Below are 144,179 nucleotides of genomic sequence, written 5' to 3' on the forward strand. Positions count from 1 at the left end.
AGTCAAACAATGAAAAAACAAAGATTTATGAGAAAAGAAGAAAAGGAATTTAAATAGATCACAATAATGGGATAATAATTTGATCCAGCTTAATTAACAAGGCGGCCAATGGGAGTATCACATGGAGGCAAGTATTGTATGTAATCTTATACAGTTGGCTAATCAATGCAATATGTGCTTATATATATAAACTAATAACTAATAATATAGTACAAATTTTATGATAATCCAGAGTCTAGACCAATACCAAGTTAGTGGCATCACCCAACGGGCCCGCCGACACATTGATCCTCACCGTACGATCAGTATGAGTAGCTCTTGGAATAGTCCAAAAGTTGAAACTCTGGCCGCAGGATCTTCAAATATAATCCAGCAATAGCTTTTAATTAAGGGTTATACTCTATACGGTCTTTAAGGTTGCATATAAGATATAAATACACTACTTAAAATGGAAATAAGTTGTGAATTTAAGGAAAAATTTTGCATCGCGATATAATAAATGATCAATTAATGCAACTTATTTTCATTTTTAGCTTCTTATATATATACAGTCTTAGGGCTGCATATAGTTTTTCTCTTTAATTAAATTTGATTAATTAGTTATATGCTGTAAGTTGTGAGTTGCATACAAGGGAGATTAGGAATAATAAGATTTTTAATGGAAAGGGTTAGTGCTTAAATAATGGGGTATGATATGATATTATGTATTAGTAATAAGGTGGGTCTTGGTTGGTTGGATTTTAATGAAATATATCCAAGCACAATGATTGTGGATGTTTAATTGGAGCATGTGGATAGAGTACTAAGAAAATCAATCTAAGATTACAACCCCATGTACTTTCTAACTGGCATCCAGCTTATATTATGAATATATTTGTGTCGATCAGATTTATAAGACTATGCAATAAGAACATATTACTATATATGTAATGCATTATTAGATTTCAACTTACATAAGGAATATGTTCATGTCACTTAGATTTTACATAATTTTTGAAAAAGGGGGACATGTGTCTGTAAAAGCATTTAAGTATCACTAGCTTTATACATATATGCATTATATTTTTGTAATAAGTTGCATGTCAATCTTCAATATATGTATAGAAGAAAAAGAAAATTCCCATATTCTCTCTTAAGAAACTTCCAAAGAAAAATAAGAACTCCTGTTATTCTAGCATGCATTGAAAAAGGTAAATTACTGATTTGATATTTGACCAGCTGCTAGAATAATATATAGGAGGTCGTCTTTTTTCTTTATAAATTTCTTAAGATAGAATATATCATAGGTTTAGGGTGTTAAACTCGATAATTGTGTATCCCTATCCACAACTCCTTACATAATTGTCGAGTTTAACACCCTAAGCATCAGCTTAGGGGTCGTTTGGTTCAAAATAAGGAATGGAAAGGGAATGGAATGGGATAAAAGGATGGAATGGAAATGGAATGTGTTACTTTAGACACTTGTTTGTTTTGATGTAGGAATGGAATCATTGGCCTAATGACTCCCTTACTTTTTGTTTCCTGTGGTGTGAGGAGGGTTTCAAGATGGAGGAATCAAAATTGGGCTAGTAAGGGAGTGAAAAAAATGAATAATCCAACCAAACATAAAATAAGGGAGTGTGTTACCTCAATCAGTTTCCAAATCTAAAATATTTCCAACCAAACGGACCCTTAGAGTGTTAAACTCGACAATTGTGTAAGGAGTTGTGAATTGGGATTGGAAAGTGAAATAGTGGTCGTAAGATGGTTGAATTTCGTAAGAGAATATGTTGTCTAGGCAATTAGACCCAATGTGGATGTGTGGTCTAAGAAAGCTAGCTAGTGCACTGTCATGTATGGTTGATGTGCTATAATAAGATGATACTTATTTGAAGTGTTTCCACGATATTATGTTGTCTTTAGAAGCCCATTGTGCATTGTTGAAATGATACGTATTTATGTATTGCATTAGGGCGTGAGATATTATGTTTGTCTAACAGTTGTGGATTATTTAGTGATACAATTGACTTGGTGCATTGTTTCCCTTTAAGTGAGAGTTTTCCACGTATATAATGTTTTAACATATATTGTAGTTATGTTTTCATATTTTGCACGAATGATTATTAATTTAGCTTCAATTCCCTCCTCCAACGTGTTACTAGTGGAGATTCCCAACTTAAAATTAAAAGATACAATCCTTTAACACTAATGTTTCGTTTGGTATGGCTAAAATATTTTCAGTGTAAAATGATTTTCATGGAAAACAATTTACAATGGAAAACACAATTCCAAAATTAGTTTTCCAATGTTTAATTCCATCACTTCCATGTAAGAAAAATGATGAAATGAAAGGAAAAGTAAGGAGGTAGTGAGAGGAGTGTACAAGAGAGATAAGAAAAACAGTTTTCCCTTTATTTTGAAGGAAAATGGTTTTTCATCATTGGAAGAGTAATTTTACTTCAAGAGAAAATATTTTTACATTCTTTTACCAACCAAACAATGTAATTAAAACTGAAAAAGAGAAAAACCATTTTCCCGGAAAGCGTTACCAAACATAACCTAAGTCAAATTTAGTATTAAAAATGCTAGATTGCTAGCTATACTATATCTATATGAAGAAGGCAAGCTAGACAACTATGTCGTACAAGTTGAGCTTATCATGGGAGTTGTATAAAAATACCATTACTATAAATTACTAAATCTAGTGAAGACAAAACAATTCATAGTAGTTAGTACCACATTGCAAAAAGCTATGGGAAGTTTCAAGCTTGCTACTCATTTTTTCTTTTCTTTTTTTGGCAGAGAGCTTGCTAGTCCTATAGACTATATGCATATAGGAGTATCATCTTGTAGTACAATATTGGTTATAGTAGACTGGTTTATCTGATTTGTTTTTAAACTTATTTGTATATATTTCCTTGTTTTTTTAAAAAAGATTTTTCTTTGTTTAGATGATGTTTTGCAGGTGGAGGGGGGTGTGGGAATTTGGGATCTCATTTTACAAGGTGCAAACCGCAAGAATCAGACTTGTGCTATAAAGGTAGAAGGAGAGCCTTCATTCAATTAGGTCAATTTCAATTTTTAAAATTTAAAACCAATTAAAAAATTCTCAATATTCCCATTTATTTTGTCATCTTCTTACGTATACCTCCCATACAATGTATTTGTTGAGCAATAAGTGATAATTTATTAGTGGTTTGCGTCACCTCCGATCGTAGATGTCACGTGCTTGATCGAGTCTCACCTTTACAGGAAGGATTCCCAAATTCCTCCTCCTACTTGCAAGAGGGATTCCCAAATTTCCTCCCCCTGCTTGCAAGGGGCTCCAACTTACCTTTAGAAAAAATAACGCTATTTGTTATGTTAATATAAGGTTGTGATTCTCATAACCACGTATTTTCTAATCTTCTAAAACTTGTGCCCTCATATCCATCCTAAAATAAACTACATACCTTTCATAAACACGTAATAATATTTGATAAATGATAACCAGACTACAACTTATTACCTTAAACTATAAATTATACGTTTCAACAAGTATTCGGATCTTTTTAAAATGAAGGGAGTAGCAAATAATGAAAGACGAAGGGTGTTGAAGGTAATTTTGTTTAATGGAATTATTTTTATGGGGTAGGCCGTGGGGATTGAAATGAAAAATATAGTACTAGTACTACTAATTAAAAAGGATGTTCACATGCATGTAGGGCTTAGTAAGTGCAGATATAGCGGCTATCGAGAGAGACGACATGAACATTAACGCATGCGTTGCCGGTAGACGGAGGTGCAGGGGAAGTCATATAGAGGCGGGGAAGGCCCCCCCTTCATATCTCAATGGTGGGGTTCTTCTGAAAAAGCCTGAGAGTCAGCCACCCACACAAGGGCCTTTTCTTTAGCTTTGCTTTCTGGTCCCAAATTTTCAACTCTTATTAAAAAGTTGGTAAAAATATAAACCCTAAATTAAAAACAAATTAAAAACTAATGAATTATATGGCCCGCTTGAAAAGTTGATGGAAAAGCAAGTAGACATTATTTGGTTTTTCAACATCAATTGTATTATGAGAATCTAGCTGACTTATAATCTTATATATTCCATTTGATTATTTGAAATGTTCTTAATTTGATCTGTACATAATTTGACAATGCACGTCTTTGACTATCAATATACTTCCTCCATTATAAATAACTTGTCTTACTTTGATAAAAAATATGAGAGTTTTTTTTTTATCAAAGCGTCGCAATTAATTCAGGTAGTAGGAAGTATGCTATTATGTATCAGTAAAGAAAATTATAAAATTTTGATATTATCATAGTACTCGTTAAAATAAATCAAATAAAACCCTACGTACATGACTATGTTTTTGGTCTTAATTCTTGTATATTGAGATATAAGATTTTATGTAAGTTTAAATTGTACCAAAATTTCAAATAGGAACATCAATAAGATAGGAAGAGAGTACTTTAATTTCTCGGTTTTATAGTATATGCTACATTAATAAGTGATAAATTACAATGCAATGAAAAGATTACAAGTGTGAACAAGGTCATGCAACCAAGTCAATAATTTAGGAGTGTCAATTTGTGAAATGGTATATAAATAACATTGTGTGACTTAAGTTTGGCTTGACCTTGACTTAAGACGATGGATTATCAATTTCACTATTTTGAATGTATAACTGATATGAAATTGTGTTGATCCTAAACTTAAGATAATACTTGTGATCCCAAAGTTAACTTAACTTAATTAGTTAATTTTTTCCTGTTTTTTCATCAAGTATTCTCGAATTTTTCATTTCTTCACCAAATACCATTGTTCTTTTTAAAATATATCAGGTGTCCCTCAGTATTATGATAATACATCAACATGTCCTTAATGGCTAATTATAGTTAATTACATTAATCTTAATTCTAATCAGTGGCGGAGCCAGGATTTTCAATCAGGGGTAACATAAGATAATTAACCAAATAACCGTTCATAATACTAGAATATAATTCACGTTAAACTACACTTATAACCCTTTTAAAAATACGACACTATATTATCATTATATGATTCATAATGCTATATTCTTTATACTTACATTATGAGATAGTTCTTCCCATAAAAACTCTACTTACACTACTACTCTATCGTATCCGACCGTTTTTAAACCCGGAGAATTTTCTCTCTCTTATAATGTAAGCCTGAAGAACTAAAAGCAAGAAACTAATGAAAAACTTGACGTTAATTTGATAGAGGGATACAATATGAAATAACTATAAAAAAATCAAAAAGCTACATTTTGAAAAAAAAATATTCAGAATATAATGTAGAAAATGAGAAAATATATGGATATTTTATTAAAAAATCCAAAAAAATTCTCTTATAATGCATAGGGGAAGTTAAAGAAAAAGGAAGAAAAGAAAAAAAAAAAAAAGGAAAAAACAAAACAAAACAGAATGAACAAAAAGTAAACCAAAAAAAATGTTATGTGGGTAGTCGAACCAAAGACCTCACTGTCTTCGGACTCTAACAAAACGAGTCTACCACTGCGGCTAGTAGAATTCTTCAGGCATATGTTGCTAGATTTTGTATATATTAGTTTCTTATTAATTTTTCTTCTGCCAGTTTTTTTTTTAAAAAATTTTTTTAGGGGTAGCATGTGCTACCCCTTGTTACTTAGTAGATCCGCCTATGATTCTAATTCAACCCTAAGTAACCTAACTAAACCCTAAATCCTAACCCTTAACTTCTAACCTAACCCCTAACTTCAGACCCTAACCCTACCACCACCCAACCACCACCACCTCCCCCCCCCCCACACCCCTGCAGCCCCCACCCCTTCCCCACAAGCACTCCCATAGCAGCCCCACCAGCCCCCTCCCCCACCCCTCTACCTAACAACCACTCTCCGCCCCACCCCTCTACCCAGTACCCCCACCCCTTCGTTTTACTCAGCTCTCACCCTCCTCACCCCCGCAACCCTCACCCATTTAATTTATGTGAAACAACCTAGGAATCAACTGGATTTTTGTGGTACACAAGCATAGGTGCGGAAATCAAATTGGCGGGGGTAGAGGGAGGGGTGCAGAAATCGATGGGGTGAGGGGAGGGGTGAAAGGGGTGGGCTTATGTGGGGTTGTGGGGGGGGGGACTGCAGGGGTGGGGGCTACGACGGGTGGGGAAAGGGTGTGGAAATGGACGGGGTAAGGGGCAAGGGTGTCAAAATCGGCAAGGTGAGGGGAGGTATAAGGGAGCTGGGGGGCTGTTGTAGGGTTGTGGGATGGGGGAGTGGAGGTGTGAGGTTGCGAGGGTGGGGGAGGGGTGCGGGTGGTGAGGGCTATGGGGGTGGGGATGGGGTAGGAGAGGTGGTAGGATTGGGGTTAGGGGCTAGGGGTTAGAAGTTTGGGGTTAGAGTTAGGAGTTAGGGGTCAAGGGTTAGGATTTAGTTAGGCTAATTATGGATTAATTAGGTTAAGACTAACAGAGTTAACCATCATTAGTCATTAAGGACATTTTGATGTATTACAAAGAAACTAACAGGTACCTGCATTATTTTGAAAAGTGTTAGGGTACCGATTATGCAGCTCTTTTCCCCGCAATCATGCCATAGGTCCAAAAGGCGAGGGCGAGAAAAAATAGCATGTATATGTGATTTAACTTCACCACATCCCCAAGGGCATAAGTTATCATCTATCATATGGCGGTTCTTGAGGAGATCTCGAACTGGGAGGGTGTTGGTTCACATTCTCCACAAAAATTGGTCTCACCTTTGGGCTCACTTCCAAACTCCAAATAATATCCCATGCTTGGTGGAAGTTATCAAGGTTCCCACCTTTGCCAATCATATATGCGGTTTTTACCGAATTACAAGCATCTTTAGTAAAAGCCCAAGTGATTTCATCCTTCATAATGAGTGAACTCAAGGGGGTGTTAAGGATACACTTCACATCTCTTTCATTGAAAGAAGCTTCAATAGTGTCCACTTTCCACTCCTTACTCTCAAAATTAATCAAATCACACACCATGTTAACACCATCAATTCGATCACTTGTAAGAAATCTCCGATTTTCATCGACCACCCATGGGTCATTCCACAAGTTTATGTGTGTGCCATTACCTACTCTCCAAATAATTCCTTCTTTTATAAGGGCTTTTCAACTCCAAATACTACTCCAAGAATAGCTACATGAATACCTAAGTGAGGCATCCAAGAATTCACAAGTTGGGTAGTATTTTGCTTTCATGACTCTAGCATAAAGAGAGCTGGGAACACGAACTAACCTCCAAGCTTGACAACCCAGAAGAGCATCATTGAAAACTTTAAGATCCTTAAAACCCATTCCGTCCAAGTATTTCAAAGTGCACATAGACTCCCAACTTTTCCAGTGAATCTTCCTTTGGAAATCCGAGCTCCTCCACCAAAATTGTGCCATAGCTTAGTGGATTTTATTCAAAACAAGCTAAGGAAGCTTGTAAACACCCATTAGATAGGCTGAGATAGCTTGAATCACAGACTTCAATAGAATTTATTTCTCGGCTCTAGATAGTAATTTTTCTCCTTCCATCCTTGAAGTTTCTTCCAAATTCTATCTAAAAGAGAATCGAAAATAAGTTTTTTCGATCTTCCTGAGATAGAGGGGATACCAAGATATTTCTCATGCTTTTCCACCTGTCTCATGTTCTAAACATTTGTCAATTCTTCTCTCTGCCTGATGCTGACTCCTCTGCTAAAAGATACCTCCAATTTTTCACAATTAATAGCATTACATAATATATTATTATGGAAAATATTGTTAAATTTGTCTCAATATAAACTTTTACGATATTCACTTTTAATAAATTTTATTAGTAAAAATAAGAAATGCTAATGATTTAACTTGTACATTAATAAAATAAAATTTTAACTAAAATAGCTCGCAACCACAGGGTACTATTGTCTATTATTGAACATATTATTCTGGTAAAGAAACATTATTGCACTAGACAGACGTCAATAAATACATTGGGGGGTTCGAGTATCGGTCATGAGTAGTTCTTAACTTTTCTTTTTGGTGAAAGTTACCAAAAGGTAATGGCCGTGGGGGAATCTAAGGCAACTGCTAAGGTTTTTGGGCGCATGCAATTTGTGTTCCCTTGACTATCTTCGCCTTCTTGTCGTGACTTTTCATCCGAAGAAAACATGAATAGCGTAAAGAAATAGTGGAGCACCAAAATTCGTTATGTATGCGATTTTTTTATATCCAGAAGTTGTACAACGCTAGACTCATATCTTTCTTATTTTTTCCTTCCTTGGCTTCTAGAGCCACTCATTAATTTTCACCTTTAAATAGCCATATATTAAAGTTATTATGAAACATTCACCAAAATAAATAGTTATTAACAAATATTTATTACTTTTAGGCACGCTTATTGAATCTGTCTAGAAATTCAAATTTGACTTGGTTTAAATTGAAGTCGGAACCTTAACAAGTTGGATCGAGTAAGTCCCGACTCAATTTTATAAGCTTATGAGTATCTCGATAATTTCTTTCCCTTATCTATGTTGTTTTATTGAAATAATAATAAAAAGAATAAGTATGTCTGATGAAAAGTTAAGTTGGTACTTGTTAACTTAGGCTATGTTCAGTTCACCTTATTTTTGCTTATTTCAGATCTAATCAGATCAGATCAGATCAGATCAGAAAAAATAAGTTCAGATCAGATCAGATCAGAAAAAATAAGTTCAGATCAGATCAGATCAGATCAGACCAGATCAGATCAGATCAGATCAGATCAGTTCAGATCATATCATGCTTATATTTAAAAACTTATTATTATTAAATATCTTTCACTACATATTAATAAAAATTATAATAATTGAATATTAATAAAGTACTCATTGAGAGAATCAAACAAGACCCCACATGACTATATTTTTTTTTATATATTGAGAAAAATCTAAAAGATTATCTCTTATTGTGAATAGTGTCAAGATTCTACGTGACAAAGATAAAAAAAATACAAAGGGGTATTATTATTTACTAGTACATTTTTCAAAAGAATTATTATTATTGTTGTTGTTGTTGTACTTATTAATTATTAATATTGGTAATTATTATTAATCTTATTGTTACCATTATAAATGTCATTGTTATTATTATATTAAGTTATTTTGTTGTTATTAAATAATAGAAAATTAAAAGCCACGTGTTAAGAACATAAGATTGACGCAAAAATAAGAAATATATAAAATATGATATCTCAAATTCATGATAACGAAACTACTATGTTCGGATTACATTTCAAAATAAGCTAAGTGTGAGATACAAATTATAAATTTAGATTCGGTATACCTCTTCCTACCGAATTTCAAATTTCTCTAGCTATTTGAAGTTGCACGATATTTATTTATTTTTTGCTCAAGTCATAGTTGTTTGTATATCTTGTTCTTTTTTATATGGAAAAAAAAGAGTTCAGTTTGCCGACTTCTCAAGTGTGAAACTTTTTTTTAAGGGAAAGTGTGAAACATTGTATAAGTGCTCTTATAAAATAATGACTTGAGTTATATAATTATTTTTAGTAATAATAATAATTATGATTATAATTATTATTGTTGTTCTTATAATAATGATAATAATAATAATTATTATTAATAATAAAAGTTGTATAAAAGTTAATAGAAATAAAATGATAATAATAGTAACACTATAAAGAATATCTTATAATGTATTGCATAATAATGATTTACAAAGTAATAATATAATAGTAATAATATATATTTATAAAAGATAAGATCTTGTTGAAAAAATAAGTTCAGATCAGATCAGATCAGATCAGATCAGATCAGAAAAAATAAGTTCAGATCAGATCAGATCAGAAAAAATAAGTTCAGATCAGATCAGATCAGAAAAAATAAGTTCAGATCAGATCAGATAAGTTCAGATCAGAAAATTTCAGGTGAACTGAACATAGCCTTATACTTCAAACCAAATGAAGGAAGGCAACATAAAAAAAAAACAGTAGAATAAACTCAAACCATATATCTTCTTTCATTATTTGTGGTTCAATTCTCTTAGACTCTTCTAGTGATAGTTTCAAAGAACTCAAACTACTCCAAACTCAACTAAGGGACTGTTCTCCCCAGCTTATTTTCAGTTCAGATCAATTCAGTTCAGTTCAGCTTTTGACAATACTTTTACTCTCACATATCACTATCCATTTCAGTTCAATTCAGTTCAGTTTAGTTCAATTCAGTTCAACTGTTTTATGCCGAAGAGAATAGGCCCTAAGTCAAAGTTCAGTTATAACCCTCGACTCAAACCATTTTCAAGTTAAATCTAGTGAAACAAACCGATGACGCTCTTTTTACACAAATGATGAGCCACAAAGGAAAGAGAAAAACATAAGCTAATATAACATGTGAAGACTATATTTACCAACTACTCCAACAGATAATCGAGGAATGATAAATTGCTAATCGGCATTGGGCCTTCCCACCTAATCACCTTTAATGTGAACAAAAAAGTTAGTTAACATAATCTTTTTTCAATTTCAAATTTCACATCTAGCTATAACCTACTTAACCCAATTTGTTTTATCTCTTTCTCAAAGATTGATTTAGCAAAGTGCAATAATCTAGTTTATTTACTCACGAGCAACTCAAACTCAACTTAGGCAATATCAAGCTTGAACTATTTTCGAGTCAAAACTAGCACAATCAAATTACTCGATTTCCTTTAATAACTAGCCAAATAATGAATTAAAATAAATTACTAAAGTTGATCAATATAAAAGGCGAAGACCCAAATTTATCCACTAGATTTTCCATAAGCTATAAGTTTGATGAGTTGAAATCCATCATTTCTTATCTCTATATATCGTTAAGATTGACAAAGTTTATTTATTTCGATGTATAAGAGTTTTTTTTTTCTAAGTAACCCTAAAAACTAATTATCATAATTGGAATAAGAATTAGACAATGTTGCCTTACTCATACCATTCTTTTGATACTTCTAGAAATTACTTCTAATAAAGTGTTGGTAATGAAATAAAAAACACACGTAAATACAAGTAATGAAGCTAATAAAGTTTTGGAGGTAGAGTTTCAGATATGAATCGAATCTTAGGTACATGACCCACTTTTATGACATTTTAACAATTAGTATCTATACAAATATATCAAAAGGCATGCGAAAACAACAAACTGTATCACGTGGCGCTCTTAGCTTTAAGAAATTGCATAGTATAAGGTTTGATCTCGAGATCTCAAGTACATATACTAAAATTTTAATCACTATGCTAAGTTGTACGTATTTATTGTTATTATCATAAAGAATTATATTAATAATTGAAATTTTTTATTACCCGGGACATAGCCCGAACCTAATAACTAATTTATACACAAAAAAAGGTATTTTACAAAAAAAGAAGTATAAACTATAACGTAAGGACGCTAGAAAAGAAAAAGACCTATGAAACTGATTGATGTCAATATTTGGGGATCTTCTTATCAGAAAAGAAAAGAAAAGGAAAGGAGAAAAAGAAACTCCCACAATTTCAGAACAAAGTGAAAAAGGTTCCCTTTAAGTATAATCCATTAATCTAGACCTTAAAACAAAATGTCTGAACTTGGAAGAAATGATAAGCTAATCTTAATTATACTAGTGCCTTAAATTGTATTGCGAATCAAATCCAACTAGATTAGCCACTTTATGTACATTTTTAAACATGCATATTCTCTAGAAAATCACACATTGCTTCAAATGTTCATGAATCTGATTCATGTTCTGGACAATAAATTATATGAGATATTCTTCATATTATTAGGCGCTTGAGTTTGCTGATTTCGTGTCATACTCTAGCTATCTAAAACTTATATAAATAAATTAATACAATAAAGTTAGATACTTGATCACATCAACTTCAGATCTAAACCACATAAAATCAAATTTAATTTACCATTTCTTTTTGCACAAACTTCCACCAATAACCATAGGCCCTTTTAATTTCAAGCCATATATTATGTAATATTTTGGTCCGGTTCTTTTGGACTTATTGATAGAGTACGTATTAAACTATTTTTGGGACTTCAACCGTCAACTTAAACTTTTGGTTGAGTTGGTCCTTTGACATGATATCGGAGCCAGCGTGACATAAAGGTCACAGGTTCAAATTTCATCCACCCCCTCCTTTCTAAGTGGAATATTTAATGCCGGGTATGAGGGAGACTTGTGTTGCATCCACACTTGAAGCCAAATGGGCTCTCGCGGGACTCCTACCATCAGTTCAGTTAGTTTCCTCTCATAGTTTTCATTCATTTCAATTTAGATCAACCCAATTCAATTAAGTCCAATTCAGTTCAATTCAATTTAAAAGAACAAGGTTTTTATATGATCTCAAAAGAAATAAAAACTATATATTATATCATCATATTATATACTACTAAGGTTGGGTGTTCCCTGAAGTGCTAACTTGCCAGCTCTATATGCACCTTCATTTGTTTCATATGCTAAAAATAATTACCCAACAGGTTCATTGGATCAGGAGATCAATTAAGAGACCTTAAATCATTATTCTAGTTCACGCATGGGATGCGTCACGAACTCATATAATTATTCTTTTTCTGACCTTCCCAGAAGATCAAGGAGTACTTAAGACCTTGATTAAAAACAAAATTATACTTACGGATATGATTTTTTTTTTCTGCTGTCATGATCACGGGCACATTATGATATTGGCCGGTTAAAGGATTAAACTTTATGATTATTTAAGATTAGTTATACCTAACTATATTAATCATGAAGGATTAGGGAATCTCTGATCTAAACAACACTTTTCTAAACTTTTATTACTTCCTCCGTTTTTTAGATGTTACACTTTCTATTTTAGGAAATTTTAAATTAGATGTTACACTTTTATTTTGGGTAATAACTTATCTCTAATCTCTATCTCTCTCCTATAACATGTTCACATGGAACCTTTTTGTTTTTCATTCTCTCTATCTCTCTCTTCTTCAAAAATTACCTAGGAGTCCGTGATTTGAAAAGTATAACATCTAAAAGAAAACGGAGGAAGTATAATCTGTTTAAATTACGTGGATAAATATGGTTATTATGCACTTATACTACGTTATTGGCTAGAGAATTTTCTAGGTTATATATTTGAAATATGGAGAGAAGAGATTTATTTGGGAGTGGATCTATGAAGCACATTCCTTGCGTGCTATAAGAGTAGAGTATTGCTTACTTTAAATTATAGTCTTACATTGGCAAGATGCATGCTAATTTAATTAGGTGGATCGTGATTTATCAAAAGTCAATCAACTCACAAATTATGATTGTTTCACTAATTTTGATAGAATAATTTTAATTGATCTACTTATAAATTGTAACTTTAGTAGGGCGTGGCATGGTTGTGCTTGTGCCTTGTTATGGCACGACTGTGTAGCACAAAAGCTCATGCCAAACATCTCTAGACTTGCATTTCTGACATATGCTTAGCTTGGATATAGCACGCCGGTGCCAAACAAATCTTCATAAGTGACTTCGTGAGTGAGACTATTGTCCCAACTTACACATTTGTGCTAATAGAGCATGCATGTACCATCCTTAGGATGGTATATTTTCCCTAAAATTTGCGCATATAAATAGTGAATACAAATTTATGAAGAAGAAAATTATTTCGCTCAATTGAAAAATTAGCCGGTGAAGAACTTGTTATATGGTTTCAAAAAGTATTCGATGAATATAAATAATATAGATTTATTATTGTGTCCTCACAACAAACTTTGTCTATTGGTCGTTTCAACAATATAATCTCATTTGTGGAGCTAATATATTGATCCACCTAAAGTTGGATCGACATGACGTGGTATTTTTTGAGCTTTGAACATAATTTCTTAAGTTCGATTCTTATTTTTGACTATTCAGCTCTAGCATTGATCTAGCTCGATGTTTTTTGTTTTGGCAGAATATTCATCCCGATTCACTAATATGGGCTTTTTTTCAATGAAAATCCGACTTGACTGTGATCTCGTACGTCTAAAGTCATTGGTTTACACAAGGTAGAATATGTACCACCAAAACGATTAAATTATAATGTTCAACTTATTAAGGTTAAAATCAGCAATAACAAGCTTAGTTATAGGATGCAAACACAATGAGAACATCAAGTTAAGTGAGTGATCTTTTCAAGTCTCCTTAGTATTAAAATGACAAAAAGAATTTGTTGCCCCTTATGTTATAACGTTTATCTGATTTATATTAGGTGAAGGTTGTCTAGTTTTCAAGAGTGATAACGTAATAAGTTGAAACTCTAATTTTATTGTACACGCTGAGGTAGTTGTAGATTATGACATATATATACCTTGTGTTTTGCATGGATTAGTGGCGTCGTTCTCGCATCAAGGGGCCCGGTTAGTGGCCCGTTGGAGGGGATAATTTGAGAGGATATCTTTGCTTCTATTTTTATATATCTAAACAACTTGGTCTTCTTGTTTTTTCTTATTCATAATAAAAGAAATAAGATTTGCGTATATATCTTTCAATTCTTGATTTTGTTGAACTCGCTATCAGTTGATCAGTAGTTGTAGCCCACAATTAAGGTGAGTCATGAGTGGGATTTTTTTTTTTTTTTTGTGAACAAACGTAACATATATAGATTACTAAGTCATGAAAGTTTTACAATCCGCAAGGAAATTGTTCAAAATATAACTAGGGGGGTGGGGAAAATCCTAGTTACATTCATACTATCCGCATTACTTCGACACACTTTAGCGAGTCCATCTGCAACCATGTTAAGAGTCCGGCTACAATGTTTAATCTTCACTCCCGGAAGATCCTTCCACAGCTTTCTGCATTCACATAAATCACTCCAATAATTGTCAGCATAACCATCAGTATTACTAAGGAGGTTAATCATTCGTACACAGTCCGAAAATAAGGTAGCCGTATGGATGTTTCGTTCTTTAGCAATTTGGAGACCCAGTTTAATGGCCCTTAATTCCGCAAGACTATTATCTCTAGCAAATGTACAATGGCTAAACCCTACCTCCCAATCCCCCTTCCTATTCCGAATAACCCCCCGAGTCCAACAGGCTCATGGATATTCACAAAGGATGCATCAACATATATGGCAATATCTACTACCTCTCGGGTGATAGGGGTACTTGGCCCGTCCTCCTGCCTAGTATAGGTCCCTCCCTTAGTTCGAAGCCTAGCAAGGGTAAGAGCACGTTGAATGATGGTATTTGGTTGTGTCGGCTTTTGGTTTTTTAGGCTAACATTAATGCGGTCCTTCCAAATCTCATGGCAAAGGTATGGAAAAATGACTGCCCAACCCACTCCCTTAAAACTATCCTTACTTCCTAGGTTGAACTTTAGCCATTCAGTGAAAGATAACCCCCTCGGGCATTGCGGGGCCCCCGTATCCCAAACCCCCCTCGAGTGACTACAGTCGCGGATAACATGTGAGGAATCCTCACCTATGGTGTAGCATCTAGGACACTGGGAATTAGACACAATGTTTCTTATGTGTAGAAGTTTCATGTGAGAGATACGATCCTTCCAAAGTAGCCAGAAAAAGAATTTCAATTTAGGTTCCATGTTATTTTTCCAAGTTCAGTCTAGGTTGGTCCAAGGGGTGGGTAATTGAGCATCATAGGCTTGGGCAAGCGAAAAGGCCCCATTTACCATAAACGATGGGGTAGGAATGTTACTATGTGACTCTTCATGGGGCGGAGGCATACTAAGTATTCGGTTAAGGATGGCCTGAGGCAGGTGAAAGGAGAGCTCCCTCAGGTCCCAATTTTCCCCCTACCAAGTTTGTTCACCTTCAAATCTACTTCCCCTCTCTGGAGTGGGCCGCTAATCAGCGATCTAAGGGTCCCCACCCCTAGCCAATTGTCTTCCCATACATGGATGTTTTCCCCATTTCCTAGGTTCCACATACAATTCTCTTGGAGGAGGTGCCACCCCCTCCCTATGTTCCTCCATGTGGTAGACCCATTGGAGAATTTGGTGACACGGTGATCCTGAACATACTTTGACTTGATGTATTCTTGAGCTAGATTGGAAGGGGTTTGGGATACTTTCCACCCAAGCTTTGCCATATAGGCACAGTTTGTTTTCTCTTGGCTTCTAATTCCTAAACCCCCTCGGTTTTTCGGCTGGAACGTTTGTTCTTTGCCCACTAGGTGGATTTTTTTCTTTTCACAGGTATCCCCCCAAAGAAAATTGTTACTCACTGTGTCAAGGTCTTTTAAGATTGAGGATGATAAAAAGGTTGCCTGCATGTAATATGCAGGAATCGTGGAAAGAGTGGAGTTAATCAAACACAGTCGGCCCGCTTTAGAGAGGAACCTGGTTTTCCAGCTTGCTAGCTTGGACCTGACTTTATCTACCACAAACTGCACCTGGGCCCTGGAAGGTCGTTTATGTGTCAATGGAAGGCCTAGGTAAGTTCCCAAGTTTTCGTTTTCTCTCACATTGATGGTTGTTTGAAAGAGATCCTTACACTCCTCCGGAGTGTTAGGGGAAAAGATGAGTTTGCTCTTTATTTCGTTGATTTTCTGCCCTGATACATGGCAAAAGTTTTTCAGTGTTTCCCGGACCGAAAAGGCCGTGTTCTCATCTACCCGGCCAAACAATAGGAGGTCATCAGCGAAGAGCAGGTAAGAAATGGGTACCTTCTTCCTCCCTACCCAGAAAGGGACCCACTCATTTCTATCACAGGCCGAATGAATAGCCTTTGAGAGCATGTCTAGGCATATGTTAAAGAGATAGGGTGACATGGGGTCTCCCTGCCTGAGACCCCTTGAATGGTTAAAGGCCTCCGTTTTCCGCCCATTAATCAGTACTGAGGAAGAGGCTTGGGATACGCAGTTCATAATAAGTTTGATAGAAAGAGAGTCAAGGTTACAAGAGATAAGGCACGATCGAACAAAGTTCCATTCAACTCTGTCATAAGCTTTCTCAAGGTCTATTTTCAAAGCGAACCAACCCCACCTACCTTTCTTTTTATGCATTGAGTTTAAGATTTCCGATGCAACGACAAGGTTAATATCCGCCCCCCTTCCCTTGATAAAACTGTTTTGATTGGGAGATATCCATTCAGGGATTAGGGGTTTAAGTCTGTTGACCATGATTTTGGTGACTAGCTTGTATAGGGAATTGCACAGGCTAATAGGGCGGTATTGCTTTATTGTTTCCGGTGATGGTTGTTTTGGGATCAAACATATCAAAGCATGGCATAGGTGCTCGGGGATAGCCCCAAGCCTATACCAGTTTTGAACAGTATTGCATAGGTCCATCTCGATGATGTCCCACGATTTTTGAAAAAATAGCGGGTGAAAACCATCAGGGCCTGGGGCTTTCAAGGGTTTCATGCTGAACAATGCTTGTCTAATTTCCTCATTGGAAGGCGGGTGACTCAAATTGGCCATGTGAGCAGGGTCGCTACCTCTAGACTCCATGATGCCAGAGGTATGGTCAGAAGTGTACAGGTGCTTATAAAAGTCTTGGATATGATTTTTAATCTGTTCATGGTCATGCATCTCCAAGCCCACATCGTTCCTAAGAGTCAGGATCCTATTAAAAGCCCTCATAATGGTCACACTTCTATGGAAATAGTTCGTGTTTCTGTCCCCCTCTGTAATCCGGTCCATCCTACTTTTTGCTCGCCAAAGCAACTCTTCTTGGTCAAGGATGTCCAGTAACTCATTCTGTAATGAACACTCAAGGTTCTGGTGAAAAGTAGAGTAAGGTTTGTCCTGAAGGTAAGATTGGACCCCTTTAAGTCTAGCAAGCATGTTCCTCTTACGCACATACACATTACCAAAAACGTTTTTATTCCAATCTTTCAAGGCATCCCTAGTGAAATCAATCTTACCGTGTAAAGTTTCCCTCCCTCCATGCCAAGCTTGGTCAACAATCCCTAGGAATCTATGGTCAAGGGTCCACATAGGTTCGAACCTAAAGGACTTTTCTCCAATAACTGGAGTTTTATTATCCAGGCTAAGAAGGACGGGGCAGTGGTCCGATGTTACTCTAGGGAGGTGCAACAACTTGAAATCAGGGTATTTTGTAAACCATTCTACATTTGCCCACCCCCTATCTAGCCTCTCATAAATTGGGTTTGTTTTCCTTTTATTAGTCCATGTGAATTTTGGGCCATTAAAACCAATGTCAAGCAAATTGCATTCATCCATAATGCTAGCAAACAAATTCGAACGAGTAAGAGAGATTTTATTACCCCCTAGCTTTTCACTTTGGTTAAGAATCTCATTAAAGTCACCTAACACTAACCAAGGTTCATTTACATTCCTAGCCACATTTTTAAGGTTTTCCCACAAACATTTTCACATATGAAACTTAGGACTAGCATATATTGCGGAAAAGATAAAGGAAGACTTCGGGTTACGTACCTCAACCACGCCATGCACACTTTGGGCTCCTTCTCCAAGTGCAGAAAACTCGAGTATGAATGAGTTCCACATGAGGAGAATGCCTCTAGTGAACCCCAGAGGCTCCACTAAGAACCAAGAGTCCCAACCCAGGCTGGCCACTATCTCCGCAGTCCTAGCTCTATTAACCCACGTCTCCACCAGAATTACCAAGGATGGCATGTGTTGTTGGACCAACAACTTGAAGTTACTCATAAAGGAGGGCCGGCCCAAACCCCTCACGTTCCAAAAAAGGATATTCATTCCTTTAAACAATGATGGCAGCCCCATGATCCTCCTTAATACTCCCTCGTTTCCGGGAGCCCAAGGATCGACTTCGTTGCCGGTTTTGCTGCACGTCCACATGTGCCGGTGAGGCCATAAGGTCAGTTCGGCCTCGCGCGGGCCGTTTCTCGCGTTTCCCTCTTCCCATGCAATCGCTACTCCCACTTGTTTCATTGGTTTTTGGAGTTTCACTATGAGCAGCCCGTCCGTGTTGCTTCGCATTTGTAGCATCAAGTGCATGGATTTCAGCAAGACTACCGTCCTTATCATCGGGAACAGTGAGGTCGGGTCCAACCATGGGCCCATATTCATCATGATGTTCCTCTCCTCTATCTCGTCTTTCACCTCTTTTTTCAAGAACCACTGCATGTATACCCTCAACGTCAATGGTAAATGAGCCATCATCTGGAATTGTGGCACGTGTGGTGCCATCAACTCCCCATTGGCATACATTAGCAGGTGAGCGAATTTTTCTGGTTGTAGGTGTGGCTTTAGGATCAACTCCTTGACCTCCTGTAATGATAGGTCCGTGTAAAACTCCGTCGGAGTTTCGAGGTTGTCCGGCAGCAGTAAATCCACATAGCCCGGATTCACTTCCGGCGTCAACGGTCTCACCGGCCTTGCAAACAGTAGGGAACTGCAGTTTGTCACAAAATGGGTGCGGGGGGTGGGCGGCGGAGATGGGGGGGACAGCTAGGGTGGGGAGGAGTTTGGGGATATTTTCAGGTTTTGGGGCTGTTTTGGGGGGTGAAGAAGACAGATATATTTTTTGAGTTGTGTTTAAAACATTGGGCACAGGCTTTTTAAAATTATTTGAGGGGGAGTTTCTGAGTTGGGTTGGTGATGGAGGGAGTTGAGTTGATGGACAAGATGGTTTAGGTCTAGTAGGTGAAAAAGAAGGGCTAGCCATTTTACGTATCTCCCTGGTATGGGTTGAGGGATTGCTTTGGGTGGAGGAAGATCCTAGGACAGAGAGCTCCAGATTTTGGAGGCTTGAAAAGGGATTTTTGGTTTCCCAACCCCTTACATCAGGGATAGAAGTTTCCCCAACTGTAGATGAGTCCCCATCCCTTGGATTTTGTGACAATATTTTGACAGGTTGACTTTGTTCCACCTTTTTTGGTGTCCACCTCACCAGCTTCCGGTCCCCTTTTTTGAGACCCCCCTGCTCCACTTTAGGTACGGGTTGTTTCCTTCGAACTTCCCTCTTTCTCGCCGGAATCCACCCATACCCATCAACATTTCCTTCTCCGATGGACTCAACTCCACCTACATGACAGCTTCCCTCTTTCTCTGGTTTATTTCCCGACTTTCGATTGATCAAACAGTTGAGCTCTCCATGACCAACCCTTCCACATTTAGAGCACCACCAGGGTCCCTCCACGTAGATTAAGTGTTGACGGACCCCGCCTATAATGGCTTTTACCGGTGGTTTTTTCCGGACATCCATTAAAATACATAGGGCTGCATATTTTCTTCTTTCTCCACTAATGGAGTGTGAATCAATTTTTAAGGTCTGACCCATACTATTACCAATTTTTTCCAGAATACTCCTAGAATATAGCTCCATGGGGAGCTCCGGGAGATGAATCCATACCGGGAAATGGGTGATATCAGCATTTGATGGCTGAAATTCCGGTGTCCACTGTTGAACCGAGACGAGGTGGTTCATTAAAAACCACAGACCATCGATTATGATAGCGGTTCTCTGCTCGTGGGATGAGCACTTAACTGTGAAAAAGCCTTTCCCTAGAGGTATAGTTTCCATAATGCCAGGCCATTTCCATAGTTTCTTAAGTTCCTTCTGTAAAAAATCTTGTGAGAAGGTCCGACCAAGAATTTTACATATAAGCGCATATTGCCATGGGTTAGCAATACTTTCATATTCCTCCTTTGAAATAGGTATAAATACCTCACTTTCCCCCAAAGATGACGGCGGAGAAGTAACATACGGGTATTGGGCAATTTTTAAGGGAAAAGATTTGGATATTAAATCCCCTGCATTAATGGCATCTCCCTCCTCAAGGGCACTTTTGTATGAGGAGCCCCTGGTAGCATTAACTTCCCTACCATTGAGGTGGTTGGCCTCTTTTTCAGATTGGAGTTGGGCTTTAAAGCTAGGCTGGGACTGAGCTTCCTTACATTGGGACTCTTGCTTACCTGGATCCTCAGCGTCACTGGGAGTGTGCTGGCATGGCGGCTGGTTTAATGTCGTAAGGACGGTGGTTGGGGTGGGTAGAATATTTATGGGGTTCACTCTCTCTCTCTCTCTAAACTTTTCTCTCTCTTCCATCCTATGAGTGGGATTTTGTAACATATAGTAGACCAAGTCGAGCACCTTTCAAGTTTTAATTGAATGGATTTGCTTGATTTCCATAGATGGCCAACAGTGCGGGTCAATTCAGCCCAGTCCATTTTGTGGGTCGTGTGGGTCGGGCCAGCAAAAAGCTCGGGCCAGTCCAGCTCGAACCGTGAAATTGGTGGGCGAGCCGCGGGCCGGATTTCTTGAGCCCAATCCACTAAAGCCCGCTACTATCCGCCCAGCCCCGGACCACAAAATCGGTCCAGCCCGACCCATGAACCGGACCAGCCCAGTCCAAGTAAATATTGAACCAAATTGTATATATTTTTTAATCAAACTGTATATATTTTAATTAAATTACATATATTATAATTCAATCAAATTTAAAAATAATGAAATTATTCATTAATATTAATAATTGTATATATTTTACTTCATTTTAAAGATTTTTATGTAACAATAATGAATAATTTCAATGATTAAATAATTTTGAAAAAAATATTCTCATGTCGGCCCACCAGTCGGATCCAGCCCACTAGACCCACGAACCGCCAAAATCGTTTCTCGAACCATAAAAATCGGTAACAGACTGATGTGGGCCAAGATCTTTCAACCCACGGACCAGCACGTCCAACCCATGAATTTCACGGTCGAGTCCTGGGCCGTGAAATCTCAGCCTAGCTCACTACGGCCCACGATCCGGCCCGTCCATCCCGCACCAGTGGCCATCACTAGATTTCCATCTTTGCCAAGTTGGCCTTGCGGATTAAGTTTTCATAAAGATGAATTATTAATGAAAAGGTATTCTATCAATTGAACGCCCTTGTTTTGCATAAAAATTAAGATAAAGAAAAAAAAATCAATTGAGCTAATGTTCTGATGGTGAAATAGGTGGCGAACTTCAAGGTAAGTTCTCCAAAAGTAGAATGGGGGGATGCTAAGAAACAATTGCAAGGAAGCAAACGTAAAGTATTCTCAGGGAATGCGAGGAAACCTCTTCATACCATTAAATCAAAGATTAGATTCGTTGTAAAGGATTTAAAGAAATTAAGAAAGTAGAGATAGAGAGAGTATAGTGTTCATAATGTCCCTGTAGAATAATAACAAATGATAGTACTATGACAATATGTCTAATTCATGTCCACGTTTATGACTATGATGAGCCTACATAGGAAAAGATTATCCTATTTTGTCCTATTAAGTGACCGCCAACAATGTTCTTGAACCACTTATGGATATGATCTTAATCATCGTATAATGGTCACGTCCTGATATGATACCCGCGGATGCATGACATGTGTTCGCTAGCTAGCATAGTTGGATGCTACCCATGTAGACTATGGCTACACCAACTTTTTCAAAAAAATAAAATAAAATTCTATTTTTATTCATTAGTCAGTTCACATCTAGAGAAACTTCTATCTGAAAGGTAAAAATGGGATATTATATGTCCCTATCTAGAAGATATCTTAAGTTGATGAACTCATCCAATCTTTTATTTAGGAGGTAAGAATTCACCCCAAAGTGAGAGCTTCATACCATTAGGTTTGACCAATTCAATGAGCTCAATAATATCTGAGCACAATTTTTATTATTTGAATCACCTACATATGAATATATGATGGATAGTTGGTAAAAAAAAGCGTTATATGTTCATTATAGCAATTTTATTATTTGAATGTTGATTGGTCCAAACAATTAATATTGTTAGACTTAATTGGTTATGAATTCCATTAAACTCTATCCAATTACTTGTTAAGACTATTATTTTTTATTGGGTTAAGATCAGATCCAATGTCATATGACTTTTATAAATAAACACAGTGACCTAAAAAGATACATAAATAAACAAATTATTTAAAACTACGGATTTTTTTTGTCTTTGTGTTAACTATTAAGAAATATATTAATATGAAACAACCCCAAAAAAACAGAGCCATAACAATTTTCATATATACTTCATAAGCCAGGAAACATAGTAGAGTTACCAGAGTATATGCTATAATTCATTTCACCTCCAAATTATTAGACTATCTTATAGTATGAAGTTTACCTAACTAATTAGCAAGTCCACTCTAATGAATCCTTTCTAATAAAATAATCAATTGATTAAGGCTTAAGACAAAGACAAATCAATCTTAAACTATTGCTATTTAATTGCTAATTATTGGAGGATCAATCACATCGTTTTCATTAACGAAAAGAGCATAATAGAAGTGCTTCTCATGGGGTTACCATCAGCTCTCACTAGCTAGCAAGTAGCCAATCAAAACCGAATATATCTTCTTGCTTTGTAATTGTCTTTTAAGGGTTGTCACATCATCAAATTACGATTTTATATACTAGTAGTTCCATTTTCTTTTCTTTTTCGCCAATAAGAAAGTTAGGATCGATATCACATATCAGTAGCGTAAGATATTCCTACTATGAGTTCCAAGCCACACATATCATCCTGGGAAGTACAAGTCATCTTCGAAACACATATTCACATCTCAATAAGAACGAGGGTCGTGTAGGGTACTATAGTTGAGGTAATAAAGTCTCAAATACAAGTGCCTCCTCCGTTCATTTTTACTAACAACACTTTTCTTTTATGGTATTATTAAATTACTTGTAACACTATTTCTGACGTATGCAAAATAGACTCAGTACAAAGTACAAAGAAGGGGGGATCGAACCTGTGACCTATCGTTCACAACACCTCAATCTTAATCACTAGACCAAGACATCCTTGGTTACTTGTGCACTCATAGGTCATAGCAAACATATGCAAGATCTTTTTGAAAATAAGAAAGAACGTTGTTAAGTGGATAGACAAGATATAAACTACATAACTTATAGTTAGCTAAATTTATAAAACTAAATTACAACCTAACCAACAAAAACAATGGCACTAGCAGAAAAAAAATGTTTTGCTGCTCATCAAATGCTTTGTTTTTTTCACAAACGCAGCATTTCGTAGGCTTTTCACAAGATTTTAGTAAAAAAATCACAAATGCTTCGGTTGATTAGAGAATGAAGCACTTTCTAACAAATGTTCCGGTTAGAGCATTTGTGCTTTTCATCTTGTAACCCCATAAAAACTTTAATTCCCTTCTTCGCTCATTTCTTTTCACTCGTTATTCTCTCTCTTTTCGATTCTTTCACTCTGCTACTTACTCTTCCGTCAAATGCTCCGGTTGATTCAGTCCTTGTTCTTTAAAGTGAAATCAACGTTGTTGCAGAAACCCCATAATTTCTCTCTCACCCACACTGTTTAACTCTCCCATTTATTATTGAAGGTATTTTCGCTCAATTTAATCGCGCGCAATAATTTCTGATTATCATTTGATTTTAATTGCAGTTAGCTTCTTTTTCAATCGATTAACATTATAATTTAACCTTTTTCACGGCTTATTCGTGATTATTCTGCGTTTTTTAATTCTATTTTCCTTGTTGTTTTTCTCTCTTTCTATAAATGTGAGTGTTTTTTTGCCTGCATATTTATGAAATCATCTGTTTTCTAAGTTTGTTTTGATTTTAATTTGAGGTATTGTTGAACACTTGAATTTTTGGTTGCTCATGTGCCCCAGAAATTGTCGATTTTTTGTTGGGTTTTATTTATTCTGGCTGAATTACTTGGATATGTCTGAAATTTGGTAGAGTTTTCTAGTTATGCATTATATTCAAATAGAAATTACAACAAGGAAAAGTGGTATACACAGTAGGGTTCCTCAATTGTTTTTTTGCTTCATCTTCTTTCAGGAAGAGAGAAAACTTGGGTAATTCTTCCACACAAAAAAAAGCTCCATATGCACTCAAACCTGAAAAAAAAAATCCAGACTTTGAACATTTGAAGGAGCTTTTTCAGCACCACATTGATTCATATGATCACTTAATAAAGCATGGTTGGGAGAAATGATGAATAGTGTAAAACCCGTTGAAATTCGCAACTCTTCTGCTGGAGATAAACTTAGAAATATCCTGCATTTTTTGGTGTTTCAGATACCCTTTCAATTCCGCAGGTTTTTTTTTTTGGAGTTCTGATAGAGTATAAATCTATTTCTGGGGCCTCAACCATCAGCTTAAGCTTTTCGTTGAGGCCCCAGAAATAGATTTATACTCTATCAGAAATAGATTTATATACTCTATCAAGTTCCAATTTTGTTTGTTCTTGAATTTCCTTGTTTCACTTATATGAATGTTTTTTTCAATGGCGGTTCATGTTAGCCGATCCAAAATCATATTGGGGGCAAGGGTTTGTTGTGACTCCTTGTTTTTCCTTGACTTTATGGGTACTTTCTATTGGTAATACGGAGGTATTCCCACCTTTTAAGGATGATAAGGGAATGGCAAAGTCTTCGCTTTCGTACAAGGTGAGATATATTTTGTTCTGTCTTAGCAGTATACATGGTAAGTCGTAAGGGCAGGCACTTTGCCGGAGGCTCTTCCTTAGAAGGAGTTGCTATTAGTTTGTTTGCCTTGTGGATGAGCAATGTTGTTCAGAATGGCCAGTTCAATTATTTGGATTTTACTTGTGATCATTTATGAATGTGTAATATATGTTTATGTTAACCATTCAGCCAATGCCTTGTTTCCACACTGTCTGCAGGTGTGATCAAAGCTCAGACTTATCGTTGAAAGCAATCAGGGATGCTGGCTGTGAGAAGATTACCATGGTGCAAGAGGCAACTCTTTCTATGATTCTAAAAGGTCACTAAGAGAAATTGTTGTAGATATGTTGTCTGCTCTTGTTGGGTGCTTTTATTAGTATGGTTTATATATAATCAAGAAATTGTTGGATAGCTCGTGTAATGTATTGTGCTAGTTTGCCAGTTATGGTTTTCATGTTGCTGAGATAGTGGGATGAGGTTTGCCTTTTCTGGTTCTTGCTCGTATTTCTTCATTAGTTTGCTTAATCATGCTAATAGCTTATGATTGACCTTTATATAACCGCGGCCCCTCACCCCTGTCTTTCTGGTGCTTTGGACTGTAGATGGGTTATTCATTATGACGGGAGATGTCCTTCCATGTTTCGATGCCTCCATTATGAATCTTGTAGAGGATGCTTTGTACATCATCCAAAATTCCTATAACTTTTGACATTGCTTCTAACCATGGGGTTGTCACGGGTGTCTTAAAGGCCTTGTTTAGAAGCTCTGTCTCCTATCAGTTTAGTTGAGAATCTCCTGCAGAAACCTAGTCAGGAGGAGCTTGTCCAAAGTCAGGCTGTTCTTGATGATGGGAAATTATTTTTGGACACTGGTGGCATAGCATTTGATGGGTTGAGCACTTGAGCTTGTCAATTTTGCATAGTCTGCTGAATCTTTGATCCTGCAGCTTCTGGATAGTATAAAAGAGGCAAGCTTTCTTTCAAGTTTCAACTATTAGCACTCCTTCATTTTCTATTCTATTTTTATCCATCAGACTAATTCTTGTGACATGCCTTAAGATTTGAAACAGTAATAAGTACCTCAAATTATGAACTCTCTAACAGGAAAGCTAGTACGTTCTTCGTCGTTTCCTGTTCTCTTTTATTATGTCACCCAAGTTAAGCAAATAAGGAACTATATGTTCCTGATACCCTAACCAAATTACCATAAGCTTCTGTATTACGGACAACGAACGCAGCTTGATCTGATTATAAGTTCTTATTTGCTTACAATTGAACTACTGAAGCAGTGCTCAAATTGTTTACCAGTTTTGCCAGTCTCTTGGGTAGTCAACATGAATTATCTCATTGCTTATTCAGTATGACATGCCTTTGATTAGCAGTGTGGTGCTTGGTGGTAAAAAATGTGCTTCTTGTGTGTCTTTGTTCAACGTGAAGACACCAAGTTTGCGCTGTTTGAGATGGGAGGTGTCACATGTTTCCAATCCGATTACTCATACCTTTCAATCAATAAATTTGGTTGAAGAATTCTGCAGCAAGGACAAAGTTTCACGCAGTCTCATCTGTGAGAACTGAGAAAAAGAGATCCTCCTGCAAAAAGTTGAGCAAACCTAATGGCTTCTTGTCCGATGAGTGATACTGATACATAAATCTAGTCATTATGTTGTAAACTAAGAGTGTTTGACTGATTGGTACTCCCTCCGTCCCAAAATTATTATTTTTTATTTAAATAAATGTTGTATGGAAATAGATGATTTTAGGAGAGAGAATGGATAATAATTGATGAAAGAGCATTAATTGTGACATTTTGGTTGAATAATCAAAGGAAAAAAAACAAATTTCAAAAAGCAAATAAATGATGGGACACGATTTTTCCAGACAAATTACGTAAATGTAGAACTAAATATGGAAATATGAATTATATTTTGGGACACCCAAAATGGAAATGAAAAATAAATTTTGGGACAGAGAGAGTATAAGTAGAGTGGGTTATTATAGCATCCTTATAAAGCTTGGAATCAATGTAAATCTTACTCCCTCCGTCCCATAATATAGTTCTCATTTCTATTTCGAGAGTCAAAATTTAAAATCTTTGACCAAATATTCTCATTAATGTATACACGAAAACATATTCATGTGGGGTCTTGTTGGATTCGTCTCAACGTGTACATTCATAATATCGGTTTTTTATATTTTGTACTAATACGAAATAGAAGATATAATAGGTCAAAGATACGTCTTGGAGACTGTGCAAAAAGAAATGGGAACTATATTTTGAGACGGAGGAAGTATAAGATTAGGGGTAGTTATTCTAGCGTGGATCTGACCAGATCCACTCATTTAATATTGTGACTCTTTTTTTTCCTATGTAGCAACTTTTTAAAATTTTAAGTTACATTATATAATTATTATTTAACATAGTGATCAATAGTGACTTTTTCTTACATTAATTTATCATAATAAAATTTTCATCTTGTGCCATACTAATTTTTTTTCACAATCAAACTTTTAAAATCTATATTTACTCATTCTTTATATATATTTTATATATATATAATGATCTTTTTTTCTTAATTTACATGAATTAGCATTAGATCCACACTAATTTAGTGTAGACCAGGTCCATATAAGTTTTTTACTATTTGTAATATTTATTGTATTTATGAACAAAAATATTTAAAATACAACTTTTATATATAAGCAATTTATTGTAAATCAATTTAGAAAAAAAAAACAATAAAAATTGTTTTGTTGGGCCCTCAAATGTTGCTAGTATTCTCAACGAGTAAAGTATTTTTTGTTGAAAACTGCTTCGTTTTTCCTCTATTAACCGAAGCATTTGATGTATCCTGGACATGTAAAATTTATCAAATGTCCCATTTGGCAGTTAGCAGATATCTTTTAGCTAATTATACTATATATAACTTATTGTATTAGATGTTTGTATAAAAGTGTTTGGTAAGTAATTGATACTGTAGTTGATTGCTAAATAATTGTGTAAAATGATCATTAAGGACATGCACATATTTCATTGTTGTACTCCCTCCATAACGAATTACTAGCAACAATTGAATATTTTACATCTCACAGATAATACCAAATGTTGCTAGTAATTCATTATGGAGGAAATACTTTTTAATTTTTTATTGTGTATTAATGTAATTTTGTAAAATTTAGGACATAAATGTAATTTGGCCTATTCATTTCCGTCCTGTAATGTCAAAAAGTTCCTCCCGAGATTTTTCAAAAAGAGTTTTTTAGACCCAATCAGCTATTTGAAATATATTTTGATCAAACACTCAAATTAGAGAATTGGCTAGTCAAATCCTTTAAGGTTGTGTTTGGAAACACAAATTTCATTTCAATTGTTGGATTTCAAATCTGGAAATTGAAATGCTCATATCTATACTTATATATTAAAAGGTGTACATCAATAAGTAACTGTGCCACGTGGCACTATCCCTTAAAGTATTGATTTCATGTACTCCACATTCAATAACAAAAAGTTAGAAAATGCATGGTATAAGATTTGATCCCATGACCTTAAGTTTGTATACTAAAGTTTTAACCACTAAACCAAATAATATTTGGTGTTATAATTTCAATATAAAATCCTATTAAATGAAAATTATGATTACCCGGGGCATAACCCGGACCTAAAAACTAGTTCAATTCTAAATGATGGCAGATTAGCAGTATGGTAGACGAGAGAGAATAGTTATGGTAGGAGAGATATAGTGCACTAAGATGGGAGAGAAAGAGTAGAAAAAAACAGCTTTGTTTTAAGAGGAGTTGAATTTCAAATGACTTGATAAATCATGGTATTTCATATCCCTCATCAAGATAGGCTTTCTTAATTATTCCAGAATTTGAACAAGTTCTTTGATTTTAAATTCCAACTCATCCAAACAATGGAGTTGATACAAATCCAACATTTGAAATGAACTGCTAGCATCCAAACAGACCATAGGAGATCATGCCTTTTGATTGTGGTCTAAACCTTTTCGTTATCAAACCAGGCCCAAATCTTTAAAATCATATTTTACGTTGAAAGGTAATAGCATCATTTTACATTTAGAAATTTGGCCTTCTTGTTATAAGCCTTGTAATTTCCAATCATTGTTCAACAAATGTCTTCACTAGCAATTAGCATAATCCCCGTAAAAAAGTCATTTCGAATAATGGCTTTCGGTTCTCTTCCCCTCTTTCACCACCCCAGACATTCTTGGGCATGCTCCTTTTCTTATTGAAAATCACTTAACATATCTATTTTTGCTGTAAAGAGAACATACTTTAATCATGATGAACTTCCTTTTCTTATTGAAAATCACTTAACATATCTCTTCCCCTCTTTCACCACCCCTAGGGGTGCGTTCTGTTCAACTTAAAAAATTAAGTTTCAGGTCCAATAAGTTCAGATAAGTTCAGATAAGTTCAGATAAGTTGCAATAAGGTCTAATAAGGGTGCGTTCTATTCAACTTATTGGACCTGAACTCATTGGAACTTATCTGAACTGAACTTATTGAACCTGAACTGAACTTATTGGAACTTATTAAACCTGATTGGACCTGATTGGACCTGATTCAACTTATTGGACCTGATTGGACCTGATTGGAACTTATTGGTCCTGATTTAACCTGATTGACCTTATTGGACCTTATTGGAACTTATTGACCCTGATTGAAACTTATTAGACCTTATTGGACCTGATTGAAACTTATTAGACCTTATTGAACCTGATTGAAACTTATTTGACAAAAACATTGACCATGAATAACATAAATATTACCACTAACGTAAATACTACCCCTCAAAATTTTTTATGGAATAATAATTATTATAATTCGTCCTTTAAAAAATAATGATTATTAATTATCTCTTATGATAATTAATTTAACAAAAAAATTACTATTTATATATTTGCCTATACATAACTTTCATCACTAATATATCTAATAGTGTTGTTTTAACGAAAACATGTTACTCCAGTGATGATAATGAAGCAATCAATTGATAACATTTATATCTTTCATAGTTATTAGTAACGAAAACATGTTATCTCTAGTTATTTAAAGACGAATTGCAAAATATTGTAATTATTATTATTATTATTTATTATTATTATATTATTATTATTATATTATTATTATTTATTATTATATTATTATATATTATTATTATTATTATTATTATTATTATTATTATTATTGTTGTTAACCTTAATTATTTGACCATGATTATAATATTATTCAATAGCAATATGAATAATCAAATAATAGACAATAATACAAGTATAATACTATACATTATGGTACTTTAATAAAAAATTCTAATAATAACATAATCAGCTAATAGTAATATGAATAATAAAATAATAGACATAATACAAATAAATAATAAAATAATAGACATAATACAAAGAAATAATAAAATAATAAACACTAATACAAGTATAATACTATATAATCATTGTGGTACTTTAATTAAAATTCTAATAATAACATAATCCGCTAATAGTGATATGAAATTATGAATAACAAAATAGTGGACAATAATACAAATGTTTATTAAACATTGACTATTTGGACCTTATTAGACCTGATTGGAACTTATTGGACCTTATTAGACCTGATTGGAACTTATTGCACCTGATTGGAACTTATTGCACCTGATTGGAACTTATTGGACCTTATTAGACCTTATTGGAACTTATTAGACCTTATTGGAACTTATTGTACTTATTAGACCTTATTGCAACTTATCTGAACTTATCTGAACTTATCTGAACTTATTGGACCTGAAACTTAATTTTTTAAGTTGAACCAAACGCACCCTAAGTGCAATAAGTTCCAATAAGGTCTAATAAGGTCCAATAAGTTCCAATCAGGTGCAATAAGTTCCAATCAGGTGCAATAAGTTCCAATCAGGTCTAATAAGGTCCAATAAGTTCCAATCAGGTCTAATAAGGTCCAATAAGGTCCAAATAGTCAATGTTTAATAAACATTTGTATTATTGTCCACTATTTTGTTATTCATAATTTCATATCACTATTAGCGGATTATGTTATTATTAGAATTTTAATTAAAGTACCACAATGATTATATAGTATTATACTTGTATTAGTGTATATTATTTTATTATTTATTTGTATTATGTCTATTATTTTATTATTTATTTGTATTATGTCTATTATTTTATTATTCATATTACTATTAGCTGATTATGTTATTATTAGAATTTTTTTATTAAAGTACCACAATGTATAGTATTATACTTGTATTATTGTCTATTACTGTATTTGATTATTCATATTGCTATTGAATAATATTATAATCATGGTCAAATAATTAAGGTTAATAATAATAATAATTATTATTATTACAATATTTTGCAATTCGTCTTTAAATAACTAGAGATAACATGTTTTCGTTACTATGAAAGATATGAATGTTATGCAGATTAAGCTATTGAATAACTATTATAATCATGGTCAAATAATTAAGCTGCTCAGATGAAGAATTGAAGGACGAAGAATGGCTTCGTGTTATGCAGATTTTGAACAAAAAAAGAAAAAACAGAAGGAAGAAAGGAGAAGAAAGGAGAAGTAATGAGAAGAAATCTGAGAGGTGTTGAAGCTACTGTGACTTTGAACATTTTTTTCTCTTTCTTCTAGTAACATTCAAATAAATGAAAGGTGAAGAAAGGTGAAGAAATGAATGAAGGAGTTGTTGTTAGCAATAAATGTTCAGCTTATTTTCATTGATTAGGAAAAGGAGAATCAGGCCCATAATCAAGCCCTTCACAATGATAGTTCACTGCCTTTTGCTCGTCTTAAATTAGTAACTACTAGTATTTTATAAAATTAATTTTTTGATTTTCTACTAGTGTTTTATAAAATTAAAACAACACTATTAGATATATTAGTGATGAAAGTTATGTATAGGCAAATATATAAATAGTAATTTTTCTGTTAAATTAATTATCATAAGAGATAATTAATAATCATTATTTTTTAAAGGACGAATTATAATAATAATTATTCCATAAAAAATTTTGAGGGGTAGTATTTACGTTAGTGGTAATATTTATGTTATTCATGGTCAATGTTTTTGTCTAATAAGGTCAAATAAGTTTCAATCAGGTTCAATAAGGTCTAATAAGTTTCAATCAGGTCCAATAAGGTCTAATAAGTTTCAATCAGGGTCAATAAGTTCCAATAAGGTCCAATAAGGTCAATCAGGTCCAATAAGTTCCAATCAGGTTGAATCAGGTCCAATAAGTTGAATCAGGTCCAATCAGGTTTAATAAGTTCCAATAAGTTCAGTTCAGGTTCAATAAGTTCAGTTCAGATAAGTTCCAATAAGTTCAGGTCCAATAAGTTGAATAGAACGCACCCCTAAGAAGCTCTACATTACATTATCGTGTCGAAAATACTCGAGCCATGCCTATTGGCAAAAAAGCCCAAAAGATATTGCTTCCAAAGTTCCTATTGATGACTTAAATTATGATTTTTCTTTTTGGTGACGGGGAATTGTATTATTCTTTGAAAAACAGTTTAAGAAATATTATTATACGGGTTATGTGATATGCAGTCCTTAGAGTTGCATATACGACATAAATACACTACTTAAAAATGGAAATAAGTTGTGAATTTATGGGAAAGTTTTGCATCAACCGATGTAATAAATGATCAATTAATGCAACTTATTTTCATTTTGAGTTTCTTATATTTAGCCCTTAGGGCTGCATATAGCTTTTCCCTTATTATATACTAGTCTTCATATGCACGCGATGCGTGCGTTAATTTCAAAATTTGTTATTCTATTAGATACTCCATTCGTACTTTATTTATGATTAAACTTAAATATGAAAAATTCAACAGTTAGATGAATTTAGATATATTAATTCGCTAATGTAAAAAAATAAAAAGGTTGTGAGTGATTGTTAACATTGATTTTTTGTGAATTAATATTGAACAGAAAGAACAAAAATAATGAGTTGGTTTAACTGAATTAAAGAGTATTAAAGGTAGTGAATGTTCGGATTTTTCATGTGCACGTTATGTATGCCATTTTTTTTATAAGGTATAAATTTTTGATTGAAGTATTTGATGCATATACCATTTAAAACTTATTTTAAATGGCAAGTTGGAATGAGAATTTTTAAATGATTTGCTTTTGTAATTTTTTTCATTCCATTAATTAGATCATTAAGGGTATTTTAGTCACTTCAAAAGAGGACACTACACCTTCTCCCTTGGCTTATATAATAGAGATATATAAAATCTGACTTTAGTGAAAAAAAATTCTTATATGAGAACATAAGTAGTTTGCAGTAATTTGTACTTTTTTTTGGTGCTAGTCAAGTTGTGGATTCAAACGACTTTGTCTACAATAATAACATACATCATAGTCGTCCATGACACTTTGTATATAAAAAAGATATGAAAGATGAGTAAGTTACATCATATATGAGTTGATAATAAACGAGATAATCGATATATGTGTCAACATAGAAAAATCGTACATAAATATACACTCTCATCATCATATTTTTCCTTCGGTTTTTTCACCAAATACCCCCGACAAATCAAAAAATTCATCATATACCCTCAATGTTTCAGAAATGCACCGTATACCCTTGAGTTTCCGAAAACGCGCACCAAATACCCTTTTGCCTAACTGCCGTTAACCCACAGTTAGCTTTATTTACAATATTGCCATCATTAACCCTAATCCTAATTAAACCTAACCTAATCTAACCCTAATCATACCCCTAAACCCTCCCCCTTACCCTAACCCTACCCCTTGGCAACCCCCACCCCCACCTCCTCCCCTCCACCACCCCAGCCTCTACCCCTCCCTCTCCCCCACCGTTGATATTTGGCCGGCCTCCCCCACTGTCGATGTTACGCCGGCCTCCCCCACCCTCACCGCACCGTCGCTGCGCGTGCCGGCCTCCCCCCTCCTCTTCGTTCTTCGCCGGAGTCCCCCACCCCCTCTTCGTTCTGCGCCGGAGTCCCCCTCCCCCTCGCCGGCAACCCCCCCTCCCCTTCGCGCCAAGTTTTCCGGCAGGCCCCCCTCCCTCACTCTCTTCGCGCCTCCCCTCCCCCTCCTTCCTTCGCGCTCCTCTTTCCGGCAGCCCCCTCCCCCTCCCTCGCTCACTCTCGTCGCTCGTCGCGCGCGCCTCCCCTCCCCCTTCGTCGCGCGCGCCTCCCTCCCCCTTCGTCGCGCCTCCCCTTCCCCTCCCTCACTCTCGCCGGCCGCCGCTGCTGCTGTTGTTTTCGCTGCTGTTGAATTCGCTGCCGGAAAAAGAACCGCGAAGGAAGGAGGGAGGGGGAGGGGAGGGGGCAAGCCGGAAAGGCGGCGTGAGGGGAGGGGCCGACGGTGGGAGGGAGGGGATGCGGCGGTGGAGGGGAAGGGTGGGGCTAGGGGTCAGGGTGGGGGGTTGGGCCTAGGGTGGAGGGGTGTCAGGCTGGGTTAGGGTTAGGGTTTGGGGTAAGGGTTAGGGTTTGGGGTAAGGGTAAGGGTTAGATTAGGGTTAGGGTTAGATTAGAATTAGGATTTAGGGTTAATAATGGCAAAATCGTAAATAAAGCTAACGGAGAAATAACGGACGTTAAGAAAAGGGTATTTGGTGCGCAAAAATGAAATGTCAGGGGTATATGGTGAATTGTTGAAACATTGAGGGTATATTGTGAATTTTTTGATTTGTCAGGGGTATTTGGTGAAATAACCGTAAATTTTGTATTACATTAATGACGGATACAAATTTCACTGGATCCACTCTTGTTAATTACCATATGTTTGAGCAAATTATGACAAATAGATGATTTTTTCCTGAAAACTTCTAAAAACCATATATAATTTTCCTTTCTTTATCAATTTTTTATTATGTTTTACCTTATCTACGCAGTAAACACGATCATAAATAGAGACTTTAGAGAATAGACTTATAAGATTTATCAATATACTAGCTTTTAGCCCGTGCAAAAATGCACGGGAGGTTTTATATAGATATGATTTGAACCCGTGCATAATCATGGGAATTCTTTTGTTAATTAATTAGTTGTTTTTCGTTTCAAATTTATTGAATCCGTAATTAAAAATTCGTGCCTTTAAGATGGAAATAATGTAAAATGTAAAATTATATTTCATGATATATAAAAATCCTTTGTTACAACATTTTAAACTTTAAAAATCTTGTAATCGTAATATACATATATAAATACATAGATGAAACAAAATACACATTAAAGTTTGCGGGGATATTTTGTTTTGTAAATTTAGGATTTTAGGATGTTTTTCGTAAAATCATGGTTTGAATATTAACTCGTGATTTAAAGTTTTTTATAATCATATCGTGTAATAAAAAAAAATTTAAAACCGGCTTATGACCCGTGTGTTCAATGACTGATGTAGCTAATGTCATGATAAAATACACGGGAGATTTTTTGTTGATTAGATATACTAAAAAATATTGATGACTATTTTATGTATACAAATCTTTAGTAACACATATACAATAAATTAATGTGGGATAGCGGTAACTTTTTGCCTTAAATACGTCAATTTTATTAATCTAAAAGTGACCCATTTAAAATTAAAAGTTACAATTTGCTTAAAAGGTACCTCTTTTAACTTGTGAAATCACTCATTTGATTTTTTTTCTTAATTATATTTTTGAAGATTATTTAAAGAATAAAATTATTTTCCCCTTTTCTAGATTCTTTGTTATTCTTTGATTATCTTCCTATTAGATATATCCATTAAAAGGCTGCTACACTTCGATACCACTATTTTGTTTGTGATGGTAATTGACAATGGTATATCAAATCTTCTTGAGATACAATTATCTATAATAATATGGTTGTATAATAATTACATAAGGTAATTAATTTTACACGAATTTTTTCAATCTTCGTCATCCATAGCCTGACTGTATAATAATATGGTTGTTTTTGTCATTCCATTTAATTTCAATTATATAAACCAAACTCCTATTTTGAAAAAACTTTATTAATGTCGCTTGTTTCTTCTTAATCCAGTGCAAATCTAAGTGAGCCTATGAGAGTAGAATCATAGATTGTCAACTTTCTAACGTGGCAGTTTTTTTTATATGACACTTCGGGCCTGTTCTCCCCAGCTTATTTTCAGTTCAGTTCAGCTCCAATAAGTTCAGTTCAGTTCAGCTCCAATAAGTTCAGTTCAGCTCCAATAAGTTCAGTTCAATTCAGATCAGTTCAGTTCAGTTCAGTTCAGTTCAACTCTATTCTTTTATAACCATTTTGATAAATATTATTTTTATTATTATGTTGGTATAATTTATTTTACTAATTACTATTATTATTATTATTTAAATATATATCATTACTATTAAGTATTATTATTATTGTTGTTTCTATATATATATATATATTTTTATAATAGCTTTACTCATTATTATTACTATTATTATTAGGAGGAACATGGTTTAGGTCAAAGCACAAATAAACCCACTTTTTTTAGCCCATAAACCAATCAAATTGCGAAGACGATTTATGATGTAATTTTCGCGGTCCAACCCAATCATTATTTTTATTACTAAATATTTTTATATTATTAAATCTAATTATTAAAATAGTAATATTAATTTACTTCTTAGATATTATTGTTATTATATATCATCGTCAAGTATTAATATATTAATACAAATAATATAAAATAATTATTATTAATTATCATTATTATCATTAATTATTATTATTATTAATTTATGATTATTAATATTATTTATTTATAACTATTATTTAAAAATATCCAAAATACTACTACTATTATTATTCATTATTATTACTTATCATTATAATTATTATTTAATATTCATATTATTATTGTTTAAAATATTATTTATATATTTATTACATTCAATTTATTTCAATTTAATTCAATTCAATTCAATTCAATTCAATTCAATTCAATTCAGTTTAGTTCAGTTCAGTTCAGTTCAGTTCAACTCTTATAAGTTTAGTTCAGTTCAGCTCTTATAAGTTCAGTTCAGCTCTTATAAGTTCAGTTCAGTTCAATTTAGCTCCGATAAGTTCAGTTCAGTTCAGTTCAGCTGTTTTATGCCGAAGAGAACATGCCCTTCATCGTTTTTTGTTTATACTTCAAATCGATGAATATGCACTTAATATTTTTGTTTAATTAAAAGTTGTACCAATTCTTAGCTTTTTGCTTTAACCCCACTAAATCCTAATTAGGTGGCCATTGAATTTATGAGTTGATGATTTAAACTTTAATTTTTAACAATTTTTTTAAAAAGTATATATTTTTTTTATCGAGAATTAAAAAGAAGGTGGTTGATAGTATGTATTTCATCTTCATTATAAAATTAAATTTCTTCAGTGCCTTCCTTACAAACGTCGTTAATCTTCAATCAACCTTTTTAATATTTTCATGTTTGCTCCATCAAAAAATGTCTTCCTATTAACTGGTTGATCCACATGTCTACTTTTCAATTTTTTTGGGATCATAAGTTGAAATAATGTTAATTTTTTTTTTTAATTGACCAGATGGACATAATGGAGAAAAAAAAAGCAGGATTTAGGAGTTGCAACATGCATGTAAATATATATGTAGTGAGAAATTTGGAAGCCAATTAGTATAGCAAAAATCATGATCATAATATGTTCCCAAAATAACAAAATTTTAGAATATTGCCTTGAATGATATATATTTGCTTTATACCAATTGACATATTTCGAGCTATTGTTGACTAATATAGCCCATTACGTTGTCATATTATGCTATCATATCTGTTATTTTAGGATGTATAATCACTTGGAAAATAATTATATACCGAAATAAATCATTCTTCCTTACGATTGTCTGATATATTACCATAATTCTTTCCTTAAATTCTGCCAAAATCTTTCAATGCAAAGCAATGAAATCATTGCCGCAAGAGGTAATCAAACAGCCCATTGTTTAATTTTGTCAAAATGTATTGACACATGGCAAAATGGTGGAGAGCTATGACACGTGGCATTAGCAATTGGAGAATCATTGTGGACATGCCAAGTAGGATAAATGAACCTTGTTTTATATATATATATAGATTTATATATATATCCACAAGACCAACGGTGGAACACCACTGGGATCTCAAATATCTCATTATTGAGAATCCGTTAACGGCCAATAATTTTGCAAGGAAGCCTAATTATACTAGTCAACTAATCAACTTGAGTGTACAAATTACAATAAAGCATTTGGGTCCATTCTTTGTCTATTTAGCGTAGATTTTTTTGTACTCAACTTTGGCTCTTTGCGCTAGAAGTCTAGAAGACACATTACGCAAGGTGACTAGCTAGTCAACATGAAAACAAAGATCGGAAAATTCACGAGACTTGGATTATCTTTGCCAGCTGATTTATATCATTGAACATACAATGACAGATTTTCAAAACTTGAGTAGAAGTATAATATACAAAGAATTTGGTCATATGATATAATTGAAACATGTGATTTGAGTTAGTTCAAAATTTGGCTTCTGTCAAACTGCCAGTTCATATATATAACTTAGGCTATGTTCAGTTCACCTGAAATTTTCTGATCTAAACTTATTTTTTCTGATCTGATATGATCTGAACTGATTTGATTACAAGATCTTATCTTTTAGATTTTTCTCAATATATAAGAAAAAATATAGTCATGTGGGGTCTTGTTTGATTCGTCTCAATGAGTACTTTATTAATATTCAATTATTATAATTTTTACTAATATGTTATTAAAGATATAATGATTTTAAATATAAGCATGATCTGAACTGATCTGAACTTATTTTTTCTGATCTGATCTGATCTGATTAGATCTGAAATAAGCAAAAATAAGGTGAACTGAACATAGCCTAATTGGTAAAAGAGCATTAATTGTAACATTTTGATTGAATAAGGTGATCTGATTATTCCCTCCTTTTTTTTTTTGCACGCTTATACATCATGCAAGCCCTTTTTAATTGCATTTCTTCTATGTGAGAATGATGTTTATAGATGAATTTTAAAAAGTATTATGATTAACTAATAGAAAATAGTGGCAAATAAATCACATACATATCTGTAACAGACTATTCGAGTTTCAATTCCAGATACATTCACAAGTATATATTCCCTCCGTTACATTAAAAAATCATAATGCTTTGACATTACGTTGTTAATGCATAAAAAGTCGTAGAAAACTGATATTATGAACATACACACATAGGCAAAATTAAATATATATTTTAACAATGCATCTATGTAATACTCCTTCCGTTTCTTAATATAGTGTCTATTTTATTTTAGGTGGATCAAAAACTTTAAAAATTTTGACTATATATTTTCATTAATATATACAAGAAAACATACTCATGTGAGATCTTGTTAAATTGATCTCAATATATATTTTTAAAATATCAACTCAAAAGTACATTTTGAAAACCATGTAAAAAAATAAATAAACACTATATTATAAGACGAATAAAGTAGTAAAAAGATCATAAACGTGGAATAAATTATCTTGGGAGTACTTATGTCCAAGTCGGCCATGTTCATAGTGGGAATGGATATATGATCATCCTAATTTTGGATAAAAACAAACAGTTTCATGAAACAAAGGAAATGTACAGGGGTAATTAACTAATTAATTAGTAGGTAAAAGATCTCTGTCATAGGACAAAATCTCAAGCCGACAGGTTCTCACAGGTATTAGTTTAGTCTCACAAGATTCGGATTCATTTATACTTAATTTTAATCTTTCTATATGGGCGAGTTTTAACTTAAAGTACTACTAAAACTCTACTACCACACTTGTAGAGCTGACAAACCAACCCTAAACTAATTAGTATGCATTGGAAGGAGCTATTTGCCGTGTTCTACCATCTACGACTAGCTTTAGCTCATAATTTTAGCATTTTCAAGATTACTAAGTTTCTGTTTGACAACACATTTAAGTCATTTTAAATGAGTAGGTGCTAAAAGTTTAAATCACCTAAAATAAATAATCATGTTTGAGGTAAGAGATTAAATAAAATTTAAGTTCAAAAATTGACTGAAATTGAGTTGCTATCAAATATAGCATCTTAATTTAAGGTGCTGAAATTTTCCGCTACCTTATCATTTCAACTCCTTTCAGCTACCTTATCAGTTTCAGCTCTATTTCAACTTATGTTCACAAACATAGCCTAAGACTAGTATTCCAAAGAGAAGAATGAGATAGAGAGCTAAGCCGTGTTCAACTACCTACAACTAGCTTTAAGTCGTAACTTTTAGCATCAATCTTTAATTTAAGATTAAAAGCTAGTATTCCGACGATAGAAAGTTAGCTACTAATACTAATACATCATACCAAAATGAGCCTAAACAACTTCTTTTTCATCGTAGCCTAATCCATAATCATCTCTAATATTCTTAACAATTTCATCTATTTTTTTCTCCCACACACAATTCTTTCAAATAAAGGTACACAATAGATGAATCATAAAAGCCATATCATTCATGCATTATCATATCAAAACGTTGGCGTCTTCTTTTCGTCACATTCTAAACAGTCATAATTCTCATTTCTCAGAACATGTCGCCAGACAGTAAAGTTTGCACTAAGATTCTACTCCAACTGGCAAAGATGCCCACCTAACCCATATAGTACTACTACTAGTCCACTACTATTATCACACACACACACACACACACTTAATTAGCTATAAGTATATATACGCTCGCACCACATAACACAAGCAAAATCACACAAAATTAAGTGATTAATTTAGCCTCATAATCTAATAACAAGCACAACAATGGGTCATCAATCTTACCATATACTCTTACTTGTGGCTTGCTTATTGTATCCTTTTACAGCAACTGCGCTAAGCCAAAATTACTACGCTAAAACATGTCCGAACGTCGAGAAAATCGTCAGGCAAGCCGTGCAGAAAAAAATTCAGCAAACCTTCGTCACTATTCCTGGTACTCTTCGCCTATTCTTCCATGATTGCTTTGTCAATGTAAGTATGTTTAACTTTTATATTCGTTTCTGAAATTTCATCACTCTTTTATATGGTGAAGAAAGCACCTTGTATTAACTAATTAGTTAAAGTTTCTTCTTAATTCGAGGAAAAACTAAACCCGAAATGACAAATTAGTAGTTTAATACATATTTATATAATTCCGTCATTTTGAAATTAGTGGAACACTTTTCTCTTTTATGTGAAATTAGTGTTTCAATTATTTTAGAACGGAGAGAGATTATATAAAACATACCTCCTAATACAATTGATTAGCAAAAGAATAACAATATGGACTTCTCTATTATTGAGACACTCTTAAAAGTTAAAACCACGCGAGTATTGCGGAAAATAAGCTGAATGTCTAGAATGTAGATATTTAAGGGACGTGTTCCCTACGGAAACCCCCCTTTTTTTTTATCATTGTTTGCAATTTTAAAACTTATTGTATTTTTTGCGAGAATTTTATAATAAAAGTAGAAAATACAAGTTTAAAATTTGAAATATATTTTCTCCATTTCTTGTAAATACTAGTAACTAACGCCTTGTTTTTTTGGACGGAACTTCGCTAAACTGAATTGAACTGCATGCGCTGAACTGAAGTGAATTGCCATGAACTAAACTGAATTGAATGAAAGCCGTGAGAGGAAATTAATGAACTGGATTAAGCTGAAATTAACTGAACTGAACTGAACTGAAAATGGTTTCAGAAGAACAGGGCCTAACCAGCATACCATATTTAAAATTACTGCTGCGTGATGATAATACAGGGATGTGATGCTTCGGTTATCATTCAATCGACGAGTAATAACAAGGCAGAAAAAGATCATCCCGACAATATATCATTAGCAGGAGACGGATTTGATACAGTGATTAAGGCAAAAGCCGCGGTTGATGCAGTTGCAGGATGTACTAATAACGTTTCGTGTGCTGATATTCTTGCTCTTGCTACTCGCGATGTTGTTAATCTGGTATGTACTTACAAATTATATTTATTACAATGGTACTTTACTATAGTCATAGATCTGTAATGTACACTATATATATTGAATGTCAGGTTAACCTACAACAGGTTAACACAATTATTTCCCGTACTTGTACAATATTGTTCATCATAATTTTGGAGTAATTGTTAGTATAAATTGTAACGTTAATTTATCTATATACACGCAGTCTGGAGGACCATTTTGGGAAGTAGAGTTGGGAAGATTTGACGGTTTGGTTTCAACAGCTTCAAGTGTGAATGGAAAGTTACCTCAACCAACTGATGATCTTAATAAGCTTAATTCCTTGTTTGCTAAAAATGGTCTTACTCAAGCTGAAATGGTTGCTCTTTCAGGTACTACTTTCATTTTCAATTATACTCTTGTTTTTATGCAATTTTATTGGATTTATACTCTTTCTTTCATAAAAATAATTTAATCAAAACTAGTGGTGTATAAATGAGTGTCAAATAGTATAGAATTCTATCTGTTTCATACAAACATGATAAGAATAAAGATCGAGTTGGTTGAGGTTTTGTAATATAATACTTCCTCCATTTATTAATAGATGTATCATATTGACTTTTTACAATATTTTATATCAACTTTGACCATCTTTTATTACTAATTTATAATAAAAATTATTAAAAAAAGATAGTCTAATTTTTATATAAAAGTAAACCTAGTTACTAAATGGATTAAATTAGTCAACAAAAAAAATTAACCTAGTCACTATTGGGCTAATTCTCTTTCTAATATTGGGTTTGTCATTGCCTAATTTTAATTTAAAATTAGGCGGTCTCTTACAAGACAAACTCAATTTATAAAAGATAAATATTATAATTTTAATTGTTGATGGATTAATCTCAATATATAATTTTAAAATTTTATTTTTTTTAAATAAATTCTAGTAATATATAATTGAAGATTTTGATGGTAAAAAATGAGATTAGGCAAGTGTACGCAGTTAATACAATGCATTTATTTAAAAACAGAGGAAATATTTAATTAAAATATCTTCGCTTTATTTTAATTCACATATATATGGAAGAAAGAGTATACTTTCATTGATTGACATAGATTAATTAGGCATTAATCTAGATAATATTTCTCAATCAACTAGCTTGACTAGCTATGCATATAATAGCATCTATACAGTGATTGATGATAATTAATAGGAAGTCTGAAAATTTGTGGGAGAAGTAGCTCTATGAAAGAAATGATGCAATCTCATAATCGATCAAAAATTCTATTATTTAATTCAAATAACTGAATTTTCACAGTATTTAATAATACCATATTCCCTTAAATAATTATGAAGCCATGTATTAAGAAAATCATATTTAAAGTATGTGTTGATTTTATCTATAAAGTACTTGTATATATTAATATATTATCGATATAGGAGTAGCTTCGCATACAAGTATAACATATAAACAATACATAATCCTATTCAATTTCTTCTAATTTATCTGTATTTAACTTATTTTAATTTATTATTTGATTTTTTTTCACAAATATATACTCGAAATAAGCTAAACGAATCACTACATTGATAATACGTTTATATTAAATAAGATGTGTTTCATATATTAAATGTCTAATTTTTGCATTTTCGTTTTTGACAATAATTATTGTATGAAATAAGAATACGATACTTACCAAATACTTATTGACAAGAGGAGCAAAGTATTGCTAAATAATAATGCTAGCCTAAAACTGTAAGGATGTCCAGGTCCGATTGCCTGACTTTTATTGAAAAGTAGAGAATCATTAGATGCGTTACATGATTTGATGGATTTCGATGGCCCAACTATTTGGACTGTTTCACAAATTGCTTTGTATACTTTTGTTAGCTCCATTATTTGGGCCCTAGAAAGTAGATTAAGCATGCACCGACAGCTAATGCTTGTGATCTTCTATGTAAACTCCTTTTCTTTCTGTAGTCTACAATAAGCTTATAATGGATAGTAGTAGTGTTCCTTCTTCTTTTGGACTTATTTTAAGTTCAGTTCACTTAATTTCAGCTAATATTCAGTTTAGTTTAGGACCTGTTCTCTTCGGCATAAAACTGAATTGCACTGAACTGAAAGGAATAATGATATGGGAAAGTAAAAATATTGTCCAAAGCTGAACTGAACTGAAAATAAGCTGGAGAGAACATATCCTTAATTTATCTCTACAATTCAGTCTCTTTCAGTTTACTTAAGTTAATTTTATTCTAATTCAATTTCTCTTAATTCAAAAGAACGTGACCTTAGTATAGTACCAATCTAGAAAAAATTGAAACATGAAACAAAACGAAGAAAAGCTAATAGGGGTGGAAGGGTGATCCTTTAAAAAAAAAAAATTGGAAGGGTGATAAGTCGTTCATGTCCACTCACATATTTTGAGTTCGATTTTTGTCAAAGGGGTTGAGTAGTTTAAGACAAATCTATATAAATATATTAATAGTCGTTCCTAAACAAGGAACGGTGTCACGTGGCGCTCTCTCTAAGAGAATGTTAGTTCATGTAATCCATGAGTATAATAAAAAAAATTAGAAATTGCATAGTATAGGTTTCAATCCTATGACCTCAAGTTCACATACTAAAATTTTAACCACTAGAACAAGTTGTATTTAGCGTTATCATTTTAAAGTACAATATTGATAAATGAAAATTTTTCTTATTCAAGACATAATCTGGACCTGAAAACTAGTTTATACTTTAAATGCCACGTGTCAAAGTATTATTGTTCGTAATTTATCTTAACATTTCTTGAAAAGAAAGTACTCTATGACCATGAAAAAAAAAAACTCAATTGTGCATCTGTGTAATTGTGTGCAGGGGCTCACACAGTGGGATTCTCCCATTGCGACAGGTTCACTAAACGGATATACGGGTTTACACCAAAGAACCCGGTTGACCCGACCCTGAATGCACAATATGCTACCCAATTGCAAAAAATGTGCCCTACAAATGTGGACCCAAGAATTGCTGTTAGTATGGACCCAATATCACCCAGAATCTTTGACAATGTTTATTACAAAAACTTGATTAATGGAAAGGGTCTTTTCACTTCAGATCAGGTCCTTTATACAGATCCAAGAACTAGGGGACTTGTTACAAATTGGGCCCAAAGTTCTTTTAACTTTAAGAAGGCTTTTGCTCAGTCCATGATTAAATTGGGCCGTGTTGGGGTCAAGAATGCCAAGAATGGGAATATTAGAGTTCAATGTGATGCCTTCAACTAAGAGATTTTTTTTTTTTGAAGGGATCAACTAAGAGAATTTTAGAATACTTTCTATTTTTGCTAGCAAGTTATTACTAGTCTACTAGTGTTATTTTTGTTAATATTTATATATTTTTCTTTTTTTAAATTGTGGAGAATAAGGGAAGTAATTAAGAAGTTTGATTGCTTCTTTTCCTTTTCTTTATTGTATATTCCGAGATCTGAAAAATAAGTTATTATGTCATGTAATAATGATAGCTCATTATCAACTGGAATATCAAGTGTATTATAGAATGTCAAAGGTTCTTAAGTTCTACTTTTGTTTTATATATAAAGAGATGTGGTTTACAAATAAAGAGATCTGGTTTGGTAGTAGTTAGATAAGTGATAACATTCTTATGCAAATAGTCAGGCGACGTCATGCGTAATGTAATAAGATGAAAAAAGATGTATAGTTTGATATTGGCTCTTTTGTCACAAGCACAATCATAGTTAGTGGTAAGATCTTGCAAAGACCTCTTATGCAAACATTTTTGGTCATTTTAATTTCTAAGAACATGTGATGAAAACAAGACGATGTCACATCAACGTTTGAGGTGGAGTGCCTCGTGGCTGACACCTGCCTGCGATGTCTGCTCGTACATTTCGATAATATATATAGATCCAAGTTGAAATTTGTTTACCATATTTGTTGACGTAAAGGTTGTATATGTTGTATACTTACATGCAGTTGTAGAGCCAATATTCTCAAAGTGGGGGACAAAATCCGGACGTCGAGCATTCGGAAAAAAATTAGAAAAAAAAAACACTACTATACATCAATCGCGTGTGAGGTCCGCTGACAGCCGTGAGGGTCACCACCTTCGGTATTTTGTCGGCGAGCCTCCGACCTTCAACCGGGCATTAACGACGGTGGCTAAGGGGGCACTGCTCCATATGTTGTCGGCGATGCTGTTTTAGATTTAAAAATAAAGAGAAAAGGCCGCGATCCACGACCCATATAAGCGGTCTCGTACCGGACCGAGGCTCAAATAAAAATTTATGGACCATCGCAGGCGCACGACCCACATATATATAGCAGACAACATGATCGATCCCAACCCATGTCCACATGAATTGCAGGTTTAAGTGTATTTTTCCTCAATTTTTTTAGTTTCTTTTCCCTTCTCCCTTCTCCCTTCTCCCTTCTCCCTTCTCCTCTCTCTATATATATTTCTAGTAAGCTAGTTGTTAACTGTTGTTGTAGTTGTAGTTGTAGCTATTAGGCTAGCTTCTTGTTGTCCGCTAGTAGCTGTCAGCTATTAGCGTTTAAAATAGTTGTTTAGAATGGAAGTGTTAGGTAAAAGTAGTTGTTGAAAAAGTTAAAAAAAATTAAATGACATTCGCTCAATTATGAGATTAACTACAACAATTTTATTCGTCATTTCATTAGTTAAATACAATATTTTTTCCAAGGAACAAAAAAAAACATTAATATTGTATAGATTAATATTGTAAAATGTTAGTTATAACTTCTATTTGACATAAATATTTAAATCACACCCCGTAGTGAAAAAACAATGAATTGCAATTAAAAAAGCAATTAATAAATTGAAAAAGGAAAAAAAAAAGTTAATTATTATAATTTATGCTATGTAGTCTCGAGACCGCTACCTATAAACTTTGCTTGTAATAACTTTCTACAATCGCTACCCACACATCATTACAAACACTATCTTACAAACACTCATAAATTTCTTAAGTAGCGTTTTTATCTTGTTTAACCGTTAATACCCGCAACCTAAAACGCTAATTAGAGGTCAATGTATAAGCATGCTTGTGAGCTAGGCTTGCTAGCTTACGGAAAATGATAAAAGGTATTCCATCGTACTAGAAGCTAACTTTGATATTTTCTGTACAAAATAAGAAAAGAAAATCTTGTAAAAACTATTCATTTTGAACTACTTTTATCACAAACTTTTGTATAAGGCAGGTCATACCTTGAACAAATGGTGTGGCCAGCTAATAAAAAGGCCCATGCTAGGCCTTATAATGAATCATAAGCGTGAATCCGTTTTCAGAGGGGTTACTTTTCGCAACAGGGATTACTTTTTGTAATAGATGTTACTCTTGTTGAATCGTTTTCAGAGGGGTTACTTTTCACAATATGGGTCACTTATGTTGAATTTAGGTTTTTTTTTTCTAATGCTAAGGTTTTAATGAAACTAGGGGTTACTTTTTCGAATGTTAAGGAGTTACTTTTACTTAAATTAGGGATTACTTTTCTAATGCTAAGGGTCGGGGTTACTTTTAGTGAAATAAGGGGTTACTTTTTTCGAATGCTAAGGGATTACTTTTACTGAAACCAGAGATTACTTTTGCAATGTTAAGGAGATACTTTTACTGAAATTAGGGTTACTTTTTGTAATTATAGGGGTTACTTTTACATAAAAACGAAAAACCACACAATGATGAGAAAATGGCCGAGTTCTTCCTTTCTCTCCCTCATTTTTCATCATCTTCTCTCTCCTCTCATTTTCCCCATTTTTTGCCTCATTTTCTCTCTCCTCCCATTTACCCATCTTCTCTCTCCTCTTATTTCCGTCATTTCCCCCTTATTTTCTCTCTACTTTTATTTCCTCTAGAATTTTACCCTTACCGTGAAGAAGTTGGAGATTGATGTGAAAGTTGTTGTAAGGGTCGTGAAATCTCTGGCGAAGAAGCTAAGGTTGCGCCGGTGAAGGAGAAGAAGTCGAATAGTACCGAATCTCTGGCGAGAGAGAGAAATCAATGACGAAGAAAAGAAGTGGAAGGTTAGCCATGGAAGCCAAGGAGAGAGAAAAGAAGTGGAAATGGGGGTGTTTGAGAGAGAGGAGAAGAGGAATTTTGGGAAGGAAAATGTTGAATCGAAACTGTACACTAGAACTCATCTCAATGATGTGTGTCGCACGCTTTGGAATTTGTGTGGCTTGTTGCACAAAAAGCAGACTGTAAAGTTTTTTAAAAATAATTCTCCTTTTTCATAATAACTCTCCATATTGACAGTTGACCCTTTATGCATTTGTTTTTATTTCCCTCAATCTCTGATCGATTTTTTTTTTCCTATTTCTACGTTGTTTTTTGTTACTTGATCTTAAAGTTGTCAATTATTTCTTCTCGTTTGATTTTCTCATTTAATAAGTACTTTAACATCATATTTTTTATAAATTTTTACTAATACATAATTACATATATTAATAATTAAATATATGAATTAACAAATGTACAAGTTAAACTAAGAACGGAAAAAATATTAAAATCATATAGTTGTGTTATTTTTTTAAAATCCATAACACTTGAAAGGAATATGACGAATTATGGATCTCCTTAACAAGCGTAGATTTCGTAGACGTTATTTGCTACACATCATCAGTTTGTCTCATCAAAATTACATTCTATCAAAGAAAACTGAAGCAAATGATGAGCCAGCTCATGAATGCTCTAATGACTTATGACTTATGACTTATGACTTATTTAGCTAGTCACAAAATAAACATGCCATATCATTGTCACATGCCATGACATAAGGAAACATTTGACCAGGGTTTGGATTCTTAATCTAGAATATCCGTACTTAAAGGTTCAGTCACCGTGTTTAATTACTACTTATTCAATTTAATAGCAGTTTCAACTTGCAAGCATGGTTTACAAATTGGCACAATGGCATGGTAAGTACAAGTTTATTACTCCATTAATTAGGGAAGCTCATAAGAAGTAACCTCAACGTGCTAGTACATGATATAACCGATGACTTCCCCCATGGGATCATATATACGCATATAAAACAGCCATCACCTAGTTTAATTAAATATTATTTAACTTTCGAAGTCTACCATATCAGATTTTCCTAGTCAGTTATGATGTTTAGGATCCACAATCAAGACTTCAAACCATGAATTATTTATCTTACTTTTTTCGTTCTGTTTTAAATGAAACATGGAGTGAAATGACATTATTCATTGATTAATTTTGATTCCAATTTATCGTCATTATATAAAGAAAGGGGTAATGCTATGTGCAGCCGCCCTTAGGGTTGCATATAAGCATTAAATACATTTCATGAAATGATATAAATTTTGATATTTATGATAAAATCATACATAAATCGATGTAATCAATGCTTTATTTTTCAAAAACTTTCCCTTTTAAGCCTCTTATGTGCAGCCCTTAGGGCTGCATATAGCTTTTTCCTAAAGAAAAACATAATCAAGTGTGATCTTGTGAGATTCGTCTTGATGTATACCATATCAGATTTTAATAATTAAAGAAGCGGGTTGGATTGCGTGAAAAAACAAACTTTTCATTTAAAACAGAACAGAGGAAGTATATTATACTTCTTCGACCTTAAAATTGCTTTAAGGAGTATAATAGTATTATCATATTTCTGCTCTCCAACAACGTTTACTTTTTTAAGTTGGTTTAATTTTATATACAAGGTAGTAAATTAAAATATGGACACTATGCAACACAATTCCGAAGCAACAAGAAATCCAACCGTAACATTACAGAGCCACTAGTCCACTATCTCTAAAAAAATCTAAGTAGAAAACCAAAAAAAACCCTACTAATCTATCAATATATATATATTGACTGCAATGTATCTTGATTAATGAGACATAAGCTAAGCATAATTAGCCATAAGTTCACTCTTCTAAGTTCTAATTATCGATGGGTCGGTTTAATCTATTGTTGATAGTGTTAATAGGCATATGGCTAATGCGCCATTTAGCGGCTGCTCAACTTCAGCAAAATTTCTACGCCAGTACATGCCCTAACGTTGAGCGCATTGTGAAGAAGGCTGTCAAAAAGAAATTAAGTCAGACATTCATCACAATTCCAGCTACTCTACGCCTCTTCTTCCATGATTGCATGATCAATGTATGTAACTATGTATATACCATTTATATATCTCTCTCTATATATATTTTTTTTAGGTAAGATGAATGATCCTACTTAATTGACACATCGCTCAAGTTTAAGCATTTAGGTTTACAGGCCAGACTCTTTTTGGAGAAAGGAACAATGATAAAGGAAACCTCACTCCCAAAGACGCCATAGTAGGTTTGATCCCATGACATTAAAGTCATGAGGCAAAATCTTTACCATTAAACTACGCCTTGCTTAGTATATATTTATACACTTGTCCCATCTCACCACATGTTAACAAATTACAATCTGTTTAGATGGTATACGACTATACGTAGTAGACTAGAAGTAAATTGTAGGAATTATAACAAAATTACATGTAATTTCATAAATATGTTTTATGTCATTGTCCATGTTATTAATGAAAACTTCATCCCCCAAATATATATATTAAAAAGTAAAATATACGTAATTTTATGGGAAATGTGTTTAAAGGAGGTGTATATACCTAGGGGTAGTTATATCATGCTGCTGATGTAGGCTAGCTACTGTGGTCCATACAATGTAGTACTGTAGTCCTGGTTTTGTTTGTCTGTTAGCTAAATCCCAAATTGGTATGTGTCTCATTGTGAGAGGACACTAATATTAATGACCTAGGGATCCACATTGTGCCGCCTATATATAAATATACGAAATTTTATGGAGAAATGGTATTTAAGATATGGCCAATCATTATTAATAAATATTGGCTTAAAACTTTCTTTACAGTTCATGTATATCAATTCATTATCATCAAAACACTATTTATCACTACTAATCAAAAGTTGTTTAAATAGTTTAGGATTATTGTTCGGCTTGACACACCCTTCAGAGTTAAGACAAGGCTAGCTAGACCAATATATAGTCACGACTTAAAGGTCTGTTATTATGATTAGATACAAGAAGATTTATACTTCCTCCGTTTTTTTATAGATGCTACATTTCCCTTAAATGGAAATGTCATAATAGATGCTACATACCATAAATGGATTCCTTTTCACCATAAAAATCTTAAAATACTATTAAAAAGTTGGTGGTCCCCCACCTTCTCTTTTAAAATACTCATACTTTTTCCTTAACAAATGTTTTTTTATTCAAAAAGTGGTGGTCCCCTACTTTCTCTCTCTACCTTTCTTAAAACCCCCCACTTTCTCTATGTAGCAACAATAAAAACACGGAGGAAGTATATACTAAATTGTTGTTATTGTTGTGGTTATAGGGATGCGATGCTTCAGTAATGATACAATCAACGTCAAACAACAAGGCTGAGAAGGATCATTCAGACAACTTGTCATTGGCTGGAGATGGATTCGATACAGTTATCAAAGCTAAAGAGGCAGTTGATGCAATACCGGGTTGCAAGAATAAAGTTTCTTGTGCTGATATTCTTGCTATTGCCACCCGCGATGTTGTTAGAATGGTATGCATGATAAGTAGCAAAAATTATTAAAAGAGACGATCTAATTTTAATATAAAAGTAAATTTGGTAACTAAATGAATTAAATTAGTCACTGAAAGAAATTAACATAGACACTATTGGGGTTAATTTTCTTTTTAATATTGGGCTTACTATTGTCTAATTTAATTTAAAAGTAGACAGTCTCTTACAAGACAAATTCAATAAGCAGACATATATTCTATGGTCTTTATTTTGTTAATAATATAGTATATACACTAGTACGTAAATGAAACTAATCTGCTTATTAAACATGTATATGCAGGCTGGTGGTCCGTTCTATCCTATAGAATTGGGAAGAAGAGATGGACTAGTCTCAACTGCAGCAAGTGTGGAAGGGAAGTTGCCTCATCCAAACTTCAATTTGGATCAACTCACTTCTTCATTTGCTTCCCGTGGCCTTTCCCAAACACATATGATTGCTCTATCAGGTAACATAGAAGCTACATATACTATGAATTATAACTTTTATTTAATTTCCCAAACAAGTACTTACTACTTAGTATATGGCTGTAGGCTTATAATATATATCAATATTGAGATTCTACTTTAATTTGGATCGTAGGGGTTTGTGCGATCGAATCGTGATTATGGTATATCGTGAAAAACTCGTGTTAAAAATTTATAGAAATTAATAATGACTTATTTCAGTCGAATCAGAATCGTAGGATTGTAAAATCGTGTTAAGATCCTGTGAATTTTTGTGATTGGTAGGATCGAAGATCCTACAAATTAAGATCCTGTGTAGGATTGGGATTGGTGAGGCTATTACGGATCGTAGAATCTTAAAATTCGAATCGGGATTTTAACAATGCATAGTATACATGTATGTATACTTTGGACATATATTATAGAATAATGTATTTTTAGTTTGGGTGATCTGAAAATATAATCTAGTAGACTAAACTTCTCATGCAAGGATGTATACAATATTATGTTTTAGTAAAATATATTAATTATAAAACTCAGAATTGTCATTTGATTTTGGTGGAGTTTTATTTAATTATTAAAGTTTGCTTTTTCTCCTAAAATAATTGAAATAATTAAGAAGCTAAAACTCAGTAGAACCTTAAATTCGAAAATATATACTATATAAACATCACTATTGAAAGTTTTCTAACTTTGACTTTTAATAATGAAAGTGAGTAAACTTAGGAAAATTAGTGGAACAATAGATCAATTTCCGCATTTATTTTTATTTTCTCATTGCACAACTGTAACTATTAAAAATGTATTTATTAATAATTATAAATAAATAAATAAAATTGATATTTAAAATAAAATAATTATCAAAACACATGCAACTACATTTCACATGAGAATCTTTATAATAAACCTGGGTGTACCATGCTCATGGTACACCCAAGGCTATTTTCGCCAAATAACAAAATGCGCAAATGAGCAAAATGAGCAAAGGATCAAATGAGCAAATGAGTAAAATGAGCAGATGAGTAAGTATTTCTACTCATTTAAAAAAATGAGCAAACTTGGTGCAAATGAACAGTTACGAAAACGAACTAATTACAGGTGAACAAAAAAGAAAATGAAAAAAGAGATGAAATGAATAGAAAAAAGAAAAGACTAGAACAAATACATAAGAGTTGACTAAGCACCAATAATCATCCAACACAAATTGTGTAAATGAGCTCATAATCTTCAATCATTCTAAATGAGCATAGATCCTTGACTCATTTGAACATTAAAATTCAAAATTATTGCAGACTACATTTGCTCGTTCCTACAATGATAATTCAAAATCAGCACCCATAATTTTGTTCATGTCCTGATCATGTAAAACAACCAAAAACATCTGGTTTATGCAATACGAATAACTGAGGGAAAATAAACAAAAACATAATCAGAACTGGGTCGTGGGTCTTCATCATCGTCGTGGATGGGTCGTGGGTCTCTTCAGTCGCCTCATCATCATCATCTCGAGTCCGCGTCATCATCATCTCATCGTTCATCTCGCGAATTTCAGATCTGGAATTTTTTTTCCGCGAATTTCAGATCTCCATTGTTGTGTTTAGAAGGTTTGGAAGGAGGAAAGGGAGAAGAATTGAAAATCAGATTTTTCCGGCGAGAATAGATCTGAAATTTTTTTTTTCGCGAATTTCAGATCTCCATTGTTGTGTTTGGAAGGTTTGGAAGGATGAGAGAGAAGAATTGAAAATCAGATTTTTCCGGCGAGAAAGAATTGAGAGAAATGAACGAATTTCAGATCTCCATTGTTGTGTTTGAGTTGAATCCGCCATGAATGATCCGCAAGGTTGTGTTGGTTCCTCCATTTTTTTCTGTTTCTAAGCTTTGGAAGGAAGGAGAAAGAACAATTATTGTCCCGAAATTACGAGCGTGCCCCTTAACTTGCAATTGACTACGAAAATGCCCCTGGGTGTACCATGAGCATGATACACTCGGGTGTACCATGAGTGGACTCCATTTCACATAATTAGAACTAGTTTTTGGCTCGACATACATAGGAAAAATATAATAGATTAAATTCGAATAAATGAGATGAAAATATTAATGAAATTAGTTTATCAATTTAAGAAGATTATCTAAAATATCTTGTTAAAACAATCTTATTATAATATATAATATTTTATTTCCTATAATATCTTATAATTGATTTAGATGAGAAAGTTTTTGAGAGGCAGAGATGAGTCATATGTGATTTATTCTTAGTGCTCGTTTGGTATACATGAGAATTTAATTCTTGTAAGAAGTTTCATTTCCTAGGAATTTACTACCCTTATATAATTTCTAGAAAATGACCTAAATTTGTTTGGTTGACATCAAGAAATTTGCAATTCTCATGAATTCTGCTTGATTAAGGGAGGGGTGGGTAATTAAACTCCCACATTTTGTGGGAGTTTCAATTTCCTAAGGAATTCTTTTGCATCCATTTACTCAACTTCCTATCAACCAAACAACTTTCCAAATGAGAAAATCATAGGAATTTTCATCACTTATAAATTCCTGTCAACCAAACGAGCATTCAATATATTGTAATAGTCTAATAGATTAATAGATACATAACTCTAATGTATCAATACGAATATATGGTTATAATGTTTAAATAGTGAAAGTTTTCAAAAATGAAACAACTTTAAAATAAGAAACACTAAAATGCAACTAATTTTTTTTAAAATTCTGGTATAACCTTGTTTAATTCACTTATCTCTTTGAAGCAGAGGTGATAGCTGAATGTAATACTACAAAAGTTCGAATTCTCATCCCAACATTATGTTGCGGCATTCACTTGTAGTGACAATGGACCTTTCGGTTTGTTGTCTTTTAGGCTATTTAGCCTTATATCCAATCTCTAATATGGTAGCTTAATAGAAGTTGATATTCAGATCAATTATCTTTCTAATTAAAAAAAATTCACTCATCCTTTTGTTTTATTTGCATTAAATTTGACAGCTGCCCACACTCTGGGATTCTCACATTGCGACAAGTTTTCTAAGAGATTATACAACTTCTCGGCCAAAAATCCAACGGACACAAAGCTATACCCACCATATGCGGCCCAATTGAAGGCAATGTGCCCACAAAATGTGGACCCAGGGATTGTAGTGAGCATTGACCCAACTACACCCATGAGATTCGATAACATCTACTTCCGGAATCTCATCAAAAGAAAGGGAATTTTCACTTCGGACCAAATCCTCTATGAAGACCCTAGATCAAAGCCCACTGTTGTCGATTGGGCCCAAAATTCTACTCGCTTCAACGAGGCCTTTATCCAGGCTATGACTGCATTGGGCCGTGTTGGGGTTAAAACTGCTAGTAATGGCAATATACGTATTAGATGTGATGCATTCAACTAGTTGGGGCCTGGGGGTAATTCCGTAATTGTCATTTGTGACTTGCAAGTGCTGAAATTGGGATTTTTAATATAATATATATATTATTTTTTATTTATTGTATGTATAAACTAGGAAGAAAATTAGTCGATAAGTTTTGGTTGTATTAGTAAAGTTACATAATGTTAATAAAGGGTTATTTTACAGCAACTACAATGTAAAGCAACAACTTTTATAGTTTTGTTTGCCATATTAAATTTTTAAACTACAATATTTTCAAGTTACAACCTCTTGTAATGTAAAGCTATGACTAGTGCTTTTTGTAAGTCCCACAAAAAGTGAGATGAAATATTTCATGTGGGAAACAAAAAAAAAGTATAAGAAGGTTTAACAAAAAGTTAAACAAAGCAACAAGCTTTAAGGGGCTACTTGCTTTCTCCCGACTACAACATTAAGTTTTGAGAAATTACAAGCAGGTACCACTGCAGTGGCTCTTAAAATGCTTTAGGAGGCCGTCATTATTTTGTGAGGTTGAGAAAAAAAAAATATATTTTAAATCATTTTGAAGATAAAAAAACTTGTAGAAGAAACAACAAAGTTAAAGCTATGTTGCTCAGATTCGGGTACCCATGTCTGACACGGGTATGTGTCTAAGTGTCCAACTCGGCTATTTTGTGGAATTTTTTCTTTCGCCCAAAACAAAGTGTCCAAGTGTCTCATCCATGTCCGACTGTCGAGGATCCGACACGAGTACTTGAGGTGAAATGAAGAGTTCGAACAACATAGAGTTAAAGTGCATTTTGCTAATTAACAAAGTTGAGTTAACTGACTTTAGACTCTAGATGTAACCGAGAATATAATAGACAAGTTCCATAAATAGTGTACATTTTGCTAAACACGGCATCAAACGAGCTGATCTCATTTAACCAAGGATGTCTTGGCCTAGTGGTTAAGATTGAGGTGCTGCGAACGATAGGTCACAGGTTCGAATCCCCCCTCCCCTTCTTTGTACTTTGTACCGCCTTCGTGGCTCATATGGATAAAAAAAAAACGAGCTGATCTCATTCAAATTGTCAGATTCTCGAAAGAAAATTCTCAGCAAATACTCCTATCCTAGCGTACTCCATATGTTTAGATAAATAATACTCCACAACATGTAGGGCACGATGCAACAAAACCATCAACATCTTATTTGCTTGGCTATTACTTGGGTCAAAAACAATGTCACCCCAAAATACAAAAATGACCGAGCTTCATATTTCAAACGTATTTTTTAGGATATCTCACCGAAAAAATTGAATTTAGTACAAAAACTCTTAGCTAAACAATTTGCTTCTCCTGCAACACAAAATGAAAGATTTGTACAAGTGTTGGAGAATTTCTTTGTTGATTGTATTGTGGACGACATTATTGCTGGGTATTATGTTGATGCCTCACATTGCGGAATCTGCGAGATTTCCCCGACGAGTGGCTCTCATTCTTCGTTCCCAAGATTGCCCAATGAAGGTAATGTTGTACAAATATAGAAGTATGTCCTAAAATTACTTTCCTTTTCTTATCCAAAAAATAAAAAGAAATAAATTCTTTTGTCTAAGATGGTATGCGCATTCTTGACCTGATCATCAACACCTATGTTTTTAGGACTCAAAACCGCGTGTCTAATTTTTTTTCTATGTTTCTTATGAATAGAATCAAGTTGTGTGTGTTCGTATTCATGTAATATTGGATTGTGACGAATATGACATAGATAGCCATGGTGCAAATAACTATATGGGTAAACTACTAAAGTGTAGTATAGTTATTTTAACGTGTAGTATCTATTGGGTAGAGAGTTTTTCTAATCCTAAGATCCATTCACCTGTATAACTACCTCTTACCAGATATTATTTCCAGTTTCAACGCAATAATAGGAAAAAATTGAGGAATATATTGCTTGTCCTCCTAACTAATAAATTGTTTTAGTGTTTAGATGATAAATATGTTATGCTATCTGTTTTTTCTTCTTCCTGTAAACTACTCTCTTCGTCCCCCATAAAGCTTTCCCTTTGCTTTTCCAAAGTGAAACGTCACAACTCTTGTCCGTAAGTTATCACAATTTACACCATTGTGTCCAAAGATGTCTTCGCCTAGTGGTTAAGATTGAGGTGCTGTGAACGATAGGTTACAGATTCAAATCCCTCTCCCCTTCTTTGTACTGCAGTTGTGCCTCATATGGATAAAAAAACAATTAACACCATTGTATATGATAAAACATTGTTATAATGTTATGCAAGTCTAATTTTATTTTAATTCTTTTATGCAAAGCTAGAAGTAGATAACACATTGCAAAGTTAGATAGCAGAATTTTGTGTTGTCAGAAGTTTTCTTTACATATCGAGGATAATCAAAATGTTATGAAGAGGAGGGCCGGGGGGTGTAGCCGTGTAGGGGGGGTTCAGATATACGACAGTCCATGGCGATCTAATCTGCTGCTTTGTTGGTCTCTCTCCCTGCGTAATCAATCTTCAAACTATATGGGTATGTTCTGTGAGTTTTGTCAAGCTTCGCATATGTATGCCTTGGATTGCTGCTTGACAGTCAGTGTTGATGATAATGCTTCTCCATCCTATTTCCATGATAACTTGAATAGCTTCTCTGGTTCCTATCTGTTCACTCATTCGCGAGGGTGGGAACTGGGAATTTAGCATGTTTAGGGACATGGATGCCCAACTTCCAGTATCCCTACTCAAACCCTTTGCATCTGGTGGAGACAATGTTTAACCTTGTTTTGAGTTTATGACTTGTAAAATGTATGAGCTCTATGATACTTTGAAAAAAACATCTCTTCCAAATATTTCTGTATATTCAGTATTAACAGTATCTTCTTCTTACTCATATATGTCTCTCTGGAAACATTGAGCAGGGCTGCAATTTAGTTGGAGTTGGCCCCAGTGAACCATGATCATAAGCAGATTTGAGAAGCATGCATTGCATCAGAAAGCAGTGGAGCAAAATTTTATCTCCATTGAAAGCGAAACCCATTTGTGTTCACCAATGTTATTTACATGTCGTCGCTTGCTTGTAAATCAATGAATTTCTTCAGGATAATTTACTTTTACAACAAAAAATGCTGCATAACATTTTCATTTCAGGGTTACGTATGGTTTCTGATAGTAATCATATATGAACAATGATTTCTGAGAACCAAATATACTTGCAATTACCGAACTTGAAAGAAAATGGTATTGGTACCCAGTAAGTATTGAACAAATGAGATGAAGTAATGAACCAAACACTTGTATTATTCAGGAAGTTTCTAAGTAGTAATATTTGTAACAAAAATCTTACAATGATCTTTCTATCATATCTCATCACTCCCACCAATACTTCTGCTAGATACTAATATAAAGATATATGTACAATGGAATCAACTTAACCCAAAATTCCCGGCAATTTTACACTGGTTTTTACTGTTGAATCTACGGAGGTTTTAAATCAATGTTAGAGGTTATTTTATCAACAATGCACCACCTCATTTCTATCAAAACATAATTTACGATAGACCCCACCATTTCTTCTCTTCTGCAAACTAATCATGAAACCCGCTTTCAAACTCTCGAAGGCAAACCTTCTCAAGCTGTGTAGGCCAATCTTCTCCAAGTACTCGTGGATTAAGCTCCATTGCAGTCCGAAAGTCTAAGATGGATACTGAAGGAGGAGAAATGGGTTCCCTTAAGTGTCTTTCGGGCCAAACTCCATTTAGACCATTAACACTCTCACTACCTCTTTTCAGTCGATCGTTTCCAAACCTCGAATTTGCTAATTCTAGGGAGGGCTTTATCAACCTCTTGAGAAAAGTATCCAACCCATTATTCAACAAATTAACACAATCTAGGGAAATTCCCATCCCTTCCTTTTCCAATTTCTGCTCCAATAGCTTCCTTAGAGAGCTTGTGTTGGGTAGATCACCATTTTTCTGACAGCTTTCAACATGCACAGCAGAAGATGTTAAACTACTGAGCACTTTCCTGTTTCCTTTTCCGTTCCATGGAATTCCCAGAGGTGGAGTGACAGGACTCCTGCTATGAATTCCCGGGCTTATAGCAGCCTGATCAACCTCTTCCCCATCTTCCACAGAGTTGACTTCAATAGGCCTGCTACCTAAAGACAGCAACTCTGTAGCACTTTGCTGCTCCAGAGCCTTTTGAGCCAAATCCTTACACGATGCAACAGGATTAGGCTTCCCATGTGGACCAAGTGGACTTGGACGGTCCTTGCTTCTACGATCACGAAAACCAGGTGTCCTACCTCTCCGTGGAGACAATGGCAAAACATCTCTGCAAAGAGATTGAAGGCAACTTCTTTGGTACCCATTAGCAACCTTATCAACAACAGGTTCCTCCAATTTCCTTCCTTTCGGAGGAGGCGTCTTGGAGAAGCAAGCATTCTTAAGAATGGATCTAAGCAGGCGATTGTGTAAGCAAACGTTCTCCCGCCCAATAGCCGCAATGCAGAGCTTATCAAACTCCGATTTAGCAAGTTTGAACCCGAAAAAGCTATCTAACAGACCAAAGTACTTCCCTGCTCTTTCACTTCCTAACTTCTTCCCAATCTGAATTTTGATCTCTAGGATGTCAATTCTGTTAAAATGCTGATCACCCAGCATTTTTATTTCCTTATTCATTACAACCATCGGACGCCAAAACCTAAATCCACAGAGATCTTGTATTGCACTTCATATAACAGCAGCATCTAGAATTTGAAACAAAAAAAACCCTAATTTTCCAATTGGATCAACCATCGAGCAAGGAAAGCTTATGTCGTCAATTAAACCCAGAATACTGAAACCACAAACAACAATGAAAAAAACCCATATCAGAATTAAACTCAAATTTTAACTTTTCTCAATCATCTAACTCAAAATCAACATTAAAATCCTCTAATTACCGTAAAAATTCAAGCAGAGTAACGAGTCGAAAGCAAAAAATAGAAAGTTCATCACCAAAATCAACTTCACTCACATAATTTAAGCTCCAAATAATAAAAAAACGAAGCAATTAAAGAAGCAAATCGAAATTCACAACTCAAATGAAGCTAATTTAGAGTTCGATCAAAAATTCAAATTCAAAAACCCTAGAAACAAAAAAAGTTACCAAATTGGGATCGAAAAACTCAAATTCATCAAAAAAAAATTAAGGAGAAATTTCAAATCAACAAACCTGATTAAAGTGTAACTCAAATGTAGAATCGATGAATTGATAAGATTTAAGATCAGCTGCTAAATTAGACTTTTCGCGATTGCGGGAAGAGAGAGAAAGAAAAGGGGGGAAATTTTTTTAGGGTAATTTTTCGGGCGCAAAGAGAAAGAGTCTAAGAAGGTTCTGAAAGTCATACGTGGGTCAAAACGCACGTGGGTACTTTGTTAAGGCTTAGGCTTACTATGTTTGTTTACGTTGTTGATGTGTTGTGGGCTGTTACCTTTGATTAGAAGACAGCCCAATCATATGTTGTCATTTATATTTTTTTTAAAAAGTTTGAAAGTCAGGTGATTATGTTAGAAGTCAAAAGTGGAAGAATGGTCTAAGCTTGGAGTTGGACAGTGGACTTGTGTTGTTACTATTACGCCATTAAAGGATAAGGTCTACTATGTCTATTATAGAAATATAATGAGATGCATGGGTTAGGGTTACTCTATTTGACAAGACACCCACATATTACATGAACTATATTGTATTTATGGGTTATAGTGCTATACTATTCACTATTATTGAGTTTTAGGTCTTATTTGGTAAATAGCTTTTTCATTAGTTTTTGACTTTTGACTTTTTAATTTAGTTAAATAGTAAAAAAAAAAAAAAAAAAAGGTTTGATTGTTTGCTTTTTGATTGGTTAAAAAACTGGCTTTTTAGCCCAAAATGATAAAGTTGTTTGGAGTAGCTTTTGGCTTGTTGGCTCACAAACTCTCTAATAAACAGCCAATAACCGCAACTTATTTTACCAAACACTTTTGCAAACAGATGACTTGAACAGCCAATTCAAAAAGTCAATACATACAACCAATGCTTTCAGCCAGTCAAACAAGTCAACTAAATATCCAACAACCAACAATCAATTGCCAAACAACCCCTTAATGAATATTGTATTCTTATTACCCGGAAAAGAAAATTGAATATATAGGTATCTTATTCTTTATTGTAAGAATACTAAGTGAAGCATCTCACATATCTTACAAAAGAGAATTTCTTACAACTGTTGCTAATCTAGTGAAGTACAGTTGATCTTTTTCTTTTTTCAAATTTACAAAATTCAATGACTAAATGTCAAAAAAAAAAATGTGGTTATTTAAAGGCACAATCATACATGTCATAAACCAAAGTACGTTACTTTATAATATATTCACAAAGATACTAGCTAGTTCAGATAGAAAATCTCATAGAGGTTGTCTTTGAAACTTGTTAGTTGGTACCATATCTTGATTGTATTATGCGGTAACTATACAACCATACCTAGTCGTCAAACTAAGTGCTAGCCGCTCCGATGAGTAGGAGGGTGCAACAATTGCGACATAACATGTGATGTGGTTAGGGTTGAGCGATCCTAGATTCAAATTTGGATGGTAGTAGCAGTCTAATAGTTTGTATAAGGCACCATTTATTGAATCGATATGTTTTCTTGTCAAGCATTAATCAAACACTTATAAAGTTTAAAAAAAATGAATCCAAGATTAAGATATACCTACTAAAATACTAGTCAATACTTTTCTAGCTAACAAGAGATTCATTTCCCACCCCATATTTAAAAACTATACCAGTAAGGTTCCTCTTATAGGCTCTCACTCTCAAATTTCTCAGCCAAATATGGACAAACTTATGAACGAGCTAGGGATCTCATCTAGTAATCAAATTCCATCGACTAACCACACCTAAATTGTAATTATCTCAATTACTAATCTCAAACTACACATGTGCATCAAATATATTCAACGGTGTTCCACATACCACATATACAATTTAAGGTGCATTATCTTCACGTAAATTCAACTTTTCTGAATTTATTAATTTTAAATTTAAATTATCTCAATTAAACTTACATTATCCAGACTCATTTGTCGCTAACCTAACTTGTTTTAATTTAAAATCTCTAAGCTAAACTTAAGTGAACTTATTAACTCTGAAATTGCATCATTGTTATGTATTTTTCTCCGTAATAAGTGATTCTGAAAATAAAGAAGAGAAACAATTTTTTTTAAGATAGAGAAAAACATAGCTTTAGAAACAGATGCTAAAGTTTTTTTTTTTTCTATGGGTTTGTGAGGATAAACTTGTTTGCCTTGTCATTGGCCCGGACATATACACCATATCTTGAAATTGCAAACAAAGACAATGATATATCCTTCTATATGTATAGTGAAGCCAAAGAACTCCAACGTTTTCCCTCAGATTGTCACACTCACGTTTAGCGTGAGCAAGGCCACATTCACATGATGTAATCTAGTAGTAGCATATCATTGTTACAAACTCTAGCATCATTGTGCATACCTTTTTTAATTGGGGGTATGATCAATTAATCTTGCGGTTGCCAACACTTGCAGCTAACTTTATCCCCCACATTCCCCTTGTCTACACTATATTTGTCCACTTGATTAATGGTCCAAAATCCAGCAAATATGACCAAAAAAATACTATACTAAAAGCTTAGGGGGAATGGATTTTCCAAACTAGTATTTTCTAATTTGATGCATTGTTTTTTTTTTTTTGGTTAGATTTGGTTTCTATTTGTAAGACTCTTTTATTAATTTACTTTAGAAAAAAATTAAAATGTATTATTCAGCTTATTTTAATTTATTAAACTTACTAAATCTTAAAAACTTGTTGAAACTCGACCAAATTCATCTAAACTTATTCCTAGATTAAGTCAAAATTGGAATTATAATATTAGCCCCCTTTCTTTGTTCAATCAATAGATAGCAATAATCTAATCAATTGGTTGTTGGTAAGTGGTATGAGATGAGGTAATGTAATCATTGTATTAGTAAGGATAATTTATTTTTCTTTCTTTGATATAATGTAAGCATTCTTTATTTCGTCTTTGCACTCTAGCCACTGGAACGTGGCTCGCAAGTGTTAATTCACAAGGAACTACAAGAGGGGGTGAATTGTAGTGTGGAACTTATTGTTCTAATAATGCGGAATTTAAAACATAAGCAATAAGGAACTCAAAGTGCACGAGAGATTTTTACGCGGATACTTCTTGTCTCAATACAAGAAGAAAAACCACGACCTCCTTAGGATTTAAATTCTTCACTACAATACGGAACCTCCTCTGTTACAACCTATTACATGCGCAGGTTCCACTCGGAACTCCAACTGTCTCACAAGTTCCACTCGGAACTTTGACTCTCTAGACTGAACTCTAAGTCTCTCAAGAGTTCCGACAACTCTTTATAACAGGTTTACTCAAATCCTTCACCCTTGGATAGACTTCACCCCAAGTCTACGCATAAACAACAAGAACTTACTCAAGTTCCTAACTCGAACTTGATACAAGAATTCATTCAAACCCTTTACCAAGTTCCTATTACAAGAGTTCACTCAATTCCTTTAACCCCGAACTCAAATACAGACGCTTGATAATTTGGTGTAACTCTAGCATATAAAAACTGAATAACTGTAAAGGAACATGACACTTGTAGGAGCTTGGAACTCACAGGAACTGACTCAAACAAGGAATAAAAAATATAATTCTTTTGTAACGTTGTTCCTTAAGTCAAACCTTATGGAATGACATAAGTCAGACACTATGGAAAGACACTAGTCAGGCACTATGGAGAGACACCAGTCATATACAATTTGAAACTTAATTGAACTTGTATATTTATAGCAGTCATTTAGAATAAACATGGGATTAATCATGTGTTAGTGGTGATCCCATGATGTTCCTCAAGTAGAGTAACAAGTTTCTTTTGTTACCCATGATCTCAGTTGAACGTGGAAGATGGAAATGTTACCGCTTCCAAAAATCTAACATTTACTTATGCAATAGTATTTTTAATTTGGTTTGTAATTAAAAACTATTTTAAAAAATAACACCAAAATTAAATCTTTTTATCAAATAATATCTTTAAAGAATTTTCTTTTAAATCCGAAAATTATTTTATTTTGGAATAAAGATAAAATCTTTTCCATAAAAGATCTTTCCTTTAATATCATATTGAACCACGTAAAATTATTTTTCTAAAATATAGCCTTTAAAAACTCAACAAATTCCTTTTAAGCGCTGCACAATATTTTACACGCCTAGTTTCTTTAATTGCTACTTTGTTCCTTTAACTTAGATTAATAGACCTGCACATCGCTTCCTTATAAGAAGAACAAATAGACAATTTCTTTAACAATCCTCATTATATTTGCCGCTGATCTAGGTGCTACTTTGAATATAAATATTGCCACTACTTCTGACTGATAGGATTTGCAAGGGAAGTGACTTGGGCTAACTAATTTTGGACTTGCCTTATTAGTAAACACAACTACTACTAGTACTAATTAATAAACTCTTAACTGCTTCTGTTTGTCATATGGGCATAGTACTATATGCCACTAGCTAGCTACTTTCCTCTTTAAATTATATTTTTGTTTTGATTTGGCAACATTATTATGTTATTAATTAACTTTATTTTCTTCTGTTCATGCGGAAGTGCAAAGCTCTAATTTTAAACCTATAATGCTCTTGTCAAGAGTCAAGACTCATGAGGACAAAAAGAATTTGGGACATATGGTGAAAATCACAGCTTCATTGACACATTCTAAATAAGTATATCAAATCAAATGGAAAATGTTACACTTTCTTACCCTTTTTGGACTTGGTGATTTAATCAAGTAGCTTTTAATTTAGAGTACTATTAGATGTCAAATTTATCGGTAAATACAAAAAATTTGTAAAAAAAAGCATGTAACCTTATCATTCATGATATTTTGAGAGCCTTAATTATCAAACGAATTCGTAATTTGTATTTTTCGTAAGAGAATTTTAACATTTGTAAATATGATGATGATGACGAAGAGGTAATAATGAAATAATTTCTAAGAACTAGAAACGTTTTGTATTCACTCTAGTAGGAAGTATGCTTATTACTAGAAGATTAAACCCCAAATGTTGAAACAAAAGAACAACCAAGCTAGGTTAATAAAATAAGTGAACAACGGTGGAAGAGTTAGTCGTCAATTAGTAGCAAAACAAAGATTAAGCTAGTTAAACACAAGATCATGCATTGCATTAGCATACACTACAACTATTGCTCTATTAGGGTGGGAACAAGTGTAAGCACTAATTATTCAAGTAAATTAAGTAGGTACTAAAGCAGTAGCAAAAACAACATTATGACCTTTCCAAGTAAGCACAAGATCTTCCTCTTCCTTCTTAGACCCCCACCCCGTCGCATGCTCCTCTAGCATCGTCTTCACCTCCGCCATCGCCTCCGCCACGAACCCGACAGGCCGAAACTCGGCTTCCATCATCCGTTGAGTCCACCTAGCCCTCGGCTCTTGCCTCTCCACCCTTTGCTCCCCTTCATGAGACATAACATTTTCAATCTTCCAACAAATCTCGGCCTCATACCACTCTCTCTGCTTACTTCCTCTAGGAAGAAAAGTGTCCACCGTATCAAACGGTATCCAAAAATAATTGAATGCAGATCTTAACCGTTCAACTAAATGACTTGACGTAAAATCAACATCTTCCTCCACAACAACCACCATAATGGGGTCTAAACTCCGTACTGCCTTAAAAAACATTGTCCTAGTTGACACCACAATGCCTGAACTCGGCTCATCATTCGCCTCCTCGTGGTTTAAATAATGCGCCATCATTTGGCAATTTATAACTAAAGCTTCTTCTTCTGCTTCTTCTTCTCCTTCTTGATTGGCGTAGAGAAATCTCATTTGTTGTTGCCTCGTCCTCACCTCGTTGAGGACGGAGGCAAACCCGTCCAAAGGGGTGGTTGGGATAGCCTTAAACTCGAGCACCACCCCCTTAGAGTGGGCAAAATTGATGAGCTTATTGCCGAGTTCGTCATAGGAAACATAATCAAACATAGGAGGAACAACTTGTTGGGTAAATGCCCCCACGGTTAGTCTAACCGTGGGGGGTTGCCTACCCTGATACCGGGTAGCAATAGAATCTATTAGAGTTGGGATTTGCATGCAACGCGTCACACTGAGGTCCACAATGTGGACCCCAGTGCGACCTTCGATTGCTTCAAGGATAACTGAGTTAGCCGCCGTGAAACCAAATCGGTGCCACGGCGTTAGATGGACAAAGTTAGCTAAGTCAAGAAGAGAAAATTTGTGGATAATGTGGTTTAAACCACAAGCTACTATATTAGTATTAGTAATAGCGGTAGCAGTAGCAGTAGTAGCGGTAGCAGTAGCAGTAGCAGTAACAGTATTAGTAGCGGAGTTGAGGATAAACTTGCAGGCGGGGGTTCGGGCGGCACGGAGGATGAGGGCGCGGAGGAAGGCGCAGGTGAGCCTTTGATTGGTGTCGCCGTCGGGCGGGGCAATGTTGTTGAGTACCCAAAGGATTTGTTGAGCGGGAGTTGCGTCGTTGTTTTCAATAGCTTGAGCACAATGTACTAACAATTGTTCCATGCAATTTGCATCACCTAAATGGTTATTTGATGAAGATAAGGTGGTGGGTTTTGAGGTTGGAAAACCAGGCCAAGGTCTAATTCTATTCATCATGTTGGTTGATTTTTGGAGAGAAATTGGGTTTAGTGGTGAAAATTTTGGGATTTCTGTGAATTGCATCATTTTTAGCAGAAAAAATCTACTTTTTTTACACTCAATAAAAATGAAAAGATGATCAGAGACTGAGAGAGAAAGGGACGAGACTAAGAGAGGCTAGTACTAGTAGTGGGTGCCTTAACATAGGGAGACGATCCAATGGAAATATTTTTGGGGCAAAACGAATCGAAGAAATTGACAGGTCAACTTTTTTTTTTTTTTTACGGACAAAAATATTATGTAAGAAAAAAACAACAAAAAGTTCTGATCTTTGAAAGTAATTTATCTATGGAACTTATGAAAAGAAAGAAAAGGATGTTTGGTAGGAGTACGTATATCGGTTGAACTTTTCTAAGTTTTTTTGAGGTAGAAAAAGAGGGAAGTGATCTTTCTTTTTTCAACCAAACACATAAGAATAAGGAAAGAATTAACTTTATGATTAAGATCAGGTCATGTTTTTGCAGTCATGCATGTCAAAAATAGTTGGTAGGTAGGATATAAAAGAGCTAGAGTAAGCGAGGATAGAGGAAATCTGGCTTATGCGGGTATAAACTTGAAGGGATTTTTTTTTTTTGGTGAGATCCTTGATTCTCTCTTGCTGTATGATCACCCTGTTTTTGGTTGTTCTTTGACTTATTTATAAGAAGGAACTTGGGAAGAGAAAGGACTATACTTTAATTAGTAAGTTTGGGATTATGCTGTTTCAAGTAGGCATGTGAATTTAGGGATTATATTAAGGCCTGCTTACTGATTAGGCAGAAATTATGTAATTCTCTGTTTTTATATACATGTTATATTTGTATAGTAGTAACTACTATGCATATACCAACTTTATCTCATATTCTCTCACAAATATATAAGGAAAAAGATACTCCCTCCGTTCCATAATATAAGTCCTGATTCTGTTTTTATACGGGAATTAAGGTAAATTAGAATCTTGTTTTACTTAAATAAAAAGATTCATTCATTTTTATTGGGAAACACTTACATTGTTTTTTTTCTTTTTAACAAAAAAAATAAAAACTTAACATTAATATTGCATAGTTTAATGTGTAGATGAGTTTAATGGGTTATGAGATTCTATTTTCTCATTAATAATGGTGCATTGGAAGCTGAAATTATGAGGACTTTTTGGGAGTTAAATTATTTTCATGAGGGTATTTTGGGTATAATTATTGATTGAAAATAGAAACAAGACTTATATTTTGGGACACTTTAAAAGAAAAGGAGACTTATATTATGGGACGGAGGGAGTAGTTAAGTATGGTCTTATTTTATTCGTCTTAATACATATTTACTTTTATAATTTCTACGTATACATATAATTAAAGATATCAAAGAAAAAAGTTATGTCCCCTAAAAAAAAGTAGTATATTGGATAGTCCGTAGACAGATTATATTGCATGTATTAAGAAATGGATGAAATATATAGTGACTTGTAGATCGACATCTTTTTTAGACAAGATAATCTAATGGGCTTAAGAGTTGAATCAAGTTAATATATTTCTATCGGACAAGAGCTTGAAAGAATAAGACTGATACATAGTCAAGATTATTGGGCAGTAATTTTGTAAAGAAACGATGTGGTGATTAAAAGTTTTAACTTTTTTTAATGAGGTAAAAAAAAATTTAGCTAGGAGACCATGCGCTAGATGGGACTCCTAATGCATCATTTACAATAATAGAGGAAAGTGAAGAGTTGGTATAAGGTGTAACAACAAAGGAAGAGTCAAATGACCAACATTAGCTATTGAATCGGCGGCTAGGTTTGCTTCATTGAAGATGTGTATGAGCTGCCAATTGTCGAACTTGTTTAGCAGAATCTTGATATCCTTCTTTATATTAGCTATATGCCATGGAAAATCCAAATATTATTGAGTGCATTGATGACCAGAAGGTTATCTTCTTGAATGACAATATTTTTAGTTTTATGTTGAGCAAGGAGTGACCCTTGATATAGAGAAGAAGCTTCAGTGATAAATGTTGAAGTAGAACCAAGGTTAAAAGCACGAGCATGGATAGGTCTCCAGAGTGTTGCGAATGATTTTACCTGATGCTGCTGAGTAATGTCTCACGGAACCATCAAAATTGAATTTATTGGAATTGAAGGGAGTAGAGGTGGTTCTTGACCCATGTAATTAGGGCGATGGAACAGGGAGCATAAAATATAACCCCCCCCCCCCCCCCCGAATTATATTTCTATCAATTGTTTGAAAGAAAGACACAAAAGCAGAGCGTTGGATCAGTGGTAAAGTTAGTGATAAGAAAAGGGCGACTAAAACGCGAGATCAATTTCTTGGTAGCAGCAAAATTCATTTTATTTCGGCATAAATAATATTTAAAAGGTTTTCAACAAAAAAGAGTTTCGATTAGTAAAAATTAGTTATGTTCAATCAAATCCAAATAACATAGTCTCAATGATATTTTCTAATATACTACTATTTTGAAGGTAGCTAATTAATGTTGATTTTTTTTCCCTCTTGGCACATAATAGTTTATAGTATTATTTTAAGTTATTATATGAAAAAAATAGAATAATTAACAAAAAAAGGCTAGTTGAGTATCAGTGAATCACATATACATCTATCCCTTAGTTTAATTGCACAATGAGTCAATGACCAATTAGCATTATATGTTTGAAGTAGAGATTTAGAAAGAATCTAACCTTAAGCACATAATGAGAACCAAGTAATGCTAAAATACCAAATCTTTAGTAAGTAATTGAATTACTACAATACTATGGTTTCAATTTCTAGACATACAACAACTAGAAGACACGCTATGTAAATCCTAAGCGCTATTTGAATGTTTTGTAACTTTTACGAGAATAATCACGTTGTAATATGAGTCCTAATTGTTCACTTTAACATTTGCATGCGTCGAAGTTAATGAACGCAAGCATGTGCTTAAGAGTTAAGATACTCTTCTTAATACCAGACGCCCATATATGCAGTGGACTAGCTTTTTAATAAGCTTTGAAACATATGGAAGCCAAAAGAAAGCAGACAAGAAGGTCATAGATTTTTGGTGTAGAAGAGATATTGCCCTTTTTGTCAAATTATCGACTTAGTTGGATATTGTATCTTATTTGCTTTTGATGGGCTATATTTGTTTATTATTGACTCTTGAGTAAGTAAAGTTTGCAACTAACAAAAAGATTGGGCCAATGATTACAAAGGTTCAGAAACTGAACCGCTAAACATCATCCAAAATTACTTAAAATCGCTTTGTATTCACCAAATATTTTCAACTTTACTCATTTTTTTTCTTTTCTTTTCCCAAACCACCACCTCCTGCCACAAACAGCCCACTGCTTCCTCCAACCCCTCACCGCCACCTCAAGCTCCACTGCCACCTCGTCAACCATCCATATTTCGAAAAAAAATTAGGACTAAGGGGAGAACATCTGGCCAATACGTTCCACTCATGGCCCGAACGTCTGGCATGGACGTTCGGGCCATGGGTCGGCATAGGACATGGCACTACTTTGAGTTTTGACACTATTCACAAATTTTAACTATCATTTGTGATTAATGAATAATAGAAACTATAATCATGTGAGATATTCTTTGATCATTCGTCTCAATAGATACTCTTATAATATCAATTTTTTATAATTTTTTACAAACACAAATATAGAGATATTATTATTCAAACATTTACATTTGCAAGTGTGAAAAGATAAAGTGTCGCTATTAAAAAGAAATGGATGAAGTAAAATTTAAAAATTGAGCTTATTCTAAGAGATATTTTTACCCTGTTACAATCATTGGTCCACCACCAAATTATGTGTTATCTATAGTTCCTTTTTTTTTTTTTGATGTACCCCCAACAATTGATTACTACCATCCTATTATAACAAGAATAACTATATAGTAGTAGCTCGTGTCCTTTTTGGTATATATATTAAGAGTTTTGAAGAGTTCTTTTTTTAATAAAAATATAGGAGTATTGAAAGGTAGGACACAATATTATTAGCATTAGTTTAAGGAGTATTATTAACATATTACATTTGTAATTTTTTTTAAAAAATATTACCTTGTCTTAAAATAATTTTTTCCTTCAAAATTCAACATGAGATTGTACAGTAGCTGGTTAATGCATTATTGTTTTAAACGAAAATTTATGTATTTGAGCCTAAAAACCCAAAATTTTACGGTTTAATATGTCTCATTTGTTTTTATGCGGGAGGGGGAGTACATGTGTTATTTTATAAGGTTATTCATAATTGATAAAATCAAAAGAACACAAAATAATTAGGTCAAATCAAACTAGTTATGTGACGATTTGTTAGAAAACTCAATATCGTTGATGTGCTCAATTTATTTTCATCATAATTGATAATTCTTCTAAGCGATTGTATTTGAAATATGATATCAGATTTCATCTACACTAATACTGAAAAACAGTAAAGCACATATAAAATGCTAGAGATATATATTTATTTCGAAACAAAAAGGTATAAATGTAAAATAATAACATCAAGTATTCGTCACTTTAGCAGTTAAGACTTAGTTTATGTGTGTATAATCATAAAAGCAAATCTTATGCAATTCATTTTCTATTTTTTTAATTGTATGTGCAGTGTATGGGGTAATATACTCTAGAAAAAAATATCATGTTACAATTTCTCTATCTAGGACACATTTTAATATATTAGTACTAGTCTTATATTCACGCAATACTTGCAAAATCAAATAAAAAGTTTCTAATATTTATATTTTTGTAAGAAAAAACCACAAATTGGAGAAGATGCAATTGCAATTCTTTAGTGACAATATTTATTTTTCTTTTTTAAATAGAAAGCTTCCCCGAGTTAAGGTTCATTGAATGGGGCTCCGGAAATTGAAGTGAATACGAACACAGTCTCATTACAGGGCCTTGTGGGCTGGATTTAAGATTGTAGCAAGCGGCATATGACGATGGGCCCACTTTTTATGTCTCGGTAATATTAGCAACCGCTCATAGAAAAGCCCATAATGAAACAGTCGTCACTAGATGGCTTATATGGCTAAACCCCATATTTGCATTAGCACCATATTGCTTTACTCAAATAAAGCTTTTTTTTTATTTTGGACACATGACAATTATAGTTGCATCTTTATTTAGGATGTGCACTACTTTTTGTTTATCAAGAATTGTCTGAATTTATCAGACTTTATCTGATTTATAAGTCTTTATTTTGTGATAATGTCAGAAATTAAATAATTGGTAACCATTACTACTAAGTAATGGATTGATTTACTTGAGGGAAAGAGAAAAATAACAAATTAAGAGAATTTATTACCATCAAGTAATGGTAAATATTGATGAGGGAACCAAACAAAAAAAAATGGTACTCCCTCTGTTTCAAAATATAAGGCATTCACGCTTTACGAAAATTTGCTTTGACCACAAATATCTCTCAAATACGATAAGTAAAAATTATAAAAATTATACCGTTGTATTCGTCTTGAAAAATACTATAATAATATTATTTTTTAAATTTTTTTATCAACATAAATTGAGAGTAGTTAACGGTCAAAGTTCGATCTCGAACCTCGTGCGTGCCTTATATTGTGAAACGGAAGGAGTAATTACAATCATTTATTTATTTATTTGATAAGTTTTGGTTTCATTGATCTTAGCCATTAAAAGGCAGTGTTTACAGCATTTAAACAAGGCCTATGCTCGAGGCCCATTACACAAGAATTATCAGACCCATGAATGAAAAGCCACCAAATTCCATGTTGCTTACAACCAAGGCAGAAATTCGGATTCGCAAACTAAGCCTTTCTTGGCCAAAGAATCTGCGACTACATTTGAGCTTCGCCTTTTGTGAACAATGCTAATGCGCAACCAATTCTTTCTAGCATTTCTAATGAAATTCATCTGAAAATTTAAGCTCCAAGGCCCACCTTTGTCGTCATTGCACCATGATACTGCGTTGGCGGAATCAGACTCAATGAGGATGGCATGATATGCTCGCTGCTCAAAGTTATCTAGATTGCTCGATAGATTGTGATGATTTCGGGCGAGTTAATTTCAATGGGAGGGATTGGGAATGAGAATATGCACATGAACTCACCCATACTGTTTCATTTGAGGGAATTGGACTGTGGTGGAGACAATAGAGTTGTAGGAATGTTGGAGCATGGTAGGGGCGATCCTTGGACCATCAGACCAAAAGAGACAGTGAGGGTTGCGCAATACCTCACTAGAGGAGTATGGAACATGATTTTCCCATCCCTTCACCCACCAACTCAGGCGAAGCAAAACAAGGTCTTGGCGCAATTGTTTATAGGAGTAAAAAATAGTGAACCACAAGACCTCTAGTTGGTAAGGATATTCTAATAAAATTGTAAATCTTACAATTTTTTGATCTAATATTTACGAGTCAAATATTTTAAAATACGTGAAGGAAGATAAAAGGATCATTATCTAAGGGCGTGTTCTTTTGGTTTTATTTTCATTTCAGTTCAGTTTCTTTCTGCCCTTCTGTTCAGTTCAATTCAGTTAATTTCAATTCTTTTTGGTTTCTCTCAATTAAAAAAACGGAGCCTAAATATCTAACTACATCAAATCTTTCTTTTTTTAAAAAAAAAAAACTACATCAAATCTTGTTTGGCAGTATATGGGCAGGATCGGGGCAAATATGGGCAAAAATAATATAGGCCATGCACAATTTTCTTAATTGGGTCCTTTATTTGTAGTTCAAAGAAGAGAAAAGTTTAGAAACGTATTTACAGTTGGCTAATGGCCTTAAAAAATTTAAACAACAAAACTTTGATGAATTTCGTGTTCTCATAATTGCTTCTCTTACGCTTTTACTACTGATACAAATATTTTTCTGTTATCTTCTCTTCAAATAATTAAAAATAAATATATTTTAAGATCCTTATATTTTAAGGTCTTATTCTATCGCCATAATTACATGTGCCAAAAATCACCTACGTACATGGGCTTTAAGTTGAACTTTTCCTTGAAGAGTGGAAGATAATATCGTGTTTTGCTGCCATCTTATCTCCAATGGTCCTGTCTTGAGACGCCATGCCGCCATCACGTGAAAGCCTTCTCCTATCACGTTTCCATGAGCTCAAGCTAGCAATGTTTTAAGATAATTAATTCAAACAACCTTATTCTCCTCGAATCTTAGGTGTGTTATTCACTTATCTTATCACAAATTTGAATTACTTACGTCCTAAGGCTATCATTAAGAGCTAACGCCAACAGTTCTGCCAGTCATTAATGGTAAAAGGTCAGAAAGAATCGATTGTCAGTTTGTCAATTAATGGCAACACTGCTAATCATCGGATCATGTTCTGATTTTTCTTGTCAGCAATTGAGGTATGTAGCTTCTTATTACTACTACTATTGAAGCTATGATGTATAGCGCACACCACATTTGAGTGTCCCACATTGACTAGATAAGAAAGATGGATTCACTTTATAATGCAAAGGGGTTACTCCCCTTATTGCCATATGGTTTTAAGGTGGAACCTTCTTTGTGCTGTGAAATGGTTTCTCTCTCTTTGTGATGGGTGCGGCCCAGGCCCATATTTATAACAACTACCTTTTTTATGTTTAGATAACATTTATTACGAAACATTATATTAAGTCCCAAAAAGCCTTTTTTATGTTTAGATAACATTTATTACGAAACATTACATTAAGTCCCAAAAAGTTTAATGTGGATTTAATCATTATGGCGCCTGAAGATGGCAGTTGTGATTTGAATCATAAATTATTCAAATCACTTCCCTCCAAGAAGCAAGGAAGTTACACATAGCTACGTAGTATAAATATAAGAAGGAAGATCGAAACAAGGACAACAAACACTACACACAACAAACATGCAATTTACTTTTTTCTCTAGCGTAGCTTTAACCTAGATTAGTTAACCCCCTTCAGGGGTTATAGTTAGTCATTAGCTAAGAATTAGAGCATGTATCGAGTAACAAGTTTGTTCAATCTCCAGTTTTAGTCGAAATTCATGGAGGTATTCATCTTCATGTTTGTCCTTTAATTGTCTAGCTTGGTTAATCTTCATGTGTATTATAAAATGATCTTTCTAGAAGTTTGTGATATATGGGGGGAATGCTAAGCTTTAATTAATAGATTAATTATTGCATTAATTGACTCCTTTAGTACCGATCGCCTGAATTTATTAGGCGTTGTAGTTTAATTACATTAGGCTATAACAAAATACGTTAGCAAGGTTTTATCTAATAAAAATCGGGTAACCCTAGGGACTAAGACTCCTGTGATACTCAGTATCTAACTATTGGGTGTGCATTGACTTGTTTGCAAAGTCATCCAATTGATTTTTTGCACCAACACTTCTAGTAAAATTTAATCCCATAACTCTGGGGTTATAGGCTAAACCTTTACTTTACTTGGCATTATAATGAAATATTCCCTCCATATTTTTTTCAGTTGATATATTTACTTTAGCATATAGACCAAGGAAACATGTGGGGATCATTGAAAAATAGAACAATAAAACGTAAAGTAGTTGTCTTTGTGTGATTAAGACAAAAGTAAGAGTAGAAAGGTAAATAGTATGTAGGTACCACATACTAAACGTAGAAATATTTAGCAAATATAACAACTAAAAAGAAACATATCTAAATGATAAAATATAGCAACTAAAAAAAAGACAGATGGAGTATATAAATAGTGTATATGTATATTGTGATACATGCTGTCTAGAATCAATCAAAGAAGTATTAACCTTAATAATTGAAAAGGAATACCTAGTGTGGATTAAAAAAAATTAAAATAATTCAGTAGACACATAATTTACAAGAAGGAAAAGATAATATAAGTTAATCCCCACTTATTTTCTTTACTAATAATGTATATTTAACGAGGGGGAGAGTAGCGTTGACTGTTGGTTTATTACTACCTCCATCTCGTGAAGAACTACTCCCTCCGTTTCCTAAAAATCTTCCCACTTACTGTTTACAGATACCAAGGAAAATCAAGTTGTGTGGGGCATGTGTGAGTAAAGTAGGAGAGAGAAAGGAGTTAAGATAAATAAACAAATAAAAAGGGGTTAAAGTAGGAGAGAGAAAGGGAGTAAAATTGAATTAATAATGTAATGATGGACCATATGATAGTGACATGAGAGGGTAAATAGGGAAATTTGTTTTGCCAAATAAGGAATAAAGCAAAAGAGGGAAGATATTTTGGAAACACCCTTAAACGAAAAGAGGGAAGATCTTTAGGAAACGGAGGGAGTATTAGGTTACTATTCGTGACTATGGGTTAAAGTTACAAAACTTTGTCACCTCAAAAAAAACAAGTTACAAAACTTTGATCATGTTTTGTGATTATACATATTAAAAAAATATGTGATGTTGTTAGATTTTCTTCGGGTGTATATTTTTATTAGATTTTTCTAACTTATGTCACAAAGTACAGGTTAAGAATTTTTTAAATTTATTGAAAAAAATATAATACAACAATATTCTATTTGAAAATAATAAATAACGATAGATACTTAAGATAAAAATAATCATTTAAGATTTTTGTAAATTTGGGTGGATTTTAAAATGAAAACTTTCTGTATGATAATATCTTATATAAGAATTTTGATGCTCTTAACCTATGCCTTATGGCATAAGTTAGAGAAAATCCTGTGATAATAGCAAATCTTAGGTTAGCCTAAGTTGATCTCTTACAGTGTTGTGACATGAATTAATAAAAGTTCAAATACTCACATCCTATTATGATTATAATATATTTTATGATGTTTATTTTTTGATGAGTTATATATTCTATAAATATTGTGGATAATAGTAATACCTTGAAAATGAATTTTTATTCACTTCTAAAATTGTATTATGATTTGACACATGACAACCTTCATACAAATATAAAAGGAAAATTTGTCAAAAAAAACCTTTTACGAGTTCATTTTTGCAAAAAAAAAAAAAACCTTATAAAGCATCTTTTGCGAAAACAAACCAAAATCAATTTTTTTTTTTGCAAAAAGAAACCTAGTATCATTTTCCAGTGATGACCATAGAATTTTCGGCGTTGACCACCTCTAGCCACCACTACCAACACCTGCGCCTAGCCCCCGACCCACCCCTGCAGCCCTACTTACCCCTAGCCCACCCCCACTCCCACCAACAGCCCACAACCTACCCCTCCCTCCACCCCCTCAAGTGGCAACCCCCACCCCTACCTTCTCTCCTCTCCCTTTTTCCCTCCACCCCCCTCCCCCTCCCCCTTCTCCTCTCCCTTCGTCCATCACCCCCCCACACCTCAGCCCACCACATCCCCCCGTAGCTCCCCCCTCCACAACCTAGAAAATCTGAACCCACCACCATCACATGACCATAACACCATGAAACCCCCCCCCCTCCCACCACCATCACATGACCATAACACCATGAAAACCCTGCCCCTCCCACCACAAAACCCACTACAACCACAAATGAAACGAAAACTATTGAAAATCAAAGAACGAAAACAATTGTTTCTGGGTGGCGCAGCGGTGGGGGGAGTTCTGGATGGCGCATCGATGGGGGGTGGACGAAGGGAGAGGAGAGGGGGAGAGGTGAAGGAGGGAAGAATGGAGAGGAGATAGGGTAGGGGCGAAGGAGGGGTGGGGGTGCCGCCTGAAGGGGTGGAGGGAAGGTTGGGGTTGCTGGTAGTGGTGGCTAGGTTTGATCTTGCAAAAATAATTTTAATTTTGGTTTGTTTTCGCAAAAAAAAAAAGAAAAATTGATTTTGGTTTTTTTTTCGCAAAAAATTGCTTTATAAGATTTTTTTCGCAAAAATGAACTCGTAAAAGGTTTTTTGGGTAAATTTTCCAATATAAAATAGACGCTGTCATTTAAGGCTCAAACTCATGACACCAAGTATGAAAGACTTGTTCATTAATCTATTTCAGTTTTGTTGCTTCTCATGTAAAAAAGTATTATGTTTTTTTGGGCTAAGTAAGAAAGATGTATTATATCCAACCAATCATTTTACAACCAAAACAGCCTAAACCAAGCCAAAAAAAAAAAGAGAAGCTAACTAAGCCAACTCTTGAAACCACCTCTTATCTCTTCGAGATATTTTATCAGGCAAAACAACCAACACTCTACTTTTAATTACAAATTTAATATCTCTAATTTCTCTAGATATATATATAAAATAATAATAATAATAATAATAATAATAATAATAATATCGTTGCCTATTTGCCTTTAATGGTAATAAAGTGTTTCGGCTAACTCATGTAGGAAAGACTTATCATTGATCTATATATTACATTTTTTTTGCTTTTTGTACAGATAATGCCTTGAATCTGGTTGAAGCGCGGAATAAATAGGCGAGTTCGGGAGCTCACCCGGTTGAGAAGATGGGTCCCCGACCGGGCGGTGTCTGGCACGATCGGGCGGTTTTGGTCCAGGTGAGTAGTTTTGACACGAAACATGCGATTTTTGTCGAGTTAGCATATATAGCTTAACCTAATTCGTTTAAGTCGTCATTAGTGCGAAAAACACATCTGTAATATCGAATTCCTTAAGATCAATAAAACTTTTCTCTCTAGCCAACACATCGTTGGTGAACCAATTTTTCAAGCTATATAATTATTTGAATGCATAGTGTAAATAAAACGACTTTACCTATTTTCACTAATATACATCGACACAAATATAAGAACATATAAAAATTAAGAATAAAAATTATTTTGTCTCATTAATAGTAAAACACACGACAACATGTGGCATCACTTGGGCTACTCACTACTTCACATCTATGCATATTAGAATTTTTTGCACGCGATGCGTGCTTGAATTTTTTTTGAAACAGAAACTCGATTTTTTTCGGCATAAGAGTCAAATTTGAACATTTTAGAAAAAAATATATATATCATTGAAATTTTCAGAAAATGTCATTGCGAACAAAATAATATTCTGGAAATACGCGAATATTGTTAATCTAATCATGACCTATTAAGTTATTAGCGTTTTAAATTTATTTTAGTTTTTTCCCGGAGCTTCTCTTCTAAGTTATAAAAAATTTATTAGATCGTAATATTTGTAGTTATAAGCCCATAATCGAATCCGCGCAACCTGTATGATATATGGCATGAAAAAAATTTATTTCTTGACTGTGGCTGTGGGAATTGGATATGGTAACATTTTTTTGAGGGAAAAAAAAGGAGGAATAGAGTTTGCCAAATATAGACAGCTCTTAAATTTAGCAAAGTAAAAAATATAAACACTATTTTGTAATTTAGAAAGAGAAGGGGGGCAAAATTGGCATTTCAAAAGAGGACACCATTGCTCCCCCCTTCCCTTATACGAGTACTAGAATTTTTTGCACGCGATGCGTGCTTGAACTTTTTTTTTCGAAACAGAAACTCGAATTTTTTCGGCATAAGAGTCAAAATTTGAACATTAGACATACGAATTATAATTGTTTTTAGCTGCAAAATTTGATTGGTTTAGTTTCTGTCACTTAAATCTGTCACCATTTTTTTTTTTTTTTTTACTTTTCAAAGTTAATTCTATGAACAAAATAGAAAATTTATTGAATTTATTTATGATTTCTAATTTATATTTTTAGTTGATTTTTGAATTAAGTACAATACTTCATAAAGTGTAAAGAAAGTAGACACTTTGATTTCAAGTCAATTTTTTCATGGTTGTAGTTTGTAAGTGAATTTTTAAGTTTTTGTAAAGTTTCCTCATTTTAGTGATTTGCATAACGTAAATTATGCAATTTTATGATTTTAGTTGACTTGTGAGTGATTGTTATAATTATATTTTTGATATTTTTGTTTGAACCCCCTTTGATTTGTAAGTGAATTTGTAATTTAGAATGGGAAGAAGGTAACATAGTCTCTTCATTCGGGGACACCATAGCTCCCCCTTTCCCTATATAATAGAGATATGTTGTACTTTAATTCTTGAATGATATTTTACATCAATCTTTTTACCTTGATAATTAATCGCTATTATATAATAGAAAAAATAGGTCCAAATATATAAAAGTTTCATTATATATAGGAAACACTATAAAAAAGTAAATAATTTTTTTCCTTGTCTAACTTCTAAATTCTGATTTCACTACAAATACACCTCTATTTTTTTATCATGACCCACCATTAATTGTGAATGGTTCTTGAGAATAGTGATTTGTAAGGGATTTTTGTAAATATTTTTGTATGTATTGACGTTCTAGTTATTAGCTAGTTTTAGTTTGTATGTTAATTTTAAGTTTTAATAAAGTTTCTGATTATTTGAGTGATTTGCGTGATTTTTATAACGTGATTTTCTCAATTGTATGGGTGAATTGTAAAGTTTCTTCTTTAAGTGATTTGTGAGTGAGTGTTGTAAATTTATTTTAGGTAGTTTTCTTTGGTGCGATTTTGATTTTGACATTCCTTTTGTAATTTAGAAAGGGAAGGGGGGCAAAATAGGCGTTTCAAAAGAGGACACCATTGCTCCCCCCTTCCCTTATATAATAGAGATCAAGACTTCAATAAATTTTTGCCTTAAAACTTTAAAAATAAAGGTCTTGTTAAACATCAATTGATAGAATGTTGCACTAAAATTAGATTTTGGTTCACCAATTCTAAAATTTAAAATATTGGACAAAAATAAATCAATGGCCATTCTCTACTAATAGTAATAAATAAATAAATAAATAAATAAAAGTGCATTATTCCACTAGTATCTAATTAGAATAAGAATGCGAACATCTCTAAAATTATGTCTTACTAGACTATGCTAATATACCTTGGAGATCTAGTGTAGGCAAATAGTGCTAAAACACATTTAACATTTTACTAGATTATGCTTAAGCAAAGAATCTGATTACCTTGGTTGTAAAGGATACAGAAAGTAAAGTTCTTTATAATTTCCTTAGTTTTTAGATAATGCTATTACTAATAACTAATTAATTTAAAAACTGTAAAATTCTAAATAAGAATCTTATAATTAATAATTACTTTTGCAAATTGCACTAGATTGGTAATCTCAGAATCTTAGAAACTTCTAAGCTATAATCTATCCCTTCAAACCATGCAAAAGTTCCCCCATGCAGCTGAATAAAAAATAATTATAGAACAGAGACAAAATACAACTATGAAGTAGTATTGAGAAAATCTTGCTAAAATGACCATAAAATAGCATGAAAGGGCATATGTTTCTCCACAAATGCTAAAGGGTATTATATTTTAATTTCTATGGTGAAAGTTATCACTGTTTGTTGTAGCTAATTAATCCAAAGATACTGATTCTTTTAGACAATGACCAAGGAATACAAATTGAGATCTCAATTAGAAAAAGACATTTCTAATTTAAAGAGTGCTGCCTTTATTTCTGACTCAACTTCACATTGACCAATCAATCTATTTGTAATTCTATGGTGATTTAAGTGTTGATTAGTTTGAGATTTATCATGATGTCGCTTGTTTATTGCATTGCTGAGTCAACCAATTTTCATATGTCTGGAGAGATTTTCTTAGGTCAGATATAGCACATTTGTACTTATGATCATAATATTGTTCTTGAAAATTTTTATAAGATGTCACATATGATTCCAACTTATAAAATTGAGCTTAATGAGTTCATATTTGTCCTTTTAAGAGGAAATAATATTATATTATATTAGAAGGTGACTAAACAAACTATGTGAACTCAACACGTGACCTTCGATAATATTTGTTTTTACTATATGTAATTCTTTTAAATCAATACAATTTGACTTTCACATATGTTAAACATTTTGACTTTCCATAATATTTAATTACAAATAAGTAAGATATTTTGAAACTAAATGTTATAGACAAATCTAACAAATTAAGTACCATGTAACTACAGTTTTCCTTAGGTAAAATTAAAGGTCGTAAATAAAAAAGAAACAGAAGGAAAATTTTCATTAATTACTACATGGTATACTAGTACTATAAGATATACATATGATCAGCGACAATATAAACATATGATCACCCTAATATTTTGTTTCCTTTCGGTTGTAAAAAAAAACGAGAAGGTACGACTTTGAAAACACTTCAAGGGGCACCAAGCCACCAAATGTTCAAGGTCGTAGTGTAGTTGATAGTTTGATACCCATTAAGGCCGATTCAGCAACAAGCAAAAGTAGGCGATCATTTCCACTTTCAAGACTATCTATTCTCTTATTCAGTCTTGATTTTATAAAATTTGAAGTCAAATTATGTAATGATAACTTTTTGCAATACTTTTCCAACTATTTTTATTATCACCCATGTAGCCCCTCACCAAAAAAAAAAAAAATAACCCACTTAAAACCTCCACCTATCCTATTTTTTTCTCTCGCTCTTCTATGTTTTATTGGAAAAAATCACAAGAGAGGGCTCAACTATTATTCATTTTTTTTATAAGTCACAATTACGGATTATTCTTTACAAGTCCCAAGTTTATTATCTTGTGATTTTTATAGGTCATGAGTTACTTATAATCGACTTAGAATGTAAGATTTTTTGTTAAGTTATCTCGTTCTATTATATAAGAAAAAAAACATAGTCAAGTGGGATCTTGTTAGATTCGTCTCAATGCGAGGATTCCAAATATTAATTTTTTGTAATTTTTACTTATAAATAAGAGATATTTACGTCTAAAAAAACATCTCGACAAATGTGAAAAACCAAATGTTGCAATAAAAAAAACAGATAAGAAGATAGTAGTAGTTGAAGACTTAGAGCGATAGATGTTGGAGTATTATGCCATTATGTGATTGCTTATAATATATTCAAAAATTATTAAAAGAGACGGTCTAATTTTAATATAAAAGTAAATCTAGTCACTAAATGGATTAAACCAGTCACCGAAAGAAATTAACCTAGTCACTACTGGGATAATTCTGTTTTTAATATTGCGCTTACCATTACCTAATTCTAACTTAAAAATAGACGGTTTTTTACAAGACAAATTTTAATATATCGGCTCTGTTTGGCATTACTAGCTGAAAATAAACTGAAACTAATAAGTTAAGTGAAATTGATAAGATAAAGCTGAAACTGATAAGGTACTGACACTGATAAGGTAACTGATGAGTTTAACTGTTTGGCAAAATTAGTTGATTAAGTTGATAAATTATTTTAGCAAAATTAGTTGTTGTAAAATTTTTGGAAAGATTCTCCAAAATTTCAGTCACCTGATTGTGAAAAGGTAAATTTTTTAACTTATCATTTAAGTCATTTTAGTCACCTGAAATTTTATTTTAGGTGCTCCCCAAACATTACTAATTATTTTAGCACCTAAAATATGTTAGCACTTTATCATTTAAGGTAGTTAGAATGCTTCCCCAAACAGAGCCATTTATTTGTTTATCTTTACCGGGATTCCTTGTAGAGCTTTTACTTCTATCATTTTAACCACAACTCCTGAAGTGCATGTCTATGTATAGAAGAATGAAAAGTTGGTTTAGTGATTCATCGAGTACTTCTATAACAAGAAGTTTATCAAATGATAGATATTCATAATATATAGGTTGAGGTTAACCCTTTTCATATGAAAATGTAATAATATAATATATGGTATTGTTTATAATGTTATTATGTTAAAAAAAACATCATTACACACATTTAACAATATATACTCAGACTCTTCTTATTACCTCACACAAAAAGAAGAAACAAATAAACACAAGCTTTTACCAAAGATTAGGTTATGATTGAGACATGAACGGGCATAGAGTAAGAAACTTTATACACAAGGATTAAGCAGTGTGAGTAACAAAAAATTAACATTACTTTAGAGTCAACAAATCAATCACTATTGCTTCCATAACACCTAATTAAAGTCTTTTTATAGGTTGGACCAAGTATGTTATTGTTAGACATATGTAATATATTTGTATATATTAGCATATCTTTGTATTAGTCAAAGTATATATTAGTTTCCTGTTTTGTAGCCTAGAATAGTGCTGAGTTTGTATAGTATATTAACTGTTTTGGTTAATGGAAATAATCAAGGGATTATTCTCTTTCATGGTATCAGCCAACCCTAGATCCTCCTCCTCTCTTCCGCCTCTTCTCTCTCTACCTTCTCTGTCCCGTCTTTCCGGCAGCAGCCATGGTTTCCACCAAAGGCTCGACTTTCCATCCTGCCCTCGCCGTCTCCAACATCAAGAACAATATCCCTATTACCCTTGACCTGGAGAACGTACAATACGGGACATGGGCTGAACTATTTAAGGTCCATGCGCGGTCTCACCGTGTCTTACACCATATTATTCCTCCTTCTGATGCGTCGTCTTCCTCGCCCACCACTGACGCCGAGAAAGAACTCTGGATCACGCTTGATGCTACTGTTTTACAGTGGCTTTATTCTACTATCTCCACGGACCTCTTGCATACAATTATTGAACCGGATATGTCTGCCATGACTGCGTGGAATAGATTGCGTGACATATTTCAAGACAACAAGAACTCCCGGGCCGTTGTTCTTGAACAGGAGTTCTCGCATTTGGCTATGGCCGATTTCCCGTCGGCTTCGGCGTATTGTCAGCGCCTCAAAGAACTGTCTGATCAACTCAAACAGGTTGGTACTCCGATTTCAAATGATCGCCTGGTGTTACAACTTGTTTCGGGACTCACCTCGGCTTATCAAACGGTTGGAACCTTTATCCGTCAAACTTCCCCGCTTCCTCCGTTCTATCAGGCGCGCTCCATGCTCACTTTAGAGGAAGCAGGGCTAGCCAAACAAGCCGCCGCCGGTGCCGCCACTGCCATGGTGGCAGCCTCGTCTTTCGATGCTGAGGATAATTCTCATGAATCCTCATCTCACCATGCTACTCACGGTGGGAGAAAAACTCAGTCGCGCCCTCCCGGAAAACGACCGGCCGGTGGTCGTGGTGGTGGAAAATCGGGTGGCCGTGGTGGGGGTGGTGGCCGCCGTGGTGGACAGCAGCAACCGCCGTGGTCACAGCAGCAGTTTGGTGGCAGTCCGTGGCCTTGGCAGTGGCCGTGGACTCCCCCCCCATGCCCATATCCAGCCCAGCAGCCTTACTGGGCCAGGCCCACATTTCAGTCACGCCCCCCTCAGCCTGGGCCAGGTGTGTTAGGCCAGCGTCCCCAAGCATATGCTGCCTCCACTGGGCCAGCAGCACCTACTCCTACAAATATCGAAGCTGCAATGTACACTTTGGGTCTCTCTCCTCCAGATTCCAACTGGTATATGGACACCGGCGCGACCTCTCATATGACATCCGGCCAAGGTAATCTCTCGTCTTATTTTAATTTGAGCAACAATCATGGCATTCTAGTTGGTAATGGTAGTACTATTCCTATTTCTGGTTATGGTCATGCAACCTTACCTTCCCCACACCCGCCTCTTACACTCAAAAATGTCCTTCATGCACCTAACTTGATTAAAAATTTAGTTTCTGTTCGGAAATTTACCACTGATAACTCTGTTACTGTTGAATTTGATCCTTTTGGGTTTTCTGTGAAGGACCTTCAGACGGGGATGTGTCTCATGAGATGCCATAGTCAGGGTGAACTTTATCCCATCACCACCACTACCTCTACTCAACCATCAGCTTTTGCCGCTTTAGCTACTTCTGTGTGGCATGAGCGTCTTGGACATCCGGGGCCCTCTATCCTTCGTTCTCTCCAACAAAATAAACTGATTGATTGTAGTAGTTCTAGTAGTTCTCATTTTTGTAACTCGTGTCCTCTTGGAAAACATATCAAATTGCCATTTTTAGTGTCTTCTTCTGCTACAATGTTGCCTTTTGATATTATTCATAGTGATTTATGGACTTCCCCTATTTTGAGTTCTGCGGGTCATCGTTATTATATGTTATGCTTGGATGATTATTCGAATTATTTGTGGACCTTCCCCCTCTCTAAGAAATCTGATGCTTATACCATTTTTGTTTCGTTCCATGCTTTCATTCGCACTCAATTTGGACGAGACCTCAAAAATATTCAATGTGATAATGGGAAAGAATTTGATAATGGGCCATTTTGGGATTTTTGTAAGCTTAATGGTATTGATCTTCGTCTATCTTGTCCTTATACCTCTTCACAAAATGGTAAAGCTGAACGCAAAATAAGAACCATTAACAACATTATACGGACTCTGTTAGCTCATGCCTCCTTACCTTCCTCGTTTTGGCACCATGCTTTATCTATGGCCACATATCTCCTCAATATTCTTCCAAGCAAACTACTAGATTCTCACTCTCCCCTCAAAATTCTTTATCAACGTGACCCTCTTTACTCTCATCTCCGAGTTTTTGGATGTTTATGCTATCCTCTCTATCCCTCCACCACTCTTAACAAACTTCAACCTCGTTCCACTCCATGTGTCTTTTTGGGCTACCCCACTAATCACCGAGGTTACAAGTGCTATGATATCTCGTCTCGCAAAATCATTGTGAGTCGCCATGTGATTTTTGATGAAACCCAGTTTCCCTTTGCCAAAATTCATAATCCTTCCCCTTCTTCCTATTCCTTTTTAGATGAGGGCCTCTCACCTTATCTGACCCATCATCTGGCCCAACCGGCCCCCTCTCCGCCCAGCACAGCTCTCGGTCCTACTGTTCTGCCTGGACCCTCCTCACCCACTGGGCCGAGCCCAAACCCGTCCAGCAGCCCTCTTCCCTTCAGCCCGGTCAGCAGCTCCCTTCCCCGCCTACTCCTTCGCATCTTGGGCCTCCAGCGTCCCAGCCCGTGTTGTCACCTAGCCCCATGCCACACTCTCCCTCTCCCTCTTCCTCACCTCACATACCTGCCCCACCTTCCACACGCACTGGGCCTATTACCAGAAGCCAGCGGGGGTTTTTAAACCCAAAAACATTTTTTCTCTTAACACCACCACCACTAAATCTCCTTTACCCCGTACCCCGGTTGAGGCTTTGCGTGACCATAACTGGAAACTGGCTATGGATGCTGAGTATGATGCTCTCATTAAAAATGAGACGTGGGAGTTGGTGCCCCTCCCTTGGTGTTAATGTGATTCGGTCTATGTGGATTTTTGCTCATAAACATAATTCTGACGGTTCCTTTGAGCGACATAAAGCTCGTCTTGTAGGTGATGGTAAAACACAGCAGGTTGGTGTCGATTGTGGGGAGACTTTCAGTCCAGTGGTCAAGCCAGCCACCATTCGCACTGTTCTCAGTCTAGCTCTCTCTAAGGGCTGGCCTATTCATCAGTTGGATGTGAAGAATGCCTTTTTACATGGCACTCTGAGTGAGACAGTTTACATGCATCAGCCTATGGGCTACAGGGATCCCTCTCTTCCAGATCATGTATGTTTGTTGAAGAAGTCCTTGTATGGGCTGAAACAAGCTCCTAGGGCTTGGTACCAGCGGTTTGCTGACTACATCTCTACTATTGGTTTCTCTCACAGCACCTCTGATCATTCTCTCTTTATTTATCGCCACGGCGATTCTATGGCTTATTTATTATTGTATGTGGATGACATTATTTTGACAGCTTCATCTGCGACATTGCTCAGGTCCATCATTTCTCACCTGAGTTCTGAGTTCGCTATGAAGGACTTGGGTGCTCTGAGTTATTTTTTGGGTATTGCTGTTACCCGTCATGCAGGTGGTATGTTCCTTTCTCAGCGACAGTATGCTACTGAGATTATTGATCGTGCTGGGATGTCTACTTGCAAGTCTTCCCCCACTCCTGTTGACACTAAACCCAAGTTGGGTGCTTCTTCTAGTGAACCCTATGCCGATCCCTCTCATTATCGGAGCCTCGCTGGGGCTCTTCAGTATCTCACTTTTACTCGCCCTGACATCTTTTATGCAGTGCAACAGGTTTGTCTCTTCATGCATGATCCTCGTGAGGCTCATATGCTGGCTCTTAAGCGGATTATTCGCTACCTCCAGGGCACTTTGGATCATGGTTTGCATCTCTACTCTTCATCCATCTCCACTCTTCTTTCATATACTGATGCTGATTGGGGTGGATGTCCGGATACCCGGCGCTCCACATCTGGGTATTGTGTGTTTCTTGTGACAATCTCCTGTCTTGGTCGGCGAAACGCCAACCTACTCTCTCACGGTCTAGTGCAGAGGCCGAGTACAGGGGTGTTGCCAATGTGTTTCCGAGTCGTGTTGGCTCCGTAACTTGTTGTTGGAACTTCATTGTCCTATTCTTAAGGCTACTTTGGTTTACTGTGATAACGTTAGTGCGATCTACCTCTCTGGGAATCCGGTTCAACATCAGCGCACTAAACATATTGAGATGGATATACACTTTGTTCGGGAAAAAGTTGCTCGCGGCCAAGTGCGAGTTCTGCATGTACCTTCTCGGTATCAGATTGCAGACATCTTTACCAAGGGTCTCCCTTTGGTGTTATTTGAGGATTTCAGGAACAGTCTCAGTGTCCGTGAACCTCCCCCTTCAACTGCGGGGGTGTGTTAGACATATGTAATATATTTGTATATATTAGCATATCTTTGTATTAGTCAAAGTATATATTAGTTTCCTGTTTTGTAGCCTAGAATAGTGCTGAGTTTGTATAGTATATTAACTGTTTTGGTTAATGGAAATAATCAAGGGATTATTCTCTTTCAGTTATAAGTTGTTTTTGATGATTGAAATCATATTTTGGAAAACTTTGAAAAAATATCTTATGAAAGCTAAGAGTTTTAAGGTAAATTCTACTTCGCTTTTTGTTCTTTTTAGTGATTTACGTATCCTATAGCTTTATCAAGCACTAATTGTTTAAAAATAACTAATTTGTAACTCCTACGATCCACTAGCTAATAACAAGTATAAAGTATAATAGTTGACGCATGCAAAGACAGACACACATACATATGAAAGTCTAATTTTCAAGAATTAGGGTTAGTTCGACTCTCGAAAGTTTTCCCATATTCCATAACAAAGTTCATGGTTCAATTCCTACCTCAAGCATTTGCTTGAAATTTAAAAAGGGATTGAAATTGTATAGTTGTACTTGGTCTTTGTATGGGGACCCTATGCGAGGATAGTACAAGTTAGGGGTGAGCAGAAATTTCGGGTACCAAGACCCAGACCCGGTCCAAACCCAGACCTAATCCAACTGGGTCTGGGTCTGGGTCCAAAAAAAGGACCCGGTTGCATGCGATTCCAATTCTGGGTAGAATTTTGTCGGACCCGGTACCTGGTGGGTACCCAGTTTGACCGAGTCCGGCTCTGGGTACCCGGTTGGAGGTACCCGATACTTAGAATTGGTTTTTTTCATATACTCATATAGAATTGGTAATAGGATAATAGTTGTTGAGTAAAAAGTTAGTACCTAGCTAGTAGGCCTTTAGGCCCATTTATTTTTTTAAAAAAAATTTATAGCTCAATTGGCCCATCTTCATATGTTGTTAAATTTACAACTGAGTACCCAGTTATGGACCTAGTACCCACTGGTTCTGGGTCTGGGTCCAAAAATTTAGGACCCGGTTTGACCAATTTCAATTCCAGATTTTTAATACCCACTGGGTCCGGGTATATGAAATTCTACCTGATACCTAATTTTGCTCACCCCTAGTACAAGTGATTTGTATGTTCTAATATGTTCTTTTTTAAAATATCGAAAAAGAAGGAATAAGATGATTTTATTATGGAACTCCACCAGATATATTGGCAGTCAGATACGGAATTGTTGAACTCCATGTATGTTGTGCACATGTGAGTTGTCCCACATTGGAAAAAGAGGAGAAAAAGTACCACATAATAAGTTAGATGAGCTACTCCTACTATTGTCAATTGGTTTTAGTATGAAACCTCCTTTTGACTTGTATGTAGACGGAGCTCTCCTTCATTTACCAGAATTAGGAGCTCTAGTTTTAGAAAAAGAGACCCTAAAACTTAGAAGAACTACTCTCAATCCAAGATGAAGGGAGGAGAGAAAGAAATTGAGAAAGGAGCATCGGGGGGGAATCTAAAAAGACGATGCACATGGAGGGACCAAAAAACGAATTTTGGTGGGGAGAAGTTAACATTAAGCTGCGTCATGCAGCACCACAATGGGCACAATCAATCCTCTTACAGTACGAGTACTCTTCCTTCCTATCAGCTCTTTTCAACCTTTTTATTTCTCAAAGGCTTTTATTTCTCCCCAAAAAAACAAATTTTCCAACTTGCTTGTCAAAATGTAATTGGTATATATTCATATATAAATATATGTCAAGTTGCATACCATTATTTCTCCAAAAAGTTAATCGTAGTACTACACATATTAGCAAAAGTTAATCGTAGTACTACTCTACTTTTTATTGGAAAGAAAGGAAAGCGAAATCACTTATCTCTACCTCCACAATGTTTGGTACTATTAAGAGTACCAATTGGTACCATATTGTATTCGTTTCTCCGCCATTCATTTAGTACTAGTATTTCAGTGCCTTGGGAGTTGGGACAACCCTTGTCTAGTTTTTACTATACAATCTTTAGTTCATATTGCCATATTCTTAGCATCGAGCTGAGATTTTAAGTACATTGTTAAACAGGTGCGTGTGGATCATAGTTGGTTGTGTCATACGCGCGCGAGTTATATAATAAGACTTCATGAAAAAAAACTCGATCCTCGATTGATATTTTATCACAAGCAGAAGTTATTGCTACTCCCTCCGTTTCATTTTAATTGTTACACTTTAACATTTTACACTATTCATAAATTGCACTTTGACCCTCGTTTGTGATTTATACGTGAATAAAAATATAGTCATGTGAGATCTTGTTAGATTCGTCTTACTATGTATTTTATTAATATAAACTTTTTATAATTTTTACAAATATAAATCTAGAGATATATATCGTCAAAGTTTTGCATTAACATGCGTTAAAAGTGTAAGTGTAACAATTAAAATGAAACGGGTGGGAGTATATATATAATGACTTTTACTCAAGGAATTAACCGTTTGAAACCTCTTGCATGCATTTTGGCAGGAATGGAAGCGACACGTAGTCGTCCCTCAATTCTTATTTTTCTAGTTGTATTACCAAATTAGAAAAATAAACAAGTCATTTTATTTTATATTGTGTATGCACACGAAACATCATAGTATAGTGGTAGGAGCTCCATATATTTTATGCAATTTTATATGTTCAAATTACAACCAATTAACAATAGGAGTAGTCACTCCTCAAATTTATTAAGGTGTTAATTTCTCTACTCATATTGAATGTGAGACAACATTTACACTCATATATCAGTTGCTCATGGGATCTCAACACTTCCCTCACATGTGAGTGGTCTATGATTCTGACCCAGAATATTCGGGTCTAACTTGAGAGTTGAGACCTCATACCATATTAAATTTTAGTCAAACCTTGAATAAGTTTAGGTTGTACCCATTAATGAAGGAGAGTTTGGACTACTTGTAAGCTAAAAGGAGAGATTCTATCATAAAACCAATTTATAATAGGAGGAATAGTTTCTCAAGCTTATTTAGTAGTTCTCATAGTCAATGAGAGTGAAAACTTGAGTGACAAAATGATGATTCCCAGTATTAGGGATGAATATGATGGCGCATGATGCAATGATGTTGTGGATATTTGAGCTGTTGTATTAATGAGTGACATAAAATATACAACCTTAACCTAGAAAAAAGAGAGGAATACTATATATATACATGATGATAAAGTAAACCTAAATAAAAGCTGTAGGCCCAATATACAATGAATAGTTACAATAAGTATGGGCCGAAAGGAAGGAATGTGATATATTCCTTTACCCCCCGCAAGCTGGAATGGAGAATGAAAGTCAACCATTCCCAGCTTGGACATCAACTCCTGAAACTGTGAAGAAGGGAGAATCTTGGTGAAGATATCGGCGATCTGAGAACGAGTGGGGAGATAAGTGAGCTGAATGAGACCCTCAAGGACCTTTTCACGAGTGAAATGGCAATCAATGTCGATGTGTTTGGTCCGTTCGTGGAACACTGGGTTTTTGCCAATATGGATGGCGGATTGGTTATCACAGTGTAAAGTGACCGGAGTAAGAGAAGTAAGGCCCATCTCAGATAACAAACGGATGACCCAAGTAATTTCAGCTGCTGCATGGGCCATGGCACGGTATTCGGCTTCGGAGGAAGATTTTGAAATGGTGCTGTGTTTCTTGGATTTCCAACTAATGGGGGAGCCACCAAGGAGTAAAACGTAACCGGTTAAAGATTTCCGAGTATCGGGACAGCTACCCCAGTCGGAGTCGGAAAAGGCTTGAAGAGTGAGGCTGGGTATGGCACGAAGGAGGATACCTTGGCTATGAGTATGATGAATGTAGGATAAAAGGTGATAAAGAGCAGAGAGATGAGCAGTGCGTGGTTTTTGCATGAATTGGCTTAGAGTTTGAACGGCGTAAGAGATATCGGGACGAGTGTGTGTGAGGAAATTAAGTTTGCCAATAAGGCTACGATAAACGGAAGGGTCAGGGATGAGGTTGCCAGCATCTTGGCTGATTTTAAGGTTGAGGGGAAGAGGAGTAGCAGCAGGTTTGGGAGGAGGGAGATTGGGCTCAGTGAGGAGTTCATGGGTAAATTTATGTTGTGTGAGAGAAATGCCTTCGGGGAGATATGCAAGTTCGAATCCCAAAAATATCGAGCTTTCCCAAGGTCTTTGATACTGAAGGTTGTGGCCAAAAAATGTTTGAGATGAGTTATGAGAGTAGAGTTGCTGCCGGTTATAAGAAGATCGTCGACATAGACAATGAGGATGGTGAGATCTTTGTCTTGACGGTGGATAAACATAGAGTAATCATTTTTGGACTGAGAAAAACCTTGTGAGAGAAGAGCTCCGGTGAGTTTGGCAAACCATTGACGACTCGCTTGTTTGAGACATAAATGGATTTTTTGAGTTTACAAACCCGGTGATGAGGATTAGGGAATCCGTCCGGAGCTTTCATGTAAACTTCTTCGTGCAAATCGCCGTGAAGAAAGGCGTTGTTGACGTCGAGTTGATGAAGGTGCCAAGAACGAGCGGCGGCAATGGCAATGAGACAACGAATGGTGGTCATTTTGACCACTGGGGAGAATTTTTCATCAAAGTCAATGCCTGGGATCCGAGAGAAGCCGCGAGCCACGAGGCGGGCCTTGTAACGGTCGATAGTGCCATCATTGCGGAACTTCAGCTTGTAAACCCAGCGACTTCCAATCGCTTTCTTACCTTTTGGGAGATCCACCAAGTCCCAAGTATCATTGTTGGAGAGAGCAGTAAGTTCAGCTTGCATGGCTTGTTGCCATGCGGGATTAGAAACAGCTTCAAAATAAGACCTGGGTTCATGGTTAGAAGCAATAGTAAGACGACCAAAGCATGAAATCTATTAGGCAACTCAGAATATTGAATAAGGTTACACCAATGACCAGTGATAAGGGATGTGGAAAGAGTAGTGTCGTAATCGTGAAGGTAAGAGGGAGGTTTGGTGATGCGAGATGACCGACGAAGAGTGAGGTCAGGGAGGTGTGAGGAAGTAGTGTTGGATAATGGAGATGTAAGAGGCAGAGAAGAGGGAGGAATGGTGGGAGGGGGAGAGAGTGGGGCCGAATGATTGAAGTGAGGAGAGAGATGGGAAACCGTTGGGGAGGAGGGTGAGGTAGTGGGAGAATGTGTCTCATTAAGAGGGGGAGTGGTGTGAGTTGGCATTATGTCAGAAGGATCAGAAGAAGTGGGTATATAAATGGGATCCAATATGCATGAGTGGGGTATGTTAGAGGTGGGTGGAAAATTGGTTAAGTGAAATGGAAATATATTTTCATGAAAAGTAATGTCACGGCTTGTGAGAAGGGACCCAGTACCAAGGTCCAAAACTTTGTAACCTTTTTGGCCATTTGGATAGCCCATAAAAACACAAGGTGTGGCCCGGGGAGAAAATTTGTGTCGGTCCTTTTTGAGAGTAGAAACATAACATAGGCACCAAAAGAGCGTAAGTGGGAATAATCTGGGTTTTGTTTGAGGAATACTTCGAAAGGTGTTTTGTGTTTAAGGCTCTTAAGAGGAAAACGGTTTATGACATAAGTGGCGGTGAGGATGCACTCACCCCAAAATTTAATGGGGAGGTTCGATTGAAATTGTAAGGCTCGGGCTGTTTCTAAGAGGTGACGGTGCTTGCGTTCCACACGCCGTTTTGTTGTGGGGTGTCACGAATGCTAGTTTGATGTTCAATGCCATTTTCTCGGTAAAATTGTTTTGCATATCCTTCACATAACTCTAGAGCATTATCGGTGCGAATAGTTTTAATTTTGGTATTAAAATGGGTTTGAGCATAAGCAAGAATAGATTTGATAATAGAAATAGCATTCGTTTTGGACTGCATTAAATGGGTCCAAGTGCACCTAGAAAAATCGTCCACAATCGTTAAGAAGTATTTGTGGCCCGCGTGTGTTGGATATTTGTATGGGCCCAAGTGTCGATGTGTATTAACTCAAAAGGTGAATGGGTTTTGATACTGCTAGTAGGAAAGGTTTTTCGGGTTTGATGTGCTTGGGGACAAACATGACAAATGTGAGTATTTAATGTTCCACTTGGCATGCCAGGTATTAAATGCAGTTTATTGAAAGGGAGGTGTCCCAAACGTAGGTGCCATAGCAAAAGAGAAAACTTTTCATTTCTAGGAATGTGTGAAACATTACAATATGAGTTTTGATCAGATAAAGAGACCCCATTACAAAATTTGTTTGCACTACTTTCCACAAAAGGCATAACAGTACTATTAGCAACAATATTGGTATTATAAAGATCATCTTCTTTCTTCAACTGTGTATCCACATAATACAACCCATTTTTGTGTTTACCAAGAAGCATAGGCGTGCTCATTGAATGGTCCTGAATAAAACAATGTGAAGAAGAAAATGAGATTTGACAGTTGAAGTGAGATGTGAGTTTATTTATTGAGATGAGGTTGAAGCGAAAATCGGGTACATGAAGAACATTATGCAAAATAAGATTGTGTTTTAATCTAACGCTACCAATGTGTTTAATTTCAGCTTGATGGCCATTAGCAGTGCTTATGTGATTTTGAGGGCCGGTGACTCTCTTATATGTAGTGAAGTGGGAAAGGTGAGGAGTGATATGGTCGGTGGCACCGCTATCCAAAATCCATAAGGGTTGCGTAATAGAAATCATAGAGCAAAGGACTTTACCTGCTAACATGGCGGTAGATGTGCTGTCGTGGTTGTTCGGATTTTGTGTTCCATTGTTGACACTTTGCTTTTGTATCATGTCCATGAGGTGGTTGTACTGATCTTGGCTAATCATGTGTTGGTCACTCGCATTTCCGGTCTCATTTCCTTCTTGGCTTCCATGACAGTAAGCCACAACTTTCTTCCCCTTTCCATTGTTCTGACCATTGTTGTTATGAAATTTGTGGTTTGGTGGGTAACCGTTCAACTTGTAACATCTTTCCGTGGAATGTCCTGGACATTTGCAGTGGTCACAATAGTAATTATTTTTCTTGAAAGTATTACCTCTGTAGTTTGTGAATGGTTGTGGGTTTCTTTGGTGGTCATGAGTTTGAGTTTGGGTTTTGTGGTTAAAGGAGGACTGAAATTTCTTGTTGAAAGCGGCCATAGCTGAAGCTTCTGGGTCAATGGTAGATGAACCCGTAATTTCTCGTTGTCTCTCCTCTTCAAGGAGAGCATGATAGGCTTGGTTCACAGAAGGGAGAGGCGATTTCATGAGAAGGTTACCCTTGTTGTGTTATACGGTTCATTTAAACCCATTAAGAAATGCATGAGATGTTGATCTTGAATGAGTTGAGAAAAAGCTTGCGCAGACCCGCAAGTACAGGTTGGTAAATCTATGGCTTCCATGTATTCATCATGAAGGTACTTGAGTTTGGTGAAATAATTTGTGATGGAGAGATTGTTTTGAGAAAAGTTGGAGATTTCTTTTTGTATTTTATAGATTTTCGTGCCACTCATGTGAGCGTAACGAACCTCGAGCTCAGACCAAATTTCAGCAGAGGTGTTACAATACAAAATGCTTGAGGCTATATCCTTGGTCATAGAGTGAATCAACCAAGATATTACCATGTTGTCGCATCGTTCCCACTGGTTCAAGTTGGGTGAAGTGCTACTGGGTTTCGGACATTTTTGAGTAACAAGTCCCAGTTTGTTTTTAGCTTTCAAGGATATTACGCAGGCTCTTTTCCATTGGTTATAGTTGTTGCCATCTAACGGTTCAGGTGATAGGATGTAACTTGGGTGGTCTGCGTGATGAAGAAAAAGGGTATGTGAAGGGTCTATTTTCTGGGTTTCTTCCATTTCACTGGGGAAGATGAAGATAGATAAAGAAAGAAGGATAAGTGGGTAAAACGGAGATTAATGATAAAAAATGAAGGCTTTATCGAGAAACGCGCTCTGATACCATGAAAACTTGAGTGACAAAATGATGATTCCCAGTATTAGGGATGAATATGATGGCGCATGATGCAATGATGTTGTGGATATTTGAGCTGTTGTATTAATGAGTGACATAAAATATACAACCTTAACCTAGAAAAAAGAGAGGAATACTATTTATATACATGATGATAAAGTAAACCTAAATAAAAGCTGTAAGCCCAATATACAATGAATAGTTACAATAAGTATGGACCGAAAGGAAGGAATGTGATATATTCCTTTAGAGAGAAAATATTACACTCACATCACACGTCGAATGTTCGTGGATCTCAACAAATTGTTTTTCTTCACTAACCCAAGTTTTTTAAAGATATAGGTGCAATTCCAACTGTAAACTGTCCAAGCCAAAAAGATAAAATAATAAAGACATTTACTCAGGTTTTATATGGACTTCAACATCATTAACGATGAATAAGGTAATATAGCTAGCCGTATGTGTGATTGATGGAAAAGAGAATTGAAATATTTACAAAAAAAAAATACTAATTTGATAATAGACAAATTTAAAATGCAAGATGTGGTTTATTTTCCCTTAATTTCCAAATGTATATGATATTGATAGAGATAAATGTAATTTTTAGGATCTAGGGTTTGCTAGTTAACTTCAAGTTCAACAATAAATGCAAAGTTGTAAACTTTAAATGAGAACAGGAAGCAATAAAGAGAATAACGTGGTTCGGTCAACCTTGACCTACATCCACAAGCAAGAACCTTGGAGTTTTATTTAGCCTCTCTAATGGAGGAATTACAATAGAGAAGAAGAAGAGAGTGACGAGTGAGAGAGAGCTATATTTTGTGGCTTATCTTAGGTTCTAAATGACTTTGAGATGTCTTATATATGACCTCATAAAGTTTTCAAAATCATCCAAAATCCAAAACAAAGAAATAAGGTAAATTCGGATTAAAATCTCGAAATCGCGAAATAGGGCCAACTGCCTACCCAGGCCAGACAGCCCGCTCGGGCTACTCACCTCCCCGATCGGTGCAGGTTTCCTCAAAATAATCTGCCTTGTAAGCAGATAGTATGGGGAAAGGTGGGGCCGCCGGAGCTATGGATCACCCGCCCGAACTGCTCGGGTTGGCTTCGTCGAGTCTATCTCCTTTTCTTCGTCGCCAAAAAAATCAGGGCACAAATAACAAGTATAATTAAGATGATGTACAATATAATTCTATAGGCAAAATTGGCCTTTACACCCTGAATTATAGCGCAGGTGCACCAAATTAAATATCTACAGCTTATAGTCAGAACACACCAAAGTACAAACCTGGGTGCAGTCCATACATAAATGACGTCAGTGCCCATAATTCTCACCAGATTCTTTCCTTTTTCCTATTTTCTTCTTTTTTATTTAAACAAAAAAAGGTGTGTGCCTATTTTCTCCTTCCTCAACTAAACACAAAGAATTTCTTCCCGAAATTCTCTCTTATATCCAGAAATTCTCTCTTTCTTCCCAAATGAACCTTAAATTTTGAATTTCGCTTGCCGTGGTGCGTGGTAACCTCACTTTTCTAAAGACACAGAGGTCTCGGGTTTGAATACTTGTGATAACATTTTGTTGTTTAGTTATCTACTTTAGTTCATTATATTTTTTCCTTTTTCTTTAATTTCCTCTATAATCTTTTCCATCTTCCACACTTATACATGTAAATGTAAAAAATATAATACTTCATATTACAACAAAGTTTATTCTTGTTATAGTTGCCTTTCATTGTATTATAAAAAAATTGCACTCTCCTTATTTCGAATAAAAAGGTTCAATTTTTTATAAATCACATATTATAAATAGAATCTTCCTAATTTTTTTAAATATAAAATACCCATGTATTTTTCCATTTTCTACGCTATATTCTGAATATTCTTTTCGTTCCAAATTGTAGTTTTGAATTTTTTTTATTCTATATTGTACCCCCCATATTAAATCAACATTATTAAGTTTTTCATTAGTTTCTTATTTTTAGTTATTCAGACCTACATTATAAAGGGAGAGAAAATTCTTCAACTTTAAAAGGGTCGGATATGATAGAGCAGTAGGGTACGTAGAATTTTTACAGGAAGGACTCTCTCATAAGTCATAATGTAAGTCTAATAACTATAGTATTATGAACCATATAATATTATAGTATCGTATCTTTAAAAGGGTTATAAACGTAGGTTAACATGAATTATGTTCGAGTATTATGAACTGTTCTTTGGTTAGTTATATTATGTTACTCCTGATTGAAAATCCATTACTCCGCCACTGATTTGACTCGATACCGTAATATATATTTTCCTTTCATGATCAAAAACATAATAATAAGATGTGATAATATTTCTCCAATCAAGATATACTCATAGTATATAATAATTTGGTAGCCTGTGAACTATAGAGTATAAAACAAGTCTTATAAAAATTCCTAGTGGCAAAACATGACATAAGGGCTGAGGTTTTCAGATTGATGACAAACCAAGTTCATATTATTTACTCGAATACTAGGATTCAGAATGCCAATAGAATAGAACGTAAATTATGTGGCTATGACCCAAAAGTAAGGGGTGTCATTTTTTCTTTAACAAAGATATCACCTAAAATAAATATTCGTTCATGGAAGGACCAGATCTGAACCCAGGAGCTGGGAAATTTTGTCGTTGTTGCCTAAATTCAATGTAAGATAACGATGGTGAAATCCGCGTCAAATACTCATTTATATTACTATATGGTTTTCGTCACCTAACAAAAACTATAATACATATATATATATGTGGTCTATGTAACTTTCAGTATTAAATAAAGGATGGCAACAGAGAAGAGGAAGCAAAATGGGGCCACTCTTCTTAGCTTCTCCAATTATATAAGCCACTAGCCATATAGTATATAAGTTGATAACATAACTTGGTCATCATTTACGGCCCTATTAAATAAGCTATTGTTCTTATGTGATTGGCAGATTCAGGATTTTGTAACAAATAATTAAGAAGATTCTTAACTATGATGTTTTATTAATTTAAATGTTGTTTTTGGTAACCTTTGTGCTATAGGTTGAGCCTCCTTTTACCCATAGCATAGGTTGATCTAAATCATACACATGAACCTATGATGTCCATTGGTTGAACTTGAGAGATTTTGGTTTATTAGCTAGCTAAAAGAAGATTGCTTCATCTATTATTACATGGAAAAATTGTCCACATAATATAAATAAAAGACAAAAATAATTTTAATATGGTTTGAGTAAACTTTTTATTTTGATAAGTTGGGTTATAAGATCCACTCCATTGGTGAACATTAGAGACTTGCTAGCAAATTAAAAAAAAAAAAAGTTAAGCAATTAGCACAATCATTTTAGTAAGTAGCTTAAATCTCATTTGCTAGCTAATGTAGCTTAACTAAGCCAATTTGTTTGAGGTAAGTTGTGGGCCCATATGAGAATTTTGGTAAATAATTTTTATATTTTTCTGTACAACAAAAACTATCTTACTTTTAGTGGGACCTACTCAAGCAATAAATATATGAGTTCGTATTGTGTCGGACGAGTGCGACACAATATTCTCGTCGGACGACTTCAGTTAGAAGTACTTGTGCTTCAGTTAGACTTACTTGGTTTCAGTTGGTCTTTATTTTTTTTCAGGTAGTCTTCATTTTTTTTTCAGGTAGTCTTCATTTTTTTTTAGGTACTCTTCATTTTTTTTTCAGTTAGTCTTCTTTTTTTTCAGTTGGTTCTTGTGCTTCAATTAGACTTATTTGGATTTCAGTTGGTCTTTATTTTTTTCAGGTAGTCTTCATTTTTTTCAGGTAGTCTTCATTTTTTTTCAGTTAGTCTTTTTTTTTTTCCGGTTGGTTCTTGTGCTTCAGTTAGACTTGGGTTTCAGTCGGTCTTTATTTTTTTTCAGGTAGTCTTCATTTTTTTTCAGGTAATCTTCATTTTTTTTCAGGTAGTCTTCATTTTTTTCAGTTAGTCTTCTTTTTTTTTTCAGTTGGTTCTTGTGCTTCAATTAGACTTACTTGGGTTTCAGTTGGTCTTTATTTTTTTCCGGTAGTCTTCATTTTATAAATTGTATCTGAAAAATCAATCCAAACATCAAACATAAAACATGTCCAGTTACAGTAGTGATGATTCAAATCATTCAACTCATTCACTTGCTTGCTTCGAGTGACACCGTCCACGAATCCGACTCAAATGAGAGAACTGATTTCGAAGCAGAAGAGGAAAGTTCAATAAACTCTAAGGATAGGAGAGACCCTTATGTTGATCCGCCTACACCTACACCGCTCCCGACACTGGACCCCTATAACAAGGGTGATAATAATGATGATGAAGTTGAGTCTCAGCCTCATGTTGGTGGTGAAGTGGTTCCGGATGTCGACCCGAATGAAGCCGATAATGAAGGTGATGATGAAGAAGATGGTGGTAGTGAAGAAGAAAGGAAAGTAAATGAGAGGAGAAATGAAGAACACAGATGAGAAGAAAAGGCAGGAGAGAGAAAATTTTTGAGGGAGGATGGAGGAAGAACACAGGTTCCCCGCCCCGTCCGACGGAACCTATTGGGTCAAATGGTCTGACCCAATAGTTTCACAAAATATATTGGCTAACCATTGTGGGAGTTTTGGCTTAAAATCGAGTTAGTTAGAAAAAAACTAGGTGGCACTCTAAGCCAAGTTTCATTTTGCTCTACCATTGGAGTTGCTCTAATATACTACATCCGTTTCAAATTAATCTACACACTTCACTTTGAGGGAGAATCAAGGAGAAAGTGCAAAAGTATGAGAGAAAAACTAAGAAGTGTGTTAAAATATTAAAAAGTGGATGACCTAGGTGGAAAAAAGAGGAAAAAATAGATGTGACTCTATATCAAAAATAGAAAAAAATACAATGTGTAGATTAAAAAATATACCAAAAAGAAAAGTGTGTAGATTAAAAAGAAATAGAGGTAGTATCCATCTAATAGATTAACTTATTCGAATTTGTAAGAGTTCAAAGAAGATGATATATCTAACGTTAAAACTTAAAAGCAATGATGCTAAATGCTAAGATTTGCTTAGTTTGGGAAGTCTTGATTCGTCCCTAATAGCGTTAATAAAGTGATAGACATTGAGACATAGTACAAACTTATCTGTTTATATTAGTTTCTATGGTATATGTCTTGTGGGTTGGATACCGATTGAAAAGATGTGGTTTATTCAGTTTGTGGTGTTCTTTTTTTTTTCATATTTTACTCCTAGGAATTGCATCAAATCCTATCAATCATTATTATTGTCAATTTATGTGTTGGGTTAAGAAGAACACACACATTTTGCCCTGAAAATCCTGTCAAACCGGCGTGATGAGAGAATGGCCGCCCCATCAATACCTTGCTCCTTGAAGAAAACACACATAGAGAATAATATTTATGGTGAGTATTTAAAGTATATAAAACCACATGCTAGAATGCTATATTAAGTTACCATAGAAGATGACGAGTTGGCTACTAACAACATCTTCAAATGCAAGGAATGAATAGCTTAAATGAGATGTTGTATGTGTGGTCTTAATGGTAATAGATAATAAAAATAATATCGGTAAGCGCGGAAGAATGAGAAGTTTATGTTGTCTTTACTTAATTGCCTAAAGATTATATGGGACATAGAAAATCAAACTCTTAAAATCATGTCCACATCAAAAAAAAAAAAAATCGTGCAATGTGTATCACATGTAAGTATGCCAATGACAGTGATCACCTATATATCATATATGTGGTCATGGTTGATAACACGTTTATATACTCATTTTTTATGTGATATATTTGTGTGTTTTCACCATATTTTTCCCATATATTTAATCTCTTAGAGCTATTATTCTTTACTTTTCGCTATTGCTCTCCTGGGTGTATTTGTTTTTTTTTGTAGGATTATGGCGTTTATTGGAGTTGATTGGGATTTGCACGAAAGCTTGGATGATTGCGGAGCATTAGATGGATTGATAGCTTTATTCGGCGATGATTTTGAAGATATATTGCGATATGGTGTTGGTAACCATTAATTACCATGCCTAAGGAGCTACAAAACGAAATTTTGATAGCAAGAGAACAAAAAACAGCATAAACCGCCACCCTTTGGCGGTCCTTTCAAGCTTACCGCAAGGCCATGGCGGTCTCCAATTTCAATATTACGTAATCTTAGTTTTAGAGTGTTTTAGGAGTCCAAATCCTAGTCAAACTCCTTGTATTTGGATAGATATAAATAGGTTTTGGATAGAATTTGAAGAGAAATTTTTTTGGAGAGAGAAAATCACGTTACTTCTTCCTCGTGGACGCTTCACGTTAGTTTTATCACGCCATTCTCCATTATTTTCCTCAAGTCTTGTTTTCGACATTCAAGTTTGCAATTTCATCAATTAATTCAAGTATTATTTTCTCTTCTCTATTCTATTTATTATTATTGTTAATCATGCTTTCTTTTAATATTTATTTTGTTTATTCAATCATCATGTGTGAGTAGTTTTCTATTCTAGGGTTAGGTTGAACCCTAATATGAATTGATGCTTGTTTAATTCCCAATTCCCAAACTTTGATTAATTTATGATTCATTTATTTTAGGGTTGGTTTTAATTATCAATTATGACTAGAAATAGTATATATTGAATGTGATTATTTTTGCAACGAAAGTTGAATCTTAATCGAATCTAGAACCCTAATTTAAGATAAAGGAAATCATCACGAAAGTAGTTGATGGAATTTATTAGGATGTTAGGATGCTATGTCTAAAGTCCTTAATTTGCATGACTCCATGAAAATAGGCATGATTGCATTGTTAGGGAAGCTATTGATTGATCGAAAGAAATCCTTAGTATTATTAGGGCGCGTCTATCCTATGAGTTATTTATTAGTTAATTAAGGGAAAAGGGATTGTTTGTGGCATTAATTCGTTTAGTGGGGATACTTAAACCTAGATGTCTTTAGTCTTTGATTCACTCTTGATAATTTCATTTGCTTTAGTTATTTAGATTAGTTCATCATCATTATTTGATTACTTGCTTAGTATTAATTAGAGTCAATTTAACTACTTTGAATCAGTTAGTCTCTTGGGATTCGATCCTTACTTGCCCGACTACATTAGTTAGGAGGAATAGTTAGGTTATTTTTGTTAGGTACGCGAACGCCTTTCAAATTTTGGCGCCGTTGCCGGGGACTAACGGTATTTAAATTAGTTATTTTTGATTTTATTTTTGCTAAGTTTTTTCTTTTAGTTTGCTGCTTCGGCTATCATTTCTTGTTTATTTGATCTTTTGTTTTTAGTTCTTTCTTTGTTGCATGCAAACTCGACGTAGAGGTCCACAGAATTTGATTCCTCTAGATCTTGAAATCGAAGCCACTGCACGCAAGCAAGGAAGTACAAAGAGACGATTAAGAATAAGAATCAAGCAATGGGTGAAGAAGCAACTAAAACTCTTTGGGAGTATGGTGTACCAGATACTACAACTGGTGCATTATCGAGCATTGTTCGACCTGCCGTCAATGCTGCAAATTTTGAACTTAAGCCTCAATTCATCCAGTTCATCTCCAACGATTCATTTGCAGGGTTACCCAATGAATGCCCTGTGAGTCACATTGCTAGTTTCTTGGAGAAATGCGACACAGTGAAAATCAACAATGTGAGTGAGGATGCTATTCGACTACGCCTTTTTCCTTTCTCTCTTCGAGATAGGCAAGGAGTGGTTGAGAGATGAAGGTGTCGGAACTTTTGATACATGGGGAAACTTGCCAAAGCATTCTTGGTGAAGTTTTTGGGGCAAGAAAAGACGCGAAGCTGAGGAACGAGTTAGCAACCTTTGAGCAACATGACGACGAATCATTGTATGAAGCATGGAGAAGGTTTCTACGTTTGCAAAGACAATGTCCTCATCACGGGATTCCTGAATGGATGTTGATACAGACTTTCTACAATGGTTTGACACATGAGTTTCGTATCTACATTGATGCTGCTTCAGGTGGTTCCCTTATGACTAAGAATACCGAAGCAAAGGAGTTGATTGAGAAGATGGCGGCCAATGACAACTACCATCCAAATGGTCGCAATCGTGCTAAGAAGGGAGGTAAATATGATGTTGATGCGCTAACCACTTTGACTAATACTGTGCAGGCACTATCTCACAAGTTTGATCGACTCCAAGCTGGTTCATCTATGATGGTCTCATGTCAGATGTGGGGTACAAGGACATGCTGCTACTAATGTCAAATCAACAATGATAGGATGACAATTGAGCAAGCCAATGCTCTTTATAACTCCAATCCAAAGCAGCCATATGATCCTTATTCTAACACGTACAATGAAGGATGGAAGCAATAATCCTGCATTCTCATACAAGAACACTCAAGCACAACTCAATCCACCTCCTCCACCTCGCAACAATTTAATGCACCACCAGGTTTTCAAGCTAGAGCACCATTCAATCATCATGTCAATCAGGTGTTAATCAGCAACCTCCTCCAATTCAACGAAGAGCAACTTGGAGATTATGATGGAGAACCTTTTAGCCCAACAAACTAACTTATGGCTCAACAAGGTAAGCAAAATGAGAAGACTGATAACGCAATTCAACAATTCAAGCTCAGAAAAGCTCTTGGAAAGTCAAATAAGCCAACTTGCACATCAGGTGGGCCAATTATCAAAAGCTCCTGGTCATTTTCCAGGTAATAGTGAACAACCACTAAGGCTCATATCAATGCTGTGATTTTGAGGAACGGAAAAGAGCTACAAGATCATCCTTTGAGAGACGGTTTCAAACTGAGAAAGTGGTAGAGAATGAGATTGTCGAAGAAGAGAAGAAGGCCTACTCCTACCCCTATTCGGCCTTACACGCCACCAGTTCCATTCCCACAAAGGTTGGCCCGTGCAAAATTAGAGAAGAAATATGGGAAGTTCCTTGATATACTGAAGAAGCTGCACATAAACATACCATTCTTGGAGGCTATCTCTGAGATGCCATCTTATGCAAAATTTCTGAAAGACATGCTCTCAAACAAGCGGAAGATCGAGGAAAATGCAACTGTTTCACTTACAGCAGAATGTAGTGCTTATTTGCAGAATAAGCTTCCAAGAAGCTAGGAGATCCGGGTAGCTACTCTATTCCTGTGAAGCTTGGAGATATTGAAATAAAAAAGGCCTTTGTGATCTTGGGGCAAGTGTTAGTCTAATGCCTTTGTCAATTTGCAAGAAGCTTCAATGGGTGAACCAAAACCACACGTATTTCCTACAATTAGCAGATAGAACTGTAAAGTATCCACTTGGTATCCTTGAAGATGTTCCCTCCGTGTTGGGAAGTTTTTCATTCCATGTGACTTTGTAGTAATGGAGATGGAGGAAGATGCGCAGGTCCCTATCATTCTTGGGAGACCTTTCCTGGCCACTGCTGGAGCCATCATTGACATGAAGAATGGAAAGATTACCTTTGAAGTGGTAATAAGAAGATGGAGTACAATCCCACAAACTCTATGGAAGCTCCTTCTATGGGAGAGACTATCTATAGAGTGGATGCTCTAGATGAGCGATAGAGGTAAAAGCTGCTAGTCTACACTTGTGATTCACTCAAACCGTCCTCATGGGAAGTGCTGATGAAGAGGATTGGGAAACTAGGAGTACAAGAGGCTCTTAGAGGAACCACATTCATTACCTAGTTTGAGCCTATCAAGGAGGTGTTGACACACGAAGAATCTAAGGAGAGTACTATGCTTCCTGAGGTAGAGTTAAAAGCTTATGAAAACTCAAGGTTGTACAAAAACGAAGGAAAAGGTGGCCTGACAAGCATATCATGCGGCGAGGATTTCATGAAGGAGAGTTAGTTTTACTATTCAACTCTCGATTGAAGCTATTTCCTGGTAAGCTTCGCTCAAGGAGGTCTGGTCCATTCAAAATCCTTAAGGTCTTTCCGTATGACTCGGTTGAGATTTGGAGTGAAGCAACTGGCTCTTTTAAGATAAATGGACAACGTCTTAAGCACCATCGAGAAGGTGAACCTATTGTAGGGAAGGCAGTTTACACCCTTTCCGACCCTCATTCAGAGTGATGTGAAAAGGTGGTCAAGCTAGATGACCTTAAACTAGCGCTTCTTGGGAGGCAACCCAAGTTTCTTTCTTTTTTTTCCTATTACTTATTCGATTTTTATTTTCATTTTTTTAGAGGTTTCTTAGTTTCTTTTTAGTTAGTTTAATATTGTAGTTGTATTATATGATTGATTAGTTAGTTTAAGTATTAGGTATAGAATTTAGAAACTTAGCATCTTATTTTTCTTTTTAGAGTTTAATTCTCCTAATTTTTTTTTGGTGTGTTTTTGTACAGGTGAAAAAAAAAAAAAAAAAAAGAGAGAGCTGAGAACGTCCCACATATCAGTGTGTATTGCGAAGGGGCCGCAATTCGTCATCCCCTACTGCCACCCTCTCGCATTTCCTCCTGTATTCCAACGCAGCCCATCGAAAAAAAAAAAAAAAAAAAACCCCAACTGCCAGCCCATCGCAGTTCAGTTCTACCATTGCCAATACCTCGCATTTTTTTGCCGTGACACATGAAATCCTTCGCAGCAAAACAAACCGAAGAAAAAAAGGAGCCATCCCAGTTCGACCCTACCGCAGCGACGCACCACCACTCCAACAAAACAACAGAAAAAAAAAAATATCGAAGAGAGAAACAAGAAACGAAGGCTGAACCTATTGATCTCTCCCTCCTTCGTGTTTTTTTTCTTCTGTCGTTGAACTCCATTGAGATTAATGCTGGTTGTTTCCCCTGTTCTTGGTCGACATGTGGCTAATGGGTTCGGATTTCAATGGCTGAAATTGCGGTAATTCTTGACTAAATTCGCTGCTTTTCACCTCTCTTGCATCAGCTTCGTGAAACTTGATGAATCGCTGCAAATTTCATCAATATTGACTCGACCCCTTGACGATTTTCTTGACTGCATTGGCACTTGCTGCGAATTTCATGGTTTGGGGTTCTTATGCAATTGATTGATTGACGTAAATAATCTGGGTTTTATTTTATTGCTGGCCTATTTGGCGCGAAAGAAAAAAATTGGCGTGATTTCCGACTATTTCGAGATGTATTTGTGACACCCAATTGTTCGAGTATCTTGATTTTGATGGAGGATATTGTGTGTGGGTACTGTTTTACTCATTGACAAGGGTAGCATCGGTGTTCATGATTTTGACTACTTCAGTTGCCTCTTGTTTGACACTGAGATTTGGTAGTGCCTTATTTATATTCTAATGACGCACATTTTACATGCTCGATAAAAGAACGTGCCTACAAGCTCTACTTCTAAGGTCAAATCCGCTTCTATGAAAAAGAGTCCTATCTCTACGAGTCAACAAGCAAAAGGACATAATTAAGCTCTTGGAAAGTTTTAGCCCTTGGATGCAATATGGAGGATTCCCCAATCCTCCATCTCTTCCTCCTCAGTGAGATCTTGTGAGTACCTCTCCCCTTTCTTTTGTGCCTTACTATTGCACTGTGGACATTGCACCATTTAAGTGTGGGGGAGGGATTCATTATATATAGTCGTTTTGTTTCTTTTTGGTAGTTTTTTTTAGGATTAGTTGGATATTTCCAAGTTGAATAGCAATTCGAGTGAGAATTTTGAAACACATTGCTTTGAATGTTTTGTTATGAATCAACTTGCACTGAATTGATGATCTATTGCATGAAAGATAGCATAAATCCCTCTGTAATTTGGTTTGTGGCTAGAATGGTCTCCTTTGATATTGACTCGACCGACAATAATAGCTTGAGTACCTTGGTGAGGAATTTAAGCCATATTCGACTGTTGCACACTATTTCAGTCGTGTTCTTTTCATGTGTGTTAGTTATCCTTCATGTAACTTGAATCTTGGATTTGCTCTGTGACTATTTGAGACTTTGCGATGCAATATGGAAGAATGATTGATGTTCTATCTAGATGATTAGAGCTTCAACAGCTTAGGGCCACAATAAATTTTTTCCTTTTTACATTTACCCCTAGGATGAACCAATTTGAGCCTCATAATTGCCTTTTTGATAGCCTTACATCATATGCCTTAGAGCCTTTTTTTTTTAGGTTTTGTCTTGAAGGTGTCAATTGGTATGCCCTATGAGTAATTCGAAACTTGAAAAAAAAAAAAAAAAAAAAAGAGACATCGATTCTTGAAAACAAAAGGAATTTGAAGAAAAAAAAAGAAAGGAGATGAATTTGAGAAAAAGAAACAAAATGGGGAAGAATGAAGGAAATAATCTATACATATAATCCCCAAGTATGTGCACTATCTCCTCAATGTAAGTTTCAATGTTCATACAATTCCTTGGTTTTTGTGTTAAAGAAATTAATTGTGAGAGAAGAAAAGGGCAAGCTTATATGGAGTTTGGTGGATATAAGGTTGGATTGAACCCGACATTCGGAATCTGTAGTGGGATTAAGTTTTCTTTTCTTTTTGAGCACCACATTCCCAAAATACATCATCCAACCTCCTTTAACCAAGCCTACCCTTTTTATAGAACTCATGACTTTCGTGTTGCATCCTAACCGTATGAGTGGAGAAAGTCAATTTGCAAATCTAAAGAAGACAGTTACGTGAAATTGATGTGCTTTATTGCATTTAGGATGAGTGATTCTTATTCTAACCTCTTAAACACTTGAGTGGCTTCTTTGTTTTGTTTTCACAACTAGAGTGAGAAGCTGTTATTGTACAACTGAGTCAAGTTTGGGGGAGATGTGTGGTGAGACTGGTTGATCACTGAGGGTGCTAAGTCTTGTTTGCACGGAAAATTGATTTGTGCTTGTTGGTTTGTAACGCATAAGTGATTTCGAAAGAAAATGAATTTTGTTTCTCATGACTATCTTGTTTTGCTATTTGGTTGGGGAATTCATCATTTGGCTTTGTAGGTATGCCTTCTGAAAACCTTCACGAGACCTTACTCGTCCACTAGGGTAGCCTAGGGGTTTAAAGGGCTTGTTGCACATGCTAAGTGCAATCGTGATTCCTACGACAGTGAGTATAGGTTTTACTGCTTCCTTAGGATAGTTTTTTTTCTTAGTTTCTTTTCTCGAGGACGAGCAAAGGTTAAGTGTGGGGGAATTTGATAACACGTTTATATACTCATTTTTTATGTGATATATTTGTGTGTTTTCACCATATTTTTCCCATATATTTAATCTCTTAGAGCTATTATTCTTTACTTTTCGCTATTGCTCTCCTTGGGTGTATTTGTTTTGTTTTTGTAGGATTATGGCGTTTATTGGAGTTGATGGGATTTGCACGAAAGCTTGGATGATTGCGGAGCATTAAGATGGATTGATAGCTTTATTCGGCGATGATTTTGAAGATATATTGCGATATGGTGTTGGTAACCATTAATTACCATGCCTAAGGAGCTACAAAATGGAATTTTGATAGCAAGAGAACAAAAAACAGCATAAACCGCCACCCTTTGGCGGTCCTTTCAAGCTTACCGCAAGGTCATGGCGGTCTCCAATTTCAATATTACGTAATCTTAGTTTTAGAGTGTTTTAGGAGTCCAAATCCTAGTCAAACTCCTTGTATTTGGATAGATATAAATAGGTTTTGGATAGAATTTGAAGAGAGATTTTTCTGGAGAGAGAAAATCACGTTACTTCTTCCTCTTGGACGCTTCATGTTAGTTTTATCACACCATTCTCCATTATTTTCCTCAAGTCCTTGTTTTCGACATTCAAGTTTGCAATTTCATCAATTAATTCAAGTATTATTTCTCTTCTCTATTCTATTTATTATTATTGTTAATCATGCTTTCTTTTAATATTTATTTTGTTTATTCAATCATCATGTGTGAGTAGTTTTCTATTCTAGGGTTAGGTTGAACCCTAATATGAATTGATGCTTGTTTAATTCCCAATTCCCAAACTTTGATTAATTTATGATTCATTTACTTTAGGGTTGGTTTTAATTATCAATATATGACTAAAAATAGTATATATTGAATGTGATTATTTTTGCAACGAAAGTTGAATCTTAATCGAATCTAGAACCCTAATTTAAGATAAAGGAAATCATCACGAAAGTAGTTGATGGAATTTATTAGGATGTTGGGATGCTATGTCTAAAGTCCTTAATTTGCATGACTCCATGAAAATAGGCATGATTGCATTATTAGGGAAGCTATTGATTGATCGAAAGAAATCCTTAGTATTATTAGGGCGCGTCTATCCTATGAGTTATTTATTAGTTAATTAAGGGAAAAGGAATTGTTTGTGGCATTAATTCGTATTAGTGGGATACTTAAACCTAGATCTCTTTAGTCTTTGATTCACTCTTGATAATTTCATTTGCTTTAGTTACTTAGATTAGTTCATCATCACTTATTTGGATTACTTGCTTAGTATTAATTAGAGTCAATTTAACTACTTTGAATCAGTTAGTCTCTTGGGATTCGATCCTTACTTGCCCGACTACATTAGTTAGGAGGAATAGTTAGGTTATTTTTGTTAGGTACACGACAAGCCTTTCAATGGTCATGGTCATGTATGATGTGGCCCATTTTGTGTTTGCAAACATTTACTTCAATGATTCTTCATTTTATTTGTCGCACATATTTACCGTATATCTTTCATATTTATATAGTATTTTTTATCTTTCTCTCACCTCTACTTCTTCTTCCATAACCACCACCCCTGCTAGCCCCTCCACCCTTACATCCTCGAGCCCACCCCTCTACATCCCCCTACCCCGCCTCCAGCCCCTTTCCTCTCCCCCTTTTCCCCCGCCCTCCTCACCCCTCCCCGCTCTTCTCTCCCTTTGTCCTGGCCCTACCCTTCCATCCGCCCCCGCAGCCCACAAAAAGCGCAGTCCAACCCCCCTCCCCAAACCCCCCCCCCCCTCGTGTGCTTCCCCACCCTTCCCCCCGCACAACCCTCCACCCCTTCTTATTATTCTTCTTCTTCTTTCTCCTCTTTCTCTCTTCCTCCTTCTTTGCTCTAAAATTTTGAAAAGAAATTATTGTACATTCATGTAACCAAATTGTTTATTCGGTTCCATCATTTTTTTCGTTCCCACCATGTTGAAACCAGAAAAAATGGTTGGTTCCACCATGGTGAAGACCAAAAATTTGTTTGATTCCAACTAAAATATTCTGAATTTTTTATATGTGTTAAAAAAATATATACAAAATACGTAATAAAAATATGGGCAGTGTTTAGTAAATATAGGCGGTAAATTGTAAACCACATCATTATTTTTGAAGGCATAAAGCAAATGTGATATACGACTTTTTTCTCTTAGACTATTGTGAAATTCGTCGTTAAAGGCACAAACATATGTTATAGTAATCAAACTAAGACCCTGTTATATTTGAACTTGGCTGAACTGGATTGAACTGAAATTATGAAAGGGATTCGTCTTAAACTCTGAACTGAACTGAGTTTCCATTAATTCAGCCCAAAAGAACGATACCTAATGGTTTCAATGTATTGTACTTCATCCGTTTCAAAATAAGTACAACGCTTTTCATTTTAGAAAATGTCATAATAAGTGCAACATAACTTAAATTGGAAAGTTTTTTTCTTTTTATTTACAGAATTGTCATTACTTAATTCTCCGTCTCCCGCTTTTCTCCAAAATTCGACGTTTGATTTCAACACTTCGACGGTTGTGTTAGATCTGGTGGTGGTTAGTAAATTTTATGGTGTGTCTTCTTTTTCGAATACAAGGGTCAATTTCATGCTGCTACGATGGAGGTGGTTGTGGTGTGTTGATGTGACGGTGGTGGTATGCTAATGGTGGTGTAGGTCGTGTTAGATCTGGTGTTTTTTGTTGATGTGATATGTTGCTACGATGGTGGGTAGAGAGAGAGAATGCTGATGGTGGTGGTGGTTGATGCGGTTTCAGAGGTGGTTTTGAAGGGGATTTTGGTGGTTTGGAGGGTGGTTTCGAAGGGGATGGTGGTGGTTTCGTGGGGGGTGGTTTCGAAGGGGATCAAAGGTGTTGGTTTCAGGAGTGGTGGAGGGAAAATGGGGTGTTTTTCGGTGGGCAGGGGAGGGAGAGAGAAAAAGAAATTATCTGGTGGTGGCGGTGGCGGTGGCGGTGGCGCTGGTCCGTGGTGGCGTTGTTGCAATGTATGGCAAGTGAAAGGTGTTGGGATATAAAATTATTGGATAATTAGGGTAGATAATTCATTTAAGTGCATGTGATCCCCCAACTTTCTCTCTCTAGGTGCCTTGGTCTGTGTGCTACTTCTTTATGTTGCACTTATTTAGAAATAGAGAAAGTATGTTATAGTGATTATGCATATTGTATATCAGTTTACGTGTATAACATATTAGTTTGTAAACTGATAACTAAGATGTTTAAACTAATAAATAAATATCATAAATCAAAACTCATCCAATATTAATTCATATATAATCATCCATGTCAATACTTTTTCTACTTAAGAAGTTAAACATACTAAAATATTTTTAAAAAAATTGGTAAGAAGAATTTCTCTGAACTATCCTCGCACAAGACCTCACCCAAAAGCCCATTATAAGCTAGACACTCAACCCCAATTCCTTAACATATTAGAATATGCTATGAACTTATGACATTGTCAAAGTACTACAAATTAAGAAAAATTTATTTTAATAATTTAGTTGAAATAATACATTTAACTTGTTCCTATACCATGCTCCACTACACCGACATAATATATTAGAGAATTTCCTCCATAAAGGCACCGCATAACACAAGCATGAATGGGTGAGATATGCAGCAAAAAGAAGGCAGCAAACGAGAGGAAGGTGGAAGATAATGCGCTGACGTATAAAATTCTGGTCTTTAGGCCCCACTGCAAACGCGGCGAGACGCTACATTATGGAGTATCGAATGTGAAAACTGAAAAGATAAGTTCTGCGTCATATTTTAATTAAGTCCTAAATTTCTCTTCTCTCTACATATAACTTTTTTAAAAATCAAGTCCAAAATCTCTAATTAATTATCCCTCAACATTTAATAATAACAAGGGCTTTGGACTTATTACAAAGGACTAATGAAATGTAGTCACTAAATGACTAAAATATCAAATTGACAAATCGATATGACGTGTGATGCAGGTCCACCAATCCCCAAGATGGAGGAAAGGAATCCACTAGAAGACTGGAAGTCTAGTAATGGAATAACTTTAGCCTAATGCAGTATACACCGTAACCTCCGTTTTTTTAGTTGCTACATTGTTGGTTTGGTAATGAGATCACTAACTTTGATAAATTATTTTAATTATTTTATAAGTGAAAAATATAGTTATATGTGGTCTTGTTAGATTTCTCTCGACATGTAGATTCATAATATCAAATTTCTATAATTTTTACTTAAACAAAATAAGAGATATTAAAGGTTAAATAATACCTTTAAAACCATGTAAAAAAAAGTAGCAAATAAAAAAATAGAGGTAGTATTAACATTCATAAAATAAAAATAAAAGTTAAATATTCAAAAAAAAAATATACAAAAATCAACTTCTATGTGGTAGGTTCGATTCTCATCAAAAGGGTTAAGAGGCTTTGGGGTAGGTTATACTTAGATACCTTGTAAAATAACATTATTATAATATATTTTGCCAAATTTCTATAAAAATGATCTAACAATAAATATTGGATTATAAAATATGAGATTGCTAATACAATAAATTACCTTCTTCTAACAAAAAGAAAACCAACATATTTATGATCAAATGCTTCACAATTAAAATAGAGAAGTCCTCTTAGAATCCTCTGTAAATGTATCAGATTTTCTATTTAAAATTTGGTTTTTGAACTAATCATATCCATTCAATAATTGAATTGTTTTTGGCAATCCACAATAAACTTAGAGTTACGTTGAATATTTAGACTTTGGAATTAAATTGAAAAGATGGTGAAAATTAGAGATTATTTAAATATGTTTTTCTTTATAATAAAAAATATACTTCCTTCGTCTTTTTTTTTTTTTGATAGTTTCCTTCGTCTTTAATTACTCGCAAGGTTTTTCTTTACATACAAATTAATAAGGAGATGCAAGAGATAAAAAAAAAAAGAACCTTATATCTTAGAAGAAAGAATATATTGTCAAAAATAGCAATATTGTAAGTAATAGTGAATTAATGAGTACCAAAAATGAAATTCATTCTATTGAAAAAAATAAAAAAAATTATTTCCTCCGTTTCGTTTTAGATGTAACAAATGGGTATTTTTTTGTGAGATATAAAATATTTCTTTGTTGCATTTATAATAAAACGAAAGAAGTATATAAAGCTTAGAAAATAATTTTCAAGAATATCTATATTCAATAAAATGACCCCTATTTAGAATGGCCCCTTTTTATTGTGAGGGCAAAAAGAAAATAGATTAAAAAAAGAGATGTTTTTAAAAAAACAAACTTTGAGAATTGAAAGTATATTATGATCATGGGGACAGCCAAAATCAACGCTGACATGGACCGTACACTTTGGTGCAAGTGGGAGAAAAATTTGGATAGATAGATGATGAAGTTTTCCTAAAAAAAAATCAACTTGAATGCTTTAAAGATTTACTTATAGGAAGTTGGTCCTACTACACCAAAATTACTTTACTACCCTTTTTCCTTTTTTAGCGACTCTTTCAATACTTGAAAAGCCGCCTAACACACACAAAATTCTCTCTCTATCTGAGGTCAGCGAAGTTAGGCTGTCCGCCGAAAGGTGAGAAACTTATAATTGAACGTGAGGTGAAGCCAATAGTTTGGAGCTCTCACCTCCTTTTATTTTATTTTTCTGATCTTAAAAGAATTATTCTTTCTTTTTGAGTAGTAAATGCAGCTATAATCTGTGGATTTTTCGTCCTTTTGGATAATATTAAAAAGTTAGTGGATGAATACGCAACAATCCTACATCGCAAGGAATGTGATCTTCGGAATATTAGTCTTCCAAAGATTTTCCTCCACTCTCTTCATGCGCTACTTGTTCCGTTTGTTCGTATTAATGCAACTTTCTCTCTCTTGTTCTTTTCTTTTTCTGATTCGCACATGAACAACTTACTAATTACTTACTACACTAATACGCAACTCAAATAAGGTAGATGGAAATAAGAATCTCAATATCCAAGAAAATATGAGCCTAACTGCTTAAGGGCGCGTATTTTTTTCGCCATAAAACAATTGAATTGAACTGAACTGAAATAAATAATAATATGTGAGAGTAAAAGTATTGTCCAAATCTAAATTGAAAATAAATTGGGAGGAACATGTCTTTATTTAGAATTAGATTATCATAAATATCCCAAATATTAGGTTGATAAAAATCGAACTTCAAATACATAGTTAGGAGGTGAGAGCTGTACTATTAAGCGTACTTTAGTAATTAGAAAACTTGAGAAATCAAATTTCGATTGTTTTCTTTAACTTCTTAACCTACTAAAACATGTCTAGAACTAATAATCTTGTAGTTGTTCCTATTTTATTTACCCTTTTTTTATATATAAATTTCATCAACTCATTTCATAAAAGATTTGTGTTCAAGTGATACTGCGGATACGTGTATGGTAACTCAAAATGTTAAGCTGGTCTAGGTTCGATTCACCATTGAGGAGTGCAAATTTACTTTATAAGATCAAATAGCTTCCACCTTAAAATCATGAGCGATAAAGAGAGTAGCTCATTAATTTCATAAAGTAGACATAATCATTTTTCATAAATCATGCAAAAATCATGTGCGATAAACAAAAATACTCTGCTGGTTTCTTGTTTACTTTTTGTTTCCTTCTACCTACGCCTACCAGTTATGTTGAACATGTTGAACCGGCAAAGAGTCGGGCCTATCACTAGTCGTTACACCAATATATTGATCTATTCTTTTTATATATATATATGATTATTGATCTACTCTTATCAGCAGTCAGGCCCAATCCGTTTTTTTTTTGGCACGATTTATCGGCCTGCATTTAGGACCGACTCGAATTTCTAAGAAAAATAATAAGGCCACGGACGACTTAAATATGAAAAATTGATACTTTTTGGCCCGGTCTAAAATAAAGTTTGTGTGGCCCAGACTGAATTAGCAAGTTTGGCATGAGAATATCTTCTTGTGACTTTGGTTGGAAACATGTCAATTTTTTTACCTGATTCGACCCATGATCACCTCTAAAAAAAATAAACACATTAAAATAATTTAGCATTATCATAAAAATGGACAATAATTTTTTCACAAATCTACATCAAAATTAATTTTCATTACTAACATTTATAACCAACTATAAAATATGTCGTGAATATATAGTGCACACAAAACACATTTGTACGTCTTGCCACATCACAAGCACCGCTTAAAGCCACCCTCTGTCATTATTGTCATCACGTCCGCTTGGGATTATATTGTTGGTAAATACCTCAATGCCTATGCGGCCATGTATTTCTTTTTTCTTCCTATTTTTACAGTGTAAATTTATCAATCCATTTCTTTGACTTGAATATCTTTTATATTATATATTAATAAATATTATAAAGATAAAATATGAATAAATTATTAATTGAGATGAATTGCAACCCTCTTTGTCAACATGACAATATTTTTTCTTATATATTAAGAAGAATTTAAAAAATTATCTTCTAATGTGAATAATGTTTAGATTTCAAGTAAAACGAACAAAAATAATGCATAATGGTAGTCTACTAGACTAGTCGTGATTAGTGAGTAGTCCCTTTTCACATTTCTAATTGAAGAACATACAAAAGACAGTTGAGACTTAATAGGATTAAGAAATTATTTACATGTGTTGGAGTTAATTTTTACTACTCAAAATATAACACACGTAGTTTTAAAGAAAAAAATCGGTGTTTGATCTCAATACGTAAGTAAGAATTATTTCAATGTTTGTTAATAAAAATTGTAATAATTGTAACACATAATGTGTTAGAAGATGCAAGATGGTGAAAGTACGACCTTAATGACATGATAATGGACAAATTTGACGGTTAAAGTGAAATCATTAATCCAACACATGAAAAAACATAGTTTGTTTAATTTATAAATGGCAATAAATAAAAAATGAGAACGTATTGTGTCGGACTCGTCCGACCATAATCTTTGGTCGGACGACTTTCAGGTGGTTTGAATTTTTTTTCAGTTAGTCTTAATTTTTTTTTAGGTAGTCTTCATTTTTTTCAGGTAGTCTTCATTTTTTTTCCAGGTAGTCTTCATTTTTTTCAGTTAGTCCATTATTTCTTTCAGTTGGCCCATTATTTCTTTCAGTTGGTCCATTTTTTGTTTCAGTTGGTCTATTATTTGTTTCAGTTGGTATACATATTACGAAACAAAGTCCAACTGAAAGAAAACAAAGTCCAACTGAAAGAAAACAAAGTCCAACCGAAAGAAATCAAAGTCCAACTGAAAAGAAAAGAAAACACTAACCTCTGCTTTCTCTCACTTTCTCCTTCTTCTTCATTCCTCTTCTGCCAGCTTAACAAAATTGTACACTTTGTCTCGACATCTTCCGCTCACAATGAAAATAGATTGTTCAGCAGGGTTTTTGTCTTGTATGATTCCCATGTGTTCTTCTAGCTACTAGCCAAATCTCGGTAAATAATACAATACACTTCAAATCTATACCCTTCTCTAGGACTTGATTGGTGGAGTATCATGCTGTAGTCTTTTCCCGAAAAATCGGATGAAAAACTAGCATTGAATTGCAAAATCAGTAGCCACGACGAGCTATGCCGCCAAATAGTCTGTTCACAATACTGCTGATTCTACCATGGATGCTGTTCAAAGACGACTTATGTTTGAAGATGACCTTACTGCTGATTCTACCAAAAAACATCACAATTTTGTTTCAGCAAAGCAAGGGAAGTTTCAGCGAAGAAGAAGGAGAGAAAATGGGTCTGTAGCTTTGGATATTTTGATTTTTCTATTTTTTCTATTTTGAACCTTCTTTTCCTTTTTCTTGTTAATCTTTCTTTTCTCCTTTGCTGTATATTATAGTACTGGACTCAGCCCGTCTGACGAGAATATTGGGTCAGACGGTCTGACCCAATACTTTCACATAAAAAATATAATAGCATCTAGCAGCAATTAGACATATGACTTGTTTTTAATATCAATAAAAAAGATATTTATTGTCGGAGATTGTTTCTAAATGACAACAAATTGAAGGTAAAACATCATAATCAAACAGTAAACAGATAGTAAGACCACAAACTTCCAACACTTTTTAATAGAAAATCAGAGTAAAAATACAACCTTTAAACAAGCAATGGGAACAATAACTCATGTTGTTATTTATCAACAGTTCAAACATTTATGGCAAAGGTTTGGTTCTATATGCTCTTATATTTGTAGTAATAGTTTTTGTAATGTCAATTGATAGTATAATCTCTAGTGTAATTTAGTAGAATATCTTCTTATTTAATAGATTAAGTTTTTGTTCCTCGTGTTTAGAGGATATAGGCATTTTGTTAGAAAGAGTTTTAGACGTGTTCTAGTTGTGTTTAGATATTTAAGATAAGATTATGAAAGATGGATCATGAAGTTTACATTTCAACCTCTTTAAACACATCAAATATATCCACACCCATCTTTGAGGAAGCAATATAATTAATATTTAATCTAGATATTAATAATATATAGTATTACTAGTAATAATCTATAATTAGTTAAAATACAATTCTTATTACTTATATAACCTTACACGTAGTCATAGTCACAGATCAAAAAGAGTGACGAACCAATCAAAAACTCCGAATAACCCCGAAAAATAAAACAAAAATTAAAAAAAATTGACGCCGCTGAGCATTCATCTTCCTCTCCCCGCATATATAGGATGAGAAATCTTTGCCGTCGGTGATTTTACAAAAATCTCCCCGGAAATTTAATTCCGAAAATACCCTTTCCCACAAATAGGGTGAAAATACATCTAAGTTATGTTTAAATTTTCTTCTCCCAACAAAACGCAGCGGATTACCCTTAAATCAACCTTAAACGAACAAATTAAGTGTCTTGGGCTGATAATAAACGGCGTCACTGTCAAAACTAACAGTAGTAGCTGATTCTTCAGAGTTCAACGACGGCGTTTCAGGCCGTTGTCGCGGCGGCGCGTGAATAAAAGTTGGTGGTGTTAAACTAAGATCAAGCAATCTCACATGATGATCATCTTCTTCTTTTCTCCGTTTACTGTTTGTAAATCTTGGTGTAGGTAAAGATGAAGATGATGATTGCAACTTTTTATGGTTTATCATCTTAAAATCTTGCTGCATCATATCTACACCACCACCAATATGATTTCGCCACGTGTTGTTATGATTGTTGTTGTTGTAAGGTTTAGAAGGACAGAAAACCTCGGAGTTTTCGTCAGTGTCGAGAGTTACCGGCACCGGAGACGGTGGAGCTCCGACAAGAAATTCAGAAATAGCACGGAGAGTACCGCCACGTAGGACAGTTTCAACAGCTGCTTGACAAAGATTCCAATTTCCGGTCCAAAGTAATCCTACTGCGCCACTTACTGGGTTTACTGTACGGCCGCATGCTTCGTATAGAAGAGACTGGAATAAAGCTGAAACATTTATAAAAAAAAAACACAATTAGAAGGGTATAATTGGAAATATAAATAAAAAGATGTAATCGAGTTGACGTCGTAATAAAAAAAGTGAGGGGTATATGGTGAATTAAATTACCGGGGCGTTGAGAATCGGGGACGTTGGAGATGAAGGACATAAGACCAGCACGGCCGAAGAATTTAGCGACAAAGACGGTGGCGTGACCTTGAGATTCAGGGGTGTCGATCCATTGAAGACAAGGTCTTAAGATGCAAGATTCACTGCATCCTTTACGAAGAACACGGCAACCATTGCAGCTCATTTTTTTTTGTTGTTGTGGGTAAAATTTTAAGGAGATAGAAGGATGAAATTAAGAGGACATTAACTAGAAAAAGAAAGAAGGTTCTGAAGATTATAATTGTATAAAACTTGGAGAAAAAGAAAGAAGAGAGAGAAGAAGAAGGAGGAGTGAAAAGGGAGGAATAATAGGGTGGGAAGGGAGCAAATGAAGGGAGATTTATAGATTGAGAGATGGGAAGTTAAGTTGGGTTAGGTTAACTCAAGGGTGGAGTTAGTTTGGTGGTGGGGTGGTAATGAGTTTGAGTATAAGGGAAGGGCCAATTTCATTTATTTATTTACTTTCTCTCTGTTTCATAATACTCGCTATAACAGTTTTTAATTTACGAACTCTTAGACAAAAATTTTGGAGAAGAGAGAGGTAGAAAGTAAAAGGAAAATGGACTAAAGAGAGTTTATTGCCCAAAAAAAAGTATAACAAATATTGTGAAACTTTTTACAATAAAAAATATAGCGAGTATTATGAAACAGATGGAGTATTTATTTTTTAAATATATAATTAAAGAAAATGGAGTAGTATAATTGGAGGAGGGAGAAAGGGGTCAGATTCCAAAAGACTGGGGAGGAGAGAGAAAGAGAGGCAAACGGCCGCGTTTCTCCGCAAATGGGGTGAAGAGTCCACCTTTGGATTCCTTCCCACTTTCCTCCACCCAAGGAGAACAACTTGCTTTCTTTTCTTTTCTTTTTGTTTACTCTTTTTCTTATCAATTTTTAAATTCGTCTTGCTTCTTGGGAAATATATTCATTATTACTCACAAACTAGTCACGTCTTCTTATGTACTTTGACATTCTTATAACAAATTAACAATGCCACTTTCATGATCTATCTAGATTATTTTTTTTGAAGTTAATGTTTTTATTTAATGGAAAGGTGAAGTATGGGTGTGCATGAATATCTGATATGGTAATTAGACATTAGAAATTTAGAATGGATTTTTGAGTGTTCAAATATTTCAGATTAGATGTGGATCAGAATTTTCCATTTTCGTACTTTTTTCCGTTTTTTTTTACTTGCAACACTTTTTTTTTCATCAACTCCAATGTAAAATTTGGGTAGCAGAGAGGTAGGGAGGAAAAAACGAGAGGGTCCAATGTTATTGGAGAAAAATAGAGAGAAATGAAAAGCAAAAGTAGAGAATGTTGCAAGTAATTAATTGTTTTCTTTTTAGGAAAGTGTTACAGGTAAAAAAAAAACGGAAGAAGTATATTAAAAGATATTTGCGGGTATCTGAAGTATGGGAATTCAATCGGATATTTTCACATATTCGTTCAAATATCTAATTCCATTACCGTAATTCTGAAATTATCTGGCAATCCGAATCAATTTGAAACTTAATTTTTGAACTTTTTTTTTTTGAAAGATCTTTTTTTACAAATTACGGAATATATGACCAATATGATTCGAACTTTCGAGTATCCAAATTTTTGTATTGTAGAGACAAATTAATAGGAGGAAAAAGGTAAAGGAAAAGGAGTACACATGCAGCAAACTGCATTATGTTGTAGAAATTAATGTAGGATCAACTATTTGGCATAGTTAATTTTTAAGTAGCAATCACTATTTTATTCTCGATATTTGAAATCGTTAACATAATGTTTTATGAGTTCTATCATTGTTTCTATTTTTCCTATCACTTTAAGTATCATAAAATATTGTGTATTGCAAGTTTGCAACCAAACAAGGAAGAAGTAATGAACCATATATTTTATCAAAAGTTTTATATCAACTATATAATAATAGGGAAAAGCTAAATGCAGCCCTTAGGGCTGCATATAAGAACCTATAAATGAAAATTCTTTTGTAAAATAAGCATTAATGACCTTGATAAATACATGCTTTTTGTCATAAATAACCAACTTTATACTAGTTTAGGAAAGGTATTTAATGCTTATATGCAGCCCTAAGGGCTGCATTTAGCATTACCCATAATAATATATTATTCCGGTTAGAGCTTAATGTTTGATTGCTAATCATAGTATACGATATAAAGTTTCAAAATTGTTTGATTGATAAAATGTAGGAATTGCCCACTAGTATAATTGTGATTTTATTATTTCTAGCTTTAATTCAGTTCAGTTCAGTTCAATTGCAATCAATTCAATTCAATTCAGTTGTTTTATGCCGAATATAACAGATCATTAATCTGTATCATACTATCTTAATTTGTGTCGAGAACTTACAATATAACACTTCAATAAAGAAAATGCTACCCTTATTCCTGAGGCCTATTGCCATATCTTTTGGAAAGCACGATCCCAGAATCTAATTTCAATACCTTTTTGAAAAATGTTGTTCAAAAACAACTAGTTAGTAGTTATTACAAACTTCATTCCAAAACACAACCCTAAACTTACTTATGCAGATATTAGGTCTATGCAAGTGGTGTATCTAGAGAAAGCATCAAAAAGAGCGAGGAGGTTTGAGGTTTAATTAGAACTTCAAACTTGAAATTAAAGTAGTTTTAAAAATGAATGCACCTTTGTATTTTTTTCCTTCCTACTTTAACTGTACGTGTTTGTCAATGCATGCATTTATTTGATTTTATATATCTTTCATTATATTATTAGTAAAAATTATAACAATTGAATATCATAACGATTGAATATTAATAAAGTGTTTATTGAGAGAAATCAAACAAGACCCAAATGACTATATTTTTTCTTACATTAAAAAGAATTTAAATTATTTTCTTTAATTATGTATAAGGTCATAATCCTAAATAAAATATAAAAAAATTACGAAAAAAAGTCCTCCCTCTGTTTCACAATATAAGACATTTACGGTTTACGAAAATTTGCTTTGACCACAAATATCTCTTAAATACGATAAATAAAAAATATAACGTTGAATTTGTCTTGAAAAATACTATAATAACACTATTTTTTAAAATTTTCTATCAACATCACTCGAGAGTAATTAACGGTCAAAGTTCGACCTTGAACATCGTGCGTGTCTTATATTTTGAAATGGATGGAGTATATTATTAGGAACATTTATACAGGGAGCTCATGTTATTTCATGCTGTTTTTAAGATACCATCATATTCATCCTACCTTTTTGGAGTGAGACTGTGAGATGCATTTGTTTTTGGGACTTTTCAAGGTAGCATTTCAACGAGAGGCAAGAGACATGGCTTTTTATTTGGCAATTAAGATAATAAATCCAAGTCACTTCCACATGGGTAGTGAGGTCATTAGCCATGCTTGATGCCTCATTATACCCCATGCCCACCTACTCTTTACCGTAAGTCTAGAAATAATCAAATTAAATTGTAGTAGCATTTTTGTGATATGATGATACGTACTCTTTCAATTTATTATTTATTCAGGGAGAGAGAATATAGGGAAGCCTGGTATGGTGACATTAGATTTTAGAGGAAAACTTAAACAAGTGGAATATTACAATTAATAATGACCTGAGATAGAGTGATAGACTACAATATATACTACATTCTTTTAACTTTTAAGTATGTTGGATGTTGGAATAGTTAGGCACCACTATTGGAGTAGTTTCAGGTTTTCCGCATGTCGTAACAATTTTTTTTTATATTATTATTATTGCTATGGTAAGCACAGTGACGGATCTTGAAAGATTTGTTATAGGGCTAGATTTTTCCACATGAACCTATTATGATGTCGTGTAATTTGTTTTTGTATGCTGGATTTTGGGCTCTACACTACAAGACTTATTTTTTTTAAAAAAAAAAACTACGGGGCCAAGGCCCGTATCTGCCCCAATGAAGATCCGCCATTGGGTAAGGATAATGATCCTATTATACTGACGAGTTTGTCTTGTAAGAGACTGTCTAATTTTTAATTAAAATTAAGCAATGATTAGGTTAATTTCTTTTAGTACGTGACTAGTTTAATCCATTTAGGGGGCGTTTGGTTCGTTGAGAGGAAAGGGAAAAGGTATGAGAAAGGGTTACAGGAGGAATGGAAAGGGTTTCCCTTTGATTTAAAAATGTTGTTTGGTCAGGAACATCAAAGAAAATGGAAAATTTGTATTATTATTTAATAATAATAAATATTAATAAAATAATAATAATAATAGATAATAATAAATATTAATAAAATAATTATAATAATAATAATAATTATAATAAATAATAATAATAATAAATAATAAATAATAATAAAAAATAATAATAATAAATAGTAATAAAAAATAGTAATAAATAATAAAAAATAACTAGTAATATATAATAATAATAAATAATGATGATGATGATGATGATGATAATAATAATAATAATAATAATAATAATAATAATAATAATGATAATAATTATTAAATAGTAATAGTAATTATTATTATTAAATAATAATAATGATAGATAATAATAATAAAAAATAGTAATAATAATAATTATTATTACTATTAAATAATAATAATATATAATAATAATATATAATAAATAATAATATATAATAATATATAATAATAATAATAAAATAAAAATAAATAGTAATTTATGATAATAATAAATAATAATGATGATGATAGTAATAATAATAACAATAATGGTAATAAAAATAATAATTATTAAATAGTAATAGTAATTATTATTATTATTATTAAATAATAATTATAATAATATTCCCTCCGTTTCCTAAAGATCTTCCCACTTATTGTTCCTACAGATACCAAGGAAAATCAAGTTGTGTGGGGCATGGTGTGAGTAAAGTAGGAGAGAGAAAGGGGTTAAAGTAGGAGGGAGAAAGAGAGTAAAATTGAATTAATAATGTAATGGTGGACCATATGATAGTGACATGAGAGAGTAAATAGGGAAATTTATTTTGTCAAATAAGGAATAAAGCAAAAGAGGAAAGATCTTTTGGAAACACCTTTAAACGGAAAGAGGGAAGATCTTTAGGAAACGGAGGGAGTAGATAATAATAATAATTATTATTATTACTATTAAATAACAATAATAAAAATAATTAATAATAATAATATAATAAATAATAATAATAAAATAAATATTAATAATAATATTAATAATAATTATTATTATTTAATAATAATAATAGTAATAATTAATAATAGTAATAATAATAATAAATAATGATAATAATAATAATAATAATAATAATAATAATAATAATAATAATAATAATAATAATAATAATAATAATAATAATAATAATAATAATAATAATGTGGTAGAGGGATTTGGGGTAATCCCAAACCTTGGGGGGTGGTGGGGAATCAATCTAAGGGAAAGGGGTAATCCTAATAAGAAAAAGAGGTAAAGAGTTTGAAAGAACACACTAACCAAACACTAACAAAGGGAAAAAAGGAACTCAATTCCCTTTCCCTTTCTTGAAACCTTCCAACCAAACTCCCCCTTAATACTAGATCTACTTTTATATTAAAATTAGATCGTTTCTTTTAATAATTTTTGTATACTGAAACCTCTTGTATAAGTCGCACATAAATTTCATCTAGCTTTGTTCATCACATATATCTTCAGATTCTTATCTGATGACCTAAAAAAATATGAAGGTCTTTGACAATTATAAATATAAAAAACTGATTGAATGAGAGTGGTTCTTTTGTGCAACATAAAATTTTGAATGAATGTAGAGCATATATTAGATATGTATGCATCCAGATGATAGCTAGTAACATGAAACTTGTGCAAGAAGTAGGTAATATAAGGGCTAAGGCAGATTTAACGTCAAAAACCTTGAACCGATTAAATAATTAACCACCAAGCATAAGAACTTTTGATGATCTATTGTGTATGACACAATGATGTGCAAACTTGTAAAGTTAGTTGTATCCTTCTTGATCACACACGACCCCTTTTACTCGTACCATTAGTTGTGTTTCACCAAAACAACCAAATCTCGACTTCCAGACACCACACAGTCTTTGCTTGACATTATTATTCGCATCCCATGACATATATTTATAGTCAAACAAGAATAAACATAATCCTATAAGTAATTTACAACTTGATTTTCAAGCTACAATAATCTTAGATAGAATAGATTGTAAGTTATCTTGTATATACTTCCCCACACGATCCTAGTAGAATTATTTGCATACTTAGATAGTTAGATATTTGCCAAAATCATAAAACATCTCCATATTCCAACAACGCAACAACACACGTATCACTCCTTTCATCTCAAAATATAGTTCATGTTTCTTTTTGCATAATTTTCAAGAGATACCTTTGACCTACAATATCTTCTATTTCGTATTAGTAAAAAATATAAAAATTAAAATTGATATTATAAATGTACACATTGTGGCGAATCTAACAAGACCCAACATGAGTATGTTTTGTTTTTTTTACGGTTTTTCACCAAATACCCCCGACAAATTAAAAAATTCACCATATACCCTCAATGTTCCAAAAATACACCATATACCCTTGAGTTTTCAAAAACGTTCACCAAATGCCCTTTTTTTAACTTCCATTAACTCACCGTTAGCATTATTTACAATTTTGTCATCATTAAGCCCTAACCCGGCCCTAACATGTAAACCCTAACCATCAAAACCCTAATCCCCTAAAACCCTAACCCCCTAACCCTAACCCCTGCCAGCCCAACCCTCACCCCTCCCCCATCCCACCCCACTCCACCCCATTCCAGCCCAGCCTCAAACCGCCACCACCGCATCACCTGTCGCTACACCAGACCGCCACCACCGCATCACCGCACCAAACTTCTTATCTCTCATGACCGCATCATCACCGCCACCACCGCACCAAACTTATTCTATCTCATCACTGCATCACCAACACCACCGCACCATACCAAATTGCCACCACCACCGCGAGAGGAGAGAGCAGATTTTGATTTTCAAGAATTCTTGTTGTTGATTTTTTCATTAGAGAAGAAGACGACTGAAGGGGGAAATCAACAGGGAGGGGATGGGGGAAGATGAATGCGACAGTGGAGTTGGTCTGGTAATGGAAAAGGGGTTGCGAGGATGCGGGGGAGGGGGAGTAGGGGGCTGCGCGGAGAGGGTGGGGTTGGGGTGGCAGGGGGTGGGGGAGGCCGGTGGTGAACGAAGAGGGGGAGGGGGAGGGGTGGGTTGGGGTGGGGTGGAGAGGAGGGGGTGGTGGTGGGGCTTGCCAAGGGGTTAGGGTTAGGGCTAGGGTTAGGGGTGGGGCTGGGATGGGTGGGGTTTAGGTTTAGGTTTAGGATTAGGTTAAGGTTGAATTAGAATTAGAGTTTAGGTTAATGATGGAAAAATCGTAAATAACGCTAACGGTGAGTTAACGAAAATTAGAAAAAAGGCATTTCGTGAACGTTTCCAAAAACTTAAGGGTATATGGTGAATTTTCGGAACATTGATATGGTGAATTTTTTAATTTGTCGGGGGTATTTGGTGAAAAAACCGTTTTTTTATATACGTTAGTGAGAGAATTTGGTAAAAGCTTTTAAACTTTGACTCCCAAAATACAAACAGAAACTATATTTTGGGACGGAGGGAGTACTTGGTAGTGGGTGCACTATATTCACATGGACCTATCTGAATTGTATCAATCTTGGATAATCTCTAATACTATTTTATATATGTTTTATTTATACCTGGTTGGATCGAGCCTTGGAACTTATCAAAAGCTAATATACATGAAAATGTTATATTGACTACGCAAACTAAATGATGGAAATTAGATTAAAGTATTTATATCTTTTCGTTTCAATATGATGTAGAAAATAAATTTCTTTTCAAAAAAGAACTAGAATGATCATATTTGTGCATACTCACAAATGATTTTTGAAATGTTTTACATGGGTAATGTGATTTCTTATATATTGGTGAAAATTTACAAAAAAGAAAAATAATTATAACGATAAAGAAAAAAAAGGAGAATTAAAAGACCCTACCGATAAGGTATAACTCCTAATTTATCGTTTACAAGGATGTGATATAAAGCATAATTACTGTCAATAAAAGAAGGAGAATTAACTACATGATCGACATTGGCAATCCAAACGGCTGCTTTGTTAGCTTTTTGATGAATTTGCTTGATATTTTAGGAGGTAAATTATTGAAGAAGAGTGTGAATATCTTTGATGAGGTAAGCAATTTGCCAAAAACCTTTGACGGTATTGGTAACTAGCAAATTGTCACCTTCAATTTGTAGGTGATGAATACCTTTGTTGATTGCAAGTAAGAGACGTTGTTAGAGGGTTATGGCTTCTCCTATGAATACTTGGGTGCTTCCCATATTGTAGGCGCGGGCTTGGAGACAAGAATCATGGTGATCTTTGATGATGACATCCACACCAACGAGAAGGAATGACGGACGAAGTCATCAAAGTTAAATTTATGAAAGGAACGAGGACGGAGGAGGATCCCATGACACAAGGGTTGCTTCAGCTGATGGCAAGGATGGAGAGAGGTGTTGATGGAAGAAAATTGTGAGTCTGTTGCATACCATTAGTTACCGAAAAAGTTAACTAGTAAAAGATGTGTTGGAACCCAAGGGAACACTCAAGAAGGGGGGGTTGAATTGAGTGGTGAAATCTAATCGATTTTCGCAAAAATCCTTTCACAGCTCAGTGCCAGGCTCTGAGCTGAACACTCGAAAATTACTAATTTGCGTTTTTGCGAATAACAAACTTGAAAGATATTAGATTTGACACAATATATAACGTGGTTCAATCTCACCTCTGAGATCTACGTCCACAAGAAACAAAAACTCTTTTATTTCTTTGAATCCTATAATATCAAACTCTTGATACAATACGATTCCCCTCACTACTAACCCTAGTAATGACTCCCAACACTTAACTCTAAGTGTTGACACTCTCTATAATGTAAAAGTTACAGAAAAGAACAATCCTCAAAGATGTGCTTCTTAGTCAAGCAAATAGAGGACGATTACAATTGTGAAATAGTAACTTAAACCTAACCGCTCAGTGCTATGCTCAGTGCCAACGAAATAGTTTTCAGCTTTTAATTAGACTCGATTTATCTCTCTGAAAACGTGAGATTTAAAAGTGAATTCTGATTCCCTTTTATAGGCTTGGTTAGGACGAAAATCACTTAAAAATATCTTTATCTTTTAATCCTTGATTTAAGGGATAAACTTTATCTTTTTCTATCTTTATCTTTTAAACAAACAAAGATAAGTTTTCCATATAGATTTTTCTTTTTCAACTTAAAGTATTTTTCAAATCCTTTTAGAAAAACTGAAAACACGTTTTTTATAAAAAATCTTTTCTTTGAAAACACGTTTTTATAAAATTCTGTTTTATAAAAATCTTTTCTTAGAAAACACGTTTTTATCAAAAACCGATTTTTATCAAAATCTTTTTCAAAAACTTGTTTTTATCAAAATCTTTTCAATACACGTTTTTTATCAAAATCTTTTATAAAACTTGTTTTTATTAAATCTGATTTTTATTAAAATCTTTTTTAAAACTCGTTTTTATCAAAAACTTATTTTTATTAAAATCTTTTTCTTAACTCATTTTCCTAATCCCTTTTGATTTCTGATTTTAAAAACTTATTTCCTTTTTATATAGGAATATAATTTTAATATAATTATTTACTTTCTTAACTCAAAGAAGATAATAATTATATTAACTTTATATTTCTATATTGAGCACATTATATTACTAAGCATATTACATTTTAATCTAAAGTTACTATTTTAAGAAATTATAAACTTGAACTTCATTCTTGATTCTTCTTTTCTTCAAAGTCTTCGTTTATCAATTTCTTTCTTCATGCATCTGTTGCAGCTGTTACATACTTTCATGCTATAACATATTATATTAATTTTCATCATCAAAACATAACATGTGCATAAAACATAACATGTACATGCACAACAAATTCCCCCTTTTTGATGATGACAAACTCATGAATATAATATTGTTACATAAACATTTGTTCCCCCTTAAAGTATGCATATTGACTTTTGTTCCCCCTCAAACAATGCATGTTTAGATTATTTTCCCTTTTAGAATCTATCCGTACCTTAGATTAATATAGCATTCAATCATTCACTTGTCCCTACATGCTCATTTATATTTTATTCGCATTATCTCAACCTAGGATATCATCAAGATTCTAGTCAATATTATATGCTTTCTTTTCCCCCTTTTGTCATTCTCAAAAAGCATCAAAAAGACAAAAAAACACACATATACTCAGAATAGATCCAAAATAATCCAATAGCTCAACCAAGTGGGCTAGGGATGCTGGTGCTACAACCAATACCAATTCACAATCAACAGAAGGTTCCAAAGAAACATCCAAAAGTACCCAAATAGTTATAAAAACAACAAGTTGACAAAAACTACAAAGCATGAGCATAAGTGGAAAGTAGGACTGGGTAAAACAGAAGGTTATCAAGGTTTGGACATAATCTGTCGATGACGTTGAGCAGCAAGAGTATCACTAGCTCGTTGTCTGCCCAATAGCTGCTGCATCTGACGCTGCATGTCTCTCATATACTCCATCATCTTCAAACATCCTTCACATGCCTCTCGAGGTTGAAACCCTAAAAAGTCTTTCTTGAACAGCTCACCCTTTAACACACACAAATCCATACGACTCAGAATCCCATCATTCATTACATCACGACACGGTATACCCTTAGAATCCGGTGTCAACACATCAAAAGCATGAAAAATCTTGGTGAGCCATAGGCCATATGGATAATAAAGTGGAGTGATGGACAGATTTTTCATATGGTGAAACATCAGATGAGGAAGGCTAATAGGAGTGCCGTGAGTTAACAACCACATCAAGACCTGATCCATAATGAGGCATTCTCCCCTATTTTCGATCCTAGGTAGAACATTTTTTGTGATAAATTTCGTAACAATTTGTTTTTGGCAGAAAGCATTGTTGTGGGAAAGATCTGAGCATGGGGCAAAGGTTGATCAGAAATTGTGCGACTGATTGTCGCATTATCTACCCCAGAGACAAAAGGCCAATTTTGATGAGGCAAATCTGAAAAACCAGCAGCAGGAATACCAAGAATTTCGGCTAGATTATCCACAGAGAAGGTAATAGAAATTTCGTTGACTGTGGTGGACAAAATCAAATCGTCGGAAATGGAAAGATGTTTATAAAATTGACAAACTTCATCCTCATACACAGCATCATTGAAAGCAACTAACGAAACCCACCCCTGAGATTGAAGAGATTCCAAGAGAAACTTAAAAGCAGAATTATCTAACCACTTTTGGGGAAGATCCGACCAGATAAGATTCTTGGAGATTTATCAGACGCCGAAACCCGGGGTCTTTTAGAGGAGGAGGGAGTCTCGGTCGTCGCAGCAGGTGAACCGCGCCGTTTTCGAGGCGGCGGTGTGTCTGATGTAGTGGCAGCGGAAGGTGTTGGAGGTTTTCGAGTGGATCTTCGAGTGGTCGGTTGTGGTACAGAAGTTTCCGAGACCGGAGGGTTATTTTGTGGTGGTTTTATGGGTGGTCGTTTTGAGGCGAGGGTTTTGACACGACGTTTGGTGTAAGTAGGAGGTGGAGGGTCATGTTGTGGTGGTGGAGAAGGGGTAGGATTTCGGGAAGGTGAGGGCGGTGGAGATGGCGGAGGTGACGATGTGGGAGTTGGGGTCAGAGTAGGAGGAACTGACCGTTTCGGGGGGAACCGCCGGGTTGTTTTCCGGCCCATGGCTGTGTGGTGGGAAGAAAGAAGAGAGAATGTGGAGAGTTTTTAGGGTTTAGGAGGGTGTAAGGAACCGATTATGAGGATGGGTTGGGGGGTTTTGGTATTTTGAAAGGGTGGGGTAGGAGTTTAGGGTTATGTGTTTAGGTTCGAGTCCACTAAGCTCTTTTACTTCAAATGCCTTGCATTATTTTCTTAAAAAATTTTGAAAAACAAATTTTGGAGATCATTTTAGTTTTATCAAAGCAATATCAATAGAGATTTTCGAAAATTATGATACTCTTGTTGGAATTTTTTCATGGAATTTTTCTGAAGCAACTTAGGTGTCAGTTATCAGGACAGCATCATTAGCCTTTTCAGGAGTCTTGAATTAAATCAAACATCTGACTTAGTGTAGGTATAATCTTTTGAGCTTTTAAGTTTGAAAAGGGATCAAAGGGCACATTAATCAACTAGGCACTTGAAATCAACCCCAAGGCTAATCTAAGTTTTTCAAATCTTTCACGACAAGAGGTTTAGTGAAAATATCAGCTATTTGGTCTTCAGTACAAATAAATTCAAGGGCTATATTACCTTTTTCACATGATCACGTAAGAAATGATATCTATTTCTATATGCTTTGTACGTGAATGTTGAACAGGATTTTTAGAGATGTTTATGGCACTTGTATTATCACACATAATGGGCACATTATCAATCAAAACACCAAAATCTCTAAGTTGTTGTCTTACCCATAATACCTGTGCACAACAAGATGCGGCTGCAACATATTCAGCTTCTGCAGTGGAAAGAGCCACGGAATTTTGCTTTTTGGAAGCCCATGAGATTAAGCAAGGACCTAAGAAGGTGGCTGTTCCAGAGGTACTTTTTCTATCTACTAAAAATCCTGCATAATCTGCGTCAGAAAAACCAATCAAGTCAAAGTTGCCTCCTTTAGGATACCATAGATATAAGTTATAGTGCCTCTTAAGTATCTAAGGATTCGTTTGACAGCTTTGAAGTGAGACTCCTTTGGACATGATTGAAATCTGGCGCAGAGACATACACTGTGAAGAATATCTGGTCGACTGGAAGTTAAATAAAGAAGAGAACCTATCATACCTCGGTAGATTGTTTCATCTACTTTCTTACCATTTTCGTCCAGATCTAACTTAAGTGCAGTAGGTACAGGTGTAGGATAAGTCTTTGAATCTTCCATACCATACTTCTTCAATAGTTCCTTCACATATTTCTGTTGATGTATCATGATGCCATTATCCAGTTGCTTGATTTGTAAACCTAGGAAGAAACTTAATTCTCCCATCATAGACATTTCAAATTCATCTTCATTAGTTCAGCAAAATAATGACATAATAATTCTGTAGTTGCTCCAAAAATAATATCAGTCAACATAAATTTGAACAACTAGCAATTCTTCCCCCTTACTTTTCAGAAACAATGTCCTATCTACTGAACCTCTTTTAAAGCCATTTTCCATTAAAAAGATAGATAGGCGTTCATACCAAGCTCTAGGAGCTTGCTTTAAACCATAAAGTGCCTTATCTAGTTTATAAACATGTTTAGGAAAATTTTGATCAATAAAGCCAGGAGGTTGTTCAACATACACTGTTTCTTTTAAGTACCCGTTTAAGAATGCAGTTTTGACATCCATTTGAAAAAGTTTAATATTTTTAAAAGCTGCAAAGGATATCAAAATTCGAATAGCTTCTAAACGGGCTACAGGGGCAAAGGTCTCATCATAATCAATTCCCTCTTGTTGGTTAAAGCCTTGGCACACTAGTCTGGCTTTATTTCGAACAATCATCCCACTATCATCCAGTTTGTTTCTAAAAACCCATTTTGTTCCAATTACTGATTGATGAGTGGGACGAGGTTCTAGATGCCAAACTTCATTTCTTTTGAATTGATTTAACTCATCCTGCATAGCCAAAATCCAATCAGGGTCAGTCAATGCAATTTTATAATTAGATGGTTCAATTTCAGATATAAAAGCATTGAAAGCACAAAAGTTATGAAGAGATGAACGAGTTTGGACTCCCTTTGATATGTCTGTGAGTATTAGGTCAGTAGGATGTGATCCTTGGTGTTTCCACTTCTTCGGAGTGAAAATTTCGTTCTGTGGCTCAGTGCCATGCTCTGAGCGTTCACTGTTGTTTTCGTTTTCTTCAGCTTCTGTTGGTTCTGCCGACACTTCTTCTTCGACAGTTTCAGTTATCTCTTTGCATCTTTTTCATTCTCGTCGCAGTTGTTGATTTGTTCTTCAGACTGTGCCATGCTCTGAGCCTCAGAACTTGTTTCAGGTTGATTCTCATCATGCTGTTTGTCTCGTGACTCTCTAATCAGTCCAATAGAGAAGTCTTCGTCATCATCTACCTGCACATCTTGTAAGCTTTTATCAGATTCATCAAATATGACATGGACACTCTCCTCCATACGCATTGTTCTTTTGTTGTATACTTTATATGCTTTGCTATGAGGAGAGTAACCAATGAACACTGCTTCATCACTTCTTGGATCAAACTTACCCAAATTATCCTTGCCATTGTTGTGAACATAACAAGTACATCCAAAACATCTTAAGTGAGAGATATTTGGTTTCCTACCTTTGATCAGTTCATATGGAGTTTTATTCAAGATGGATCGTACTTTAGTTCTGTTATATATATAGCATGCAGTACTTACTGCCTCGGCCCAAAAATTTCTAGGTAAGCCACTTTGTAGAAGCATGGTTCGAGACATGTCTTCTAAAGTACGATTCATCCTTTCTACAACTCCATTCTGTTGTGGTGTTCTTGGTGCAGAGAAATTATGATCAATTCCATTGTCATTGCAGAATTTTTCGAAATCTGTATTTTCAAACTCAGTGCCATGATCAGTACGGACAGACAGCAATTTACAATTTGTTTGATTTTGAACTTTTCGAATATGAACAAGAAAAACATCAAATGTTTCATCTTTCCCACCAATGAATAATGTCCAAACAAATCTAGAGAAATCATCAACAAGTACCAACACATATTTGCTACCACTCTACTCCTTACACGCATTGGGCCACAAAGATCCATGTGAATTAGTTCCAAGGGTTTAGAGGTGCTAACAAATGTCTTTGACTTAAAAGATGATCGAACATGTTTGCATCTAGCACATGCATTACAAATTGTTTCCCAATCAAAGTTTATGGATGGTAAACCATCTACTAAATCCATTTTTCTCAATTTGTTAAGCAGTCTAGAGCTAACATGTCCAAGTCTTTTATGCCAAAGTAGTGGATTATCTTGTAGGGCACTCATGCATGAAATTTTCTCATTAGGTAAGGTATCTAGACAGATTATATAGACATTGTTTAATCTTTTACCTTCCAAAATTACTTCCCTAGTTTTCATATTCAAGATTTGGCACAAATTTGCCTGAAATTCAACAACATTACCTTTATCACACAGTTGTGATATACTTAACAAGTTGTGTTTCAGTCCATTTACCAACATAACATTCTCGATGGAGTGTGTTAGAGACTTGCCGACATTGCCTATTCCAATGATCTCTCCCTTTTTGTTGTCGCCAAATGTAACACACCCTCCATTGTGGGCTACTAGTGAGAGGAATTGTGTTTTGTCACCAGTCATATGTCTTGAGCAACCACTGTCGAGATACCATAGGTTGCTTCCTCTCACGTTTACCTGCACAAGAATACTTGTTAGTTTTAGGAACCCATACTTGTTTGGGTCCCTTTTTCTTACGTTGAGCATCTAGAATGTCTTTTCTAACCCAGATTTGAGTGACATGTTTAATGTTCTTTGCAATTCGATTTTTCTTTTTGTTACAGTCCTCAATTAGGTGTCCATTATTTCCACAAAAGTTGCAAATAAGATATTCAGGAAGGCCAACATATTTTCTTTTTCGAAAGTCTCTTTCGAAGGGTCTGGCACTGAGCCTGGCACTGAGTCGCTGGTCAGAATATCCTAATCCTGTTTTGTTCGTGTTGTTTGTGGTGCAAGTTAGGTAATTTAGAGCATTCTTCCCATTGGTCCATTTTTCGTGCATCTTTCGAGCAATAGAAAGTTGTGATTCCAAATATTCAACTGAGGTGTTCAAATCACTACTTCTTTTTCGGGAAATCTCTAAGTCCTTTTTAACCTTATCCAGTTCTTCTTTTATTTTCTCATCACTAGGTAGCGTAAGTGGGACAATTTCAGATTGTTGTCTTGATTTTTAAGTTCATTCAACTCGTGATTTAAATTTTCAATTTGTTCCTCAAGACTAGACTTTTCAGCTTGGAACTCAGTGACTGGCACTGAGTTGTTTACGAGATTATCAACTAGAGTCTTTTCTTGTTTTAGTGTGTTTATCTCTAAGTCTTTCTCGTCAATCCTTTTTATTAGAGTTTTGTTTTCTTTCAGCAATTCCTTATATTCTGTTTCTAATCCAATTTTTAGCCTGGTCAAATTTTTTATTTCCTTTTTCATGTTATCAAAATTATCATTCATGTTTTGACAATCATCAATTACGTTTTCAAGCAATATGACAAGCTTACTTTTGGAAAGAAGATGAATTGAAGGTTTTAAAGAAGTTAGACTTACCTCACTGTCTTCTTCCTCTTCAAGAGGGTTCGAACTTTTAGCCATCAAGCATAGATGTGAGTCGTCATGGCTCAGTGCCGTCTTCAGAGTGGTCTGTAAGCATTCAGACATAATTTTGCTTCGTGGCTCTGAGCGTGGCACTGATCTTCGTCAGAATCCGAGTCTCCCCAGACTGCTGCGATCATGGCTTTCTTGTACTCCTTCTTAGACTGCTCTCGTTTTTCTCTAGGCTTTTCTTCATCCCACAGAGGGCATTCTTTAATCCTGTGATCATACTCACCACACTTGAAACAACCAGAGTTAGTAGCACTTTTCTTAGGGTTAAAAGTAGTGCCTTTACCTTTGGAGTTTCCACCTCTCCTGAAGTTGTTATTCCTATTCTTTTTCAGAAAGTTTTGAAATTTCCTAGTTAGAAAAGCTAGTTCTTCATCACTATCACTATCATCCGTTTCTACTTCAGTTTTTAAGGCCAACCCCTTATTCTTTGGTTCACTTGATTTAGAGTCTAAAACAAGTTCGTGAGTCATTAAGGAACCAATGAGTTGTTCTAGTGAGAGTTTTGATAAATCCTTAGCCTCTTGAATAGCAGTTATTTTAGGAAGCCATTTATTAGTCAAACTTCTTAACACTTTTCTAACTAAATCTTCAGAAGAATAGATTTTTCCTAAAGATCTTAGTTCATTAGTTATTAGTGTAAATCTGGTAAACATATCTTTAATAGATTCGTCCTTATTCATTGTGAACAGTTCATATTGTTGGACTAGTAAATCTATCCTAGACTGTTTTACCTCGTTTGTACCTTCATGTGCCAATTCCAGTGTGTCCCAGATTTCCTTAGCAGTGGTGCACGCAGAGATTCTTGAATATTCATCAGGTCCAATTCCAGATTGGAGAATACTCATAGCTTTGAAATTCTTTTCTGCCTTTCCGTAGTCCAAGAATTGTACTCCTCTCCTCTTTGTCGAACAGGTTACCTTCATCATCTTTGTTTTGAATAGGAAGAGGTCCAGTCTTTATGATTCTCCAGCATTGAAAGTCAGAACCTTGAATGTAGATCCTCATCCTAGTCTTCCACCATCCATAATCTTTCCCGTTGAAAATTGGACACTTGGAATACTTGTCGGAAAGTCGTCTTGTGTGTTCATGGTTTCTATTCTCTAGATGTGAGTCTTACGAGAATAGCCTGCTCTGATACCACTTGTTGGAACCAAGGGAACACTCAAGAAGGGGGGGTTGAATTGAGTGGTGAAATCTAATCGATTTTCGCAAAAATCCTTTCACAGCTCAGTGCCAGGCTCTGAGCTGAACACTCGAAAATTACTAATTTGCGTTTTTGCGAATATAAACTTAAAGGTATTAGATTTGACACAATATATAACGTGGTTCAATCTCACCTCTGAGATCTACGTCCACAAGAAACAAAAACTCTTTTATTTCTTTGAATCCTATAATATCAAACTCTTGATACAATACGATTCCCCTCACTACTAACCCTAGTAATGACTCCCAACACTTAACTCTAAGTGTTGACACTCTCTATAATGTAAAAGTTACAGAAAAGAACAATCCTCAAAGATGTGCTTCTTAGTCAAGCAAATAGAGGACATTACAATTGTGAAATAGTAACTTAAACCTAACCGCTCAGTGCTATGCTCAGTGCCAACGAAATAGTTTTCAGCTTTTAATTAGACTCGATTTTATCTCTCTGAAAACGTGAGATTTAAAAGTGAATTCTGATTCCCTTTTATAGGCTTGGTTAGGACGAAAATCACTTAAAAATATCTTTATCTTTTAATCCTTGATTTAAGGGATAAACTTTATCTTTTTCTATCTTTATCTTTTAAACAAACAAAGATAAGTTTTCCATATAGATTTTTCTTTTTCAACTTAAAGTATTTTTCAAATCCTTTTAGAAAAACTGAAAACACGTTTTTTTAAAAATCTTTTCTTTGAAAACACGTTTTATAAAATTCTGTTTTATAAAAATCTTTTCTTAGAAAACACGTTTTTATCAAAAACCGATTTTTATCAAAATCTTTTTCAAAAACTTGTTTTTATCAAAATCTTTTCAATACACGTTTTTTATCAAAATCTTTTATAAAACTTGTTTTTATTAAATCTGATTTTTATTAAAATCTTTTTTAAAACTCGTTTTTATCAAAAACTTATTTTTATTAAAATCTTTTTCTTAACTCATTTTCCTAATCCCTTTTGATTTCTGATTTTAAAAACTTATTTCCTTTTTATATAGGAATATAATTTTAATATAATTATTTACTTTCTTAATCAAAGAAGATAATAATTATATTAACTTTATATTTCTATATTGAGCACATTGCATATTACTAAGCATATTACATTTTAATCTAAAGTTACTATTCTAAGAAATTATATAAACTTGAACTTCATTCTTGATTCTTCTTTTTTCAAAGTCTTCGTTTATCAATTTCTTTCTTCATGCATCTGTTGCAGCTGTTACATACTTTCATGCTATAACATATTATATTAATTTTCATCATCAAAACATAACATGTGCATAAAACATAACATGTACATGCACAACAAGATGTATTTATATTATTTCGAAAATAATGAAGCATAAAGGAGTTATTTCACTTATATACTACTTTTATTTTTATTTAATACCTCGCTTTTTACCATAACTAATTAAAAAATGCCGAGTATGAGAGATGGAGAGGGAAACAAATGACTTAAGGAGATGAAGAAAAAGTAAACACATGGGAGTTTGATTTGACAAAAAGTGCGTGGGGCTATTTTCAAAAATTGTATATAAGAGTTGAATTGTAAATTAAAAAGAAGAGTTCGTAATTAAACTTCGAAATGTACATATTAAAAAGATGCTAAAGGTGTATTCAATTGTATAAGGAAACTAATTCTACTACTCATTCTACTACTCCTCGATTGTGCATAACAATATGATAACAATATGACATGCATAATAATGCACAATAGTGTTGTAACTCAATAACAAATGCGTAGATGACCGTATAACAAATAGAAATTTAGATAGTTGATGGGATTTTTTTTTTTGAAAGGTACGATAATAAGTAGTTCCATATCGAAATTACAATAGATCATATAGTAAAAAAAAATTAATAAAACTTGTTGAAAGAACTTATTCAAAGAACTACTTAGAACCAAAACTCATTTTCTAACTGATATATCAATACTGAAATCACCATTAGTAGTTACTACTAGCCTAATAATAATACCCCTTATACAGTTATACATCAACAACTAAATTTATTGTAGTCTTAACAAATGAATTTAAGCCACCCTTCTCTCCTTCTAATAGGCCCAACTTATAGGGCCCATCTCTACAATTTCAGATACCTCGTTGTTCCATAATCATCCCATAACCGACCTTGAAATGTTGAAATAGGGAGTAGGTCCTTTGGTACTCGGTAGTAATTTTTGTTGAATTTGAGCTGCTGCATATAATAGCAAAAGCACGCATGCACAAATCTGTATAAATATACTGGTTCACTAAATCACGCTCTAGAATTTTCTGATAATGCCTTTCATATGTATAAAATACTATATTTTTGTATTTTTCATTTTCTCCTCTTTCCTCACTTCCCCTTCTTCTTCCACACCACCATCACCACCACTACCACCTTCCATAATATTTTTTTTTTTTTTGAAAAAAGTGGGAAAAAAAAACAAAACAAGTTGAACACCACTGCCGCCGCACCATTGCAGCTGCCCCACCGCTGTCACACCTCCGCCGCCGCACCATTGCACCACCGCCATAGCCCCACATCCTCCTCTCCTCTGTTTTATTCATTTACAGTGATTTTTTTTTTAAAAAAAAAAATAGGTAGGCGTCCATGACAGGCGCTCCACCATATGGTGAGGTTGGCAGGCACGCCTCCACCGGTGGTGGGGAGTCCATGGTAGATGCCTACCTGATTGAAACTTATTACACCTTATTGGACCTAATTGGAACTTATTAGACCTTATTAGACAAAATTATTGATGAGTTATAACATAAATATTACCCATGACGTATTACCCCTCAAACTTTATTATGAAATAATAATAATTAAAATTTACCCTTAAAAAAATATTTATTATTAATTACTCCCTCCGTCCCATAATATAAGTCCTGTTTCCTTATAAGGTGTCCCAAAATATAAGTCTTATTTCTATTTTCAATCAATAATTATTCCCAAAATACCCTCATGAAAATAATTTAATTCCCAAAATGTGATCATAATTTCAGCTTCCAATGCACCATTATTAATGACAAAATGGAATCTTTTACCCCATTGAACTACTCTACACAATAAACCATGCAACATTAAATGACAATTTTTATTTTTTGTTAAAAAGAAAAAAACAATGCAAGTGTTTCTCAATAAAAATAATTTTTTTTATTCAAATAAAACAAGATTCCATTTAACCTTAATTCCCGCGTAAAAACAGAATCAGGACTTATATTATGGGACGGAGGGATTATCTATTATGATAAACAATTTAACCACAAAAAATTACTATTTATACACCTTTTTTTAAAAGGAAATATGAAGTCTCTTGCAAGGAAAGGGGAAAATTGGGAATCCCTCATTACAAGGGGCGAGACTCGATCCCTTGACCTTTAAGATCGAAGGTGATGCCAATACCACAAGGCTATCACCTGCTGCTTATACTATTTATATACTTGTCTATCTAAACTTTCACCACTAATATATCTAATAGTCTTGTTAATAGTAATATGAATGATAAAATAATAGACAGTAATACAAGTATAATATTATTCATTGTGCTACTTTATTTCAAAAAATTTAATAATAACGTAATCAGCTAATAGTAATATGAATAATAAAATAATTGACAACATACAAATATTTAATAAATAATAGACAATAGTACAAGTATGATATGATATTATAATTGTTGTACTTTAATTAAAATTCTAATAATAACATAATCAATTAATAGTGATATAGATAATAAAATAATGGACGATAATACAAATATTTATTGATCATTGATTATTTGGACCTTATTAAAACTTATTGGACCTGATTAGACCTAATTGGAACTTACTGGACCTGATTGGAACTTATTGCACCTTATTGGAACTTATTAGACCTAATTGGAACTTATTGCTATAATTGGATCTGATTGAAATTTATCTGAACTTATCTGAATTTATCTGAAAGTATAGGACCTAAAACTTAATTTATTAAGGTAAAGATAACATACCTTAAATTGCGTTAGAATAACGTTTACATAATCGGAAAACAAAAAAAAACTAGATTTATCTTAACGTATCTGAAATAGATGTTTAACAATTAACATGCCTAGTTTGCCTAAAAAAGTGGATAGTCAAGATGTTAATGATGACTTGAAATCTTGTGAATGGCATAAGGCTAACTTTCAATGCACATATCTCTCAATCTATAAATGATTTTGATGTGATTCAAATTGGAGGTGATAGCTTGTTCAAAGAGCTTTCCAACGATAGGTCATATGCCCAATTCCTATGAGAAACGAGAAAGTTACGCCCGTTTTACGAAGAATTGCCGAGAGCAGACCGCGACTCCGGCAGATACCGCAACTCGCGGTTTGCGAGATATGTTTTAAATCAGGTTTTTTCTTATTTAGAGTTTTGTGCGGAGTATATTCTAGGGTATTTTGTGCGGATCGGAGTTCCTTATGCTACAAAAGGACCTCTTAGTGTTATTATTTACACACAACTTATGAAACACTTTTAGCCTCTAGATTTAGGACTCTTGTATTATTCTCTCTAATTTTCTACATTACAGTGAAGAAGCTCTAATTTCTCACCTGTGGATGTAGGTCAAAATTTGACTGAACTACATAAATCCTTGTGTTCTTTGTTTGTTCATCTTTATTGTTTCCTCATCTTTATTATTTTTATTGATTTTTTGTTCCGCATTAATCAAACTACAACACCGTGTTTCCTTAAAAAAAATAGGGACCAACTTAACAAAAGAACACAAGGAAAAAGCAGAGTTAATTAAAAGAAACAATAATGGAGTGAACAATTCATAATAGCCGTATGAATGGACCAATGGGAGGAGTCCCAACATAAAGGGGGAGGGGGCGTGAATTTGAATAGATATATTAAGAGTTCCAAAGGACAAGGTGAATAGGTTGGCTATAGAGAAAGCCAGAAGTCAGGACTCAGGAGCACAGCAAGCAAGCTTCTTGGTGGGAAGCAGACAAATTTTTTTTAAGTCTTTGTCCTTTGCTTATGTGTCATCCTTATCTTCCACTTTTACTATGGTCTTGTACTATTTTGTCTGTTTTCCTTCCTTCATTGCTATTCTAGCTACGCCCTAGGCTTCCACTCGAGCATGGATAAGCATTTCTTTCTTGGAGTTCAAAGTAAACCGTAACAAGGGTACTAAAGTAATTTTAAATTTGAGTATTATCAAATTACTGTAAAGTTAGAATCAAAATAATCATTGTGATACTAATATCGAAGTAATTCTTGATATTAAATTTGACTACATTTTAATATTACTTTTGTTTTTATTTAGTTGCAATATTTACCTTTTTGCACAAACTTTAAGAAATGAGAAAAGAAAGTATAATTGACCCACTTGCCCCTGTTACTAGTACTATAATTAAATGGAGAGAGTGGGTGAAGTAAGGGTAATATAGTCAAATTATCCCAAAAGCTTTCCTAAAAAGGAAAATGTTACAACTAATAAAAACACCTAAAAGTAGAAATTGTTGCAACTAAATAAAAACAAAGGTAGTACTACTTTACACTTTAATTTGGTACATACAGGTTACAACCTATGAAATTACTAATATATTCCTGTTAGAGTCTGAAATGGACTTTCACAATGAGATGCCTATAATTTCTCCTTCAACTCCTAGACTTCAATTATGAGTACCCCATTTGTTTCTTTTTAATTTGCTCACCTCACGTTGGGAAAAATCATGGATGAATTCAAAAATGAGAAAGAGAAATCGAAAGATTGAGAGAGAGACTGAAAAAGTGAAAGAGAAAAATTACTATAACATTATAAAAAAAATGAAAATTAATTACTAAAAAATAGGTTAAGTGAAAAATATAACATTTTTATTGCTATTATTGCTTCCTTCATTACTCGAACTTGATTCAACTTTCATTGATTCTTCAAACCCATCCCCTATTTTTCTAAACCCTAATTCCTTCAAAACAAATATTGATTTATAATATTTATCCGTTCGTAAATTGTAGCACATTCGCCTAAATCTTCAATTTCGTCGTCGATTTCATCATCTTCGCCTAAAACTAGGGATTTCGGTACCGTCGCTCGTCAGCCTCCGCGGCTGTTTTCGTCGATAAGCACACTCGCGTCGCTCGT

The 144,179-nt window shown here is 34.5% G+C and overlaps 5 protein-coding genes, 2 long non-coding RNA genes and 1 other non-coding gene across 9 annotated transcripts; 4 read left to right on the forward strand and 4 right to left on the reverse strand.

Annotated features, from left to right (window-relative positions):
- The first annotated feature begins 23,206 nt into the window (after window positions 1–23,206).
- On the forward strand, window positions 23,207–27,139 carry LOC125498278 (uncharacterized). Of its 2 annotated transcripts, XR_007275152.2 has the most exons (3): window positions 23,207–23,495; window positions 25,556–25,814; window positions 25,940–27,139. It is a non-coding gene; the product is annotated as an uncharacterized LOC125498278 (long non-coding RNA). The 2 variants fall into 2 exon arrangements; XR_007275151.1 differs by lacking the exons at window positions 23,207–23,495; window positions 25,940–27,139 and adding an exon at window positions 23,691–24,245 and having other exon boundaries at window positions 25,556–25,748.
- A 13,930-nt stretch (window positions 27,140–41,069) lies between these two features.
- Window positions 41,070–45,910, forward strand: LOC104894931 (peroxidase 50). Its single transcript, XM_010681305.4, has 4 exons — window positions 41,070–41,358; window positions 42,129–42,329; window positions 42,532–42,697; window positions 45,170–45,910. The coding sequence occupies exons 1-4, from the start codon at window positions 41,152–41,154 to the stop codon at window positions 45,574–45,576; spliced, it is 981 nt and encodes a 326-aa protein (XP_010679607.1). The 5' UTR covers window positions 41,070–41,151; the 3' UTR covers window positions 45,577–45,910.
- Window positions 45,911–50,205: 4,295 nt separating this feature from the next.
- Window positions 50,206–55,933, forward strand: LOC104894932 (peroxidase 51). The gene is made up of 4 exons (XM_010681308.2): window positions 50,206–50,450; window positions 51,697–51,897; window positions 52,199–52,364; window positions 55,360–55,933. Exons 1-4 carry the CDS (start codon window positions 50,241–50,243, stop codon window positions 55,764–55,766), a joined length of 984 nt encoding a protein of 327 aa, XP_010679610.1. The 5' UTR covers window positions 50,206–50,240; the 3' UTR covers window positions 55,767–55,933.
- A 964-nt stretch (window positions 55,934–56,897) lies between these two features.
- On the forward strand, window positions 56,898–58,930 carry LOC125498276 (uncharacterized). The gene is made up of 2 exons (XR_007275150.1): window positions 56,898–57,248; window positions 58,645–58,930. It is a non-coding gene; the product is annotated as an uncharacterized LOC125498276 (long non-coding RNA).
- A 67-nt stretch (window positions 58,931–58,997) lies between these two features.
- LOC104894933 (hypothetical protein) lies at window positions 58,998–61,163 on the reverse strand. The gene is made up of 2 exons (XM_010681309.4): window positions 60,941–61,163; window positions 58,998–60,562 (listed from the first exon to the last, which is right to left on the reverse strand). Exon 2 carries the CDS (start codon window positions 60,412–60,414, stop codon window positions 59,311–59,313), a length of 1,104 nt encoding a protein of 367 aa, XP_010679611.1. The 5' UTR covers window positions 60,415–60,562; window positions 60,941–61,163; the 3' UTR covers window positions 58,998–59,310.
- Window positions 61,164–65,873: 4,710 nt separating this feature from the next.
- LOC104894934 (scarecrow-like protein 32) lies at window positions 65,874–68,237 on the reverse strand. The gene has a single exon (XM_010681310.3). The coding sequence runs from the start codon at window positions 67,526–67,528 to the stop codon at window positions 66,062–66,064; it is 1,467 nt and encodes a 488-aa protein (XP_010679612.1). The 5' UTR covers window positions 67,529–68,237; the 3' UTR covers window positions 65,874–66,061.
- Window positions 68,238–104,572: 36,335 nt separating this feature from the next.
- Window positions 104,573–104,679, reverse strand: LOC125499202 (small nucleolar RNA R71). The gene has a single exon (XR_007275919.1). It is a non-coding gene; the product is annotated as a small nucleolar RNA R71 (small nucleolar RNA).
- Window positions 104,680–119,393: 14,714 nt separating this feature from the next.
- LOC104894935 (LOB domain-containing protein 37) lies at window positions 119,394–120,768 on the reverse strand. The gene is made up of 2 exons (XM_010681311.4): window positions 120,415–120,768; window positions 119,394–120,293 (listed from the first exon to the last, which is right to left on the reverse strand). Exons 1-2 carry the CDS (start codon window positions 120,596–120,598, stop codon window positions 119,719–119,721), a joined length of 759 nt encoding a protein of 252 aa, XP_010679613.1. The 5' UTR covers window positions 120,599–120,768; the 3' UTR covers window positions 119,394–119,718.
- Window positions 120,769–144,179: the final 23,411 nt, after the last annotated feature.

This window comes from Beta vulgaris, chromosome 6 (genome assembly GCF_026745355.1).
Source record: "Beta vulgaris subsp. vulgaris cultivar EL10 chromosome 6, EL10.2, whole genome shotgun sequence".
Lineage (NCBI taxonomy): Eukaryota > Viridiplantae > Streptophyta > Magnoliopsida > Caryophyllales > Amaranthaceae > Beta > Beta vulgaris.

Excerpts from the sequence above, each read along its gene's own strand:
- LOC104894931 (XM_010681305.4), top strand. The coding sequence starts at position 41,152 with ATGGGTCATCAATCTTACCATATACTCTTACTTGTGGCTTGCTTATTG. Across the intron at positions 41,359-42,128 it reads TCCATGATTGCTTTGTCAAT|GGATGTGATGCTTCGGTTAT; the intron begins GTAAGTATGTTT and ends ATGATAATACAG. Across the intron at positions 42,330-42,531 it reads CTCGCGATGTTGTTAATCTG|TCTGGAGGACCATTTTGGGA; the intron begins GTATGTACTTAC and ends ATATACACGCAG.
- LOC104894932 (XM_010681308.2), top strand. The coding sequence starts at position 50,241 with ATGGGTCGGTTTAATCTATTGTTGATAGTGTTAATAGGCATATGGCTA. Across the intron at positions 51,898-52,198 it reads CCCGCGATGTTGTTAGAATG|GCTGGTGGTCCGTTCTATCC; the intron begins GTATGCATGATA and ends ATGTATATGCAG. Across the intron at positions 52,365-55,359 it reads ACATATGATTGCTCTATCAG|CTGCCCACACTCTGGGATTC; the intron begins GTAACATAGAAG and ends TAAATTTGACAG.
- LOC104894933 (XM_010681309.4), bottom strand. The coding sequence starts at position 60,414 with ATGGTTGTAATGAATAAGGAAATAAAAATGCTGGGTGATCAGCATTTT.
- LOC104894934 (XM_010681310.3), bottom strand. The coding sequence starts at position 67,528 with ATGATGCAATTCACAGAAATCCCAAAATTTTCACCACTAAACCCAATT.
- LOC104894935 (XM_010681311.4), bottom strand. The coding sequence starts at position 120,598 with ATGAGCTGCAATGGTTGCCGTGTTCTTCGTAAAGGATGCAGTGAATCT. Across the intron at positions 120,294-120,414 it reads CCCCGATTCTCAACGCCCCG|CTTTATTCCAGTCTCTTCTA; the intron begins GTAATTTAATTC and ends TAAATGTTTCAG.